Here is a 131,002-nt window from a genome sequence, read left to right on the forward strand (position 1 = left end):
TCATCTCTCTATAGCTGTAGGTGCACGTGTTTTGTGTGGCTTTGTGGTAAAACTAAAACAGCCGCTAGAGACCGGGCTACACCGGTCCTCATTAAAGGTACTGTATATAATACCTTTGGTAGCATATACAGTAACTCTAGTCCTCATCGGGCTACATCGGGTAACACATGGGGTAACAGAATATAATATACCTTGGTATATGGATAAACGAAGGCAATAGATATATGGAAACACAGGAAAAAACAATTACAGTGAAGGGGAAGAGAAATGCTGCCATAACGAAGCACAGAGCGCTATGAGGAGGTACGAGGTCCTCCGAGGTATGTGGAAACGTGTAATAGTTCCAGGACTTTTGGAAATGCGGTTGTTTGCTTTAAATCAGGGGTACAATCAGGACTCGATGGGAACCAAAGGTCAGTGGGTCGCCTCGCATTGGGCACTCACGGGAAGACTACAAATGAAGCTGTGCAGGGTGATATGGGCTGGACTAGTTTTGAAGTGAGGGAAGCTCGCAGTGAAATTGAGTATGAAGAACGCCTGAGGAATATGGAAGAAAGTAAATGGGTTAGGAGAGTGTTCAGGTATCTGTACAGGGAAAACATTGATTCACAGTGGAGGAAAAGAACTAGGAAGCTTACCAGCAAGTATGGGGCCTGTAGGGTGGGCAACACAGCAACAAAGAAGGTCAAGCGGATAGTCAGAGAGGCTGAAATAATCTCATGGCTGGCGGCAATGGAAAAGAAACCTGCCATGAGTAACTACTTAAGAGGAAAAAAACGAAATCAGGAAAGAAACAATTTATGATAACTCAAAGGGAAGCTCTTTACTTTTCGAAGCGAGATCGGGATGCCTTAGAACAGCGAGATATAAGAAGGGAGAAGAAGCATGTGCTTGCTGCGGTAAAGCTTGGGAAACTATGGAGCATGTTTTATTAGAATGTGAAGACGTCTATGACGTCTACCCAGCGGTTGATTCAGGCACCACTGGCCTCCTTGAAGCCCTTGGGTTCAGCGAGAGCAGTGGAAAAGTAAACATGTCCGTAGTAGGGATTAGTAAGAGACGATTGAAGTATTGGTGGAAGAAAAGTAGGAAAACGACAAAAAACGGAGACGTACAAAAGCACAGTTTGCAATAGGGAATCAGAAAATTCGAGTGTGGTAGTTCGTAGTGTTTTTTTTCCTTCTTTTTTATCGTTTAACCTAGGTAGGACATTAAGCAGTATAATAGCGAGAGCTTGGTGACGCAACCCACCGCCCTGTTCCAAAGGAGACGCTCATAACATCCATCCACTCATTTATCTTTAGTCCTTCTGTAATCTTTCTATGACAAACAGTAAGCTCCGTCAAAAATGGCCGCTGTCGCTAGTGCCCTCGCCGAGCCTTCTTCGGGCTTTTGCTTTGAAAATTGTCGCAGGTGAAGTGAAAATGAATATTCAAAGATACCAGCCTAATTAGAAGACATTTATGGCAAATGCAGTGCCGGAACATACTGTGTAAATTGAGAATGTAGCTGAAATTACTTGTTTCAGCTACATTGCAATTACCATGATTCGACATATTTCCTTCAGAAATTGTTTATGTTATGCTCTCTTTCCTATTTTCTTTTTCTGTGGTATGCGATGTATCTTCGAATGTTGTGTGCTTACATGAGAAAAAGAAAGACGCTTTTCTAAACTTGTGCGCGATGCCCTTGCAAATTTTGATCTTTTCAGGAATGCCTTCCTGCAATCGCAAGGGCTGCCGATGCCCAAGGCAACAAAGACCGGTACAACCATTGCTGGTATAGTGTTCAAGGTAATGCATATATATTCTTAACATCGTCCTGTGACCACTATTACGCGCGATGCAACTGACGTCGCGGTTTTATTTTGTTCAGGACGGGGTAATCCTGGGAGCCGACACTCGTGCCACTGCTGGAGGGTTTGTGGCGGACAAGAACTGCGACAAGATTCATTACCTTGCTCCAAATATCTAGTATGGTTTGTTTGGACTATTATCTACCGCGACAAGTTATCTTAACGTGGTTGTGATAATGAGGTGCTCCGATTTGCACATGTGAGCAGTGCTATTTTACGTCGAAGGTTACCCACAATGTCTTATACGGGTGTCACACGGCGCACGTTTCACCATGATCAAGCCCGATTCGGATCGACTTTCTCGGTCGTGTTGGCTCCTTTGCGCAAAATGCGCGAGAGAGCCAATTGCAGTCGAGAATTTTGATCCGGATCGGCCCCGATCGCGATCAGAAGGCTACGTGTGACACCGGTATTACTCAGTACCAGTTGTATTTATTGTTTGCTTGCGTAGCACATAATTATTTGACAGTTGCATCATTGTATTGTAGGTCAGATAAATATTTCATTGGGTTTTGGCACCTTCCAGTAGGTCATGGCTTTTGGATGAATGATAATTGTCATGGTAAAGCACATCTATTGGCTCTCCATAGCTGCATTACTTTAATTGATTTGGTTTGCTTTGCTTTGCTTAGCACTAGGCACTATAATGCATGAAAAAGCTCTTCTTGGTTTGAGGTGTGCATGCTGAATGAAAGCTCCATGAAGGTACCTAGGAATATATTTTTTTCTGTTCAGTATCCTAATTACTCTGCAGTAATCAGTTCTAATTTTCAAAAATAATGAAGCCCTTTAAATTTAAGTTGCTAATGTTTGTTTATTTCCTATGTCATAAGTAAAGATGATGAGATGATGTGCTACCATTCTCTATTATTTATCTATGAAAGAAAAATAGTTATATTTTTTATACTACTGAAATGTGATGCTAACTTTACAAAGTTATGAATTATTCATTTAGTTCACCTGCACCTTTTGAACTATTTCTTGGGGCACTTTGGCTCTGCAACTCATTTCAACAGTGGATCTGGCCTTGCTTGCACAGTCATCATGCATACTGCATTCTAAGTAGTTTCTTGTTCTCAAAAGGCCAAATGCATCAAAATTTTGGACCATGTTAAAGCTGAAGATAGAGTTGATATAGATCAACCTCCCTGCAAACTTCTGCAATTGAAATATGAGTGGGTGCATCATGAAAATCTATCAGAAATTGATGTTTTTGGTAACCAAAACTCAAGGGAATACCGCAGTTACCATCCGCTGGAAATGATACACGATGTAGAACATTGTGAACCAGCACACCAACTGAGCATGACCTCCGATTGGGCACCACTCACAGCACGCTAAAAATCCGAGGTCATGCTCTGGATTATGCATCACTTGTAACCACCAGTCCCCCTGTCATCTGCTAATGTGATATAATCATTACCAGCCCTGAACTTTTCCTATGCTTACTTCAATTGTATATACTACTCATTTATAATCAATTTAGCCATATTGAAAATTGGTTGTGCTTGGCCTTTAAATAGTCCCTGTAACCACCAGTTGACACAACACACTTCATTGTCAATTTAGGCAAAAAAAAAAACCTTAACACAAAGAGTGCCATGGAAATGATCGAGTCTGTGAAACTACATAAGTCTACCTCAGAAACCACATCCACCAACTCTGCTGACCGTGCCACCCTGAACAACGCAACCACAACAGTCACCTCTGGAACACTCAGAACACAGACAGTGGAAAGTGAAATGAGCCACTGGATGCACACTATTCTAAAAACGAAATCAACGGCAGTTCAGACAGACACAACCGTTACAGACAACACAAAATTCACTACGGAAGTGTTTGCACAGACACCCACATACCTGCCTGCACACACACAAACTCAAACAGAAACAGAGCTGGAATTTAGTGAGGCATGTGGGAAAAAACCTGCCAAACAGAAACATACCCCATGAAGATCTCGCCGCCAAAAGCCTAATAAATGACAACCATTGAATGTTAATAACCCTTCTCTGCCGTGAAGCACCGAATTCCTACAGTCTAAAAAACTTACCAAAAAACATGCTAGCGACACCTTCCATCTCAAAACATACACAGACTGTACACAGAACAATATAATTCCTAAAGGACTAACACTGAAGGCTATACCAGCTCTAGGCGCACTTCCACCACACCATCATGAAAACTGGCAAACAACATTATACAATGTTTCACTCTCGCTTTTGAATATCCTCAAGGACCACTGTGAAGGAACAACTGGAAAGCTTTTGCCACAAACTTCAGAACATAGCTCTGATGAAAAATTTAGAGCATTACCACAAAAAACAGTCTAGAAAGTTGGTTCAGAAACAGAGAAAAAAAGTGAACTTAATCGAAAAACAACCTTCCATGCAAACAGCCACCTCACGCCAGCAAGAGAGAACTCGAATGTAGAGACACGGAGACGTGGCTGAAGTCTCCGCAAAATTAAACCAGTCTACAGTTGTAGACGTTTCAAACACATTAAATAGAGAAGAAATAGGCGTGCTTAGTAGGGGCCAAAATTTTTGTCCCACGAACAATATAATTAAATGAATTGCAGCTTCACAAGGACCTTCTAGAATTTTCCTGGCGAATGCTTAGCAGGCATGTTTTCGCAGGCAACAATGCACCAGACACCAGGACGACACCATTTAGAGCCCAGCCCATTTGGACTGCTGAACCGGAACAAGCCATAGAACTTGACCTATATCTGAAAACTGTCACTAAGGAAATTATAAGCCAATCCAAGACAGCTAAGCGACCTAAATACATAACTGACTCAGAGTCATATGATCTCAAATCTTATGGCGTTTTTCACTGGTCGATTCGGAGCAGGATTTCTTGCTCCGCGGCAACGAATCCGAATTTCACTGGTCGATCTGGAGCGGGTTCGCGCGTTCCACTGGTCGTTTCGGATCAACTCGCTCCGCGCTGGATCGCTCTCACTTGCTCCGCCGCCGAGGTGCGGATTCGGGCGAAAATAGCTCGCGTCACTTCCGTCTTCAAGTGAAATCGGTACCCGGTTGGTACGCACAACATTGTGTTGCTTCGCAAAATGGCTGCGTTCGGTGCTGCTGCAGCGCTCGCGTTTAGCGATGAGAGCTCGGACGACAGCGATTACGAAGTGACGCAGGTGCTGTACGAAGCCTTCTATGCACGTTGTCCATGCACAATCCTTGCGGGCACGACATGGAAATGACGGACTATGCGACTGCCACGGTCAAATTACACGGGGGACGGCGAGTTTGGTTGCCGTGGAAGCGTACAGAACGGAAGTCGGGCATGGTTTTCGGAACCGGTTCGTGCGACGTGTACGCAGACTTCCTGTGTGATCCACTGCGGAGCGTTTTTGCGCTCCGCTGGCCGATTCGGATTTGTGAAACCCGAGCGCTCGCTCGAGGATTTCGGCGGCCGCTCCAGATCTACCAGTGAAAAACGCCATTAGTTGCCGGAACGACATTGTCATTAAGCAAGCAGATAAGGGTGGAAGTATAGTTATTTGGCCAGTAGTTAAGTACAAGCACGAGGCTTACAGACAGATAAACAACCCTGAACATTACCGTAAGCTAGACAAGATCCGACATTACTATGCACACTGAAAATTACCAACAGGCTTAAATCACTTTTTGCTGATGAATTGATAATACCGTCATAATTCAAATTTCTTAAACCAAGCAACAAAACTGCAGGATGCTTCTACCTCCTTCCGAAAATTAATAAAATTCCCCCCACTGAACTATACATTGCTAACGTCCCAAAGCGTCCGACAGTATCAAATAACAACACTCCAACAGAGAGCCTCTACAAATTTCTTAACCACTTCCTTGGTGATGTAACCAAAAACTTCCATTATTTGTACAACATGCCCCCACCTACTCAAAATTATGGAGGACATTAATACTAAAGGCACACTACTGGAAAACATTATTCTTGCAACACCGGACCTCATGGCCTTATGCACCAACATTACAACCCCTCGTGGTTTATCTTTGATAAGAAAAACGCTGTCCAAACACAATGCATAACATTCTATTGAAGTTTACTGGTCTCTTGAATTAGTTCTAACATATAACTACTTCAAATTTGAGGATATTTACTGTTTACTACCTACAAATACATGGGACAAGTATGGGTATGCCTCTTGCACCAACCTAAACAAACATATTTATGGGGACACTCAAATCAGATTTCCTATCTCGATGTACAGCCAAGCCCCGCACATACATACAATACATAGACAACATACTTATAAGGACATGGTCAGAGGAGTCTAAATAAATGTGCAACATTCCTAAATTCCTTTGACCGAACAATAATATTCACATTGGAATCTTCAACTGAATGCATAAACTTTCTGAACACAACAATATATATTGACAATGGGACATTAAAGACAACACTGTATAGGAAATCTTTTGATAAACAACAGTACCTACTATATAAAAGCCACCGTCCCAGACATTGCGAACAAGGTACCTTTAAAGGTCAAGTCGCACAACTACGTCACATTTGCGTCAATAACCAAGACTACATAGACTCAATCACCTATCAAACAGGAACCACCTGAACACTGCCCTTCAAAAAGCCTACACTAATGCAACCAAACTTGAGCGAGCCGAGGTCCTCAAACTCCACCTCGAGATCACAAGAACAACAATGCTGCTTCTTACTAGTACTAAATTCTCAAATGCACTCCCAAACGCGAACATCCTCGGTAAGTACTACCCAATTTTCACCAGCAACCAGAAACTTAAGATCTTTCCCGACCTGCCCAGAGTTGCCTACAGACGTAACACTAAATTCAAGATCATTCTTGTACATGCCAAACTAAGGACAAAGAGGAAACCAACATCCACTCCCTGTGGCTACCCCAGGTGCTCCACATGCAAACATACACGAAGAAGCCCGCAAATACACACAAAATTGCCACGCGACTGGCCGCTCGAGGCACTTTGCATGTATTCGTGGACTTCTTTCATACTCAGAAAAACACTTATGTAGCATGTATCAAGCAACAGAAAGCTGTATCGGGAGTTTTTCATGTTGCTCTACAATTTTCTCACTGACACTTTTCATCTAATTATAACATTTGAGAAGTTCATTAATTAAGACTGATTATATAATTAGGCAGGATGAAAAAAAGAATCATTGTATCTCCAAGCGATGGCAAACAACATTATCTGGGTTCTGTCTAGCTACGTGGCATTTGCGTATTTTTGATGTTTGGTTCAAATTATGTGGGAAACCCTGCATAATCTGTTACTACAGTAACTAGTACAGCGTCTGATTACCTTAACAAGGTAATATTGAGTTTAACCTGCACGTCAAGCAATATAGTCTATTGCCTAGAGCATGCCACTTGTAACAAACAATACATAGATGAGACTGGAGAACAAATTGATACAAGACTCAACGGCCATCGCTCAGATACAAAACACAATTACGTAAAGCAGTAGCCAGCCACTTCAATGAACATGAACAAAGCAAGGCTCTATAAACTACAAACAAATTTCCGTTCACCTCACGAGCGGAAATATAGGGAATCACTCCTCAAAAACAAGTTTAAAGGCCTACACCAGGCGGGAATCAATTTGGCCTAACGCAACCTAGAATCGCTAAATTCTGCAACTTAAACCTGAACTTCGCATATTATTAAGAAAGGCACAAAAGCTGGTTATACCACCAGCTAACCTCTATTTTAAGTTCACCTAAACCTTCATTTCCAGCCCTTCCCTCCCTCTCCCCTACCACTCGATTTAATATTTCCTTCCATGCTTTTACGCACATATCAACCACATGGCCAGCCCTTTTCCCATGTACACCTGCCCCCTGCCAATTCTTCTGCTGTCACCCTCCTATTTGTTCTTCTGTTTAATTTTTTATCTTTTCTTTCCCTTTTTACAGTGAAGCTGTTAAGGGCTACTTTCCCCACTATCGTGTCCGCATGTACGAAAACATTCTGAAGATAGTGCAATGCCGGGCCGACCCGCGGCGGAGGTGATGCAGGCGTTAAGCACTCCCTATACGTGGGCCGATTCCGAAGAAAGTACAATACCGGACCGACTTGGGCGGTGGAAGTAAAGCAGGCATTAAACACTCCCCCATACGTGGGCTGATCCCAAAGATAGTGCAATACTGGGCCAACCCGCGGCAGAGGTGAAACAGTCGTTTAGCGCTCCCTATACATGGGCCAATCCCAAAGATAGTGAAATGCTGGGCCTACCTGCGGTAGAGGTGCAGTTTGCCATTAAGGGGCCCATATACACAGCTTCGCTGGTCATGCTTCTTCATAGAGTGGAAGGGCACTGAGTTTTTTCTATTTAAGATCCCCACCGACAGATTCCAAAGTCCCAGATGCCAGAATATCTTTTTTGGCGCCTCCACCACATAGGGTCATGCCACTTCTGTATACTGCCGTGAGAACGCCTAGTCAAACTACTGAGGCTAATGTCTTTTGAAAGACCAAACCGCTACCCTCCTACCCTCATCCATTGCTCCCAGACTGTGTCGCCATCTTGACACCTTCAAAATTACCCGATGCACTTCTGCTGCACTACTTAAGCCATCCTTTCAACTCGCGTCTTTTTGTTACTCTTGCACTGACCGGCTTTTCTAAAACCACAAATGCACGCTGCCTGTGACACCTACTCTTTCTGTTCAGTTCTCTGAAGGCTTCCTAACCTCTTGCTCACCAACACCCTCCTATGCCCTTCTTTTTCCTTTTTTCCTCTGCTGCCTTCCCACCTTCCCACTCTTGTTCCCTCGTCTTAGAAATAATGCCTAAAGACGTTAAGCGACAGCGCTTATTTTCTTTTCAGTGTCTTCCTTTACAACCAATCGCCACCGACAATGACCACATGTGATGTCACTCTACTAATCTGTTAAAAACTAACCTGTTTAGAATGACTAGGCTGCCTTTGACAGAGATAGATCCTCCTATCAAGTCTCTGGCCAGCCTTTCCAAGGCACCTTATCCCTGTTAAATTTTATACCAGTGTGCTACTCCATCTGTCGGCCCCCTTCTTGACATAGAGCTCATAGTTTCTTTCATTTTTTTTGTGTGTGCATTGGGCAGTGCTTCACTTCTCATCACATGTCCCATCAAAAGACGCATATTAATATCAGGCACCAGACATGTTCCTCACATTTCGGCAATGTTGTAGGACACTGCATCACGTATTTGGGTTTGCTTTGGTCGTTCTGTATTTTCATGACATCAGAATTTGAACATTGAATCATTGGCTACTGTATGAATTGTTCTGAATTACATGTTTTGCCAAGATTCATGAACAGTTGGAAAAGCCAACTTGCATTGTAACTTCGCCTCTAACAACATGCACTGAAGATTTTCAGGCATTTTTTCTCCCTAGTAACAAGGATCCACGTTTCAGCAAGACAAATGCCATGAAAAGGCTGAATGATCAACTATAGTAAGTTTTCTATAGAAGTTTGGGGCAGGAAGCTTTTATTCTTGTTTCTCCCTTTCTATCTTTGCATTTTGCGAAGAAACCAGCATGTAGGTTATGGTTAAAAGGCTGTTGTATTTAGAAAAATTCACTTATTCTGACGTTTTGTAATTTTGTATTGCACTCTGTCCTGGTCAGTTGCTGTGGTGCTGGTACTGCTGCTGACACGGTAAAGACAACAAGAATGATATCATCGCAGCTGGAGCTTCACCGCTTGGCCACTGGACGGGTTGTTCCCGTGTGTACAGCAAACCGCTTGTTGAAGCAAATGCTCTTTCGGTAAGCATTACTATCATTTTTAGAGTTTCCCGTGTTTCAGATGCAATTTGCATGCTTTCATTGCTAGCCTCTGGCATCTAGAGTAATTGCACCTGGAACAACAGCTTGACATTGCCTGGAGCTTTGTGCTGCCAGGTGCTGTACAGTTTGGTTCTTTATGTGCTTGATGCTGAAATTGACTAACATGGTCATTCAGAACAGGACCAACATAAAGTGCTAGTAATACACAGCTTACTACATTATAGTGGTGCTTGCATGCAGGTGTAGTAAAATATAACAGACAAAAAATATACCGTATCTACTTGAATCTAACGTGCACTGTTTTTCCGATAAAACGGTTCCAAAAATTGCGTATGTGTTAAAATCGAGTGCGACCTTAAATCTGCGTTACCATATCGCCATCGGCATTTCAAAATGGCCGCCTTGTACACGCTTCGAGCCTAGCTGCTGTAGCTTCCTCCGTGTGCTGTATTATGTGTGCTTAGGTTAGTACACCGTCCATCTTCCCGTTTTCTGCGTTTGCTCTGTAAGCATGGAAGCGCCGACTGTGAAGACATGCGATGCCGCAATGAAAAGGAAAGTCATCGTGTGCAGTGACGGACGGAAATCGGACCGCATCACGGGCGTTCGGAGTGCCCAAAACTTGCGTGCAGGACTGGCGCAAACAGAAGAGCCGTTCTACTCCGGTAGCTGCTGTGTATCGATCTACGATGGAGACAGAGTCTATGCATCTAGGCGCACCGCGCTGCATTCTTGTTGCTTAGTTCGTGTTGAAGCAAGGGGCCGCACAAAGGTCAATTTTCTCGCTCCTGCTACAGCACTTCCTCACTTCAGTGTTTTGATAAGAGTTTCTACAGTCACTGAGTGAGACGTGTTCATATTTGCTTGTGTGTGTGTGACGCCATGCTTGTTAATTTAGTTAGTAAGCGAATGTTTAAAAGTTTATGCGGCCGATAATACTATCCTTACTTTTCATATAGCTGTCTACTAATTTGCTATCGCAATCGGTGCTTCGCCTTTTGGGCGAAACTGTGCCTTCTTCTATTTATCGCAGCTTTAGTGTATTGGGAATAAATCTTTGTTTTTCCAAATGAGAGAAAGTTGTACTTCTGTATGAAAGAATGAGGTGCGCGGTACTGTAAAGGACTTTTCTTTTTTTAACTCATGGAAAACGGGTGCACGTTACGATTGAAGGTGCGTTAGAATGAGTAAATAACTGTAATTTCACAGAAATCCAGATAATAAATATACAGATGTTCATGAGTCGACTCACTCAGACATAGACTGACCCATGAGTCTAGAGTCTCAGTGAGTGCGGCTGTGTAGAATTTTGGCGAGTTTGAGTCCACGGGAGCCTGGCTGATAGAATTTTGATAAGTGTGAGTCCGAGTGAGTGAGTGAGTTCTAATTATTTTGCTAACCTGTAGTCCGTTCAAAAAGCTAAAATTGTGGTGACAGTTCTAACATTAAAAGTTTAAGCAAGTGGCGTGCCCTATACTTCGAGTGACGGCATCAAGAGAAGAAAAAAAGACCACAGCACCAAAATGCACGGTGCGCCTGCCGCATTGTCAGCAGCATAAAGCTCGCTGCGCTCTTCCATTCGATCACACACATACAATCTTTATGTGCACACCTGTAGTGCCGGTCCAGAGCCTTCGCAGCATCGACGACGCTCAGTCTAGACGTATAGCGCCTGCTTCCAACTCACTCCCTGCCCGGTGCTTCTTTTTTTTTTTTGTTCCTAAATCTGCCCACTCTTTGCGCTGTTGCAACTGGGGGTCCAAAGATTTGTGGTATCCATTCATCATGGAGGAGTAAGGGAACGTGGGGCTGGGTTCGATATTCAAGACGTTTTACACACACGTTTATATTACATTTTTACAAGAGTTTTTCAAGAAGTGCAGAAAAATAAGTTAATGAAGAAGTTCTAGCAGCCGATCTCTCCAATCGTCCGTCTCCTTTTAAGCCCTGCGTTGTCGTTGTCCAGTCACCTTCCTCCAATTTGGCGTTAGGAGACAGGTGACGTCATGTCCCACCAATCCGGAGGGGGTGGCCTTTTCCCTCTGAAGTGAGCTACGCACAGCACTGTATATGAACAGGCGAGGGAGGGGTAGGAAACATTGACTCCTTCACCGGCGCATATGCAGCAGTTTGGGTGGATGACAGGTGAAGGACTGTCGCCTCCTGACAGAGGTACTCCTGGAGGAACCTGTCTTGGCAGATCCACCCACCGTCTTTGTAGAACTTCTCCTGGTAGGACTCCACTGGTGGCCCTTAATCATCCCAGTTGAGGATAGCTTTGATGGGGCCGTCGGCCCATTCCCCATTATCGTGTTATCCGTGACCGATGGTTGTTGCGGCATAAATTGCCAATCACAACAGCGCCTCCGTGGCACCATAGAGGGAGTTTGATAGGGAAACGTGGGAAGCCTTGCGGGCGAGTATGAAGCATTGGGTGCTATGCGAACGTAGCTTTTGCTTTCGCTTTCACCTTTGTTGGTAACGTTGGTAATACTTTTTGTTAGTGTAAACGGCATTGACTGGCAGAAAGTATACGACGAAAACAATGTTGATGCAGCTTATGTAAGTTACTAAAACAAAAATGTTAGGCATAACATTAAGAGAAGGGAAGAGAGTCGTATGGATCAGAGAGCAAACGGGGATAAACAATATTTTAGTTGAAATTAATAGAAAAAATCATGCAGATCCCATGCATTGTGGGAATCGATGTAAGCGAAGCTTGTCGTGCTGTTTTCTTTGATCGATGATAATTAGCCATGTTGATAACGTCATGTTGATGGCAAATGTTTAATTTCTTCGGCATTTAGTGCAGTACCAGAGTGGTGAGTTGGTGTTAAACGTTACCTTGCGTGCACCACTGCTTTGTGCAGTGTTTGCGAGACTTGTTTGCTTGAGGTATGTTTATGGCACCATGGTTCATAACCTTCGAGAAGGTTAACATTGTCATTGCCTCACACAGCATATTACATCGTGGTAGAGGGGTTAAACTTTGATTGACTTGTGGAGCTCTACGTGCCAAAACCACAATAGAATTATGAGGTGTGCTGTAGGGATGGGTTCCAGATTAATTTTAAGCCCCTGGGGTTCTTTAACATGCACCGAATTCTAAGTACACGGGCGTTTTTTTGTATTTCGGCCCCGTTGAAATGCGGCACCTGAGGTCCGGATCGAACCCGCAACCTTGAACAACGTCACAGCCACAAAACTGCCGGGGCGGGCGCAGAAGTGTTCATTTGACATGCGGCCGCTTCCATAGTGTCATCTAGATGTTACAGTGCTTAATTCTGGCTTTGCGTCTGCACACCCTGCGTCTATTGTCCGCTTAACAAATTTGCATGGTGTTCATTATTCAGAAATAGTAGGAACGTACCCTAACGTACCTTGAACTTAAATTTATCTAGTTTGTCTGTAACTTGCTGTCGTATCTAGTAGTAGCGTTTCCTTGCCTTCTTATGTCGCCTTTTCCTTCTCCTGCCCTCCCCCATGTATGTGCACTGCAAGCAAAGAGTGACAAGGTTGTTATTCACTTGTTTCATGACTGTGTCTGTTCTATCCATTCTCTGCCTCCTCTCCCTATCTGCCATCTACCATATTTACCTCCCCTCTGGGCTGTTCCATGTTAGTACAAAGATAAGTGCTGCAGTTTCTGCAGTGCTTTTGCGGCTGGGTCAGGGATAATTGCAGCCGTCCAGAAGTATTGTGACAATGCAATAGAAAGCTTCAAACAAGTTTCTCGTGTTGCCTTTCCTCTCTGCCATGCTTCTGCCATGTATATGCACGTTCTGAACGACGTCCTGACACAGCGTGCAAGACAGCAACAGCAGCAGCAGTGGAAAAGTCCAAGGAAGAGGCAAAGAAAGCTTTGCTTTAAAAATGGAGCTTGGCAGGCTACGTAATGCATAGGGCAGATAACCGCTGGACCATTAGAGTTCTAGAATGGGTGCCAAGGGAAGGGAAGTGCAGTCAAGGACAACAGAAAACTAGGTGGGGTAATGAAATGAGGAAATTTGCAAGCACGAGTTGGAATCAACAAGCGCAAGACAGGGGTAATCGGTGATCGCAGTGAGAGACCTTCGTCCTGCAGTGAACATAAAAATAGGCAGATGATGACGATGACACATCACCAGCACACGAATGAATGTTTTTTGTTGAAAATCTAGATGTATTACCTATGTCCTCCTTTTTAAATAATTTTTCTTTAGTATTCCTTTAAATGAGCTTGGACCTCACAGGGTTGATATATTAAGTAACACACCTTGCCAGCCTCCTTATTTATTATTATTTATTTATTTATTCAATACTGCCAGCAGTCTTTTGGCAGTCAAAGCAGGAGTGGTACAGCTTCATGGACAAGTACAGAAATTAACACAAGTCATCAGTACACCAAGGAGTGCTATAATAAATTGACTAGCCGACTAATAAGTAACAAGCATAACAAGAATAAGTAATTAGCAAAACAAAATTGCGGGTGCATAAGGCATTTCATCAAGCCATCAAAAAGAATATGAAATCATGAACATGGTATAAAAACCCTTACGAGTAACAAAAGTAAATTCAAAACACTACAGAAGACGAGTTACGGCCAATAAAAAGCATTCTAATGACGTTACCTGCAAAACATCACAAGGAAGTGAATTCCATTCGAGAATTGTTCTTAGAGAAAGAGTAATGATAGGCATTTGTTATCGTTTGGGGCATTATTAGTGTCCTTTTGTGTTTGCTTCGGGTCTGTCATGCTGTGTTCTACTGCATGTAGGTGTGAAAGTCAAATTTTCTTCTGCTTGTTAAAATATTAAAAAGCATTTGCAGCCTACATAGTTTGCGGCATGACTCCAGTGAGGGCAGTCCAGATTGGTACGCAAGTTACAGACACATGTCTACCAAACTTGTGGCAGATAAGTCATAGTGCTTTATTTTATGCAATTTCCATACGGCAGATATTACTTTTGAAGGCGGAAGCCCTGATGGTCTGGAGAACACGGCATGCGGTAGAGAAAGTCATGTGAGCTCGCCTCGCGTAGACACACGCTTGTGCCACTGCTAGCGCGTTCGTCATCGTCGTCTTCCACAGCTGGTTCCAATGTAGCTCACCATGCCAAAAAAAAAAGACAAAGTTAATTAAGATAGAGTTAATTCAGGCACTCGAACCCACGACCTTTGGTGGGAGTCAAACCCTCGAGCTTATATGGAAGTCGAACCCACAACCTTTGGTGTTAAGGCAGAGTTAATTAAGGCATAGTTAATTAATATATAGAGTTAAGGCACTCGAACCCATGACCTTTGGTGCTAATTAGGGCACAGTTAATTTAGGTAGCGTCAATTAAGGCACTTGAACCTAGGACCTTTGGTGGGAGAAAGCAAGTAATAAGAAGTAACAACGCATTCAAATGAGAATGTTAAATAATTTAATGAATATCTCTTTAGCGTGCAGGCTTTTGCCTTCACGCTCTTTGGCACATGGTAAAGTGACTGTCAATTTTAGATACTGGTCCCAAACAGTGTCAGCATATTCAAGAGCCGGACACATAAGGAATGTGTAAACAACTAATTTTGTTTTGCTCGTGGTGTGCTTCAATCAGTGCTTTAGCAGCCACAGTTTCTTTGATACAGCCGATACTGTATGGTCTACATGAGCACTCCAACTTAAATTTGAACTAAAGTATATACCTAGACACTTGAATTCACTAACTGGCATGATTTCTTCGTTGTTGATTTCCTATTTAAAGTAATACGGTTGTTTCTTGTGCGCCATAGTGATGTGTGTGCATTTAGAAATAATATTCCTGTCCCAAGTGCGACACCAGTCAGGCACTACAGCTAAGTAGCTATTAAGAATAACCTAGTCATTTTCAGATTTAATGCTCTGATACGAAACGCAGCATCTGCAAGGAATTGTTTATTAACAGGAGAATGGAATGGCAGGCAATTTAAATAAATAAAAAAAAGAAAGGAGCAGGCCCGAAGCTGAGCCCTGTAGGACTCTGGATAGAACTACTGGTAGTAGCAAGGATGATTTAGATGCTCTTATTTGAACACACTGGCCTCTCTCTGAAAGGTATGAGTCAAGCCACCATAATATCTTTTCATTCTTTAGAAATTTCCGTAGTTTGTACATGAGCATGTTTGATATTCCATCAAAGGCCTTTTTCAATGTACTATTAAGATAATGTCAATTTGACTGCCACTGTTACCACTGGTTAGTGGAATTCTTCTATAGGAAACATTTGAAACATTATAAATACCCTTTGTGTCTTTTGATAGTCACTCCTGCTGCGAGATTGTGTTGATGTGCTTTTAGGAGTAATGGCAACCTCTGTTTATCTATAATGACAGTTCTGGCAGCACCTTCATGATTGCCCACCACAGTTTCATAGTGGCTGTGGCATTCCACTGCTGAGCACAAAGCCATGGGCTCAATTCCCGGCTGCAACTAGTGCATAATGAAAAAAATTCAGTGCACTGAGCTTCAGGTGCATGTACTGCATGGTAAAGAACTGCCAGTGACTAAAATTAATTGCCACTATGACATTTCTCTTTAGCCCCTGTGTTTCTTTTAGATACTGAACCCAATCAGTCAGTCAATCGGTTGGTCAGTCAGTCTTGGGGGACATGTTTTGTCATTTGAAAGGTGAACTGTGTTGTGGATGAAGGAAAATTTTTCTAGGACTAAGGTTGTGGTTCCAAACTACATGATGTGTAGCTTTGCGAATTTTTTAAAGTTGGGTACACCTAGTGCCGTTTTCTTCCCAGGTACCAAGGCCACATAAGTGCAGCGCTGGTACTTGGAGGAGTGGACACAACTGGCGGTGTCCTTTGCAGTATTCACCCACATGGCTCTACAGACAGGCTTCCTTATGTGACCATGGGGTCAGGATCCTTGGCTGCAATGGCTGTCTTTGAGCGTGACTGGAAACCCAACATGGCAGTATGTAATCCTCTTGTTGCCTTACATATATGTAAAATTAGATTATATGTTCAGTCTATGGTATTTTATTTTGCTCTTACGTTGCTCTCTCTGTCTGTATTTCTCTGTTCCCAAATGTACTGTTGTACTGTTCTGAGGTGATTAAGTGTGGAAAAAAGCATTGTTGGGCATTGCACAGAAGCTCTTTGCCATGAAACTGCTTACCGTTTATCATATGCTAAAATAAGTCACAAATTCTTTAGTGAATGCAAATTAAAGAAATCAATCTCATGGTTGAAAAACCAGGTCTTCGCCACACCCGTCATATAGAACGAGACATGGCGGAGCTTGAGGAGATCATCTCACCGATTAGCAGAGCTTACGCGCTCGTAATCGTCCAACCAGTCCTCAACACCTTCACCGCGAAGACCGTCGAACAGGTGGGTTCACACCGGTGGCCACTGATGATCAGAGAAGGTGTGGCTTGCGGTGTCGAGATGGGTAGAGTAGAAGCGCCAGGCTGCTCAATCTGTGAATTGCTGGCGGACAGTGGGCACAAGTGGCGACCTGAACGAAGCACCAGGGAGTAGGCTAGGCATGCAGAGGACGGGGAACCAAGAAGCACCTCTACCACTTGCGATGTCACAGTAAGGGCTGACTTTTATTGAGCCTGAGAGACACGGTGAAGGACCCTCGGCTCAGTCCACTATGATGATGCGCCTACATGCACGATGAAGAAGGGCACACACAATGATAATATACAGATGATGAAGAGGTGCACAATAAATGTCCACAATATATCAATAAGAATAGTTCAGGTATAGGAGCAGAACAATGCCTCTAGACCTGTAGTTCACCCAACTACTCTCTGCATTTGTGTTGTCCTTTACAATTAAGTAGCTTTGGTGCTTGTTTATTCAGTGACAGCCTATGACTCAACACTGGTAGGCTGGGCTTTTCACTACCATTCACACGAAGGTGGCTCTTTTCAGCTCCTGAATAAGTGAGACCTCACTATAATGAACTCACATACAATGCAGTCCGCTTATAGTGATATCAAGAAGAACGAAAAATCCTATCGTTATCTATCTGGACTGCCGTAAAAAAAAAAGGCTGCCGAACCTACTCTTCTAGCTCCAAAACCAAATTTGCCACTTGTGCTAAAGCATAGACGTACGGTAGATAGTAGGCTGTGAAAAATAAAACATTTATTCATAGCTCTAAACAGCTTGTCAAGCGTTAGGCATGCAGAAATACAGTCGAACACGGATATATAGAACCCGCATATATCGAGTTATTGTTTGTATCGAACTCGTAAATTATCCCCTTGAAAATTCTGTGTAAAAGTATGGAAATTTGTTATCGAACGGTATTTTTACTTGCCATTGGACACATAGAATGCCGTGCGAGCTCAGCACTCGCTGCACTCGCGAACTCCGCGCCTTCACGGCACCGCGCCTCCACCGAAACCCGAAATGCTCGAAAAATGTGATAGCGAGAGGGAGCGAGGCTCGGACTGCAGTACTCTCACTGCGCACATTCTCTGACTTGCGGAATAGCTTTTTTTTTCCTTCTCCCTCTCCCTCTATCAATCATTCTTCCCCCGTGTAACCATAGTGATCGGCTCGGAAAAGGTAAGAGTGCAGGAACGAAGGCGCCGGCGGCCTCCTCCTTTTGCCTTTTTTTTCTTGTTGCGTTTTTGCAAGTTTTGCTCAGCCAGCAACAGCTCGCGCCTCGTACATCGCTCATAGAGCATCGCTGTCGCCCTCGGAGGAGGCCATTGCAAGCGCTGTGTTGAGGGAGGCTGTTCATATTCTGGTTTTGTGCGCGTTCTTGTGTATCGTGCGCATTATTGTTTTGCATGCATCTCACGACACGTGTGACTGGATCGTGGTGGGCTGGCGCGGAAGCAATGGCCGCAGCAAGCACAAGCAGCGGCAAGAGGCGCAAGAACCTGGACTTTGTGACAAAGCTGAAAGTCATTCAGCACGTTGAGGCGGGCGAGAAAAGTTCGACGGTGGCAGATGACTTCGGTATTCCTTGGAGCACTCTAAGCACCTTGTTAAAAAACAAGGCGAACATAAAGTCAAAAGCGGCGGAGCAACGATGGTCGGGAGCTTGTCATGTGCGTGCTCCTGCCCATGAAAAAGTTGAAAAGGCTCTCTATGTGTGGTTTTTAGAGGTCCAGGCTAAGAACGTTCCGGTGGATGGCCCAGTGGTAATGGCTAAGGCCAAATGGTTCGCCACTGCACTTGGTGAAGACAACTTCGCCGACAACACAGGGTGGCTGCACAGGTTTAAGAACCGCCATGAGATAGTTGGCAAAACTGTTTCTGGCGAAAGTGGAGCCATCATCAGCCAGGATCCAGCAGTGGATTTCGAAGGAATGGCCAGAAATTTGCGCGAAGTTTTCTCCCGCGGAAATCTTCAACGTCGACGAGACTGGATTGTTTTGACAAATGCTGCCCAGCAAGACGCTCGACATCCGGGGCAGCACGTGTCACGGGGGCAAGATGAGCAAAGTCCGCGTGAGCGTTCTGCTCGCAGCTAACATGGATGGCTCTCGAAAACTCCAGCCCTTTGTGATCGGCAAAGCAAGGGCACCGCGCTGCTTCAAAAACTGTAACCAGCTCCCCGTCCGCTACGCCTTCAATAAGAAGGCGTGGGTGACACGTCAGCTGTTTACAGAATGGTTCCAAGCGTGGGACGCCGAACTGGGCAAGTTGAGGCGTCATGCTTGCTTTCTCGTCTATAACTGCTTGGCCCATCACACCACCTGTGAGCTCGAAAACATCGAGCTCAAGTTTCTGCCTGCGAACGTGACAGCGAAGCTGCAGCCGCTCGACCAGGGCATCATTAAGTCGTTCAAGGTTGGTTACAGGAGGCGACTCATTGATAGGCTTTTGGTGAACCTCCGCATGGGCACCGAGGTTGACCTGCTGGGGGCCATTCAAATGATGACGGGCGCCTGGAGAGACGTGAAGCCGGATACCGTGGCCAACCGCTTCTGGAAGGCAGGCTTCGTGACGGCGAAACTTTCCGAAACCTGCGAAGACGCCGACAATTAGTGCATGGACGACGCGTTTCGCGAGTTGTCATCTTTTTTCCCGGCTGCCATTCCTGCCGAAGTGTCTGCTGACGATTTTGTGAACATTGACAGTGTAGGAGTTGAGGAGGACATCGGGATGAAAACTTGGGAGGTTTATTTACATTATTTACAGTGAGAGTCAATTAACAGTCTTAGAGTCATTACGGGCCGGCAGCAACTCGGATGCTGCGGCTCGTCGCAAGAAGTTCGAAAGAGATGAATCAAGGAATGCTCTAGGAATGCTCTGGGTCTGCGTCTTTTAAGCCCTTCGTTGTCTCGAAGACACGTCACGTTCGGCCAATGGGAGAGCCCGCTCAGGTGACGCCATTTTCGGCCAATCGGCGAGCCCGCTCGGGTGTCGTCATTTTCGGCCACTGGTAGGTGCCCGTGCGATGGAGTCACACCCGGCGAAGAGAGTCGCTGCTCGTGTGTTTGTCCGAGGGCTTTCTTCTCCCTGCGGTCTTGCCTTGCTGACTTGCAATGCGCCGTCACGATAGAGGGATGGGGGCGACGCCGCCAGGTTGTCACGGCGCATTACAGCCGTCTTGCTTCGGGACCCACTCTACCCGCAACAGTGCCAGGCTCTCGCTTCACTTTCGGGAAGAGCCAAGCAGTGAATAGCTCCACCGGCTGCACACGAAGTGGGGTCCGCCAACTTGTTTGCACGTGCCGTGCCTCAGGAATGTGGTATCCGTGCTTCTGCGCTCCTTAATTAGCTGTGGTGCGATTCGATGTGGTCTGGGGAAATTGAAGTAGGCTCAGGAAACGGTCCCGTATCTAACCACAGCAATGTTCAGGGTGTTGCGAGCCTCACTGCAAAGGACATTGTAGCTGTAGTCGCAGGGACCCAGGCTGACAGCTCGAGTGGCGACGAAGATCGTCCGGACGAGGGGGCGGCTACAAGCTCGTACTCCGCCGCTGAAGTGGCAGCAGCGTTCAGCTTGATTCGCCGTTGTTGCGGCGACATGGAAGGAACCGAGCTGTCGCACCTGAACAGCCTCGATAAGATCGAGGTCAGCGTCTTTAATTTCATTTCCAAGGCAAAGAAGCAGGCCAACATAAGCAATTTTTTTTTTCACGCAAGTAAAGCATTATGTTGCGTCGTGTGTGCGGAATTAGTTGTCATTCTTGAATGCGCCGATTGGTAGGTCGCCGTCCGCCACAGGTAAAGTCTCAGGGCCTGTATTCTTTTATATCGAATTTTTAATATATCGAATTAATTCACGATCCTCTTCGAGTTCGATATATCCATGTTCGACTGTAGTTGGAAACCTGCACATGCTTTCGCAGGAATTTCAGATTCACAATTGCGGTATGCATTGCGTCCAGCTGCTGTGCAAGCACTGGTGGCAATAACTTAGCATGCATGAAATCAATGAGTGACTCGATCGACGACAGCGCACTTTGCATGAACATCGGTGTCGGTGTCAAAAATAGGCCACTGTCAGTCTCGTCGTTACTGCCGCTGCTGTCGTCACCTCAGTCTGTCGCGACAACGATCGCCCCGTCGAACATCTCTTCGCAGAACGAGGCATTACCATGTGCACTCAGGAACTCCTCCATAGACAAGAACGGCACCACCGGGCGGCACTGTCGCGCCAGCGTTAGAGCGCCGCATGCGGGGTAAAATTTAACTAGCGGGTGTACACTCTCCCATCTCTCGTTTGCATCGCCTTGATTGCCTCTTGCACTGCAGGTGTTTGGATGCATTTCGCACTGCACGCGGTGTGTGCCTGTGTGTGTGTGTGTGGACATTTTATTCAAAGGACGATGTACACGCTTCTGTTTGCCTTTAAGAAGATCGATGCGCTTGACGATTATTTTCATGGCTGCAATGTGGCTAAAGGGCAGCGTTTGCTTAGCCATGTAAGTGACAGTGGCACGTGCCCCAACTTGTCAAGTACGTTCTTTATTTTGGGAACTCCTCGGTACACGCACACACACACAGTCTGCGTTTCGTCCCGCTGCACTGCATGCGGCTTGCTCCGCCGATTATTTCACTCACTCAGTTCCCGCATGCCAACTGCGCACACATGCCTTCCATATTCTATCTCCCCGCCACACACCGTTGCCTACTGTCCCGTGCCTGCTACTCTACACAGTTGCCTCCCGGTACCCTCACAGGCCTATAATTTTTCAGTTCTTTAATGTCTCCCTTTTTGTGGATTAGTATGATGTTGGAATTCTTCCAGTTCTATGGGACCTTTGAAGTCGATAGGCAGTTCGTATAAAGGGCCGCTAGTTTTTCAAGCATTATGTCTCCACCATCTTTAATTAAATCGACTGCTAGTCCATCTTCTCCTGCCGCTTTTCCCCGTTTCATGTCTTGCAAGGCCCTTCTAACTTCATCGCTGGTTATAGAAGGAGCCCTTCATTCTTTGTCGTTTACTTTATTAGGTCCTTTGTTGCTTGGGAGAACTTACCTACTGGTTGCCTTGAGGCCTTACCTCCCACTTGAGTTGCTGCTTTTGAAGCCAGCCTAGTTATATTTTCATTCATTGCCTCTATATCATCTTCATCTCTCTTTTCTAAGGTTGCAAATTTGTTTGAAAGTGCCAACCTAAATTGGTCTGCTTTTACCTTTACTGCTTCTAGGTTGGCACTGCACTTTGCCCTACCTAACATTTTTACATCCTGCACTATTCTGGGATCAGCAGAAAGTATGAAATCAATTTCATTTCTTGTTTCACCATTAGTGCTTTTTCAGGTCCACTTTTTGTTCCAACGCTTCCTGAAGAAGGTGCTCATTATTCACAGCTTATTCCTTTCCACGAATTCTACCAACATCTCTCCTCTAGTGTTTCTAGAATTGACGGCGTAGTTGCCAAATGCTTGTTCACCAGCCTGCTTTTCCCCACATTTGCATTGAAGTCCTTCGTTACTACAGTATACCAAGTCTTCACTTTTCTCATCGCTAATTCAACATCTTCATAAAACTGATCTACTTCATCATCATCATGACTGGAGCTTGGAACGTAGGCTTATACTACCTTTATTCTATACCTCCTATTTAGCTTTATTACGACTACTGCTACCCTCTCATTAATGCTATAGAATTCGTCACTGTTGCCCGCTATGCCCTTATGGATTAGGAATCCTACTCCAAACTGCTTCTTATCTGGTAGTCCTCTATAGAAGAGCACATGGCCATTTGTCAGCACTGTGTAAGCTTCACCAGTTCTTCTAACCTCACTACGGCCAATGATATCCCAAACAATGCCTGATAGTTCCTCAAAGAGTCCTGCTAGGCTAGCTTCCTTCGAGAGGGTTTGGGTTGCAAGGGTCAATTTCTATTGGCAGCCTGTCCGGGTCCAGAAATTCTTAGCACCCTCTGCTGTGTCATAGGTCTGACCGCCGCCTTGGTCAGGTGCTCCACAGCTGCTGGGGACTGAGGGCCATTCGGTAATCGAGTGAGTCATTTGGGAGGGAGTGGCTATATACTGCACCAGGGAGGCCAATTCCTGTTCTGGTGAGGGAGTGGCTTGTTGAAGCTTAGTGGGTCTTCCTAATTTGGTTGTACCTGGATTATATAGCCCCACTTGCTCTTGGTGTCTTTGCCGGTGTCAGGCATCACTCCAAGCTTCCAAGCATCCAAGCTAGCTGAGTCAGATAACCCTGTGGGCTATCAGGCTACCTTAGGTCGGAGAATTCCAGCCCAGGCGGTCCTACGCGCCTCAAAACATGCTTGAATTATCCACGATATGCTGGTTTTGCTGATCGCGGCAGGTGGCACGGCATAGTTTTTCTCAATGGTTCTAACATTGTGGTTTCGGAGTCTCCCGTACGCATGCGGCCATGAACGCGGCTAGATACACATTTTCAGTGAACTTTAACAGCACTTAAAGGTAGTGTGTAAAAAAATAAAATTAAAAAAAGAAAACTTTCAGCACTTACCGGGAATTCACTAGTTGCACATGGAGGGAGGTATACCAAACAGCTCACGGTCTCGGCTGCCTGCCTCAGGCATCGGAGAAGTCTTTCCGAAATGTATTTCTGAAATAGTCTAATTTGAATTCAAATGCATTTCTCGACTTCGATAAAAAGTGGTTCATGGCCCCTTTAGCCAAGAAAGCGCAAGAGTGGGGTTGAAGATTAATATGCAAAAGACAAAGATAATTTTGAATAGCCTGGCAAGGGAACAAGAATTCAGGATTGCCAGTCAGCCTCTAGAGTCTCTACAGGATTATGTTTATCTAGGTCAATTACTCACAGGGAACCCTGATCATGAGAAGGAAATTTACAGAAGAATAAAGATGGGCTGGAGTGCATACGGCAGGTATTACGAATTCCTGACTGGGAGCCTACCACAGTTGTTGAAAAGTGTACAATCATTGCATTCTACCCGTGCTAACATATGGGGCAGAAACTTAAAGGGGCCCTGAACCACCCATCAGGCTTGGTGAAATAACATAGTACATGAGTAGCATACACGGCTGTGAACATCTTGACCAAGTTTTGCTGTCGTGCGTGGAGCTTGCGAGTGAGTGCGAAGTCACCTCTCTCTCAAACGCTCTCTTTTCAAGAGAAAACCTGCTCTTCACTCTCTTCTGGACACTTGTTTCTTAATAAAGCGGATTTCCATGCGTGGCTGCTATTAGTAGCTCTGGTCGGCTATGTGGCATAGATACCGCTGCTGCCATTGGGTGCCGCCACAAGTCCACTGGCTAAGTGCACTACGGCTCGCTGAGGACAACCGCATTTGGATTATGTTTAGCGCCTTGTAGGTGCCAAAATCGGGAGTCGTGGCATCTACGTTAACATCCAAAATGAAATTTGAACTGCACGCCTCAGTGACAGTTGGAAGGCGGAGTGTTGTGGGCACGCCCCACTCCGCCGTAGCCCTCGCAGTGCAAGGCATTGAAGAAGGAACAGGAGCACAGTGGAGGCCATGCTTGATTGCCAATAACTCTGTTTCTGTGGAACACGTTGAAGCACTTCTTGCGGCAAAGTATTTTTAAAATAGGCTATTTTCACTTCAGATTTCTTTCTCCACTTCGATAAGAAGTGGTTCAAGGCCCCTTTAAAGATTAAAGGGCCCCTAAATGGTTTGGTCAAATTTTCTAGACACGTAGGGTACAGCTAAAGTTAATCATTCACACCACAATTTGTGTAAAGCATCTCATATTAAGAGAGCTATGGACGATTAAAAGTTACCCTCCTCCATAGTCATGTATTTTCTCCTCAACTCGTTCGCCAAGTGATTGGGGCTAAGCTCCGCCTTTGCTTGCTCTGCGTCATGATGGCACGTCGTGTCGTCGACTTCCAGTTCTCTAGGAGCGAGCGCGTGAAGCCTCTCCAAACTCTCTGCCAGCTGCCTGGTAGTCGACCCCAAGCGAGAGCTATCGAAGCAGTGTGCGTTGCAAGCATTCTGTTGCAGCGCTGAACGTGTCTGGTATTCCGGTAACCACAGGCAAGCTGGGCATTTCGACGGAACGGTGGAGACATAAACTCAAACTGATGAAGGAACTTTAGCGTAGACTTACGTGAGCAGCCTGATCGGTCTACACGGTCCAGCCACCTGGTGGCGCAAAGCTTAACCAGCCAAACAAAGCGCTAATATTGCTCTAACCAAGTGTAAAACATTTTAAACATTTACAAAAACGTGTTATAGATTGCGATCCTGCGAAATATTTGCACCAGCAGCAAAGAAGAATACACTTCGTTACTGCTACTGTGTTTGGTTGAGCACTGTGCCACCAGGTGGCTGCACCGTGCAGACCATTCACATTTGCACTTCTGCTCATCCCTTGTAATGGCACGGTCAAACGGCCAGGCCTTGTCCCCTTGCGCTTGCGTTTACCCAAATACTAAACTCGCGAAACGCTATTGTGGTAGTAATCCTCCGGTGTAAAGTGATGGCCGCAAATGCTGGTGCCGATCGGATAGCAACACTCCAATGCACTTGAGCCACTCCACTCCTCTGCTGCCTGACATGATGTCACAGATTGACATATTGCCAGTTGCTACGTTTGCAGCCCACAACACCACAAAGGCAAATCATGGTGCTCGCGAAAAGACTGAGACCGACATTGACCTCAGAGCTCTCGTCAAAACGAAGCACGTTGTAACACAAGCAGACGACACTTGCTGTGTGCCGGAAGGGCTTAAGTGTACTGAGAAATTTTACTTGTGCATTCTCTTTCTGTTACTTTCTTTTTATAGAAACAAATGAACTCACATTCCAACTATTACGAACAACATTTGTTCACCATAATGTTGGAAAAATTATCGATGACGTGGCAGCCTGGGCAGCCAATCGGATAGCTCGCCCTACTGACGTCATTTGAGTGAATGACGTCAAATGGGTAGGGGCGGCTGAAAATTCAGCCGAGCAGTGTGCTGCGATTGGCAGCGATGCACATTTCTAAAACCTTATGCATCAATTAATGATCAATTAATTAATGCATCAATTAATGATCAGAAGGACCTACTCTAACGACTCAGTATGTTTGTAGAAAATCGTCAAAATCGTTTCAGGGTCCCTTTAACAAAGAAGCTCTAGAACAAGTTAAGGACTGTGTATAGTGATACGAAAAATGTTAGCCGTAATGTTAGGAGACAGGAGGAGAGCGATGTGGATCAAAGAGCAAATGGGGATAGCCGATATTCTAGTTCATATTAAGAGAAAAAAAAAAAGGATGATGATGATAATGTGATGGCAATGGCGATAAGACTTGCTTTGAGAGTAAGCTGCTCCTGATGTTGCGAGTGCACTTTTGGTTTCATACCCTATTGCAGACAGTTTTCAGACCAATTTTGTTGAACAATTGTTCATATTAAAATCTGATAAATACAGGAGTTATTCACTATGAGCTACCGTTTTCTCTTCGGAATGTGTCAAAAGCCTGTCAAGAATGGGCATTTTTGGCAGGAGGTAATGTGTCTGACGTATTCACTTTCCTCTAGCAATGCCAAGATTGATGCCACAGCCATTGAAATCAGGTGCATGCATGTGTTGACCAGTCACATTTGAATTATTTGGAGAGGGCTATCAAAATAACAAGAGTTCTGATAAAAATATGTGACCTGGCCGACACCTTTGGTCGCGATTAACTGAAAAATTGAATTAACTTAAATATAATTAGGTAACAGAAGTCTGCTGTAGCGCTTTTTAAAATCAAGGTTGTGATGGAATGCCCTCAAGTCAGGGAAGATATAGTAATTATACACAGTGGTGACCCAGATAAAATTTGTTGAAAGACATTTCAGCTCCCTCATGTGATTGTGAAGAAGGCTTCTTTGAAGCTGTCAGTGCTGCGTCTATGAATTACTATCACCACTTTCTTTCCAGGACGTCAGATTTGCATTTTCTTCCTAACTCCATTGTTTATGAACACTAAGTTGAAGCGCGTAAATAGGACATAAACAGTAACAAAATTAACCACTCTGATTTTTGAATATCTTCTCTCTTCCTCCCCCCTAGTAACGTGTGTGGATACACATATGCTACTAGTATTAGTGCCTTTGTGAAAAAATAGTGGATGCTGAGCGCCACATACTTTGTGTGCTCTCTTACAGCTGGAAGATGGAAAGAAGTTGGTGAGAGATGCTATTGCTGCTGGTATCTTCAATGACTTGGGATCAGGTGGCAACGTTGATATGGTTGTCATTACTCGTGAAGGACTAACTCGTGCTCGTCCTTATGAGGAAGCAAACAAGAAGGGTGAACGGTAAGTTACAACAGCAACTTTTTTACTTGCCAACAGCTAGTTAACTAATGTAGTGCTCCCGGTACACTTTCACTTAATGCTAAGCTTAAAGAGGTATTTATTGAGTAGTAAAACCTTGTTAATTCGGATTTCACGGGACCGAAATAAATGTTCGCACTAACCGAATGTCAAATTATTGAGGGTATCAAGAAAACAAATAAACAAATGCTTACTACCTCAACACGCTTTTATTTACTGAATGAATTGGCAAATCCTGTTTCCATTTTGCACCAAAGCAGTTTGGAAGCTGCAGATCTTGTCATCTCGTGACCGATTAGCACTCGCAGCAACGAAGGCCTCGCGACTTCCTTCGCAGTGCGGCTGTGGTGCACGTCTTTATCCGAGACATTCTTTGCACTATTGTTCGCACATTCAAATTATTATTATCATTATTATTATTATTTTCCATTGAGCTGGTCACCAACAGATGGTCTGTTTATCTTGATGTAGCCAGTGCTTTTCACCCTCGACAGCTTGCGGCATGTTTGTGAGGGTGTGTGTGTGGCCATTGCAGAGTCAAAACGAAACTACTGTTTGCTGCAACCGCTGTCAACAAAATTGTGGCCACTATTGATGTGATTATGGATGGCGATGATGCAATTCTGAAGGCGCGTGGCTGACGTGCACAGAATGAAAACGAAACTACATACTGTTTCGAGAAACCACAGTCACTATTGACGCGATTATCAACGGCCACTGCTTAGTTCTGAAGGCACGTGGCTGATATACGTAGAGGGACAACAAAACTACCGTTTGCCACAACTGCTTTGGGAAAAACTCGTGGTTGCTATGAATGCAATTATGGATGGTGACTACATATTTATGAAGGCACGCTGTCAACCCAGTGTAAAACATTGGGGTAAATGCAAGCATAAAGGCTGTAAAAGCACAAATAGGCGCAATGTTCCTATTGTTCACGTATGATTTTTGATGATAACTATGGTGACGCAGGCTCTGCCGCTTTATTTTGGTTGGGCAGTAGCGCTGCTTTTGGTTTTTTGTGTTGCACCTTTATGGCACTTCACACTCGGCGAGCTCAAAGAGTTGTCAGAATTAACCACTGTGTGACCAAATACAGTAGAACCTCATTCATGCGTTTTACAAAAAAAAATTATAGAAAAAGAAATCGTGCTAAACGGGAAAACGTGCGATCCGAAGTAACTAAAAATATTTGACAGACTCGAATATTGTTCGCATCTATGTAAAGCGGGACACACATGGTTCAATTCGGTGTTTGAGCCGGCGTCCGATGCACCAGAACGGCAGCCGAAATCAAGGTGTTTTGCCGTGCCGAAGTGCCGGATTGAACACCTGGCATGCGACAAACCGGGCAGCTTTTATCGTCCAATGCATCTGACAACTGCAATGCATCTGACAACTGCGCAGCCAATGACAGCGCGGCTGGCATGTGACATTCTCTGGCGTTCTTTCCACAGAGGCAGCGCCGGCGGGTCGATTTCTTGCAGTTTTTTTTTTTTCTTGCCGACTACAATTAATTTTTGATACGGAACAGTTACCAGTTCAGTAAAATTATCTCGAACTTGTGCCTGTTCTGCAAAGCAGTGCCTAGTATACTATAGTACTGTACTGGCAAGATCGGAAGCCGTGATGCGAGGGCATTTCGCAGGCAGGCAGTACACACCGATCATCTGAGCGAGGCTACTTGCTTGGCTTGCATGTTTGTCCTTCGCAATGACTGCGTCGAGTAAACCAATTGTATTTAATTACGGGCGAACTAAGTGTATGGTGTTAATCATTCTGGCAAAAATAAGCGTTCTTTGACGAGCTCGGGCTAGATCGGAAGCACTGTCGACCCCGGCGTCCGCCGAGCTAATAAGCCTGCCGGCCCTATCGCCGGCTGTCAGTGAAGCCATCAGTGGACAATGCACTGTTGTGAAGTGTTTTGTCGCTCACAGAGCCATACTTTTATTGAGTGTTCGCGTAAAGCGAAGCAGTGTTGTGCAACATTGTTTATATTGCTTTTCTTGCTGTGGATATGAATTCTTCCGAGCGTACAAGCTGGGGTGCTGGATCTGGGCGGAGCTTACATGCTGCAAGCTCGTTTCAATGCATGTACCGTGTGTCCTGAATCGTCGAATGCTGCATGCCAGGGCATGCAGCACCACATGACGAATCTGACGCCGACTCGTACCGTGTGTCTCCTGCTTAAAGGGAAGCTGAAGAGTCTATCGAATTCAATAAGACACTCATATACGGATGCTGGAACCTTGTAAACCATGCAGGTAAAATTTTGGGCAGGATTTTTCACTTAGGAGCGACATAATCATCGGTTAAAATTGCACTGTAGCTCCGCCCCCCATCGAGCGCCGCGTGCTGCTGCTGACGCTGACGATGCAAGCGGAGACCGTAAAGCGTGGCGTAGTGACGTCAGCACTGGTGTTCCGTTCCTTTGCAGCCTCCGCGAACGTGCCTGACCGCGCTTGTTTCTGCTTGCGTGCCGTCATAATCTGCTTCGCTTGACCCTGCATTCCTTTGTGTGTATGTAGAGTGGTAGTTGACGTGCGCAGCATCAATTGAAGTGGTGGGCCGATCATGCCGGTGTTCTGTGCAGCGTACGGTTGCACGAAAACCAGTGGCCGTGACCATGTTCCATTACTTCCCGTAAGACAAGAAGCTTGCAGCTAAGTGGGAGGCTGCTGTGAATCGAAAGAATTTCAAGCACTCAACAACAACAGTACTGTGCTCTAACCACTTGCGTGACGACGATTACTACCAGAGTTTATCAATAATGCGTGAATGAGCGAAAGTACGACTTGCTGCTAGCAGGCTTTCTAAACACAGTGCGAAAAGGTCGGGGCATCGAACGCACAAAGGCGGTACGAATGCGGCCGGACGGATGGTAACTGGTCTTGGAAGACCTTATGAATACACGAACTCGTCCAAACCTGGATTTTGATTTACTGCTAGCTCCTTCGTGTTAGCACGCTGAACGGAAGGTACATGTTTGTCATCTCCCACCCTTGACGCAGGTTTCGTCGCAAACCGCCGTTGATTTTCTATTCGCACGTGTGTTGTGAAACGGCCTACATGCAATGACCATAATGCAGTGCAAGTGTAAAGTTTACATGTGTCTGAAAGCCGGCGCATGCCAGGACGCTGCACTCCCCCTCACGCACAGAGAGAAACCGGCTGTCTCACATAGCCGACAGAATTTGCCAGCTTTACGGCTCCGGTTACGAGTAGCATGCGGATGGCGCGCTGATGAAGGTCACTACACGTGCTGCAAGAGCCGGAAAACTTTTCCCGCATGTGAAATGTCTGTGTAGATTGCCGACAGCTTTGAGGCAGCGCACAAATGCCAACGATCGCCCCCCTACTTATGTTCCACGAGGAGGCATGCAGGAACATAGCAGTACAATTGTTTACCCGGAAACGAACTCACTGGATCGCTGAATGCAGCTTTGCAAAAAACATACTCACCAAAGAACATTTCTAACACGAGGAGACGCTAACACTTTGCTTTCGTTCGCATCGAAAGCACTGCTTGCTACCAGCATCTTTTGCTTCTTGGAAAGGCCGGCTACGTACATGTAGGGAGCAATGCCAAACTGCTCAGAGAAATGCCAGCTCTCGAAATTTACCATTACCGTCTCACCAAACCACAGCGCAAACCATCTTGCACCGTGCTTCATGTGTGGCGGCAGCGGTCGGTCCGGACGAACACCATTGTTGACGTCACGAGGCGCCCGGCCAATCACAGGCAGAAACGAAGTGCGCGAGCTGCCCAGAGTCTGCTGCTGCACTTTTCGTCTAAATAAAATCTGTTTGCGCTTTCTTTCGCTCAATTTCGATGCGATATTCGAATTCGAAGGGTTGAAAACCATTTCGTACAGCTCTTCACTAATTTTTTCTGGAAAACTCTTCAGCTTCCCTTTAATGCAAAGCGTCGTGCGGATCGTTGCAGCAGAGGGCGCCGATGCACGTCGAGCTGGTAGTGCTCCAGTGGCCCGAGACACATTTTCTGTTTTCCTGTTGCGTGCTGTTTTAAGAGGGTGACAGGAAACTGAAACGAAATTGAGCTGGTGGGTGACGCCGGACGCTGCTGAAGCAAAACGTGGTGCCCACATCGTGCCGCCTGCAGCAGGGAACGGCGGCGCATTTCGGTTATTGCCTATTAAAAGTGTGTACTACACTTCCGACGGCACAACTCACTGTCAAACAGACAGGCGAAGATGCTTATCGCAATAGGATTAGTGGTGGTGATAGCTGTGAATGCTGCGTGCGACGACTCCAGAGAAGATTTGCTGGTACCAAAATGAGAAACTGAGTGCACCCTGGCGTTTTCACGTGAGACGGGCTGGCAAATATTGCGGTGAAGCTGCTGCAGCGGGCAGCTATATACTGCTGATCACGTGCGCCTCGCGCTTTTTACAGCCGGAAAACGTATCATATGATCGTAGTTTGGCAACATGCCGAAAAATTGTGTTTTCCTGGAACGTATGAACCGGTAAAAAAATGGGCATATGAGACGCACGTGTAATGCGAAGATGTGGGATGGTTCCCCACCTGCGGCAAGTTTTTTGATCCACTTTCATTGCCATTAATTTATTTCTTTAACTCAATTAGTAAGTACAAGTAATTTCCCCTATGTTATTCTTGACGTCTGTTTGTTGGCCTTTCATGATATGATTAATAAAATCGGGCCCCTCATCTAACCCCCTTTCTTCTCGTCCAAAAAATTGAGCGTAACTCTGTTGGGTTATTTTTGGTGTTCTCGATTGCGAACATTGGCGCCGGGAGAATATATGTAACGGGAATGTATCAATAAAGTTCTACTGTACGTCAGAATTAACACGAGAGTTTGATACCATTAAATAATACATACACCTGCTGGGACCAGACGAGTCCGAATTATCCATTTTTCCTAATTAACAAGGGTCAAATTAGGGAGGTTTTACTGTACACGGAGAGCGTTTGAAACACAGAATTATTATTGTGCTGCCACTGGCAAACACTTCTGTGAATCACCCAGTGCAGCTGTCACATGGTGTGGAATGGGAAAGGGTGGGGACTGTCACTGGTGAGCTTCATACTGGCCTGAAGTCCGGAGGAAGGGGTGGGGGGGAGAGGTACGTGGGAACTGATATTACAAATGTGTGACATCATCATCTGATGTGTTCCGCTTGCAGTGAGGAGTTCATAATGCATGACTCAAGTGCTGATAGCACAAAAAAAAAAAAGGAAAAGCACACATGTGTCACCACGTAGGCATGCATGCGTCCCTCTCTCTGCTTTTCACATGATAGTGAATGCAGCAGAACTGCAGTGCATTTATTTAATACACAAAGTCTGGAATAGAGCTAACAGCAGCTTATGTCAGAAATGCTGACCACACTGCCCATTTTCAACAAGCATTGGTGTAGTGCTTGTCAACCATCTTGCGATCTCTTGTTCTTCTCTTCACTGGAATGTGCCAGGTGACAATTTCAATGATTTTTCACAAAGTTTGACCAGAGTGTGGCTTCAAGCATTTGACTTTCCTCTTGGTTTATGCAAAAGGCGATTAGCCTTTTAGTGTGCATATTTTAACCCTTTGAGGGTAAGCTTTTTTTTTTTTTTGAATGAATTGTGCCCCCTGGGTCAATTTTTTATATTGCAGTTTGTAGTAGTAGGAAATTATTGAAAATTCGTGAGCACATACAGTAAAAATGTATTAAAAACAACATTTTCTTTCAAAAACATTTTATATGCACCAGCATTATAAGTAAAACCTCATTATTCAACCCTTGTTAATTAGGAAAATTGTACATTTCGGACTCGTCCTCTGGTCCCATCAGGCATATGCATTATTTAATGCAATCAAACGCTCGTTCATTTGGATGTGTTTGGCCACGCTTCAGTTAATCAGGACAACTCTCAAAGCTCAGGCAGTGCAGAGTGCCGCAAATGTACGATGCAAAAGAGCAAAGACGACGCTAGCATCCAACTAAAACGAAGCAGCAGAGTTTAGTTAGCCATACTCATCAGCGGAACTTGTACATGAATGACAGCAACACCGGAACACTTCGTCTCTCTTTGTGCCTTTAAATCCTTCTCTTGCATTTACTGCCACGCATAACACCGTGTTGGCTGTATGCCTTTATAGCTGTGTAGTTGCCATTCATGAACGTGTCATTAGTGACCGCGGCTTTTTCTGCAGTGGTTTTGGCAAACAGTAGTTTCGTTTTGACTCGGTTTACTCGTCGGTTGCATGTCTTCAAAATTGCATAGTCGCCATCCGTGATTGCGTCTATAGCAACCGCGATTTTCTCTGCAGTTGCGGCACCAAACGGTAGTTTTGTTTTGACTTGGTGTGTGCGTTTACCGCGTGCCTGCAGAACTGCAAGGTCGTCATCCATGATTGCGTCAATAGCGGCCGCGGGTGCGTCTGCAGCAGTTGTGGCAAAGAATAGTTTCGTTTTGACTCATTGCAAAGCTGTCGAGGACAAAGAGCACCAGCTACATTGTACAGTCGACTCCCGATAATTCGAAGTCGCTTAATTGGAATTGTCAGTTAATTGGAAGTGAAATGGGGGTCCCATTGGTATCGCATGCAATCCAACAGAAAAAGACGCTCAGTAATTGGAAGCTAGAAGTCTAAAATATTGTTTCATTAGAAGTTATTTTCAATTGAATGCCTGGAGGCGAATGTAATGTTCGATAAATTTGCTATTTTTAAAGTGCAAAACAGCTTTGTGTGCCACACAGGCATCATTAGCATCGCAGCTGACCACAGCGCTACAGCTTATGAAGCATCAAAGTTAAGCACCGGGGCCGTTGCCATCGCAGCTGACTACAGCGCCGCAGATCATGAAGCGGCAAGATTAGCCTTGTGCTATTGTGTACGTGTGCAAACAGCACGCTCCGGGCTTCTCCGATTGTTTCCTCCAGTGGGTTTGGTAGCTCCACGTGCAACGAAGTTCCATGCACATTTCGGGTGCAGTTGCGACAAAGGCAACTCGCGGACTTTATCAGATGCTTGACTTGGCGACGAAAGTCAAAATTTTGAAAGAAGTTGAGGAAGGAGGCACTGCCAAGCAAGATATTGCATGGAAGTTGGCATCAAGACAAGCACTTTTTCAAACTTCCTCAAGAACAAGCGCTCGATACTCGATACATTTGAAAATGATCAGTTCAAAATTTCTGAATGCGCACCGACGCCCACCCTGAGTTAGAGCAAGCACTGCTCATTTGGATTAGGGAGGCACGAAGTAACCATCTCCCGCTCAGCGAAATCGTTGCAGCGAAGGCCTTATTGCTTGCTATAAAGCTAAAAATTGAGAACTTCGCTTCTTCCGATGGATGGCTGACACGCTTTAAGCAACGTCATGACCTGGTGTTTAAAAGCGGGAGTGGAGAAAGGGCGTCCATCAACAAGGAAACATGTGCAACGTGGAGAGAAGACAAGCTTCATGAGTACTTGAGCGAGTATCAGCCGGAAGATATCTTCAATGCCGACGCGACGGCACTTTTTTTTTCAGAATGTTACCCGACAAGACTTTAACCTTCAAGACCGATGACTGTGCTGGAGGGAAACGCAGTAAAAAGGGAGTGTCTGTAATGATTGCGGCGAACATGACCGGCACTGAGTGATGTCGCCTGTTGGTAATCGGTAAGGCCGCTAAGCCTAGGTGTTTTAAAGGTATCAAAATGCTGCCCGTCGACTCTGCATTTAACAGGAAGGCTTGGATGATGGCAGACATATTTAAAGACTGGCTAAATAAACTGGATCGCAAGTTCGTGTCGTCGAACTGCAAGGTATTGTTCCTTATGGAATAGTGCAGTGCCCACGTGAACGTACCGCCCTTGACTGCCGTCCGCGTCGCTTACTTGCCAGCCAATACAACATCGGTGTTACAGCGCATGGACCAGGGGATCATAAAAAATGTAAAGGTATTGTACTGGAATCGTCTTCTCCAGCGGATGCTATTTTGTATCGAACAACTATAGTGTATGCTATTGTGTACAAACAGCCATGCACATGCCGGGGTCCCGTTAAAGAGGAAACCATTGCAAACTGCTTCAGGGCCTGTGGTTTCATTGCAAGTGCCGCAGGAGATCATTCGTCTTCCAGCGGGGGAAGGGGGGGGGGGGGGCACACACAAGTGAGCTCAACAACAATAGTCTTCAAGCAGCTCTCGGCGACATCCCTTTCAGAGACTACGTTGCCATTGACAGCACAGTAGAAACGTGCGGTGCGCTGATGGACACTGAAATCATCAAGATTGTTCGGCCCAATGAGGCTAGTAACGGAGGTGACGTGGCCGATGACGTTGCAAGTGAGTCACAACCGCGGGCTGCTGATGTAGCTGCGGGCCTTGCTCTCACGCAGCGGTTTTTTGCTGCAGAGAACAACGCCGAGGAAGCACTCGGGCACATCTACAGCCTGCAGAACTTGTTTTCCGCAGCAAGATTCTGCAAGCAGAAGCAGACGGCAATAACCGATTTTTTTTAATAAAGTCTGCTTTAAAGTAAATATGTCCCTGTTTGTTAGTTGTGGTTAATTGAAAATTCGTTTAATTCGAAGTTTTTCGCTGTCCCCGTGAACTTCGTATTAAAGGGCCCCTGAAGTAGTTCGGACAAATTTTATAGACGCGTAGGGTACAGCTTAAGCAGAACACTCGCACCACAATTTAAGTGAAGCATTACGTATTTATAGAGCTACAAGCGATTACAAGTTACCCTCCTCCCTAGCCATGCTTTTCCTCCTCAACTCATTCACCGAGCGATCGGGGCTAAGCTCCGCCTTCATTGGTTCTGCGTCACGATGCGACATCACATCGTCCACTTCCGGTTCTTTTGGAGCCGGCCCTCGCCCGCGCCAAACCTCTTCGCTAGACTTGGTCGTCGACCCCAAGCGAGAGCTATCGAAGCAGTGTGCGTTGCAAGCATTTTGTCACAGCTCCGAACGTGTCTGGTATTCTGGTTTCGACGGAACGGTGGAGGCATAAACTCAAGCTGATGAAGGAACTTCAGCATAGATGTACATGAGCTGCCTGATCAGCCTCCACGGTCCAGACACCCGTTGGCGCAGAGCTTAACCAGCCAAAGAAAGAGCTAATATTGCTCTAACCAAGTGTAAAACATTTTAAACATTTACAAAAACAATGTGTTAATGATTACCCTCCTGCGAAAAATTGACAGCAGCAGCAGCAAAGAAGAATACATTTTGTTACTGCTACTGTGTCTGGTTGAGCTCTATGCCACCAGGTGGCTGCACTATGCAGACCATTCACATTTGCGCTTCTGCTTACCCGTTAAACGGCACAGTCAAGCGGTCAGGCCCTCTCCCCTTGCGCTTGCATTTGCCCTAATACTGGACTGGCGAAACGCTATTGCGTTAGTAATCTTCCGGTGTAAAGTGACGGCCGCACTGGTGCCGATCGGATAGCAGCAGTTCGATGCGCTGCAGACAGTCCGCTCGTCTACTGGCTTGCAGAGAGACACGATGCCGCAGCTGGACATATTGCCAGTCGCTACGCTTGCAGTCCACAACGCAACAAAGTCAAACCAAAGCGCTCGCGAAAAGGCAGAACGACACTGACGGCGGAGTTCTCGTCAAGAACGGAGCACGTTATAACACAAGCAGACGACACTTGCTGTGTGCCGGAAGTGCTTAAGTGTACTGAAAAGTTGTTCTTGTGCATTCCCTTTATGTTACTTTCTCTTTATAAAAACAAATTAACTAACATTACAACTATTACGAACATCATTTGTTTACCATAAAGTGGGAAAAATTCTCTATCACGTGCCTTGGTCAGCCAATTGGATAGCTCGCCTCACTGACGTCATATGGGTGACTGGCGTCATATGGGTAGGGGCGGCTTAAAATTCCGCCGCGTAGTGTGCTGCGATCGGCAGGGATATGCATTTTTAAAACCTTATAACAAATTACACGCTTTACGTGGAGCACTTAGATGCGTCAATTAATAGTCAGAGGGACCTACTCTAACGACTCATTACGTTTGTAGAAAATCGTCAAAATTGTTTCAGAGTCCCTTTAACGGGAGTCGACTGTAACGGATGGACGATCTGTTGGCGACCAGCTCACTGGCGAAAAAAATAATCGGCATGTGCACGCAGTAGTAAAAAGTGTGTCTTAGATGGAGACGCGCCATAGCCTCACTGCGAAGGAATGCTATCGTTAATCAATCACGAGATGACAAGAATTCCAGTTTCCACACTGCTCTTGTAGAAATAGGATTTGCTGATTCGTTTAGTGAATAAAAATGTGTTGGCTTAATAAGCATTTTATTGTTTCCTTGATACCCTCGACAATTCAACATTTGGTTAGTTCGGACACTTTTTTCGGTACCGTGAAATCCAAATTAATGAGGTTTTACTGACACACACAACCACACCATACAATAAGAGATCGAGCAAAATATTTACAGCAATATTTATGGTTGAAAACATATTCCAAAAGCATGTTTCATGCACGGACAGTATGTATACAGAAATGCCTGCTGCTGTCCGATATATAGAAAAATGTCAAGTATTTCTTAGAGTATGGCACTCGTTGAAGCAAGGCTCAGCGCCCTGCCTTGTCACAAGCAACACACATGAATCGCGTGTTGTTCTTTGCTTCGGGCACCGGCTCACAGTCGTGCACACATGGCACCTGCGTAGCGTACGGCTGCCTTGGGCGAATGGAAAGCTACTGGGAACATGATAGTGGTGGCCGTAAAATACAATAGCATCGCCTCTATGCAGACCTTGGAGGTAGCAGACGACGCACATGCGACCACGTAGGTGAGCGCCTGAAGGTAGGCTAGTGCGAATATTCAATATCTTCAAATATTCAATCGAATGTTAGCTATTCGCCTCAGCTCGAATTTGAGTGTTTGAGTATTCCTAACAAATGAATGTAAATTTTCTTTTTCGTGTATAAGCCCCACGCCCAATTACACCACCCTGGAAAGAAAGAAAAAATCCATGCGTATAACCTGCGGAATTAACTGTATACAACGCCCAAATCTTTGTGCAAACAGTCTCCATTCATAGATGCACGAATAATCTGCATCATATCTTCGGCCAGTGGCTCTGTAGTCCACCTCTTCTGCGACACTGATGGCAGAAAACATTGCGGCGAAGGTGTTTTCACATCTGCACAGGCCGCATTGGGCGGCGAACTGTGCCGTATAGTTGCTTTCACAGCAGTGCAAACTGCACTGTTGTGAAACCGCATGAGGTGAAACTCGCATGTGCCATGAAGCCACACCTCAAGTCGGAAATTCGCATATAGCTTGCAGCCTGATTTTACTGTTAAATTAAAAGAATTTTTGGTGCATGATATACGATCAAAAATATGCGAAATTTAAAATGCGTATAATCGACAACTTCAATTTTGGTGAGCAAGTTGCATCACTTAGCTCATAACCAAAACAGACGACTTCATTTACAATTTGCCTACTAATTTCTGCTGCTGCTCGATTATTCAAACATATTATTTGCAGTGGCTGTACGGATTCCCGAGAGCCATACGGCCACTATGAATAAGGTTGCGTCGACATGGTGCTAAAACATAACTTTGGTGGCCAACACCAGACAAAACAGTGCTGGTTTTAGAGCCAAGAGCCAAGGCAGGTGTGGCAGGTAGGCCTAAACCGTTGCTGGAAGATTGTGGCTGATCTGGCTCCAAATCATACGTGCAGGCTGGACTCAGGACCGCAAAAGTGGAGAGCGTGCCTACCAAGTTTATTTGTGCACTTGCAGAATGAAATGGGTTAAGCTTGCGTGTAGACGGAAATCAAGCTGAATTTGTGCAACACAGCATAAGTGCCGGCGTCGTGCAGTTAAGGCCGCATTTCACAGCATCATAACAACAGGCGAACATGAAATGCTGCAGTGGCCTCAACCACCACAACATTTTAGGTAGACTGAAGCGCAACAGTGAGAAAGAGCCTGTAAACAAATGTTTTGTGCTGCTGGAGTTGTAAGAAAGGTTGATCTTGAATTTTTGCACAAACATATCTGAATAACAGCACTTTGAAAATAAACTGATTCCAGAGATTAATCTGTTTTTTTGTGTGTTTTTAGCCAGTAAAGAACCAACTTAGATTTGTCACCGTGTGGCTCTTTTGTCAAGGTTTTATGAAAATCTCACACCTATTTGAACTATTCGCTACCTGCTGTGGTTCCGTGTAGTGGCTTTGGTGTTGCACTACTAAGCACAAGGTTGCAGGATCAAATCCCAGCTGCAGCGGCCGCATTTAGATAAGGGCAGGGCGAAATGGAAAAACACCTGTGTACTATGCATTGGGTGCACGTAAAGGACCCCAGGTGGTCAAAATTAAACCGGTGTCCCCCACTATGGTATGCTTTATAATCGTATCATGGTTTTGGCTTGTAAAATCTCACAATTTATTTTTTTTAACTATTTGTTTCCGAATTATTCCGTTATAATGACTATTCGCTTCAACCTTGTTTGAACATAAAATTGATATTTGCACAAACCTACCCGAAGGTAAACAAGTTTATTTTTGTGCCCCGGAGAGTGGAAATGCCATTTCAAATGAGTTTGTGTGACTGAATAGCAATGGCAGCACCTCACAGCAACCAGTGGTGTTGAATTCATGCAAAATATCAAACATAAGATCAGTGCTATACATGTACAGCAAAAACCCTCAAAGGGTTATTCTTGTACAACAGTTACTGTTGTGCAATGTGCTCACAATGAATTTAACTTAATTGCAGTTATTTACATTGAAAAATACTTTATTGAATTCTTTGTTTTGTCATCTTGGCAATGTGCCATTTATTGTCACTGCTAATTGTCATTGTTCCATTCTTGCACAGACACCTGAGCTACAAGTTCAAGAAGGGTACGAGTGCTGTCTTGGCAACCAAAGTAGTTCCCATTGAGGTGGAAGAGACAATTGTGAAACACACAGATGGTGAAGCCATGGACACTGCCTGAGCGGAATATCATTTGCACTGTTTGAAATAAAGAGGGCTTCAGTTGTCCAATAGTGTTGTCTCTGTATATAGGTCCATTGTTATGTTTGGCATATTCGCCGAAGAGAGTTGACCGGAGTCATTGCGTTACCGATGTCAAACAACATTCCATCGAGTCAACGTTGACACTGATATGCTGAAAGTGACAGCAAATTAGAGGTAGGCGTGAGAGTGAGATGGCGGAGATTTTTCCAGAACTTCAACAAAAGATGCCAAGACCTGGAGAAGCTTTACCTTCTGGTGAGCTTGGGCCATTAACCTCACCCCGGTCATCAGTGAAACACTTGGTCTGGTATGCTTGCATTCCCCTTTTCAGGATCAGCTTGGGGGTAGTGTGTAGGCTTTGTGTCAACCTTCTCCTCTTTGGAGGCAGTGTGCTGCGCCAATACGATCCACCGGGCTGGTTGATTGGAACATTACCAATTTTCATAGCAAATGATCTAGGGAAGACGGAGGGTATTTAAGAGACATCTTCAGTATATGATGTGTGCTCTCGCAGAACGATGTAGTCTGCTCTAACAGGTAGCCTGTAGCTGCGTGCTATGTGTACTGTGCTTGATGTTCCTGCCAGTATGAATATATTATGTCTTTTCCTGTAAATAAGTTTGCCCTTTTTCACCCATGTGAATATACCCCCCGTTCTATTCCTCCAACCTCCTGACCTCGTACTCATTGCCTAGTTGGCAACACTTGCCATGAAAGTTCGAACCACAGTGCGGGCCCACTTAACCTCTGTGTGACAATCTGGTAGCGTAGGCCAGCCACCGATTTCTAAACGCACCGGTGGCATAGGCTAGAGAGCTACCCTCAGTTTGATGCCAAGACTCCAAGACCACGATACCTCCAATCCTACACCATTTATGAAACAAAATTGTGCCCTGGTTGTCCACACTAGCATATCAGAGCGCAGCTCTTAGGCAGCCGTTCCAGGGTTGAGTGTCGCCGTCCCTTGGCGTAACTGTGCAAACGCTGTTGGTGTGGTCGTCGTCGTGGCTGTGATGCCACTCATGCCAGCATTCTCATACTGCACCTCCCTCTGCGAAGGTGCTGACGGCACTGGCCCACTGCCAGTCGTTGCGGTGATTTCGGTCTCAAATTCCTTCTCTCAATATGTCGTGAAATGAAAGCCTGTTTAGAGCTGTGCTCAAATTTCGCATTAGGGAGTATCGTAATCGTCGGACATTTTTGTTTTACATTAACAGACTGTACTTTTTTTTTCAAGCAAATACCATATTTACTTGTGTAAGCTTTGCCAGTTTCCCTACTTTGGAGTGCAAAAGTTTGAAAACAAGTTTCACTAAGCGTTGCACGCATACCCACATGCTGATTAATTTCCGCAAGAAGCGAGTACTACATGGCACTATACTGCCGACGGTGACATCATCCCCACCGTACTCCGCATTTAGCTAGAGTGTAGGCTGTGTAGGTGCTCAAACTCTGCACTGATTCCTTATTCTTCAACCAAACCGCAACTTTGTTCGCAGACGAAGTGGCGCTGGCTAGGTCTAGCCAGTGGGTGTGGTGGGTGGCAAGCCGTTGCTGGAAGTTAACCTTTAAAATGTTTGTAGCAGTAGACCACGTGTCTTAGGGGGCGACCAGCAGGCAACTACCGTGAATGCTTACCAAGTTTGTGCGCTCACTCCCGTAAACATGAATTAAACCAATAAAACTTCAAACTGATATTGCACAGCACAGCCCAACATTGATAGTGATATGGAGTCGAAATCGCATCCGCGGTGTCTGTACTTTATGACAACCCGAAATGTACAGCAGCCTTGGCCATAGCTTAATTTATAGAATGTCGCACGCAACATGCAGAGGCTTAAAGCGGATGGATGGATGTTATGAGCGTCCCCTTTGGAACGGGGCAGTGGGTTGTGCCACCAAGCTCTTGCTATTGTACTGCCTAATGTCCTACCTAGGTTAAACAATCAAAACAAAACAAAAAACAAAAAAACGAACTCCCACAACCAAATTTTCTGATCCCCTATTGTGAACTGTGCTTTTGTATGTCTCCGTTTTTTGTCGTTTCCTTACTTTTCTTCCACCAATCCTCCAATTGCCTCTTGCTAAACCCTATTGCGGACATGTTTACTTTTCCACTGCTTTCGCTGAACCCAAGGGCTTCAAGGAGGCCAGTGGTGCTTAATTTGACCGATGGGTAGATGTCTTCACATTCTAATAAATCATGCTCGATAGTTTCCCTAGCTTTACCGCAGCAGGCACATGCTTCTTCTTTCATATATCTCAATTTATAGGTGCGTGTTCTAAGGCATCCCGATCTCGCTTCGAAAAATAATGAGCTTACCTTTGAGTTATCATAAATTGTTTCTTTCCTGATTTCGTTTTTTCCTCTTAAGTAGTTACTTATGGCAGGTTTCTTTTCCATTGCCGCCACCCATGAGATTATTTCAGCCTTTGACTTTCCGCTTGACATTCTTTGTTGCTGTGTTGCCCACCCTACAGGCCGCATACTTGCTGGTAAGCTTCCTAGTTCTCTTCCTCCACTGTGAATCAATGTTTTTCCTGTATAGATACCGCAACACCCTCCCACCCCATTTGCTTTCTTCCATATTCCTCAGTCGTTCTTCATACTCAATTTTACTGCGAGCTTCCCTCACTTAAAAACTAGTCCAGCCTGTATCACCCTGCACAGCTTCATTTGTAGTCTTCCCGTGGGCGCCCAATGCGAGGCGTCCCACTGACCTTTGGTTCACACCAAGTCCTGATTGTACCCCTGATTTAAAGCAAACAACCGCATTTCCAAAAGTAAGTCCTGGAACCATTACACCTTTCCACATACCTCGGAGGACCTCGTACCTATTGTATCCGCATATCGCTCTGTGCTTCATTATGGCTGCATTTCTCTTCCCCTTCACTGTTATTGTTTTTTCCCGAGTTTCCATATATCTATTGCCTTCGTTTATCCATATATCAAGGTATTTATATTCTGTTACCCGAGGTATTTCCTGGCCCTGTATCGCCACTGTTCACTGTTTTCATTAAATACCATAACACCTAGTTTTCTAACACTAAATTTCAAACCTAAATTGTTGCCTTCCTGTCTAGACGTTGCAAATCACTTTGCTTTTTAGCCAGCAACACAATGTCGTCCGCATAAAATAAACCTGGAAGCTGCTTCTCTACTACTGTACCCGCCTGTTTGTATGAGAGATTAAAGGCGATATCACTTCCTTCTAGCACCCTCTCCATCCTCACCATGTACAGTGCTCACGGAATGAAACGCGACAGCGAGCATTTGGTAGAACCCTGCATATGTGCAGAGAACTCGAGAGTACCATGTCATGTCACTAGGAATCTGGTCACCCAAGGTGACTCGGACTCCGATCTAAGTGTAGTACGCACCAAAATTACGTCGATGTGACATGAACTGCAGCCAGTGGAAACAAAAGTATGCACATTAGTTAGCCCTAAATTGACATGTTTCATTCCGTGAGCACTGTACATCATAAACAGCAGTGGGGATAAAGGGCACCCCTGCCTTAGTCCCTTGTTGATATGAACTTTCTCCTCGCTCCTTATTTTCTAGGTAAATCTCTCAAAAGCTGTTGTCACTTAAGCCTTCCCCTTTCCAGAATATCGCACAAAATGTTGCCGTCTACGTTGTCATAGGCTCCTGTAATGTCTAAAAAGGCCACATATAACGGTCTGCTTTCTACTTTTGATATTTCAATACACTGAGTAAGAACAAATAAGTTATCATCTAAACGCCTACCTATTCTGAAGCCATACTGAAGTTCTCCCAAAATGCCATTATTCTCTGCCCATGCTTGAAGCTTTAATTTGATTGCCTGCATTGCTAGCCTGTATATTACCGATGTAATGGTCAACGGTCTATACAAGTGCATTCTATCTTTCTCCCCCTTACCTTTATAAATTAAATTCATTCTACTTTGTCGCCAACTGTCTGGTATTCGTCTATATTTTAGTTTTTTCCACTGCTTTCACCAGTGCTTCCTTACTTTTTGGTCCTAGTTCATTAATCAGCCTACCGGGAACCTCGTCTAGCCCTGTGGCTGTGCGCTTAGGAATTTTCTCTTCGGCTTTTTTCCAGTTGAAGTTTGTCAGCACCAGCTCCAGCGAAGGCTGTGGGTTCAGCACACACTGGCGGCAAGTTCTTTTTTTGCTTTCACGGTTATTTTCTTTATTAACTTATTTTATTTAAAGGAGGCAATTTCCCCAATGCTTTCTGTGGCTGTGGTGTCAGCTTCATGCGGTTATTACTAACAATAAATTACTGCAATACTCGTGGTTCCTCCAATTATTGCTCATCACTTTATGTAGTAATTAATATACATCGAATTTCTTTTTTATTTTGTGATATACAGACGTAATTTGATTTGCTAAACTTGCTTCCTTCAGACTCATTAGGTAACATCACTTCATATACAGTAGAACCTCGTTGATACGGCCTTGTTACGTACGATTTCGCGATGCCAACGTTCGTGATCGGGAACACAATGGCCCAGTAGAGCTACGCTTATTTTTACTGGTTCATACATTCCTGGAGGAGGAGGAACAACGTTATTAAAAACATCAGTCAATGAACGTGAGGAGGGATGCTTCTCCCCCTTCGCCCCTAGCCGTCGGCCGGAATACCTTGAGACACAGCAGCAGCAAGGGCTTGACCGATGATGTCCTGCTGGATGTTGGGTTCTGGGCTGCGGAGCAAAGCCTCCCAGCATTCTAGAGTGCGCGAGCTATCATGCTTAGACGGACATGTCCACACCATGTGAACCAGATTTGCTGCCTCATCACAGAATTTGCACTTTGACCTGAATACTCCTGGACGCCACTTGCTGTAGAGTACGGGGTTTGGAAAAACCCCCGTCTGTAATTTTCTCCACATAACCTCATCTTTCTTACTGAGCCTTCTGTCCGCTCCCAGGTAAATTTGTCGATTTAGTCTGTAGTGTGCTGTGATTTCCTGGTATGGGCGCATATCCTCTCTTCTGTTTATAGTTTCGGTGGTTTGGGAGCTTCCGGCGGTCGACCTCAGGCGGCCGAATGAGCCTCCTCGTTCCCTCTAAGTCCCCGGTGAGCTGGTGCCCAAACGAGCAGAACAAGCTGCCTGGGTCCTCCTTCCCTGTTTAATATACGGATGGCAGTCTCCGTCACCCTCCCCGATTCGTAATTTCTCACAGCGTTTTTGGAGTCACTGATGACCACATTTACCCCCCTTTGGCTGAGGGCCAAGGCTATGGCTACTTCCTCAGCTTCAACCGTCTCGACACCACTGACTGTGCAGCACGCCACCGGTGTTCCATCTTCCCTAACCGCCACGGCCGCGTGTGCCGCTTTGCTGTCATATTCTGCAGCGTCCGTATATAGGACGTCCTGTCGACTAGTGTATCTAGCTTGTAATGCCTCTGCCCTGTCTTTACGTCTGCCGTCGTGAAAGGCAGGGTTCATGTTTCTGGGTAGCGGAGGTATTTTTGTCTTGTCCCTGATCTGTCTGGGTATGTCTCTTGAGCGCACTTGCTCATGTTTCTGCTCGTAGCCTAATTTCTCTAAAATTTTCCTCCCTGTTTTAGATCCAAGTAGCCTTTGATACTGCGCGGTAACGGCAGCCTCAATCAGTTCCTCGAGAGTGTTCGACACACCTAGCTTCATAAGTTTGTCGGTGGGCGTGTTCAGGGGGAGTCTGAGCGCGACCTTGACACTTTTCCTAATAATGATTTCGAGCTTGTTCCGTTCTACAGAACTGAGCTTGAGGTAGGGTCCGAGCGCAACCTTGACACTTTTCCTAATAATGATTTCGAGCTTGTTCCGTTCTACAGAACTGAGCTTGAGGTAGGGTGCCATGTACACTATCCTACTGGAAAACAATTTTTCGTCACCAATGTTCAGTAAATCGCCAAACCGCGATCGTATGATGCAGTAAATTTTTTTCCCGGGTCGTCGTGCACGCCGCACTCGCTGCTATTGTCGCCAAACCTATTGCGATAAGCATATTCACCTATCTACATGTTCAACAGCGCGCGGGACCTTCAGCTAGGCCAGAGCAATACAACACGTAGGTCAATGTGTCATCCACAGCGTTAAGACACTGTTGCCACACTTGAAGCAAGACGCCCCAGCTAGGCTGCATTTTTCTTTGTTTTGAGAATTTCTTTCTACAAGGGGTGGTGGTTTTAATTTGGCAAAAAATAGATGGGGAAGTATGAAAAAAAAATGGATAGTGAAAGGTGAGACACAAAGATAATTCTGGCTGTTCATTGCCTGAAGAAAAAAAAAAATAAGAGTGCACGAGTTTAGGAATTCGTGCCTTATCTATGACAAGGATGGCAGTTAAGCTCTTTATGGAAAGTTGTTACTTAAACATCCTCTTTTTTTCAATGTAAACGTGCTTAATGTTCTCATCTTTGCATACAGGCAAATATTTCGCTCAAGTTGACTCAACAAAGTACAATACCCATCACAGCACAAATATGCCATCACAGCTTTTCTGATTTTCTTGCATAATAAGGTTTCCACAGAAGGCAATAATGCCATGGAATGTGCTCAACTGGGGCATTAATGCTTATAAAATACTGTGCTCTTATATACATTGTGCGAGTAAAATCTTAAGTGTACTTACCAATTTATGCTACAGATTTTACTCTGAAGAATAAAAAAATATAACTGTGCCAAATGTATCGTGCAGCGTACACAAAGGCTCTACTAATGGAAATATGTAACCTGCCTAGGCATGTTGAATCGCTTCCTGCCTTTCACAGGCCAACAAATCTGTGAAGAAAAAGTACAGCAGAAACTCCAAGAGTGCACAAGCATGGGTAGACAGTGTTACTTATCGCACCGACTGTATGGGTTTGGATTTCCTTTATTTTGCTTTTTTCTTGGATGAAATTTTGTATGTAATTTTTTAATTTTATTATTCATTATTATTTTTTATTGCTTTAGTGTTTCTTAAATATTTTTGTTAACCTTAAGTACAGTTATAATTACCTTGATTACTCTTAATTATTTACCGCAGTTAATTACCCTTGGTTTAAGCATAACTCAGTACTCATAACTAGTCATAACACATCGTCATATATATCCTCATAGGACCCCATGTATTCCTATGGAGCGCATCATCACGCGTTAGACTTGCCTATATGTTTGCATAGTTAAGCCTGCTTCAGCTTAGCTGTAGGTCGGCCCAGTATTGCACTACACTCTAAAAACTGTTGCACCCTTTGGGGTGTATATTTGCCACACAACAGTAATCATCATTTGTCTTGCCCGCATTTCCTTTCTTTACCGCTACTAGCCCGGTACTTCCAAGTCGCAAACGGCATGCACATTATTAGCATGTCAGAGCATTCTCAACAGGAAAGTAACGAGCGCAGCATTTTCAAGAAAGGAAACGCAAAAGAGAGAGATATGACGATTATTAATTGTTGCGTGGCAAATATACAGCCCAAAGGGTGCGACTGTTTTTAGAGTGTACCACCGGGATTGGACCACACCCCATGTTTTCCTATCGAGTGCATCGTTGTCAAAACGAGGGGTCAATAGTTATTTGCAACAATTCTATTTAAGGCAGGAACGTGAAGGTTTCGCCACACATGCACGTAACACATGCACCTATGTTCACCGAACTTGAAGTTGGCGGTGAAGTTGTTTTAGCACTCTGGGTACTTAACTAACTTTCTACAAAGCCTATGTTTAGCTTACACATATTAAACGGTTACTGTGATGTGCTTCCTAGTACTAAAATGAAATATAAACACCTAGAGTATAGTTCAGCAAGGAAAGAAGAAAATTTAAGTACAGTTCACGCATAACACATAAAAATTGAGAGAGGTTGAGTATTCAGCAATGAACTATTTTAAAGGCACACATATAACCTGAAAATTAGGTGTATGTCACCCACAGAGTGGCCACATTCTCATCGAAGGAAATGAATTTTAAAAGCTTAATTGACTGGCCAAAAACGAGGGTTTACCGTAATATCCAAGAGATAGCCCACCCAAAATCGAGAGAAAATCATGTGAAAATATGAGGTGGACTAACTTTCAGTGTACCTACAGGAACTAGCTAGCATATATTATATTATAAAACTAGAAAATCTTGCCAAAGCAAGGGTGGGTTATCTTTTGGGGGTGGGACATCTCTTGGGATTTTACGGTACCGATTTTCAATCACCCCTTAAGTACACACACTATTCAACATTCACGTACCTATCACCCCTAGCATTCCCTACATTTCGTCAAAATACATATTTGTAAGTGATCTAGTTTTTTTTCAGAAATCCGTGAGAACATCTAGACTAATGACTTTCTTTTCAAGCCCCACTAACAGCTTCACTGTAAAATTAGTAGCGTCATAAGAAAACAAAGATCCGGTTATTCGAATATCCGAATAATATTAACTGGATAAGAAGTAGCCTAACCGGTTACTCCGGCTATACGGTTTTCAAGCTCGAATAACCGGTGGATCGAATATCCGGATACCCGGTTTTGCCGCGAAACAGGTTTCACGTTGCTGCACTAGTACAAACATATCCACAGAGTTTCATACTATATGAAACCCTATTAAGCGCCTGCTTGGTCTGAACCGGTTCTGTAGTTTTTCCGTGCATCATTTTAAAGCGAACGAACAAGTGGAGAGATGGGTGCGGCGACGATGGCTACGAGACAACGTCAGAGTAGCGCGCGTCGTCTGGTCAGCTAGATTTGTCCGATGCGGCTGCTGTAAATCGCACCCACGCATCACCCACGCGCTGACTCTCGCGATACAGTGTACTATCTACTCGCGATCCGATCTCCAGATTAGCGAGGCAGTCGCGGCACACTTCGCTCCGAAATGAAAACACACATACAGCTACGCTCAGATTTCGCATAAGGGAGTATCGTAATCGTCGGTGAATTTTTTCTCCGTTCACTTCGACAGTTCTCATTTTGTGGCTTGCATCGCCATTCTATATAACATCGATGTTACTGTAATATTAGGTCATGCGGCATATAGATGCGGTTACATGAGGGTGACAAAGCAGCGACGCCATGCAGAGGACGCGCTTGAAAACCTTGAAAACACGCGCGCGGCGGGCGGGCAGGCATACTGACCTCCTCGGGTTCATTTCAGGGTGCTTTCAAAAGTTTCAAAATTGATGAACATATTTATTTTTTAAGGTTGATTTTTTAAGGTTGATTTTTTAAAAGTGAAATGCATATCTGATTTTTAATATAACAAGTTACAGATACTTTCGCCTGCTTTCGCTTTCTTTTTTGTCCACATGAAGCAGGCAGGTTGGGCAGGTCAGGTGGTCGGAAGGCTGGAGCGGCGGGAACATAATCAAAGACACTAGAGACAAAGCCAAACAAAGCGCGCATCAGCGGAAGCTATGCCAAGGTGTTCTGTGGCCATGCTATTGCGCTACCGCGCCGGGTACAGTCACTGTACGCCGGGTGCGCTGGCACGCTTGCATGACGGGCAATGTGCTAACAGGGAGAGCGGCAGAGGCACGCACTGAGTAACTAATTTTCACCCGACGTGAGTTTATTCGTGATATTCGTGAAATTTTAGTGATTTTACTTTGGTAGAACTTTTGGAACTGGGGCTTTAATTGTCAGCATTGTTTTTCTGCGCCCTTTTTGTGCGATTGGTTACTGCAGTTACGCATGTTTCCGTGCTGAAAAGACGGGGACCGGGAGTACTAGCATTTTGCGTGACACTGCTAGTTGCGCACACGCTCGGTTCATTCGTTTCACTTAGTGTTTTTCATGGAGGGCCTTAGAGCCCCACGTTCACACTCGGATACCTGTTGCATGCAGAGTGCACCTGTGCATGCGAACTCCAGATGTAACTCGGGAACTTCATCCGTCCAAGAATCGGATAAGTGCAGGCCTGAAACTTGGCAGCAGTCGTCTGGCAGCTGTAATGGCAGGCATGTGTCGTTCGCGAAAGAGCCGATCTTGGAACCAAATGCGCATTGTCGCCGAACATCGCATTCTATTGACGATCTCGGCGATCTCCAAACAGCGCGCGAAGCCGAAAAGAAAAGCCTCTTGCAGCAGCAGCAGCCCCGTCAGAAGTTTGAAACAGTCGCCGATATGACTAATCGGTTTGTCCAGTACTTCACAACACTGCATTTGGAACGCGAGTGCACAGCCGGTGTGTACATATGCACTGTTTGCCTGTCAGCCCAAAGAACTCTTGCCCGAATCCGGGAGGCGGTCAGGAAGGATCCACAAGGTCGTCGTGTAGCTCTGAACAATGGCAAGTTCATGAAACTTTTGGTGAAACTCTGTAAACTCGAATCGCCTGGGCCACCGAGTATCTGCACCGTCACTGACATAAAAATGACAAACTTCTATGAAACGCAGGCATACCGTAAGCTTGCGGGCACAGTAAGCATATTGGAAGATGAGCAGAGTGAGGAGCTGTGGAAATGTATCCTTGGCAAGGCAGTGAAGGGTATTAGACCACTTACTTACACTATCAGTTTCCAAAGTGCCCGTATACCTGGTGGTAGCTCTTGCATGTGGGACAAGGACTGTTACCAGGAACCACCACAAGGTATGCTCATAGGCCAACCCAAAGCTGTGCGTAAGGTGAATCCGTTCCCTGTGTCCGACCTTAAGACTTTAGATGTGATTCGGTGTGTAGATGCTCGGCGTTTAATTGTCTACCGTAGTGCCAATGGCAAAGCAAGTGTAGACACCTTGAACTTGTTGCTGGCCGAGTTTCACCAAGACTTGACTAGCGCACCTCGAGAAGATCCTCCAAACGTTGGGGACATTGTCGGCCTGTTTGCATCCAGTGATCGTTTGCTGAGAATGCTTGTTGTCGAAGTGACTGAAGACATGGCTGTGGTATGGTCCATGGATGAAGGTCATTTTTGCAAGCTTCGTTGGAGCAGCCTGATTGATGTGTTGCCGTCATTCAGATGCTTGCCACCAGCAGTTGGCCTGGGTGTCCTCCCAGGTAAGCCAAATTTTTTCATGTATGTATGGTTTTTGATGCATTTGATTTCTTGCAGTCTGAAAGCATAGATACAAAGCCAAATGGCTTAAAGTTGAATGACCCTAGCTTGTGAACAGCAAGTGGCATTTACAATGATCAAACAAATGGTAAGCCGGTTTCTGCTTACTGTCACTTGATCAGAAATATGTGCATTGGACTTGGTAAAATCACATTCGTCGTGCCCCAGATTAATTCTGCACACCGGCCTGCACCAGCTAAGATTCAAGCATGTGTTCTTGGATGTTGTTTGGTATTGTTGCTGTCATTATTGATGGCCCTTGCAATTATCACTTTGTTTTACTTATATTGAACATAAAGAATATTTATGTGCTTGTAAATTTTGTACACGTGCAACCTTTTTTAGGTTTCAAGCAAGCACCAGTGTGCTGTAATTTTCCACTGTAAATGGTGTACCAAAGGCAAACTTTACGTCTAGCTAGGCTATAGATTACCACTCCCGCATTGTGTGCACAATTGCGCACGTTAAGATAGGGCATTGAAAGCAAAAGCACTAAGCAAAATAATATTTCACATACGTTGCATACATCTTGAAACACTTCTGCTTGGACCGGTGCAGAAAATATGGGTAAATTATAAAACAGTAATCTATAATACACGTGGACGTGACGGGTACACAGGACTGGCACTGCTCTTTTATCCTTCTTCATTATGAACCAACTCATCCAAGAAAATGTTTTACTAACCTATGTGTAACGTGTTTTAGTAACATGAGTTGCAAGGTAGACTGCTGGATGTTTGCTCTTGGATGGATGGATGGAATAACTTTACTGAAAGGTCCTGTGAGCTACGGGGCACAAGGTCCCATAGAGCGGGCTACTCCCACGTTGGGACCGGGAGTTGCAACTTCCTGGCCGCATCGTGGGCTCGCTGGACGGCCCAGAGCTGCTTCGCCAGGTCCGTGCTGCGTAATGCTTCTTGTAGCCTGGCGGAGTCTTGATTCTCGTTTGCATGGGTCCGACCACATGGCTAGAGCAAGTGATATACATCTAGTGTGCTATGGCAATTTTCGCAATATGATGTTGCGTATAGGTCAGGCATGCAGTGATGTAGTCTGTCCTATGTGGGGTACGTGTTGGTTTGAACCATTCTGAACGTGAGGGCTTGAAGCCTGGTGAGCTTATTATGAGGCGTGCTGGTGTCAGTATGTTGTCATGTAGCAGGTTCACTTCTTTCATCATTTTTTTAATGTTCTAAATCAGAAATATTTTTCAAATGGCAGGATAAGTGCTTTACAAGTTTGCCAGACATGAAATAGTTAAATGTTTTCATATCTGATATTACAAGAGAGAGTTCTTGCATGGAATCCACATTCTGTCACCTTGACAAAACTCACTGAAGCTTAATCAGTTGCAGTATTACACGCTTTACGTGATTCTGAAGACACAGTACATTACTTTTTCTGTGTAATGTGTATACACTATACAAGAAAACGGCTGAGTAGCTTGATGTTACCTGATTTCCTAGAGTGCGACCATTGGCAACAGGGAGCAATGAAAAAATGGTGTAAAATGCAAATATGTATGCGCACATAAAATGCACATATATAGGAAGATTATATCCTACTGCACATTATGAAAAATAACTGAAAGTATAGTTAAACACAGTAAAGTCATGTAATAGTAATTGAAGACACATTAAGAAAAAAAAGTATGTAAATAAGAGCACATGAAAGATGCAAGAATCATAAAAATAAATTTTTGCCGGACAAAGTTCATTGGTGTCTGAAGGGATTATGCCCCTGAAAATATATTTGTTAGGTAGGTAACTAGTCGCAGCGGAAATTGTAGGTGTAGGTGGAAACTGTAGGTGGTATTCTAACGTGGCTTTATTGTGTACGGTAGTGTTGCCAGACTAGTTGCAATGCACCAACTTATAAAGATGGGATAATGCGGCATTTCCTGTGAATGTTTTGGCTCTATGCGAGTATTGAGGATGCCTAACTACAGCATCAATTATTTGCAAAAAAAAAAAAAAAAAACATCTACATTCTAGCAAGATTTAGCACATTCAATCAAGCCGTGTTCTTGCAGTTGCTCCTTGATGAAATTGTGGCATTACTTTTGGCTCCATTCCTATCTTGAGATAGGAGCGGAGTTTTTGTAATCCTGTGTTCAACCCACGTCATTGCCTTTGCAGGTGTGCATGCAGTACCATCCCTGAAACTTTTGAGAGAATGTGTGAGGACTTTTCAGACTGTGACAGACCACAGTGGCCAGGAAGGTGAGTCGGAGCTGCTGCACAGAGGTACTTTCATGTGTCCGTAATCAGCCATTAAATGATGCCTCCTGTATCATTCATCCTACACAGGATGACATTGCTTTTTTTGGGGGGGGGGGCAAAGTGGCATTGTTGCGCTATTATTTAGGTAGCTTTGTATTATGAAATTATTCATTTGCGTGCATCTGTTTTAACACATTCATGGTAAAATGATACTGTGATCACTGATTGTTCATCTTCAAGAAAAAGAAAGAGTGGAAAATTGAGATTTTCTTTTGATTTATTAATACAAATAATTTTGAAGATGTATTGAGGTATGTGGCTAATCGCATATTTATAACTCGTTGTCTTAACCCTTTCCATGCATATGAACACATTAGTCTTACTCCATTACAATGTTTTTTCGCAAAGGGTGCCAAGGACGAATCTGGCTTGTCCATTTGTTTGGGTGCTCTTTTAAGTGCTGGTGACAATTCATAATAACTATTTTAAAGTGCCAACAACCACACAGCACACAAGAGAGGACCATGGGACAGAGGGCCACTCACAACTGCTTTATTTTACAGAAAACATGGACATATATACCCTCAGTCAGTGCTTGTGCAACAAACACATTCAAGCATCTAATGCGGTATGATAAGGATCGCTTAAAAATCTTCTTCCCGGCCTTGTGCAATCATATGGAAGTTCCACTAACGCACAAGCTACCTTTCTTGCTGATATAGAACGCTTCCATCATATCCCTGGCTTTCGTATCTTTACTTCTGGCAAGAATCTGCGTGTAAGAAAAGCAAGGCCCACAAGATCGAGAGGGGCAGTTTCTAATACGCTTAAGTAAATTTGGGCCCTCTTTATTTACTCAACATTTCGTTCGTGTTGCCTGATCTGCTCATTTGCACAGCGTTGGTTTGTCCTATATAGGAAAGACTGCAGGAGAGGGGAATTTCATAAACTACCCCTTCGGCACATTTCATGAATGGTCACGCATGTTTAGTTCTGCAGCCTCTTTTTCTTTTTCCTTTCCTTTTCCTATCCAAGAGCAAAGGCCTCCCAGCTTCTTAGGGGTTGAAAAGACGAGCGGAACACCATGCCTGCTCGCAGCCTTCTTCAAATTGTGGGCCAACTTGTGCACATATGGCAGAATCACCAGTCTCACCTCTTCTCGAGAGACCTTTGCCCCTGTTCTCACTGTTCTCTTCATTTCTTTTTGCAAAAAATGAAGAAAAAGGCAGTCCTGTTGCTGTATTCATTGCAAAAGCGTGGGTTTCAGTTGATTGAATCATCAAGCTCCGGTGATTTGCTTCTGCATGAAAGAATTAACAGTGATGGCAGTGTTTTCAATGCAATGGACAAGTCCAGCAACTCGGACGTCGGTGACAATGGTAGTTTTTGTATTTGTTTGATATTTTATTTTGTTATTTGGTATTTTCATGCACTTGTGAGTTTACTACCCACATGTTACATGTACTTCGAATCTGCAAAGAATTCACTATCCTGATGGACAGTAGAAAAATGCCATTTCCTGAATAAAAAGAAAATTTTTTTACAGGTATTTAAAAAGTGAATACTTTTAATTGCACTATAACGACAGCTGGCAGAAGTCATGTGTAGTAAGATAATTCTGTTCCAGACTTGCAAAGTACTACAATAGCTTTATACAATTTATTAATGCTCCACAATACTGTCCATTAAAATTTTTTTTATTTTCCATTTGTAATGGCCACATAGTGATGATTTGTTGATTCCACTGTACTTAGCAGATTCCACTGTGTCCATAATTCTAGCGTGCTGTCTATGTTCTTGTAGTGAAAGAAAGGATGAGGAGGAGTAAAGGTATTGTAAATTCCTTATCTAGTTCAAGTGTTCTGTGAGATGTGAGATTTCAGCAGTTGGATGTTTTAAAATTAGGGGGACACAAGACACCTTGTGTAAGTGAAGGGAACCTTAGCATACACAAGACACACTGTAGGCTGTACTGTACGGGCAATATGCAGCGCCATTAGCATGATATAAATTTTGTCCTTTATTTCTAAATTTGAATACTTAAAGCTGTTCTATGTTTTCTATAAGCAAAAAAAAAATTATGCGAATAAAATAAACAGATGGCTTCAAGTGTGGGCCACCATGCAGCCAGTCAGCAGTGTGTCCCAGCTAACGTTAGCCAAGCTGTTAAAAAATACTTGTACAATATACGTTTGAGTCCTACAGGGTTCATTCATGAGTCTTTTGTTACCAGGATAATTTTTGTGTGCTAAACCATCTGGCTAATTAGAGAATAATAAATAATACACTTTCTAATTTTTTTAATTAAGGGCGTGACTTCCAAGGAAAGCTGTTATTGCATCCTAAAACATCTGGTTCAGTTCTTTTCACTGCACCATGTCCTCCAGGATTATTTTTTCCACTCTTTACTCGGACAGCACAAAATACGAAAAGGGCCGCATGATTATGTGCTTGTGCGCTGCATTGCCAGTGGCCCTAAAACCAGTTTGATGTTACCAGACTTGTATGTAACGAATAATGTGTAGTTAATTACTTGGAATCGGTTACATTTTTCTGGTAATATTATAATTTATGAATACTTTGTTTACTTGTTAATGCTCACTGTTAATTACTTTTTTCGGTTATTAATTACATGTAACCAGTTACATTTTTGGCAAAACAAGTTCTGACAGGTGATGCAGCTGTGAGTACTTAAATTTGGTGAGAAGTACAGAGTTCAAAAGGGTAAGAACAAGTAAATAGGTCACCTCCTATCCACAAACGGCGTCCTGCAGCTACACTTCGATCATCTGAACATGGCAAGCTTGCAGATTTCCACACTTCTCTTGAAAGTCTGATCTGGAAGTGCTATAGCCAGCCTTCACAGACAGTAAGAGGTGCTGTTTAATTCTTTTTCGCTTAATACAGTCTATGAATTCTCTGATATAGACAGCACTTTTTTGCCGTTAAATGCATATGCTTCTATCTGTGTGATATGATACTCGTATACACCTACTTTTGGGATTGTAATGCACAAACACCATTTTTAAAGCATAATTGTGTTCAGCTTGATATTAAGCGACACAAATTTAGCCACCTTTTCAAGGAACGTGAACATTTGCAGGCGTCTGTTACAATTAGTCATTTATGTCTAAATGGCTAACGAGTAAAGGGCACTTAGAGGAGATCCACCTGATGTTTGCCGACAAATTGAAACTGCGCTATTTCGGTATACCGGTAGTTCATATTGCACGGCTGCACTATAAGCGGTTTGTGTCTACATGCAGTCCTGTGGGAGGGTAAATGGGAGTCAGAAAAGGCCGCCCTATAGCTGGTTCTACACTATAAGAGCTGCATTATAAGTGGTCTAAGCTGTACTTTTTTTTTTTCTGAAATTCTGGAAGGAACTAACTCCACTCATTGCCTCACTTGGCAACTACCTGGATGTGGCAAGGTGTTGGTATTGGTCTTGGCCTCCACTGATTGCTCGCTTTGTGTGTTTGGTGTGTTTGGCGTGAGTCTACGCAATGACCGGGTAGTTGCCAAGTCAGGCAGTGAGTGAAGTTAGCTAATTCAAAACGCTTTTGGGGGAACTGGTGTTGCCACGTTTAGGCACTTAATCACGCGGCAGTTTTCATATTTCACATACTGCAAGTAAAGTGCAGAAAAAAATAATTACACAGGATGCGTCTCACTGAAAATGACTCAATGAGACGTTTTAGGATGCAGTGACAGCTTTCTTATGTCATGGGAAGTCATGCCTTTAATTCAAAAATTACAAAGCTGAATAAATAATCTTCTTTAATTAACCAAGTAATTAGTGCTCAATATTTATCATGGTTGTGAAAGAGGACTGACTGAACATTGTAGGGTCTTATAACTGTACATTAGATTTTTTTAACAACTTGGCTAACATTAGCTAGGACACCCTGTTTAAATAACTGGTTTAATCTGTATTTAACCCTTTCAATACTGACAGAACATCAGAAAAAGCCGTAAAATATCTGAACTGCCCTTTGTAAGGGCACTTTGTTGCAAGTTATTCCAGCTTGCAGCAACAAAACAAGACTATTAATTAAAATTCCATCCAGAAGCTGGGCTTATCTCCTGCCCTTAATGCCTTATGTTAGCTTTTATGTTGGTATCTAAGACTGAGCTCAGTATCCTGGAAACGTTATGAGATCAGAAGCAGTGTTGCATGAGGACCATTCTGTGGTGCACATGTAATTTTTCTGCATGTTACTTATTGTTACTGTCTGAAGCATAATAAGCTGATGTTCTCTTGAAGCATCCTTCCATGTTGCCATGGTGACAAGGATGAAGGACTATGGGGTGATTGAAGTTCTCTCAGGCCTTCTCCACTGCCCAGACTATGACACAAGGATGGCCACTGCAACTTTTCTCACTCGGCTGTGCTGCCGGCAGATGGGACGCCAGGCTGTTTCAAAGGCAGGCTGTGTAGACAAAGTGCTAGGTGGGCGAAGCTTGTTTTGGTAGTCTTTAGGTGGTGGCAGAATGCTGTAGGGAAAGCATGTTGTTTGGTTAAGAACAGGGGTCTGAATTCACTAAGGTTTTCGCTTGTGCTGTTTGTCATTAGTCGACTGCCTTTCCTAATATTATGTCCGACATCACGACTGGCTAGCATCTGCTCTTATGAACCATTCTAGCGTAAATGATTTTTGAAATACGAGCCATGGGTTCTCAAACTTATAGCTGACCTCTTGATTTGTTTTAGGGCTTCCAAAGATTCCTGTGAAATACTAAATTTTCTTTTTCTAAGCAAAGCGTACACTGAGAAACAGACATCAGGCTATTACCATAAAAACAAAAACATGTTAAATTTATAATTGCCACAATTATTAATTATGTGCTTGAAATGTCACCCGTAGTGTGCTGTCAATTATAGAAGTGATGTGGCATGCTAGAAACAACAGCTTGAGGATGAGTTCAGTTGATGGTAGTACAAGTTGCACCCCTTTTCAACAGGGACCCTCTTTCACATTTAAGTTTTATATGGGTTAATGGGGAAAATGTAGCCTTATACATATAGATTGTTGACGAAGCTTTGTCAGCAATCTCTTTCACTTTTATGACATATGATGCTGACCAGTGATGAATCTCTAAAGCAGTCCTTGAATACCACTGAACTCTTTTAAGGACCCCTAGCAGCCTGCAGACAACGTTTCAAAAACCTCTAATTAAGTAACCTAATAACAGGTGTGAATTCAGCTCCTCTCCTCAACGGGCTGGCCTATTGCCATAATTGTCTGCATAGTGTTTTATATTTTGTAATTTTTTAAAATTTTGTGATCCTCCCACTTCTACCTTTTGCACATTTTCTTGCTGAACACCGTCATAAGTTTGCTCACTCACAAGAATAAACAAGAACGTTGCTACATATGGTAATGGGCATATTTTTTACAAGTACCATTTTTTTGTGTGGACTGTCTAGTACTGCATATATGAATTAGTAGCTATTCTGCTGTATGGCATGTTTGAGACGGCTGTACCAGATATGTTTCATATCACACAGCCTTATGTTCATGAATATAGGTAACATGGCTACCAAGTTATGCGGGAGCCGTCTTTGTGAGTTCTTGTGATTAAAAATAATACATTACTAATGTTGTTAAGAGAGACCACAACCAAGTACTTGGAAAAGAAAAGTCAAGGTGTGTATGCTAGTAATATGGGTGCTCCTAATCTGTCCATCCATTCATTCTACCCATCATATCTGCTGATGAACTCATCCTCATAGCCTGTGAGCAGCGCCCATGTAGTGTGATCATTTTAGTTGGTGAAAATGCATTTTTTGAGTCACTGTTGCGCTATTTATGCGCTAATATGTAATTTTTGCATTGTATTCTAGCCACTTTTGACAGGTTTATGACATTTCGCTGTTAGTGCCACACTTCTCTATGTTAGTGCCACACTTCTCACTACTTTTATGAATTCAGAGTGGAATTGTAGTTTGAAGCTTAGTTTTGCATGTGCTGTTGCCTCCTTGACTTATTTTGTCATTTCACTTTAGTTGTGTCATGGTTTGTGTTGTCTTCAGGAATTAGGTGCTATGGTATAAACATCTGCTCTTACAACTTAAAAATAGATATTTCAGCCTCTTGAGTCTGAATGCTTATGTTTGATAGCACACCTCTTGTACCTTCCTGTAATACACTCCCTACAATAAGCCCTCTAAACAATATCCTCAGTGTTAGATAACAGACAGACCAAGTGAAAGCAATAAATGCAGTTGGGGACAACTTAAAGCATATAAAGCATCTGTAAGTCATTAGCAATGCTCCCCATAAAATTAATCCCACATGTTGGGGAATCTGCATAACTTTTTTTGCATGGAAATTACTGCAGTAGCAAACAACATTTAATAATAGTCCTGAGGCAGTGCCATGGCAGGGCATATACATTGGACATAAGCAACGATTACACAGATAGAAGAATCTTGTGATAAGCCGTGTACATATAGCAACTAGTTTCAGTGCAGTAAGGAGCACACCTCAGGGTTAGTATAAATGTATTCAAGATGCAGAGAAAAAAAAATTGGGAAGAAGGTTTCTTTAGAATGGCTGCTGAACATTTTAAGAATCTGGTTGTGTGATATTTCTGCTGTTGTTCTTTAAGGGCGCCTGAGGAAGCTGGTGGCTATACAACGACAACAAAGCAGCTATCATATGAGAACTGAGGAAAAGCTTATTTTGGTGAACCTTTTGCAGTCCATGTTCTTCCGCAATGAGGAGCTTTGCCTTGACTATGCCGACTCGGACCGTAAGCATTCAATTTTTTAAATGAAAATGTCGTTTCTATTTTGTCTTTAGGTACAGGTGCAGTTTAAGTATTTAAAAAGCCTATACGACACTATTGTAACCATGTTTAGTAAGTCTTCAAGTAACGTTCCTCACATGAATGAAAGATTTAGTAAACTTGAATTGAAAATTGAAAGATTTAGTTGAGGCATAGAGGTTTTCTGTGTTGAGGACCTTGACTGCTGTGAGAGCTTCAAAATGCTGATGCAATAATCAGATGTGAACATGGTAAAAGTTCAAACAGGGGAGCAAGAAATGAAACAGGCTTTATACTGTGTACCAATCCTCACATTGTGCCAGATGTAGAGGCATTAGGTTGAGTAAAGTGCAATAATCATAGTTCAAGGTTTGACTTTATCTGTAGAGGGAGGAAACGGAGAGTGATTAAGGCTGTTTGGTAACAAATATGAGGCTTTGAAAACAGGAGGACGAGGGTAGGATAGAAGAAAGCTGTGAGAACTAACCAGTATAATTGTGGAGGCCACAATTGAAGTCGAGAGGGTCAGATTTAAGTCAGGAAATTAGCTAACTCTTCCAAGTTACAGAGGACTGAATAAATAAATGCCATTATGGGAGAGTATCAAGTTCTTGAGATCAGGCTGAATGGTTGGAAGTGTCCAAGTTTGAGTGAAAAGTGATATTCAAAATTGTAGAGTTGGAACAAGTGAAGAAGCAGTAAAAAACAGAGGAAGCATTAAAGCAGTAAGAAAAGGGACTAAGGCCTAGCAGGAACAAGTTGTATGCTATTAGTCGAACACAGCCTTTTTGTCTCATTCATCTGAACTTGCAGAAGTGTCAGAAGATGACTGTTTGTTGCTGGCCGCCTCCCACAGTGCTTCGTCTTTGGTCCCATCACATGGCTTCTGTATAAAACAGCTAATGATGTCTTACATGGGTTGCACACTGAAAGTTTTTCTGCCTGCCAATATTGCACGCTTGATTCAGAAACGCCTAACTGGTGCTGAGTGGCCATTTTGCTGTTCACTTTGGCAAAGGCCACAACTTTTATTTTGAACGCCGCTGAAATCTGTAGTGTGCCACTACTCATCACTCACTCAAAAAAAAAAAAAAAGTCGCACACAAGTTTGATCGGATGATTGCACGCAAGAGGTCATAGTGACTAGAAAAAAATAAAATACCAGCAATCGCATTTCGATATGGATACGACTTTGGCTATGCATTCGCCAACATGCATGCTGTAGGTTGCCGGATGATGACTGACATTGTAATGAAGACCGCTACATAAGATGAGGGGTGACTTTAGCTCGCTGTTTTAGGAAAATGTCTTGACTTTTATTCTGGTTTATACGGTATGTAGGTTTGAAGGGGCCTGCTTCTCTTGGGATGCAGAGGTGTGCCGTGTCTGTCCATAAATTTTGTGGAAAATGAATGCCTGCAAATTCAGCCTGTAAAATGCTATATGGTAAAATATTTTTCTCAAAACATATACATTCCCTTATTACTTAGTTATGGTAGATGCTGCATTATATACGGAACTGCAATCTTGTTATTTGGTGTCACCGTTAAGAATCCGTATTGATACGATCACGACTGGGCAAGGTGGGCCTTCACCGCAGGAATCGAGAGACAGTGACAAAGCTGGGCATCATGATGATAAAAACGAGAAGAAAAGTGTATTTACGTGACATGTACAAGATAGTGACATTATCAGAGTCTTGAGCTAAATTTATATATGTGGTTTCAGTAACTAATACTGTATTTGTTATTCAGAACAATAATCTATCAATTTAGCTCAAGCTATCAGTTTTTACCTTTAGTGTCTCTTTAATGCCACCATAGCTTTTAAAAAATGCTACTTGTAGTTTTGCATTAAAAAGAAATCCATTTGTATGACTTGCCAAGCACCCTTTGCAACTAAGCTTTGAAATGAACGAGAAGAAAAGGGGTTAACCGAGGGGCCTGATTTTTATTAGTCATATCATGAGAAGCCAACAAACACTGACACCAAGGACAACATAGGGAAAATTACTTGTGCTTAATAAATGGAATGAAGAAACGATAAATTAATGGAAATTAAAGTGGATGAAAAAACAACTTGCCGCCGGTGGGAACCGAACCCACAACCTTCGCATTTCGCGTGCGATGCTCTACCAATTGAGCTACCGCAGCACTGTTTCCCCATCCACTTTCTTGGGTATTTATGTGTACTAGTAGAACCCTGGGAGTGTTAGCCAGCGCCACCTCTCACAGACCTTGGCGGCGGACGTGGAACGTCCTTTTCGCCGCAGGCGTCGCGAGGACGTGATCTTTTTGGGTGAAGGCAACTGGTCAATAAACCCACTTATGCTACCTGAAGGCATCAATGTTGCCAGATTCGAGACCCTCATTATGTAATAAACGAGAAGAAAGGCGGTTAACCGAGGGGCCCGATTTTTATTAGTCATATCATGAGAAGCCAACAAACACTGACACCAAGGACTACATAGGGAAAACTAGTACTTGTGCTTAATAAATGGAATGAAGAAACGATAAATTAATGGAAATTAAAGTGGATGAAAAAGCAACTTGCCGCCGGTGGGAACCGAACCCACAACCTTCGCATTTCGCGAATGTTGTGGGTTCATAACGAGGGTCTCGAATCTGGCAACATTGATGCCTTCAGGTAGCATAAGTGGGTTTATTGACCAGTTGCCTTCACCCAAAAAGATAACGTTCTCGTGACCCCTGCGGCAAAAAGGACGTTCCACGTCCACCGCCAAGGTCTGTGAATGGTGGCGCTGGCTAACACTCCCAGGGTTCTACTAGTACACATAAATACCCAAGAAAGTGGATGGGGAAACAGCGCCGCGGTAGCTCAATTGGTAGAGCATCGCACGCGAAATGCGAAGGTTGTGGGTTTGGTTCCCGCCGGCGCAAGTTGTTTTTTCATCCACTTTAATTTCCATTAATTTATCGTTTCTTCATTCCATTTATTAAGCACAAGTAATTTTCCCTATGTTGTCTTTGGTGTCAGTGTTTGTTGGCTTCTCATGATATAACCTTTGAAATGGTAGTTTAGCGGCATTTTAAATGCCCTTTCAGCTGAGATATAACTTGTTCTAAGATTTACATAATTGTAAATCCTGTACGTTGATTGTGATGTGGAGTGGTATTGGACACCATCCTTCTGTTTTAGGTAATTGCAGTTGGACTACTGGGTCATTAACCATGATGTGATGTCAGAACTCTACTATTTTGTTTATTTTAGATATTATGATCCTCGGCAAGATTCATCAAAGTTCATCACCAACCTGCCAGCTCTACCAAGAAGTTGACTATTGTCTGCGCACATTGCTTGGTCCTGCCTATAATAGATGCAGGTTTGTGCTTTATGTATGTTTTAGCAAGCGAAGTCAACAAATACAGTTTTGAGGGCAACTATCTGACTTGTTTCCTTACTCTAGCTTCTTTTCTTTTGAGTGCTGACCAGTAAATATCTTGATTGCAAGTATGTGCATAAACAACATTATTGTGGGCCTAACCTCCAGGCAGTGCGTCCAAGTGCTTTCAAATAGAGCTACTATTTAAAAATATTTCATTGAAAATGAATTATTAAAAAAATATGTGTTTATTATCTGTTGCCCTTAGCTTCACCAATGCACATTACACCGATTTGAATTGTGCTGTAAGGCAAATCAGCCTATGATTCTGACTGGTTCACTTTGTAGACAACTGGGAAAGATAAGCTTATTAGTAATTACCTGTATCTCTTATTTGATGGGGTCCTCAGCCATTTCGATGAATTTTACTGTGACAGCAATTAAGTGCTCAAAACTTTGTCTTGCCTGTCCATTTGTTCCACTACACTGACGGCTACCATTTTCATCAGCGACATGATTTCTGCCATCATAAGGCTGTCCCACCACCATCTCCATAGGATGAAGAAAAAGGAAACTTTTTCCACAACTGCCATCATTGCAATTCTAACCCATATCACTGAAGCAATTTGCATTTACGAGTTACATGAGAAAGCACTGTGCTGATGCGCAAAAGTGCTGGGCAATTATTGCAAGGTCTTGTGCTCCACACAGACTGAGAGAGGTGGCATTTGTGCATGTTCGGAGGCAAGAACAAGCAACGCTATTCATTGATTCATTTTTATTTCGTTAAAAACCTTCGTGGTGGTATTAAATAAGGGGTCAGTTTATACAGAAGGTCTGATTGTCACAATGATTCAGTGTAAGTGCACACTTGTCACGCTTTGCGTGACGCTTGATTGGCAGGTGATATAGTAGCAACGTTATGTTAAAGGCCATTCTAGTCTTTGGCTGCTCTGTGGAAAAAAATGAAGTGGATAAAGTTTTAGTAAGGCCATGTGGGTGAGTAACTTGTAGTGCATAGCCAGCATGGTGAGATATGTGAGCTGCAGGGATAATGTAGGATGCACAGTTTAGTGGAGAGTGAAAGAACTTAGAGTTGCAGCGCTGCCACCGAAAAGACAAAGGTGATAAGTTACACTCGTGTGATGAATGGGTTCAGGACCACTACAGGAAGAAGCTAGAGGCAGCACGCACACATGATAGACTCTTCCTTTAAGGCATACTGAACATACATGGACATAACAAAACACACATGTGACAGTTCTTCACAGTACGCGGCAGAAAGGCGAGAAGTAACAAAGGGTAGCATGCGGCCGGCATGTCTGGAACGTCGTGGAACGGTTGTGTCGGACAGCAGGGGTTGTCTGGCCATGTAGAGCTTCGGTCTCAGTGGCTTTGCGGCACAGTTAACGAACTGCTACCTCTGCGTGCTCAGCTTTTAGACGTCGAGCTGTGCTCGTGAGTACTCAGCAGTCCACTGTGTCACATACAGCAGCTGGCAGGGTAACAGTGCATAAGCTGTCCCGAACGCTCATTGAGCAACAGACCAGCTGGTGCCGCTGCGCAAGCTCTCCTGGACCAGTTGTTGAGCCAAATAGAAGGCTGAGGTGGTTACTCAGCTGGCGAGAACTTTGCTTGCAACTCCCCCCCCCTTTTTTCTCTCTATCTCTCTATGAATAGTATAGATACAGTAAATCCCTGTTAAAGGGACACTAAAGGCAAATATTAAGTCAAGCTAAAGTGATAGATTAGTGCTTCAGAATCTCTAAGGTGTCAATATTATTGCGAACAGGGCCTTAATAATTGAGAAGCCGAGGTAAATGCAGGACATGATTAGAGACTCCCTCGCGAAATTCAAGTACTTGCCTGATAACGAAAGCACTCCTCAGTTAAATTCTGTCGCCAGTACTCAACCACTCTTTGCAAAAAACGTCATTGTATTCTATTAGAAGACGAAATATAATGCTACTTATCCAGTCCTATTTCATTTTTAGAAAAAAGAACTAATTGAAATTACCCTTGACAACGACGGGGGCGGTCGAAAGGTTTCGTTTTCCCTCAACTCTGCACCGCCCATGCTTTCGCGTTTCAGCAGTTTCATTATCGCATAGTGCTGCGCTGATTTTGCTGGCTCGCGAAACTCGCACAAACTGCAAGTAGCAGAGAATTGAACTTCCATGTTATGCCGCGGGATGTTCGAACTGTCTACGCCATTTGACCAAAAAGCAGCTGCAATGGCGAATCTACCGCTCTGTCTTGGCACTTTTGGCTCGGTGCCGCCGTTTGTTGGGCACCGTTTTACTCACCGATGGCAGCAAAGGGCAGTGATGGCATATGCAACGTCACCATTCCCCCTGTTGGGTGGCGGGAAATTTGAATTTCAAAAAAGGTATTCGGACCCTTCAGATGCAATTTTCTTGTAAACTAAGTCCTTTCTTGGCATGAAACAAGTGTTGCGAGGTTTCTGGAATGGTATTTAAACAGTCCACGTCGACTTATTATTTGCCTTTAGTGTCCCTTTAACTGGAAGCTGTAAGAACTGGAAAACATTTCAACATAAGCATAGTTTTGAAATAAGCGATATCATGAAAGTAGAATTTCACAGGCCACACATGCACCATATGGAGCCTTTCCAAAATACCACTAGTAATAAATTCGGTCACTTTCGTGTGCATTGGCATCAGAGACGTCAGCGTCTGTCAACGGCATTACTGGCGCTGTGCCAAGACAGCGTGCTTGGCAGAGCGTCAGGGCGATTGATCCTAATGCAATTTTTGAAGTCGCTCATCCGAGCATAACCATTTTAAGACACAAAAAGGTGACGCTGCTAGCATCGTAATTAATTTTGGACAGTTTAACTTCAAAAACCGAAACTACGGAAGAGTACAGTTGTCATGCCTTTAACAGATGCCCACGAGTGATGTGGCCTTTGTGCCTGAGCATCTAGCAAGCATAAAGCAAGCGTGTTTATCAAGCTGCAATCTCTCTGAAATGCTGTGGGCTCGCATGCTGGCTTCTTTTGGGTGCAGCATGTGGGCTGATTGTGTCTGCTCAAAAGGGCCAATCATCCTGGCTAAGGTGACGATTAATGCACAGTGGCCACATTGATATATCACTGGCAACGTCCTTAACGAGAGGGAAAAAAAAAAAAAAAAGACGAACTCCTAGCTTACTACTGCCGCGTCAGGCCACAACAAACAGGCAGTGAGCAGTTGAGCAAGTACGTGGGAATAGTGATAGATAGAAAGAAGGGGGAAGAATAAGCGGGGCAGCCCGGCACACTGCCTGGCTCAGCTGGCTTGGCTAGCGATTTCCAGATATCCAGAGTCCGGAACAAAATTTTTTTAGGTAGGAGGTGCAAAATACACAAGTTGAAACTGCAGCCAGAAAAAAAATATTTTAACTTGTCTGATATTTCAAGATGTCAAAGTTTGATATAACGAAAGTTTATTGTATGTATGTATATATATATATATATATATATATATATATATATATATATATATATATATATATATATATATATATATATATATATAGAGAGAGAGAGAGAGGGGGGGAGAGAGTGTTCTGTTGTGAAGGCCAAAGCCCGGGCCGAAACGGAGGAAAATAAGCTTTTCGCAATTTCATGCATTTATTTATTTATTTATTTCAAATACTTTCCTGGCCCGAAAGCATTACAGAAAGGAGTGGTAAGTGAAACAAAAAACAGTACATAATTATACAATAATAGGTATTTAAAAAACGGCAGAAGATACAGCAGTCTTGAAGTTGTCAACGTCAGTAATGGCAGCGATGGAGGGAGGAAGGTCGTTCCATTCGGCGCTGGTCTTAGGAATAAAAGAACCATGACACATTTTTGTTCTAAAAAATGGAACACCAACTTTAAACATGCGATTGAAACGGGATGAAATGTATAAAGGGTGAGTAATAAGAGGGTCTTTTAATAGTAGGTTGTGGTGATACTGCCTGTGGAAAAGACACAGTCTAAAAGATTTGCGGCGCAATGAAAGGTCTGGTAAAGTAAGTGTGTTTTTCATGGAAGTAATGCTGGCGTAACGGGAATAGTTAGTATAAGATGAAACATGCTGTGCCTAGTGTGTTTATTAGTGTGATTCGATAGGGATCCCATACTGTGGATGCATATTTTAGCTTTGGTTGCACTAATGTTTTGTAGAGGGTAAGCTTTTTCGGCATAGACGCAGCAGAGAAATTTAGATGCAAATATCCAAGAACCCGGTTAGCGTTATTAGTGACGTGTTTGATGTGCGTATACCATGATAAGTTACGTGAAATATGAACACCTAGGTATTTGTACGTGTTGTCAGTGTTAGTGCGGCCCGATACATGCATTGTTTTACATTTATTAACGTTTAGTCGCATGAGCCATTTATCGCACCAGTTGGATATGCTTCTAAGATCGTATTGAAGCTTATCAGAATCAGTGTGGTTAGTTAGTTTGCGATCAATGACGCAGTCATCTGCGAAAAGCCTGATAGATGAATGGGAAATGCATTTAGGAAGGTCGTTTATGTAAATCAGGAAAGGCAGAGGTCCCAGTACCGATCCCTGTGGTACACCTGATGTTACGGAAGTGCGAGAGGATGAACATTCATTAGCCAAAACGTACTGAGTTCCTTTATTATTCCTTTTGTGTGCTTTTAAAACTGGATTATCTGAAGAAACATTCACTAGATATATGTATATACATATATGTAGAAAGCTGCTAAATCTAGCGACAGAATGTTAGAATGGTAATGCTGATTCCTGACCGGTAAATTGCAATACATATAGTCTACACTTGTCACAACAGATCCACATACAACAAACTTTCGGTTATAATAGACCATATTTCAACCTTAGTTTACCTATTTTATTAATGCAACAAAGTTCGCTTTTAATGGACCACGCTACAACGGATTATGGGCTACAGCGGATGAAATTAGCAGCAATTTTTGTCAAAATCAGGCTTATTAAACGGACTTTTGCTGTGTCGACACGGGCTGGCAACTGACTTGCGAGGGTCAGTCGACGATTGCGGCTCAATATCGTGCGCACGAGCGAAGGAGGAAAGTGGGGTGGAAGTGCGCTGTCTTTCACGCTGAAGCACGGGGCGGGGGAGAGGGGTGTTCTACTCTGGTGGCTGCTGTTAATGGCGCGGCCACGCGGGTACCGTATCTTGGAAAGCAATCTGCGATGTGGACAAAGTGTGCGTCTGTGCGGGCTTTATCTTCAAAGCGATCTGCATTGTGAACAAAGTGCGCCCAGTGCCGGTAGCTTTGTATGTGCTGTGCTTTCGACGTTTAGTTCGCGTTTAAGCGAGAGACAGCACGAAGGTCAATTCGCTCTCTGTTGCTGCCGCGCTCCCTCACTCCAACATTTTGACAGCGACTTTCCACGGTCATCGAGCGAGATGTGTTCATGTTTACCTGTGTGTGCGTGACACGGTGCTTGTTAATTTAGTTAGTTAGCCTATGTTTACAACCTTATATGGCTGATAAAACTACTATCCTTACTTCGCATAGCTGTCTACTAATTTGCTATCGCAATCGATGCTTTGCCTTTCAAGCGAAACTACGACTTTTTTCTTCGTTTGTTTTTTACTTTAGACGTTTGTCATTCACTCTTTGAAATAATGTTGTACCAAAGTTTTGGGAGTGGAGGCATTTCGGATATTGCAGACTTGGGATAAAACGGGCATTGTCTTATTATTAGGGTCCGTTGTAACAAGAGTCGATTGTATATTATATGTGTATGTATGAATGAGAAGTGGAACCGAGGGGCCCGGTCTTTTGCAAGTCACAACCACATGAAGCTAACAGACAGTGACAACCAGGAAAGCATATGGGGAATTGTGTATTTATTTCAAATGTAGAAACTATAAATAAAGGGAAATGAAAGTAAATGACAAGATAACTGGCCGCAGAGGAGAACCCACATCTTAATGCGAAGCTGGTCAAATGAATTTTAAATAACATAGGCATATTGGAACACTCTAATATTAGTTAACACAAAGTAAATCATTTACCTAGATGTTTCATGTTGGTCTAATGTCTATGCAGGTGATGGATAAGCAGTGAACTTAACAGCAGGGTATAAGAGCTTTTACTTTATTGACATATTTACATAATGGATGGTGACAGCTTAAATTATGTGTTTATCTTCCGATTGTAATTTTCAGAAGATCACAAATAATCTAGTTTTCCTTGCATGGTGAAGCACTTAATCTACATTATTCCTAAATGTTTCCAGCTCTTGATATCTGGGGCAGAGCTAAATTCTGCGGAATGCACTTGGCCGCACGTTGTTAGCACAGTGATGGCTATTACCAGAGTTTTATAGAGGCCAAATACTATACTTCCGCCCTTGATCTAAAGCTGCCATGAAGTTTTGATTGCTCTGAAAGCCGTGGGAAACTGAAGTGATTTGTTCAAATGCGTCTGAATGAGCTCAGCCGCTTAGATATCTTGGCTTTTCTATACAGTGGATCTATCTCATGCACCTGCTGTGTTCTAAATGGTAAGTTAATTGACTGCTATGCTCGTGAAACATCCACCAATCAAATGCATGTAGTGGCACCGCTGAAACTGCCGCGTTTGAATCTGTTCAAATTGTTTTTGTAAAGTATAAGAAGACATAAATTTTGTGAGCGCAATGTAAAGTCTTTGATAACCACTGTGCTGTGAAGCACAATCGCAATGTGAAGACTTTCGGTGTGAAGGCCACTGTTCCTTCATCATGCTCACGGAGCCTATGCGTTGTAAAGCAAGTTTCAGGCCGCTTACATGCAGCTTTTGAATAATAAACTGCATTTTATAAGGCCATTTTTAAAGCAACTTTCCTAACTTTGAAGTAGCTAAAATGTCACCAGCTATTCATTCAAGTCGCCAAAAAAAGTCGCCACTCGCGAAATAGAAAGTTTTGTCGCTAAACAGACAAGAAAGTTGCTAAACCTAGCAACAAAAATGCCAAAATGGCAACACTGATGACAGACCAGTAAATTACAAAAAGCAAAATATGAGCTTTCAAAGATGGTTATGTTATGCTGGATTGTCCCAACAAACACGGGATGATGCAAAAGGCAGAAAGTGACACTTGTTTTGCATCACCTGGTGACAGCCTTCTCTGCAATGCAAGCATGCAAGGTGTGTCCCGTAGGCGACTTGCAGCTCAAGGAACCATAACCCATAAGTGCATAGTGCGATAAGCTGACCGTCATCTGCCACAGCACGTGGCTGCGAAGCCTGAAAGACAATCCTAGCTACCCAAGCAGGGATTATGTAATAATAATAATAAAAAAGCATACTTATGTGGTTGCAGTTCTGAAAGAAAGCTTGGCCTCGGCCATTTAGTTTAATTTGCAAGTGTGCAGCCGACAGTCCTCATTTTATAAAGTGAGGGGGCAAATGACCTACATGAATAATTGGATTTTACTGTCTGTAAAAATTGCTTCTGATGGTAGGGGGGGGGGCAAAGTAAGTATGCTAAGTTCCCTACTGTAATTACTTAGTACAAAGTGAACGCCCCTATACACAGTGACCTAAGTTGACATCAGAGAGGTTCTTTGTGGAGTGGAATATACCCAGTGACCCAAGTCGCTGTGAAAGAGGCATGGCATATGAAGATCGCAGCTCTGTTAAAGAAGTGCTATCTTCTGCTGAAGATTCCGATCTTTGACTCTCTCTCAAGGCAATGCCCAAAGGTCATGAAAAGTGACAGTGATCTGCTGCACAAGTGGTAGTGATGACAGTGTAAATGTCTTGAGTATTCTGTCACTGTAGATGTGTTTGAGCTTAGCAAAACAACACCATAGCTTGTTTCTTACACAAGCACAGCGCTGAAGAAGTGTGCTTCAAGAGGTGCTTTACTTTTTTTTCATTCAAGGGCTTGCAGCAGCAGATGATTGTAGATTATTTTTAGAAATAACATTATGGAAATGTTTGGATGGCATTATGTTTTTTGTATTTGATCCTCCAGATAATCAGCCAATTCATACGAGCTCTCAAGTTGAATTTGTGACTTCATCTTACATTTTAACGTTGCCTAATACAGAAATGTGAATAGGAGCTTACTACATGCTACTGTTATAGTGCAAAACATGACTGTGCAAAATCTAATTATTACTTGAATATTATGGTACTTGTAGATATTTGATATTGATTCTTAACATAGTCAAGCAGAAGAGGAGCCTAACTTTTTGTAGCTTACAAGCACCAGAGGTATAATGAACAATTTGGTGTAAAGCAGTGAAACCTGACAACCTTGGCTATGTAGCCAGGTGATATATTTAAGCTTCACTTTATAGCGATACAAAACTTTGGGAACTAAATACTCATTTTCACTTCGTTGTCCATGTACATGTTTTATTGGATTGTACTGTTTGTAAGCATTGCTTAGTTGCAGTGGTAAATGCAAACGGTGGGTAGTGCACCGGCAACATCAGATGTGGCAAGTGTTCAAGCTGGCAAGTGTTCAAGCTGTAGTGATTTTGTGTTTCTCTTTCGTGAATATGATAAGTCTTAAAACATGCTACCATTATGTAATGTCTCCCCTGTTTCTTTTTGTCGTTAGATAATAAAGCAGTATTCCTTTATTGTTTGCAATATAAATTAAAAGGGCAGTATATTATGTTTAAAGAATGAGAAGTATTGCCTGACTAATGTTTGTTTGCTTCTTTTTTCTAGACTCCCTGCTCAAGTTAAGCAGGTTGCCATGACTCCTGAAAAGTTGAAAAATGTAAGTGCCATTTCTTCTGTACTGTGTTCTGCCAGCCAGAAGCCGTTACAGTGTGGACTTGTTAATGCAGCATCGTAAAACTTTAATAGCATAGCACAACATAGCATAAACAAGGATGCAGGCACACAAAAAGACAACCTGCCGTGGTGGCTTAGTGGCTGTTGTGTTGCGCTGCTAATCCGTGATAGAATGATTAAATCCATGATAGAAGGTGTAAGCGTGACTGGATGCTTACGTAGAAAGAAACAGACACACAGCGACAGCACTTTCTCCGTGTGTTTGTTTCTTTCTATGTCCGCATTATATCACTGTTAATTTAGTTAGTTAGGAATGTTTACAAGTTTATAAGGCCAATAAAACTATTGTCTTTACTTCATATAGCTATCACAATTGGTTCTGTGCCTTTCGGGCGAAACTGTTCGAAAACAGTTCAACTTATACAATAGACTTCCGCTAATTTAATTTTTTTGTTAATTTGGTCCCGGCCAAAGGCCCCAGATGACGCTCATGCATTGCAATGGGCCCCAGCTTTCGTTATTTAGATCCTAAAATTGGCCTTTGCCATTCGAACTTGACCAGCCAGCACGCACACACCTGACCCCTATGGTGAACCTAATAGAGACCCCTTTAGTGGCAGCGTCTGTCTCGGCGGAGCTTAGGGAACAGTGAATGCGTTGAGCACATGTCAAAATCTATCGTTGAAAACGGCCATTTTTGGCCTGCCCTAGAAAGATTTTCAAGTGCTAACCGTAGCTCACAATGTCCGATAACAGTACCCGATTCTAAAAAGCAAATTTTTTTATTTATTCTTTTCTTAAAAGAAAATTTGGCCATAAATTGCCTGCGTGGTGCAATCGGACACGATACTAAAACCGCCTTCGCGGCATTCTTATGTTTTGCCGCATAAAGTAGGAGACACATGGTACGATTTGGTGTCCGATCCGACGTGCGGCACTGCATGCTCCAGCATGCGGCATACGACGATCCAGGGCACACGGGACATGCATCCGAGCGAGCGAGGGGCACATAAGCTTTGCCCAGATTCAGTGCTCCAGCTTGCACGCTCGCAAGACTTCATATTCTCGTTGAGAAATACAAAATAAAGAGCTTTGCACAATGCTGCTTCGCTGTGAATACAATTAAGCCTTTGTGAGTCACAAAACACTTCACAACGGTGTGTTGTCCACTTACGGCTTCGCTGACAGCCAGCGATAAGGCCAGTAGGCCTAGCTTGGCAGATGCCGCGGCTGATGGCGCTTGCGGTCCAGTCCGAGCTTGTCGAAAAACGCTTATTTTTGCCAACATGACTAGTACTCTACACTTAGGTAGCCCATAATTAAATACAGTTGGTGTACTCGACGCCGTAGGTATGAAGGAAAATTGTGCTCGCCAAGCGAGCAGCCTTGTTCAGGTGTTCGGTGTGTGCTGTTTACTTGCGAAATGCCCTCATATTGTGGCTCCCGATCTCGCCAGTAACTTAGTACTACTAGGTAGTGTACTAGGCGCTGCTTTGCTGAACAGGCACACTTCGAGATACTTTTCTGAATTGGTAACAATTTTGTTTCAGAAAGAAATTGTAGCCAGCAAGAAAGAAAAGAAAGAAAAAAAGGGGAAGCTGACAGAAGGAAAAACCCGACTTTAAAAAATTGTGCAGCGAAGCTAACTTTAAGAAACCTGCCCTTATAGTGCAACACATATTAGACCCTTGCCCATTTTTGTGCTGTAGAAATCGGGTGCGCGTTAGATTTCTACTTTGTTCAGAAGCTTTATTGTCATTTCTACATTAGTTTTCTATATCGAACGCATACAAAGTGGGCATGCATTTGATTCGTGGGCATGTTAGAATTGGAAAAATTCTGTCAAATGGATCAGCGGTGTGTTTTGGCAGTTCTTCAGCATCTTGTTTAATTCAACCCGCCGTATTGCTTGATCTATTTCATCAGTCCCGTCAGGGTAGAGTTAATGGAAGTTTACTGTATGGTGAAATGTATTACAATCACTTGAACAGGCCTATGAAAACATACGAAATAAGATGCTGTTAAGAGGAATCTTTACCTTAGGAGCTCTAATATGAGTATACAAGGGAACAGAGAAATAATTTTGCTTGGAATCCACTGCGCTGAATTTAATGAGGCTTGTTGAATGTGAACTTAAAGGGTTCCGAACCACCCCTCGAGCTTGGTGAAAAAACACAGTCCAGGGATGGCATACTCTGCTGTAACACCTCGGCCATATTTCACAGTCGTGCGCAGCACGTGGAGCTTCCAAGCGGAGCATGAAGTCACTTTTTTCCCAATATTTTTTCAACCGAAGCCTTCTCCTCACCCGTTGCGAAGCTGCCGGCAGCTTGTTTATGTTGTCATATGCAAGATTCCCATAGACGGCTACTATTGGCCGATAGCTGACATAGATCAAGAAGGGTGTTTGGGTCAGTGCACTTGTTCCTACTGTTACTGCGTATATTTATTGATGCAGTTTACTAGACAGGCTGAAGTAAGCGAAAAGCTGCTTTTGGAATTTCAATACGAATTACATACTTTCGAAAGAAGATGACTATCGTCTGCTCATGCAAGGCTGCAGCTAACTGCGTAGGAATTAAGATTTGGCCACACTGCTTATTGATGTCGTAATCATCGAATCTTGCTAATTGTGATTAGTTTTGAACACTCAATTAGCCTCGAACCACGCAAAACAATTCTTTGATTACCGCTAGAAATGTGCTCATTTCTGGTGTTATTATGTTCTAACATTTTATTTCAGCACGTAGTAGTCGCAGCATATACTGCGATACATAAAATTATAGCCTGATCACTGGTGTTTTGAATGGATGTATAGCAGTAATAATTTCTCAGACAATTTTTGAGAATTCTTATGTGAAACTTCAAGGAAGCACTTCAAGGAACATGAATGTAATACGAAAGTAATAATCTGCCGTTTTTAGTATAAGTACTGGGAGTAAAAAAAATATACAAAATATGCATCTGGTTCCTAGTTTGCAACTTTTGAAAGTCAGATCGACTTCCCTGTAGTGGCGGTATTTTCATGTCAGATACAACTTCCTTATGACGAGGTTTAACTGTATGCTCATTTAATAATTGATTTCTGGGCATTGTGATGCACAAAAAATAAAGTGGTTTATTGTATGTTCAATACTACATCATTTTTCTTTGAATATGTCGCTTGTCATCCCTTGCACGTGTTCTATATCAGACTGATAATACTGTTTACAAAAATGTTTGTATACATTCACAATTTTACAGCGAAAGCTGTATGTGACTAACCTTCCGTAGTTTTTTCGGCGTCCGGCAACAGAAAAAATCATCATGTCGGCCGATCCTGCTGATAGTGCAGAAAGGGTCCAAGCTCAATGGAACATGCCCCTGTGAGCTCGAGAACTTGTAACGTGCCCTTGAACTATTCTTGTCACACGTGGGACCCAAAGAGGTCCCAGGCACATGGGTAAAAACAGTTGTTTTTGAAAAAATTTTTCGTACAAATTTTTCAAAAGGGACTTAAAAATTCTCGGCACCAACCGTGCAAATGCGCTAGTGCCACTGCTTGCGCATTCGTCGTCGTCGTCTTCCACAGCTGGCTCCGTTGTGCAAAAAACTTTCATCATCAGCAATGGCGTGAGTGTCGTCGTCTTCCATAGCTGGCTTCATTGCCACTCATCATTCCAGCATAGAATTTACTTCTCTTCCATCATTGTAATTGGGAGGCCGCGTCTACGGGGGTATGAGCCATTGATTAAGGGGGTGTGAGCCATTCAACAGCTGCATTATTGATGGAGCGGACACGTATAGTTCGTACACCCGAAGAACAACATGCGTACGAGGAGCGCCGGAGGGAACAGCAACGAGAATGTAAACGGCGCCGACGTGAAACGACCACCGACGAAGAGCGTTCCCATGATGCTGAGCGAAAACAACAATCATGAGCCCGGGCACCTCTGAATGAGCAACGACGCCAGACTCGCAACACAAAAATGACAACCATTCCACTCTGTGAAGATGGAATGGTTGTCCTTTTTTTTAATGCTTGCAGTATTATGTCGTTAAATTACAATTTACCATTTATGAAAGAAGAAAACCTTATAGTTTGGTTGTGACCGTCAAGATTTTTCTTTTACAAATACCTAAATCAGCGTGCTTGTACGTCTGAGGCTATTTTGTATGGTTTGGATTTTTTATACGGATTACTATAAAACAGTGCTACATTCGGGTGGAGGACAATTTTCCCTTTCATGAACCTTTCTCCACTTTGTAGGATTCTTCAGAACTGCTTTGCCATAAAAGCAAACACGAGAAACAGGGAGCTTAGAGATGGACCGCAGCACATGCTACACTCTAGATCTAGCAATATCACTGCCTGCTAAAATTCCTGCCTTTATGCATAACCATGCTGTGCCTGCATAACATGAAATTTCATTAATTTTCATCCATCTAAGAACATCAATTGCAGTCTCCCACATTTCAGGTAGTCCATTTCTGCCTCCTTCTGACATAACTAGCCAAACATTTCTACGAGTCGATAGCTCTGGTCAACATGCTGCCATGAGGCTAGATAAAGTGAACTACGCTGTCAATTTTTTTTTAATTTGTAAGAACCGGGACTAAACCAAAGAGAAATTGCAGCACGTTGATCCCGAACTGAACCGTTTTTTGGCGAGTCTGAGTCCGAGTGACTTCGGCTGAGTAGAATTTATGTAAGTCTAAGTCTGAGTGGGCCTGGCTGAGTAGAATACTAGTGAGTCTGAGTCCAAGTAAACCATAAGCAAATATATTTTGTTAGTAAGACTGAGTGAGCTCTGTTAATTTGGCCGACCTATGCTTTGCACTGCCACAACGGATTTTGTTTGTAAGAGTTTGGTGGAATCTGACATGGGGAAATGCACCCACTGTGCCGATTTGTCACATAGGTGTCCGAATGTGCATGCAAACTTCTACAAATAATAAAAAAATCTGAAAAGAGATAAAACAGATTTTGAAGTGGACATATAGTGCCATCTATGACATTTGTGAACTTCTCCAGCATATGTTGACTGCTGCGGCATCCACGAATAGATCTTTCAACCAACAATACCTCCCGCCTGGCAAATCACCAGCTTTAGCAGCCAGTGCATCAGTTTCTTTGCATGTACTGAACTCGCTTGATAACCTTTGATTGTAATATTATTTTTTCTTGGTATGTTTTCATAGGCCTGTGCATGTACTTGTTATGCTTTTGGCTGACTGTATAAGTAAGGAGTTTAACCTCTATAGGGGGACCTTTGACACAACTCTAGTTTTTTTTTGTTTGTCAGTCACATAGAGTTGCGTCAAACCGATTTTGAAGAAAGAATATTTTAAGGTGTTCATGAAATCCCTACTATGGCAGCTTTCAGCAAGTTACGTGAAATTGATAATTGGGCATCTTTTCTTGCAGGAAAGCAAACTCGAGAAAGCAAACTTGTATTACAAGGAAGGAAACCAAAACGCTAATGCATACGGCATGGCTAAGAAAGCTTAGCAAAAAAATTTTTTCCTCCCACACAGATGCATTATTCACTAACAAAGCCACTTTAAACAGCAAATTTAGGTTCACTTTAGCAATCTTCTTTAGCATCTTGCTTATACAGGACAGAGATTAGGGTCGTTTCAACTTGGCATCTTTTCTGTTTTCTCTGTCATTAGTGGTTCAAGATACAGTTGCACCCACTTATACCCAGTGAACCATTTATGACCAATAGATGTCGATAGAACATCATGTTTTAGACATTACACATATCCTATAGATATCTATATTTCTCCAAACAACATTACAAATATGTACTACGGATAATCTAAGTCCCATCTAGATCACGTTGCTGTAACGTTGAAAGGATGTCGCAGCTGGACATAAGTGACCTCTAATAGACGTTCCTTTTATGGATACAGGAGGTTCATAGAACATCTAATGGAGCTTTCCTGTTCACGCTATAATGAGCTGCATACCTGCAAGTGCCACAGCAGATGTACTATTGAATATAAATCAAATGCGAAGAGCAGAGCGTGTGGCCGACGCATAACTGAACACACATTGTGCGGCGTCGGCCAGCCATCGGTATACACATGCATGTGGGTTCGGCGTGGAATGCAGGACTGCCTGTCCTAGTGTGATTATGTAACCTGTATTTTGTTTGAAGCTTGTATTCTCACCCTGCCGTTGCAGTGCCATTCCTATCTGCGCAGGGGCGTAGCAGGGGCTTATGGGGCTTTAGCCCCCCCTGAAATTTTTTCGTGCTGTCCATGCACCGCTGGCCAAAGCAATCCCCGGCACCCGTAATCATGCTGGATTTTGTCTAGAATGTCTTTTTCACGCTTGAAAATACATTTCAGCATGAACATTGCGAAATCAGGCTGGATTCTGCGGCAACGCCCATGCACCGGGAGTCGTCTAATGCAAGGAGCCCCATCTGAGCACAAAGTTTCAAGGGCGTTTTGATGTTGAGCGGGCTCGTCGTGGCATCTCGCGGTGACTGCAGAATCTACGGATCGCATGGATTTTAATTTTGAAATTTTATGGGTATGAAGTTCTACAACTTTTGATGCGAAAGGTGCATTGACATTTCTAAAGTTGTGCTTTAGATTTTAAGTTCCGGAACTTTGTGGGTTTAATGTTGTTATAAACAGTTGATGCCAAAGGTGCATTGCATTTTTAGTCGTACATCAGCCCATACAATTAGACAAGCCAAATAAACACACTATTAGACAAGTTGACAAAGCACGCAGCGAGGTCTGATGAGACGAGGTGTTGTGGTTGTTCATTTTTGCCGTCATGTCACAGAAAAGAATATCAACATTTTTTTTTCACCTGCGCCAGGGCATTCATGTCAAAACACTAAAGCCAGCAAAGGTTCTGATTAATTTTTCTACTTTGACTTTAATTCGCGAGGACACGTTGAGCCTCTTCAATTTGGTTGTTCTCGCTACCCGCGGGCTGCCAGAGCCAGCCAGAGCGCATGCACTTTTCTCGTGTTGCCCCGACCACCGCTCGGCGCACTTCAGTGTGCGTTCATTTTTCTGTGGCTGAGTGGATTTTTGCCTGGAAGAGTTTTCGACGCTTTCTAGCTAGCAGACAAGAAAAAGAAACAATGGTCACGCGCCGCCATCACTGCGGGGCTTGACGGGGTGCAACGCGTTCGCTTGAGCGCAACCTCTCTGAAAAATTTTGTCTCGCCGAGGATACCGAGCAGTATACGTATGTTTCTCTGTGAACCAAGCGTGTCACGTTTTCTTCGATATTCCTTTGGTAGCCACATTAGGTGCCCAAAGTAGGCATTCAATTGTGGCCAACATGCTTTCCTTTGCGTTTATTTATTTCCGTGCCCCCGGCCCACAAAAGAAAGAAGTGACATTGTTGCGGCGCAGCGAATTGTCGCGTGGTGAAAGTTCTATTTTGTTACTTCTTTTGCGGCAAGTAATGGGCCACGGGATGCTTCAATTGCCAGATATTCTTATTATATTATTGCGGTAGCAATTATATGGACGCTCCAGGCGCTTTCCTGCCATCGCCCTCATGTTCTATATAAAGTCCAAGGGCGATAACATCGTGACTGCGCGCCACATTCTGTGTGTGCGAGTGAAAGCGCAAGGGCGGGGGGAGGGGGGTGTGGCTTGGGTGAGCCGACGATGGTGGCTCAGTCTGGTGTGCGCAAGGGAGAAAAGCGGGCAGGAAGTGCGCCACCTCCTGTCGTGCGTGATACATCAGGGGGAGTTGAGGGAGGCGGTGCTGTGATCTGTGAATCTGTGATTGCGCAACATGTTTATTTGCCTTGTTATACGCATTATATACAGTGACTTTTTCTTAGACACGTAGATTTATTGGAGACTTATAAGTATATCTAAATATCTTGTTGCGAGGTCTTGTGTATAAGTGCAGTGAACTTTGTTTCCAGTGCACTTTTTGCCCTTTATCAAGCTGTATCTTCGCATTTCTAATGTACGAGGGCGAGTCAGATGTAAGTGAGCCAAACCACCCCACGCAATAATGGTTCGGTTCATTATGTGCGAGGCATGCGTGTAGCACACAGGCATATCTCATTTCAAAAGGGACACACAGGTGTGAGGATAGATGTTCTTTAATGCTCTCATACACTGGGTTGAACATGGTTGTGTGGCATAATGGATGCACCAAGAGTTCAACGGCGTGGTGTCGTGAGGTTTTTGACAGCTGAAGGCGTTTCCAAAAAAAAAAAAATTCGTTGCCGCCTGGCTGCCGTGTACATTGAACATTGCATTTCATTGGCCACTATGAAGCGTTGGAGAAAACGGTTCAAAGAAGGACATGAAAGTTGCAAGGACGATCCCAGAGCGGGCCAAAACCACCATGCAATCACCCGCAACACAATTGCAAAGGTTGATGAGCTGATTAGACAAGCACAGAGGATAAGCATCGATGAACAGGCAGAGCGTGTGAACATGAATCAAGGTTCGGTTCACACCGTAATACATGAACATCTCGGTTATTGGCTCATGTGTGTTCAATGGATGCCCAAGATTTTGAACCACCGCCAGAAGATGAAGAAGTTCGGCGCTGCCTTGACTCATCTGACCCGGTATCATAATGATGATGACGACTTCTTGGCTGCGATTGCGACCGGGGACGAATCATGATGCCACAACTACAAGCTTGAAACACGACGGCAAAGCTTACAGTGGAACCATTCGAACTTACCACCCCCAAAGGAAGCAAAGGCCGTCATTACTGCTGGAAAGGTGTTGTTGACTTTTTTTCGATCGTCAGGGGCCATTACTGACAGAATTTGCTAAACCTGGAGAGACTATCAATTCTTTCCGATGTTGTAAAACGTCGGATCGGCTGTGTGTCGCAATCAAGAACAAACGACATGGAAAATTGACAAATGGGGTCATCTTACTCCACAATAATGCCCGTGCCCACATCGCTGATGTGGTTAACACAAAACTGGCAAAGTTCAAGTGGGAAACGCTACAACATCCACCATACAGCCCAGACCTGTCACCTTGCGACTTCCTCATTTTCGGGCAATTGAGAAAAACTGTTCAAGGGAACGAGATTCTTGTCGGATGGTGACATGAAAGAGTTAGTTATGGACTTTTTGAAGCAGCAACCCGAGGAGTTTGATGAGACAGGAATCACGTGACTCGTTAGTCAGTGGGACAAATCTCTAAATGCTCATGGAGACTACTTTTAAATAAAGTACCCCGTTTGTCATATATTTGCATTGGCTCACTTTAATTTGACCCACCCTCGTATATTTTGCAGAACTCCTGCTTTTTATGTGTGCTCTCTGTTGCGACTATAATTTCGGTGCAATTACAATACATGACCGGTGACAGCTGCTCCTGCGCAGTACACTGGAACAAATGACAGCGTCATTGAGATTTTTCCCTGGCCATTGCATATGTACAAAAATGTAAACAAAGTTCTTGTATGACAAAGTTTCATTAACATATTTGTCCTCAACTTGTTCATTTCATGGCCTTTACATTTTTCATCTCAGCGGCGTGCACTGCTTTGCTGGTTTCTAATTGATATAGTTCTAAAGTTCATGTGATATTTTATTTACTTATTAAATAGACAAAAAACATTGAAGCATTGATGTCACTTATTTCGAGCACAATTTTTTGAACATACGAGTAAATTATACCCGCCGTAGTTGCTCAGTGGCTATGGTGTTTGGCTACTGAGCATGAGGTCGCGGGATCGAATCCTGGTCACGGCGGCCGCATTTCGTTGGGGGCAAAATGCGAAAACACCCGTGTGCTTATATTTAGGTGCACGTCAAAGAACCCCAGGTGGTCAAAATTTCCGGAGTCCTCCACTACAGCGTGCCTCATCAGAAAGTGGTTTTGGCATGTAAAACCCCATAATTTAATTTTTTTAGTACATTATTTTATGAAAAAATGCATACTTTATTGTCTGGACAGTGCGTAGCGTTCAAGAATTTGTTTTCAGCATCTTTGGCAATGGCAGTGCAGTTATTATTCATGTATTTGATCCCTTGACAAATTCTATAAGGAGGAGGCCAAGCTGCAACATGAGCCCCCCTCGTACGAAATTTCTGGCTACGTCACTGTATCTGCGATGTTGTGGCACTGTTGTTGCTTCTCCAGTGCAATACATTTTTGGCGATATTCAAATTACGATTAGACACTGGCAGCTTTGATGGTGGTAACAAAAGCAAAGCAACGGACATTAGGAAAGTGGGTGCCAGCTATATCATGCTACAGATGCAGCGATGGTGCTAGCCATCATGAAAGTGTATACTGCCAGGCGGGAATGGCACAGCCGCGGAGAGATGAGAAAACAACTTTCGAACAAAATATGGGTGACTTTTATTGTAGTAGGGAAAGCAGCACTGCACTCTGCGCAAGAACCACATGCCCATACACGTGTACCACGACTGGCCGACGACATGCGCTGTACCTTTAGTTATGCTTCGGTCACACGCTCCCCTGTTCGCATTTCATTTGTCCTAAATGTTACATCTGCTGAGGCAAACTAATGCCACAGTTACCACCTTGTCGGCAAGTAGCTGGTGACCTTGCTTGAAATGCTTGGTCAACATGTAAACGTGTAAATGTCAAAATATAGATTGCAACACTCATGAGGTATCTTTCTTATTAGAGCGAAATCCTTAAATGGTTTATGGGTAGAAAAATCCGATGTCCTGCATTGTGGCAACAAAATTGGGGCTCGAACCCTCGACCTTTGGTGTTAAATAGGGTGAAGTGAATTAAGGCACAGTTAAGATAGAATTGATTAAGGCACTCTAATCCGCAACCATTGGTGGGAGTAGAAACATGACCTTTGGTGTTAATTAAGGCAAGATAATTAAAGTAATTAAACCAACATGGATATATGGGCAAACCGGTCATATCTCCAAGTTGGACTCTGATTGACATGGTGAAGGTCGAGAGTTGAACCCGCTACCTTTGGCATTAATGAAGCCAAGGTTAATTAAGGTAGAGTTAAATCATTAGAACCCTTGACATTTGGTGTTAATTAGGGGGAAGTTAAATCAGGCACAGTTAATCAAGGTCAAATTAAGACACTCAAACCCATGTCTTCTGGTGGGAGTCGAGCCCATGGCCTTTGGTGATAATTAGGGGAACTTTAATTAAGGTATTGGTAATTAATGTGCTGCTAATTTAGTAAGAGTTGATTGCGGCACTCAAACTCTCAAGCTTTGTTGGCAGAAAACGAGTAATAGGAAATGCATTTGAATTAGAATGACAAGCAATTTAATGAATGTCTTGCAAGCACCCATGCTTTCGCCTTCATCCTCTTTAGCATGCGCTAACGTGACTGTCAAGTTTTATATATAGTCCTAGCAATCATCGAAGTGTGAAAACTGGGCTCACAAAATCGTATATCTGTATTTTGATCATTATGAACTATTACAAATCCTGCTATGGCTACATGAAAAAAGTTAGTTCAGTAAGCACTAGGTAAAGCACACAAGTGAGACTCGCAATGTCATATTAACATTACTGTTTAATAATACAGTTGATAAAGCTTTATTGCAAGGGTGATTGGCACCCAGCCAGGCACATGTATGAAAATATTCATTGCTAGTTCTAGCTGTACGCGAATAGGTTAAATGTGGATATATAAAAAAGAAAACTACAACAAAGAACTTCAGTTAAAGATTCTTGAAAATTCAACTTAACTAAAACAAAAGTAATCAGAAAAAGGGTTAACACTCAGAAAATGACTAGCAGTCACAATGCCACAGTTATATTTAAAAAGATTCAAAGTGATTAGTATGAGGTAATATCACATACTGATGAATGATCAAAAGGGTATGGCCTGCATGCCAGCACCTGCTTCTGGGGCCACGAGGTTCAAGATAAAAAGTCAGTACTTTCTAGCTATTTTTTAAAATATTATTGCGATATTATCGAGTGATGCTCAAAAGACGGGCTGCCGTGAGAACGACGATGAAGTTGGTTGCTGCCTCTAGCGCGAGCGAGATGTGGCCTGGCTGTCTGGCTCCAGTATAAATAGCCTGTAAATAGCCTGTTTTGTCTGTGTCTTTTCACACGTAACAATATGTACTCAAAGAAAATCTGCACAAGCAGAATCCTGAGATGGAATATTCATCTTGATAGGCAACTTGTCCAGGCAGCTTCCCACACAACGAAAGTGCCAAGAACATAATGCTGCTGGAGACTTGGAGATAAGCATTACAAGTGAAAAATATCTCTTGACACTTGGAGGAGCGCTAGAAACCAAGCATACAAACATCTCTGAAAAATGAACTACTGAAATGTTGCCCTCAGGACGTTTCTATAAGCGCTTTGCAAGGCAAACAAATGTACCACAAATAGCAGTCGGAAGCACTGTTCTAAATTTCAGTACGCAACTGTACAGCTCTGCCTAGTATATACGTACTTTGACCATGGTCTACCGAACAAAAGTTGAAAAGACACACCAATGAAGCATGCTTCATGTTGCTCGCACGCGGTAACTTGCCCTACACTTGCCTCGAGGCTAGAGCGTACTAGAATAAGGGGCCTCTTCGATTTTCGTAGTTCTGGCAGCCCGCTGGCAGCCAGATGGCAGCCAGCTAGTTCCGGTTCTGATGGGAAGTCACGTGGGCTGGGATCACAAGACAACCCGAACCTGCCCGAAGTTGGCAAAATCGAACGCCGGTACAGCTGGCCGAATGTAAACATGCTACCAGCATGGCAGCGCCCGGCGAGGCCGGCGCGCGCTTGGCGTAGTAGGCCCATTTATGCGTTGCCAGCTTGAAAATATATAGTTGCATTCAGGAATACGATCACTTTCGCACGACTTCGGGCGACTCAGCGCAGGGCGCGTACTGGGCCAACCTCTCCTTGCGCAGCGCAACAGATGGCCTCCGACGCGGCGGATGACAAGATGCGAAATCGTGATTGTATACTCGAAAGCGATAGCTGGAGGATCCCTGTTCGCAGCGATCACGTCGACCACCGGCGACATTGATGAGTTGGCTCTGTGCCATCACAAGACATGAAAAAGCAGGTTATCGGGTACATCTCATACGCATAAAATTTCGCGCCGACCTGCTTGGGCTTTGATTTCAGAAAGTTTGTTGTGGCTGATGGTGCTTCCCATTTTGACCCTAAGGAGCTGGGGACGCGGCTGGCGCATGAAAATGCACGTCGCCTGTGACCGGCGAAACGTTTCACAGTGGTCGCAATCATGAGAGCAATAAGCCAATGTATGTGTGTCTAATGTACCGAGTGCAATCAGTGTATTCTTATATCAACGGCCTGCAGTCCGAACACATATCGGTTTCGAGCTGCCACCTAAGCATACGACGGAGAGACGGAGCGAACACGGGCTAGCTGCAAAGCCTTCGCTAACTGCAGAGAAAGGAGAGATATACATACGCGAGATATATGAAAAGGAACGCCACCAGTGAAAGACGAACCCAAAATGTACTGCAATGTGTGAATTAGCGTCTACAACTTGCGTGGAACATGATGCAGTTAACATACACGCATGAGAGCGCGGCGCTCTGTTCACCGGCGCGAAGAAGCAATCAGGGGACACACACACATATACACACACACAAAAGCTTCAAACGGTTCACCACGGCTCGTATCACACCGCTTCGCGATGCGGAATGGAGCGTTAGCACCTAAAAAGATAACACTAGGAGTAAGGAAATCTGAAGATGACCGTAGACAGTTGGCTGAGCGAGGTAAATGTAAGTTCTCAAGCGCCCGCGTTGCAATCCGTGAAGTCCCAGCAAAGATGGCGGCGAGCGCCCATCGCTTCTTTTAGTCGTCTGCTAGCCAGAGAACTTCCAGAGAGCAGCCAGACCAAAATCGTCCTGGCAGGTTCTGGCAGCCCGCGGGTAGCCAGAACCGTCCAGCCCGAGCAAAACAAATGCCCGGCGGAAGTGCGTCGCGCGGTGGGCGGAGCAACCCGAGAAAAACGAAGGCGCTCTGGCTGGCTCTGGCAGCCTGCAGGTAGCCAGAAGTGGAAAATCGAAGAAGCCCAAGGTTGAGCGGGACAAGCGGCTGGGGCGGCGCATTACTTGCAGTGAGGTGCGTGACAACGAAAAATACTGTGGCGGCACTGCGATTGTAGTTTGCAAGAATTGACTGACGGGTTAGTTGGTTCATTATCGCAGAAAGAATAGAGCTTCAAGGTGGTCATGGTCTTGTTGGTACTGCCTTTTTGCTCAGTATAAAAGGCTCAGCAAAATAATAAACATGCAGTTGTTAGTTAGCGCAGTGTGTGTGTGGCTCCTCTTTTGTGTCCAGTCTTGAAGCGCTGTTCCTTCTGTGATCGAAGTGGGTCGGGCCGCATCAAGGTCGCGCCGTTGAAAACTGCTGGCAATGCTTCTCGGAAGGGTCATTCGTACTACTTCGCGCGCTGGTACGTGCCTTCAGACCGATCAAACGGTGTTATAATTGCATATGACATGTATTTATGCCTTAGGAATAGATGCCGTTCTTTCATTTCTTTATTTCAATTCATTTTTTTAAATGCCACTCAGTGATTACGCATGCATTGCGGCCGCAGTGTCGGCTTTCATTCTACTATGTTATTGTGCAGTTCCCTTTAGAGAACAAATATTTTTCTTGTTCTTCAAGCAGCATGTATCTCGTGTGTATTCTTGCGCATATAGTTTTCCATCAGTAGGACTTGTGACGCAGACGGAAAAACGTGTAAACTTCCTGCTTGCTGCTTCAAACAAATAAAATATATCTGCTCCATTTGGCACTCTGTATTCAGATTTATGGGAAGTATTGTTGTAGAAAAAGAAAAAAAAAACTGCAGTGCAACATTCCATTCATGTTTCTGTCTTCCTCGTGTAACAGAATGCGGAGTAATTGGTAGGGTTTTTTTATTGCGGTCGGACCTCGGGCGCCGAAAACAGTTTTAGGTAGCCATTATATATGCTAATATTTGGCCCGTAATCCGTGCGAAATTTTTTGTCCAGTTCATGCTTAACAACAAAAAAGAAAAAAAAAGGGAAAGAAAACAAGTGGCCTGGTAGCCTAATTAGTGGCCACATATTGGATATGGCATGTTGCGCTGCTAAATTTGAGCCCACGGGTTGAAACCAGGTCGAGCAGATTTGGTGGGAACGAAATGGAAAAACACTGGTATACTTCTGCATAGGTGCACATTAAAGAACCCCAGGTGGTAAGAACTGAACAGGGTGCCTCGTAATCGTATTGCCAGACATAAAACGCCAGAATTTGTATAATTTAAAAAAAAAGAAGAGACGGTAACTGCGTTCTTGGGCCTTTTTATGGGGGTGTAAATGAAAGAAATTATTCTCGAGTCTAATTTCTGCGAAAAACATGTCACACTTATTTTTCGTACCTAAACGTAATGCCATTCCCAACTGTACGTCGATCCGCTCAACTAAGCAGCTTCTGTATTATAAACGGCTGCTTTCCATTATCCGGTGCACTATCACAGGAATAATAATGAAGCAAGTAACGCATGCCTCAAATACACTTGGAGATGCACTGATGAAAATATACAAAACATTTTGCCTACATCTTGAAACACTTCGTATTGGAGCTGTGCTGCAAATTTTAATAATATGTGTGAATTGTGTTTGTAAAAAGATTCGGAACGTAGATGCTTGAGTATTTGCTCTCCATGTCAGTATATCATCGTGCAGTGGGTTCCCTTTCTTTGTTGTTTTTCGGAATGTTTTACATTCAGCATATACTTCAAGTGCCTAGGTGGGTGCTTTCCAAGTGTGCTAGACATGAAATAGTTATGTTCTTATATCTGGTGTTACTTTAGAGCACGGTGTAAGAGTAGTTTAGGTGAGAGACCGCCCGCGCCCAGCGCCCTGTGATAACATTCTACTTTTGGAGGCAGCCGACAGATGGCGCGACCAACTTTTCCCCGCTCCGCGAGCGACCGGGCCACACCGGCGCGAGCGCTATACGTTGCGTTGGGCCTGTATTTCCTTGAACTGCGTAGTTAACTGGCCTTAAGATTTCCTCTTCTGGTATTCTACTTTGAGGATGTAAAGTGTCCTTTATTTACCCAAAAACGTTTCACCTCTTTTAAACAAAGCGTCGAAATCAGTATACGAGGGCCTAGCGCGACGTGGCGTTGATGGCATGCACTTGCGTTTAATAAAACACTGTCTTTTATTTCGCATTGCAGGCTTCGTACTAACTCTGCCAATTATTAGATATTGCCGAACATTACCCTGTGCAAGCAAAAGACCCATACCAATGCCGAAAATATACACGGGCCTCGGATGTTAGCGTGATATTACGATAACATGAATTATATCCATACTCGCCCCGCAAAGATCATGAAGACGCTTCACTCCATGAAAGTCAAAGCTCTTAGAAATTTATTGAACAATTCTGACAGAAGCACAAGTCCGGAAACAACTGGTTAATGTGGGAGAATAAAATGAGGGAAAATATGGCACGGCAAAGTAAATTTCAGCGCTCATGCAGTCGCTTCGAACCACGGGTCACACAACTTTTGACAATTTTCGCAAGTCCTGGCTCTTTTTGTCATTCTGACTTTTCAACTGCCTGCAGTATTGACGCATACGCAAGCACACGTAGTAGTGGATCAGTTTCGCAAGCATGTCTTCTTTGTGAAGACTGCATGGAAATGTAAACTGGAACTTTTCCAGAACGGCATCAATTGTCCTATCGAATGCATGCCTGTCACTCGCATATTTTTCAAACTTCTGCTCACAGTATTTGAAGAGATCAAAAAGATGCATATTCGGGTGCGTCAGCCTGCCTCTCGTTTTTAAGTTCACCAGGTCGGCTTCAGGCACGTTTGCGAACCCTTTTGTTCCCTCAAGCGCCTCCTTGCAAATCGTACAGGAGGCCTCATTTGCGAGTTTTCTTGAGACAAAGCCAGTGACGTAGTATACAATGCAGTCTACAACGTCCGCGTCGCAGTCGTTCAGCTCAAATATGTCATCACATTCCCAGCTGCCTTCTTCGATCAGCCCATCAAGCTTCTGCTTTAATTCTTGCAGTTTATTTGGCTGCTCCATACCTGAACTCTGATATATCTTCCTTAAATCTGCCAGAGTAATAACGGCAGCCTGACTGTTATCAGGCGCTGCACAGTTTCCAAACTGCGGAGGTTTTAGCAAAGAATACATGCTTAGCATGCGGTATAACTGCAAGAATGTGGGAAAGGTCGGATGTTCATTTTGACCTCCTGCCTGTCTGATTATTCTGAAAAAGCATTCTAAAGGGGTCCTGGTTCATTTTGGCCGACAACACGTACTTGAAACCGCAGTCTTTTAGAAGGTAGGTAGAAAGTTGTTGGACAGATTTCAGCGTAACGCGCAAACCTTCGGCAGTCGACTGGGTCAAAAAGAGGTCTTTTGGAATGTCACCGTTTACAACCTGTAGTTCCCATGAGTCGAGCCATTCAGATGCAGTTTGGAGAGTAGTGAAATCTCTGCTTCCTGGTCGAATGCCCTCTGCAGGGTACCGGCGGTTTAGAGCGTCGAACAGGTCGTTCAAAAAAAGTGTAAATTTAGCTGTCGGTTCCGCATCAGCCAACCTTGGCGCACCTTCGCGTGCATAAAACATGATTCCTTTGGCAACAGAATTGCTGAAAAGCTGTGTGGCCAGCTTTACCCTCATCTTCAGCATGTTCGACGGGTTTACATGGTTGTAAGTAAGCTTGGGGCAGACTCGAAGCGCACCAATGTTCTTGCTGTCGGCAACAAACACAGCGTCGTAGCACGACCATCTAATAAAGTGGCCATCTTTTTTAAGAACTTTCTTGTCGTGCAGACGGTTCCTAATGCACTTAAAGAGATGGGGTGCGTCGGAAAAAACGTATACCTTTCTTGAAGTGTCCGTTGGGTGCTCAAAGCAGTTGACCACTTGTCCGAGTATTCCACTGATGCCGAGCTGTTTCCACATCGCGCGGTTCGTGGAAGCGCCGTCGCACACAACTCCGTCGACAAACAAGCCGGCTTTCTCTAAATGTACAATACACTGAATCAAGAGCTGAGCAAGGAGCGTTCCCTTTGTTGGCCCTTTCGATGCAAACACAGCCACCGGCTGTAAATAATTTTCTCCGAAAGGAGAAAAAGCAAAAACAAGACCATGATCCACCAGCTCACTGCTTTGATTTTCTCTCTCCCCATGATCGACGAGACCAGCGTAGGTCATCGTTTTTGAGTTTACAGCCATTTCTTTTCTCACTTGAATTTCATCCATTATCAGCATTCCTCGGCGATGAAAAGGAGTTTTCCTAGAGACTTTCAGCTTCAAGGCTTGGAAGAAGTTTTCATCGAAACCACATTTCAAGCCCACCATGCTGATGTACTTCCTTACAGTACTAACACATGGCAAAGGCAAAATGTCGTTGCTTCGCAAAAAAGAGTACGTAGCAGAACTGCGTATGTGTAGAAGGAGACACAAGAGAATCCAGTCATCTGTGTATCGCCGGTTTCTTTTTGTTGTGCTCTTGGCAGCTGAAATGCATTCCTCTAACAAAAGCAGCTGCGCTGGTGGCATATCCAGTGCCTGGAGTTTATCTTTGACGTCTTCATCCTGCAATTTTGTTAGCTCTGTCCTGGTGTCCTGTATCTGCTTGATCAACAGTTTGTTGCGCTTAATAAGTCGCGCTCGTGACTGCTGGAGCACTGATTTTGCCCGGCGCAAAGCTTTGAGCTTTTCCTGCTGGGAAGGCTGCACGGAAAGCCTGATGCGTTTCCATGGTCGCTCCTCTTTCGCTCTCGCAGCTTGGCGGTCGGCGTGCAGCCTCAAGGTGTCAGCGAGACCGCTGCAGTGATGACATATGGCTCCTCCAGGCAATAATAGTAGGCACTTGTTGTGTCTCCAGTTCTTCTGGGAGTCTACCGAAGCACACTCCGGATGCACACTCGGGAAGTCCTTTAAACTCGGCCCTCCCCGGCACACGTTAAGGCTATCAATGGTTTTGAGCATGACTTCGATATCAGATGGCGACGTGGCAAACGAACTGACACCAACAGCAGCACAATCAATGGGCCTACCAAAGACATGCACCTCAACTGTGAGGTCACTCTTCACATGCAAAGTCTTTCTATTGAAAATTACGGAAGAACCGTCCCTTTGCCTGTGTATTACCTGTGCGTCAATAAACACAATGTCTCTCACCCCTTCAACGTCGGTGCGATGTGCTGCCCATGAATGCTGAGGTACGCAAATGCTGTCCGCTTCGTTGAAGAGTGTTTCAAACGGCGAGGCCTCGCAGGACTTCGCAACGCAGTCGCTTTCATCGGAAGAGGCCACAGGTTGAGTAGTGTCGGCGAGCAGTCTTGATCCAACTACGCTGCTGCTCTGTTGAGAGGCTGAAGAAGCTGCGCGACCAGATAGTCGCTTCGCTGTCTTGCGAGGGCTCTTGATCCGTTTTGAAAGGTAGCTCGGCGCTCCTTCGAATATAGATGGAATGGCATCTTTTGTAAGACCCGCTCTTCTCTTGCCGGACATTAACACGTGGCCATCAACTTCCGCTGACCACGTCTTCAAGATGAAGTGGGGAGCAAAATGCCTTTCGCAAGCACGATCTGTTCCTTGTAGTACACGGTCCATGCGAGGTATTGCTCGCCGCCACGCTTCGAGCCTTGCGTCATCCTGGGGCGGCTTGAAAAGCGAGTACTTCTCCTTACACGATTTGTAGCCGCTTCTACAAAATGGCACGAAGCACTTCACCATCGCACAGCCGCATAGAAGAAGTCGATTCGAGAGTTAGATTTGACTAAACGCACGCGCGAAAGCAGGGACAAGCCGAAGCAGACAAAAACAATCGAATGGCGCGAAGGCGAAAGCGGGAGACCCCGGGGAACAGTCAGTAGCGCCCTCTGTTGACCGCCGTGTAAGCAGAATGCTCCGACCTCCCTTCTGCGTAGCGGCGCGCCCGCGCCGTTCCCTCACCTAACCTACTCTTACACCGTGCTTTAGAGTGTTCTTGCATGGGGTCCACATTCTGTAAACTTGACAAAACTCATTCAAGAATTGAAAAATTTTAATCCTTTCTGATGCTGTATGCTTTTTGTGACTCTGAAGATGCAAGAAATGTGGTGAAACAAAATTTTCAAAAGACAGAATCAATTGACCCTTGAAGCAGTTAAAAAACGGTCGCAGTCACTCATACTTTAAGCCTTCCTTGCGCCTATTCCACATGTTTATTGTTTTCATGGTAACAGCATTGCCAGCACTTGCGATAACAAGCTGCAATAAATAGTCAACCCCAAGAAGCAGTCTTCCTCTGCATCTACTTGATAGGTTTTTAGTAGTGACTGCTCGCATTCTATTGCTTGGAGAAAGAGGCCACTGATTGAAGGACTCTGAAGTTCGAATCTTAGATTACCTTTATTCTCTCTGTTTCTTGTGAAGTTTTTCAGTTTATTGACTTCTATTTGCATCGGCCATTTTCTGCACATTAATTTCTCAAAAAATTTTTTTTATGACGCCGATGCAGTGATGATGAAATGATGTAGAAGAAATTATATCGATAGAACGACAAAGACATATAACAATGACGGCATAATGACAATGAGATGTCTATTCTTAAATCATGACGATGCTATAATCACGGCAATGACATTGACGGTGTGATGACAACTTGACAAAGAAGTGGGAGTGATGACGATGGCATGACTAAGACGGCATTACGATGGATGCATGGTAGTGTCTGTGGGACGCCGACGCGATGACGACGATGGCATGACAACAGCAGCGTAATTATTATTGAATGATGATAGCATGATAATGATAGAATGATGAACAAGGAATGATGTCAGTGGATTAACAAAGGTGGTATGATGATGACAGCATGGCGACAATGGGATGGTGAAGTGACAGATTGATGACGATGGCATGACGACAATGGTATGACGACGATGGCTTGACGAGAGTCAGATGTCGAAGTTACAATGATCACGATGGAACGACCACGATGGCATCCTGATGACTCTATGACAATGAACGCATAATGATGAGTGTGTGACGACGATGCAGTGACGAAGATATTAAGACAACGGCATAAGCACAATGGGATCGGGGCGTGTGTATGATGGCAATGGCGTGACAATGACTGTATCATGAAACCTGTGCGACAACGATGGTGCGATGACGACGGTATGACAAGAGTCAGATGAAGTTGGAACGACGATGATGGCATGACTACAACGGCAATACGACGGTGATCTGACAATGGGGCCGTGGTAGTGACTATATGACGACAACAGCATGACGAGATTCGGATGACAAAGCTGGAATGATGACAATGCAACGACCACAACTGCATCACCACCCCAAACACATAATTAGTGGCCAAAGCTATTAGACAACTTGGACCTCTGGGTCAGAGTAGGAGGTATGACGAGAGTCAAATCACGAAGCTGGAATGACATCGATTGAACATTCACGACAGCATCACTATGGCGGTGTGACAATGAATGCATGATGACTGTATGATGACGATGGCGTGACGACAGTATGATGAGTGTTGGATGACAAAGCTGGAATGACGGCGATGCAACGATTGCGACGGTGTCACGACTGCGAGCCCATACCTAGGGGCCCAAGCTATTAGACAACATGGACCATTGGGTCGGGGTAAAAGGCATCATGATGACGGCATGATGAGAGTAAGATATCACTTAGGTGTAATGATAACCATAGAACAACCACGACAGTGTTACGTCTCAACACCACAAAGGCGTTAATTGGATGTATGCCATGTGTCAAAGCACCACCCATCCATCAGTACCTATCCAGACGTCAACGCAGCGTGGACACCGACTGTTGATGGGTGCGAGAAAGGCCCTAACCCCGCCCTTTACCTGTCAGCCTGAGCAAAGGATGAAAAGGAGGGGAACAACGACAATTATTTGGGAGGCACAGTTAATTAGACGTTTAACACAAGTCAAATCGCCACCCTTCCGTCAGCGCCTATCCAGAGGTCAATGCTGCATGGACACCAACTCTTGATGAGTCCCATAAAAGGCCCTCGCCCTGCCCTTTACCTGTCAGCCTGAGCGAAGGATGAAAATGATCGGGACAACATCGACGATTTGAGAGGCGCAAATTGCTTTTTTGCCACATATTCCAAACCAGTCTCTTCAGAGGCGGAGTTACTGCGGGTTATCGCGAGCATGGATGTGATATTCCAATGGAGTCGACGATGCTGATTTGCTGCTGGACGGTCTTCAGATTCCCTAGTCCACTCACCTAGGAAAGACGACAGTATTAAAAGTGGAGACTTTTCGAGAGTGAGGACTGAGGGTCCTGGTGTTCAGACAGGACCCTCAGTCAAATTCAGAGTGACAGACAGACGGACGGACGGACGGAAGGAAGGACAGATATACAGACAGACAAATGCAGGCAGGCACATAGATAGACAAATGCAGGCAAGCAGACAGACAGACAGACAGACAGATGCAGACAAACAGGCAGACAGATAGACATGCAAATGCAGATAGACGGGCGGGCGGGCGGGCGGGCGGGCGGGTTTAAAATGTTTAATGTAGGCAAACAATGCTATTCTCATTAAAAACATGTTTTGGAACTTGTACCAGTCACTTGGTCACACTGAGTGGCACACCAAGTTTGAGTGTGACGAAAGAACTTGTATGGGCTCTGAGACATTTGTTTTTTCACCTTGACTTGGTCAGTAACTGCAACTGTTTCATTAACTTGCTCGAAAGTGTCTGAGAGCCCTACACTCTACATGCAATGCTGCACTCGATAAAATTTGTTAAAGTGCACAACACAATGAGACAGTCTGTGGGACTAGGGCCGCAGCAGGTACTTCAGCTTGAACATTTCTTTTTATTTCAGGAAAACCTTTCAGATGAACCAAGCATGGCACTGCAGCATTACAATGGTAAATATAAAATTTTGTTTTATCAGAACTGTCATTATTTTTCCAAAATATAGTGCTATCAATCCCCTTAAACCGTAAAATGTATCTTTGATCACCATGCCTTGGGGTGTTATTGCCAGGAAGTTTGTATGCTTCATGATTTGTACTTGCAAAAGGGTATTGTTCATGAGATATTTAAATATGGCATTTGGACTTGTTGCATCAGTGAATAGAACTCAACGCTTGGGATTTCTATAAAAGAAGATGATGCTTGTTGGTAGAGGTGTAGAGATTCCCTTCCTAAAGTGATTCTTCCTTTTTGGTTGCAACTAAGGTGCAAACGTTTAGCAGCAGTCTGTCAGGACTTTCCTCCAGTGTCACTTGAAGAAGCTTGTCCTTGAAGATGTTTCAAGCTCAAAATTTTCTAACACCTTCTATATTGACACTGAGAGTTAGTTTACCCGGACCCAATTGTGTCAAATTGCTTCGACCCACTCACGAATGATAATTGAAATGTCCGGTGTTGTCTATTCAACAATTATGCGGCGTTGGTGCTCTTGCCTTTTTTCAGCTTCTGAAATTATAAACTTTGTACAAGAACAAAAGCCCTGCATCCAGGCCCGCTAATAGATGAGTGCACGATATTCATTGATGGTTTCATTAAGAGGGGCAACACCTAAGATGTTGCAGTGCAAAAAGTGTTACATATGAAAGTTGATAAAATTCACTGAGGGCAGCCAATTAGTGCTCACGCACTTAAAGCCATGGCCTTTGAGACTGGGTGACCCCTAGCTGCCACCCGATCTCGCAGGCCATGCGAAAACAAAACTACCCATTACTGCAACTGTGATTTGAATGCATGGCCCACAGGTACACCTGAATGCTGGATGTGCTAACCACTGGGTTAGCACAACACAACATTCGCACTTGGTAATCTGTGCAAGGTTTTAGGCATTGCACCGACCCTGAGGGTGGTGGTGTGTCTGCATGTATTTTGAAGGCTACAACATTCTATACTGTAGCAGGTGAGGATAACATTGTGTGCATTATAAAGTTTTTCTTGGGAGCCTGCTGCTGTTGCAGTATACAAGTTCAGCACCAAAGGAATCACTGAAATCTAGAGATCTTTTTTTCTAATTTACAGAACCGCCATTCTTGTTACTACACTAATTTACTCTATTTCTAGATTTCTTTTGTATTGTTTGTTAATGCTTTGGCATATTCTATCCATATTTACTATCCAATAACTGCTTCACTACATGTACTTTTCATTTCAGTTTTTTGTATTATGCATGCTGAATTATGAGGATGGTATCCTTATGGGTTATCATCTGCTTTATGTGTATCTGTTTCTTGTGTCTCGCTGCATTAGCTCAAGCAGTCTACCTTTGTTTATTTTTTTTACATCACCTGACAGAAGATATTTCTGACAGCCTTGCTTTAGGAGCTCTTGTAGTCAAGAGTTTAATGGAACACTGTTTGGTCAGTTAAAAAATTTCACCGGCGATTACAATACTCCCTAATGCGAATTTTGAGTGCAGCTGTTTAGGTGTTTTGAATTCGCGATATACCATATATACTTGATTCTAATTCGCCTTTGACTGTAACTCGCACCCCTTTTCTGTGACCTAAAAAAAATGCGCTCAATTGTAATGCGCACCCATTTGCTATGACCTAAAAAAAAGTCCTTTACAGTACCGTGCACCTCATTATTTCATACAGAAATACAACTTTCTCTCATTTTGAAAAACAGATTTACTCCAATGCACTAAAGTAGCGATAAATAAAAAAAGTCGCAGTTTTGCATGAAAGGTGAAGCATCGATTACAATAACAAATTAGTAGACAGCTATACGAAAAGTAAGGATAGTAATTTTATCGGCCGTATAAACTTTTCTTTAAACATTCGCTTACTAACTAGATTAACAAGCATGGTGTCACGCACGCCCAAGCAAACATGAACACGTCTCACGCAATGATCACAGAAACTCTTTATCAAAACGCTGGGGTGAGGAAGTGTGGTAGCAGGAGCGAGTGAATTGTCCTTTGTGCGGCCTCTCTCTTCAACGTAAACTAAACGATGAGAATACAGCGTGATGTGCCTAGATGCGTAGATTCTGTTTCTATTGCAGATCGCTTTCGAGATAGGGGCCGCGCAGCCGCACCGTACGTAGCAGCCGCCGGAGTAAAACACCTCTCCTGTTTGCGGTAGTCGCGCACGCAAGTTTCGGGAACTTCGAACGCCCGTGACGCAGCCCGATTTCCATCTGTCTTTGCCCACATGATCACTTTCCTTTTAATTGCGGCATCGTGATGAACTCGGTATGTCCTTGCAATTGGCACTCCCATGCTGATAGAGCAAAGGCAGAAAACATGAAGACCGGGAAGACGGACGGAGCACTAACGTACAGCACATGGAAGAAGCTACGGCAGCTATACTCCGTTACATAGATAGCAGTCAATGCTGTGGAAGCTAGGCAAGAAGCTCGGTCAAGATAAGTTATTACTCTGCAGGTTCTGTCCATGCTTCGCTGCGCGCCAACAGCGTTCGTTCACGCAAGCATGCGCGTCAGGCTCCTCACGACGGGTTGCAAATGAAAAACCTCAAAAGAACAAAAATAAAAATGATCTAGAACAATGCATTATATAGCAGGTGTATACCACAGTGTGTGTTTCTAAGGATTAAAACTTGTTTCATTCAATACTGAGCCTTTATGAAGACAGTTGCGCACAATTGCGGTAAAAAAACATAGAACTATATCCATGTGCGAACGAAGCCACTGCAAGAAGTCTCTCTAGCCTCCACAACATTGACTGCTGTGTATGGACAGAAGTATAGGTATAGTCCCTAGTATAGGCTCGAAGCGCGTTCGAGGCAGCCATCTTTGAATGATGATGGCGATATGGTAATGCAGATTTAGGGTTGTACTCGGCACACAATGTTTGGACCCATTTTATCGGAAGAAAAAGTGCATGTTAGCTTCGAGTAAATAAGGTATTATGGCAAAGAATTTGATTCTGAATGACAGGGTGCTCTTGGTGGCGGTGCTGAGCCTCTGCTCGGGCAGCTTGTTTAGCAGCAGCGGTAGATGAAGCATTTCTACCGGTTGCATTGCTCATTTTTCAGAAAGAGAGTGTGAACACTGGAATGCATGCCTTGTGCGGAGCGCATTCTCTAGCGGTGGCGACGGCGCTGCAGGCAAAGTAGCGCTTGCACAGTGGGTCTGAAGCCCACGCCAGTGCTTTGTTTCCGTGCTGGTCGCGCATGCCTGGTTGCCATCGACACTCCGCTTTCCACCTCATGGCTCCGCTGCACCCTCCTCTCTGCTTTTCTCCTTGCTCTTCTTTGCTCTTGCAGCTTTTTTCATCCCCCCACTGCACGCAACGTTTGCTCTCATCTTTAGCTGTGCTTGTTTGCTCGGTTACAAGTGACGCCGACGCTCGCCGCAGGAATGGGCACCTGAGAGCTGCACTCTAAAACATATTAGTACAGCAGGCCTCTGACCTATTTAAAAAAAAAACACAGTTTGACAGGAGGGATCTGTACAGTTCCCTTGTTCACAATGAGCTAGTCATTACAAGATCCATTTATATATGCTTGAGCACTCATCCCAGGGTTCGGGAATACACGTCCAGATTGCCTTGCGTCCTGTTGAGCATGTTTTCAGTGGTTTGGATGACAAAGATGACAAGTGATTCCAGGCGTAATCTTTGTTGATAAGTTCCTTTCCATGATAACTGCCTTTTGCCTCGTCCCAGTTTATCGCGTGGCATGTGCTTTGAATGTGCTCAGTAAATGCATTTGATGCTGCATGGCTGAGAAATAAATCGTAATTTGAATTAGGTCAACCCATAACTTTTTAGAAAACAAGAAAACTTTGAACATGACAAACCTTTATTTACCGTAAGCTTGATTACTAAATCTCATCCTCGTCAGAACTGCCAGAGAAGTTGTCCTCGGCACCCAAATGACGTCCTCGGTGCTGTCAAGTGTGTTAAATAGGCAGCTTGAAATAGGGGTACCTTTCCCAGTATGGATAATCTTGGCCAACAGATCCGGCGGGCGTGACGGAGGAGCTCCATTAACTCGGTACTTTTGCTAGCTTTAGGTGCGTAGCCAGGATTTTCTTTCAGGGGTGGGGAGGAGGGCTAAGGTTGCATACGCCCACTTGGTGGTTTCTAAGAACCTTTCAGGTCTCTTTTATGATTTTGTCATTGATTATTACGATTATGTAATGCCAGGTGTAGTTGTAAATTGGACAAAAATCACAATGCCGCATAGTCCAAATACGCACGCGTGATGCACACACAGGCACCTTGTACAGGCATTACACTGTGTCGCTATAGTTCCATGTGATTGCTTGCTTCATAGCAACTTGTGCATTAGGGTGAGAGTGTATGATATCCACAATAAAATGATGTAGACTGTAAGACTGGGATTTTCTTATGCAGACTGTAAGAGTGAGAGCTTGTAAAAGCCTAAACAACTAAAACTGCATTGATACCAAGTACATTTTTTTATGAAACTCTTCATGTATTGATGCTCACACTGTCCTGATAAACTCTGAGAAACCCTCTCCAACTTTGTGCACTAGCAAACATTAAGGCGTTTTATGTATTTTGTATTTATGGTTTCTTCACCCAAAGTTACCTATTCGCTACGTTATGGGTTCTTCTTTCAACAACCGTTCAATACATTTGCAGGAAGAGAGGAGATTCATCTGCAACTGGGATTATCTCGGTGACTGTAGCTGTTTCGACTGTTATGGTTATGAAGTGCAATATTGTATTCACGTAATGAAATGAATTATGAATTTCCTGGCTCGCAGACACTTAATAAATTACTATGACCTCATGTAAGCAATAGGAACAGATTATTGAAATATCAGAGAATTCAGATATGATCCACACAGGTCAAGTTAGGCACACTGCAATCCGACTCCATTGTCGCAAGACAACTGTTATCGTGCAGTGACAGATCAGCTGAAGAAAGTGACTTGCCATTTGAGGTCTCGCTAGTATATTGGCACTTCGAGGATAAGCTTCGCCAAAAGTCGGAGAGCCATTTCTGTTCTTGAGACATATTGCCGTTATTGTGACCTTATTGTGACCGAAGATTGCGACCGTGCTTGCATGTTGGGACCATATAAACAACATGCAAACAACACCCTCGCTGGCTCCACATAAAGCCCCTCCATCTATGCGCCAGCGCCACTTTTTCTAAGTAGCGCCAACCTTTGATGAGCACTGCTGTTCTCTGATTCGTCGCTCATACCAATACTGCTTCTGTGATTTCCACTTCCCTGGTTTCCGTTTGCATTCATTCCGCTTTCGGAATTTCCGGTTCCTGAATTTTCGCTTGTTGCGCGCTTGCACCTCTGTGCAGCACGGTGTTGTTTCCGCCTAAAACTTCAAGCTGGGACTACGCAATTTCCGCTTGACAGCAGAAGCTGAGAGGGGGAGTGAGGGAGGAGCGCAGAGGAGAGGAAGGTAGGTTGGTGGTACAGTTAAACCTCAATATAACGAAGTCGATAAAATCGGCAATTTGCCTCGCTATATCAAAATTTCATTGTATTGAAATTCAACCTCTTATGCAAGTAAGTACAGTCACCAATCGATTTTTCTGAGACAGAAAGGGGGCGGCAGAATTTTCGAAATTTACAGACAATTGGAATGCAAATTTGAATGAGAAAACAATTCCTTTTGATGAAGTTGGGAGTCCGTGACAAAAGATATGGTTTCATGCCACGTCGATGATATCTTTACATCGGCAGTACGAATTAGGCGAACAGCCACGCTTTCGCGCGTAATTAGCCCAAACGGCTGATAGATCAGATGTCCTCACTGGGACGATGCTATAATGGAAAGTGCCAGCAGCGGAGAGCTAATGCTTCATCTGCCTTCTCGCTCCAACGGGTCACCAAAACTCGAGATTACGCAACTTCCAATACTAAATGCGTGAGAGCATACCTTGCATGATGCCACACTGTTTCAGCATGCCCACTCTTAGCACATGCGGCCGTTTACCTCTAAAGCAGGGTGTGTGGCTGCATATGCGCTTACAGCTCACCCGCGCTTACAGTCATGTGCAGCCACAGCCAAAACGCGCGCCAGAAACTGCGACGCTTGCCAACTTGTTTCCCACTTCGCCCCCTCGCGCACACTTGATCGCGTTACCGTGAGCTCGCTCCCCTCCCCTCTTTCTTTTTGCTTGCACTGGAAGGCAACACATGCGATGCCACCGTCTTTCATGTCTCACCCTTGCACGCTTTCACTCGCACCTAAAGTACATAGCACGCGGTGTGATAGGATCCTATCGCAGTTAGAGTTTATAGGGAACATGATGCGGCTCCACTTCGGAGATCGCTCTTGTCGCGTGGTGCATGATATTAAAGGCACGTTTGCGAACAGCCGCTTGTAACTCAATCCTTTGACCATCTTCGTCCGCGGAAGTTTCCGTTTGACCCACCGTGGTTGCTCAGTGGCATAGTTGCTCAGTGGCTATGGTGTTGGGCTGCTGAGCATGAGGTCGCGGGATCGAATCCCGGCCACGGCGGCCGCATTTCGATGGGGGTGAAATCTGAAAACACCCGTGTACTTATATTTAGGTGCACGTTAAAGAATCCCAGGTTTTCCAAATTTCTGGAGTCCTCCACTACGGCGTGCCTCATAATCAGAAGGTGGTTTTGGTACGTAAAACTCCATAATTAAAATTTTAAGTTTCCGTTTATTGTCTCGGTATTAGTTTGTGGCAGCAGTGAAATTTCGTTATATTGAAATCGCATACAAGCACACTTTGTTATGTTGAGGTTCTAACTACACGGTGTTCTATGGACAAGAGGTTAAGAAAGGTTAAATACTTTGTTATATCGAAAATTTTGTGCGTTGTATCAAGGTTTAACTGTACTTAACCAGGCCGGCGAAAACGTGTAGAGAGGGACTTCAGCTTCACAGAAAGTTTCTGTGGAGCTTCTGGGACTGCACCCCTCCGCAATCATCTTGACTGTGCTGCTTCGTTCTTTGTAAGCTCCTAGGCGTCGGACAAGCGTTGAGACATGAATGCCCATAATAGTCACATGTTCAAAGGATATGCACCTTTGTTCATTGTCGACGTTCCAGGCATAAAAGGGAGCAGGGCGCCAGCCGGAAAAATTTGGGGAAAGAGTGTGTGGGGGGGGGGGGGGGTGGAATATAGGTTGATAGCTCTTTTTGGGTAACATTTTCAAAAACCAAAATGTTGACCTAAATACAGTATATCCTGTACCTGGCTAGGTAAGGCCTGTGTGGTTGGCACATTGCTAAAGTGCGTTTTGAACAAGTCTGTTGATTATGGTTTGACTTTCTCTTCTTCTTAATGTATGCTGCTGCTTCTTCTTTCTCTATAATTTCTGTGTACTTATTTATTTATTTTGTGTCCATCTTTGAACAGAAAAGAATGCTGCAGGCCGCTTCTACTGGCGTGACAGCCTGGTGCCCTTTCGCTCAGACCAGACCCACGAACTGCGACCAGTACGCAACATGCGAATGGCATCGACCCGCACGCTGTCAAAGGTGGCCTGCTCATTCTTGAACTCTTGGCAGCCATGTACCGTGTACTATGGCATCTCTCGTGAGGGCTTGGTGCGGGGTGTCATGCTGAATCACAGGGAGCGTGATGCCCTGCGCCAGGGTGTTGATATGATGGTGGGTGGTCTGCGACCTCGTCTGATGCCACAGAGCATTGCCATTGAGTTTGTGCCGGTGTTGCGCACTTCCAAGGATTCACGTGAGACAGTCTCTTGCTTTGTTGTGGAAGTGATGGTGCGAGGTGCTCCTGACACGGTTTACACTACTTCAGACGGTGACTGCTACTTGCGAGCTGGCGACATGTCCTACCAGGCCACCACGCAGGATGTGCGGGCTTGGATTGTTCAGCAGGAGGAGGTCCGCTACCTGCAAGCACCCAACACTACTGCTCCACTGGGTCCTCTTCCCACTGATCTAAGCCAGCCATCACTCCACCCCTGGCACAGAGTTGTGTACTGAGCAAGTCACTTTTTTGTCACATAGAAAGTGAACCTTCCGTAAAGGAAATTCTATTTCTTTGCCAAGTTATAAGTTTCGGTAGCCAAGCATAGGCGCTATCCCCCGTACTGCATTTTGGGGTTTATCACTGTATTTTCTTGTCAGTACTCTCATTCACATCTCCTTTATCCATTTCATTTGTAAGATCCAGTGTGTTAATATGCAGAGCATCTGCAAGTGTATTCAAGAAATACTTATTTATTTTCTTATAGTTTCTGAGCTCATTTTCTTTCTCGTTTTTTTGTGTAAGCTCCTTCATTGAGGTTGAGAATTTGCACTCTATTACAAGAGCCATGAAAATAGGCTTAAAAAGCTGCATTATTAATGTCTGAAATGACTTCTTGCATACCTAATGTGTGCTATAAAAGGAACATAATTTTCTCTGACAAAAGAAAGAATAGTATGCTTATTTTTGACAAGTTATGTAATGCGTTAAAAAGATGTCAGCAAGACTTTTTACCTTGTCGTCTACTAAAAGAAGACTATAAATTGGCGGCTCTGCTATACTTTTACTGCATGCAGCTATGCAGGGCATGCAGCTGCTGGAAAATTGACCGTCCTTGTTAGAAAGTGTCTCTTTATGAACAGTGTCCCTGCTATGTACTTGTTAAACAAAACGTTTGGTGACCGAGCATGAGTGCTTAGCTTATGTAAAGGTGGCACAGGTGCTCTTGCAGTTTTTATGTTTATTCTGGGTTGACTAGAATTAATGACAAATGCGCAACTGAGGAAAAAAATATCGCTTAGAATTCATGACGATGTATAGCATTTATTGTCTTGCGTAAACCTAAATTTGTACGGTTTGTTTGGATATTCTTGCTGTGTGATCAGATGAATACGTACAGTATGCATTTATTGTGTGACAATTTTAAATGGGGCTGTCTCAACACTTCAGTCATATTACCATAGTTTTGATAAAGGTACACGTGCTAGTCAATTTTTAGAGTTCACAAATCTCTCGCGAGATGCAGGAACGTTCATTTTTCTTAATGCCCTGCAAATATATATTTGCTTACAGGCGTTTGGGATGCTCTGAACTCTCTTACACTACCTAAAACCCTTATTTTAGTTTGAGATAGTATTGCCCATTGGTTCAGCGCTGGTCCTAATGTACTTTGTGCTTTGACAGAATGTTGCCTTGTTTTAATGCTCTCAATGTCATGTGGCTCACATCTTTGCTTTTATCAGCTGGTTTGACTGCAAAATGCTTGTGATCTTCCATATTTTAACTTTGCTGCAAAGCTACCATAAAGCAGCATCAATTTTTGACAAAATGCTGTTTTTCTATAAATGCATTGCACATGTAGCAGTAGTATTGTGCTTAATCTGAAACTATTTTTTCTTTATATACCTCCTTGTGCTTTTTGCCATGTTTACTTACAAGCAGCAACAAGATAGCAGTTCATAGTGAATTGCCAGCTTATGTTATTGCTTGTTACTTCACATACAAGTGCTGATGCAATATTTCACTTCTGGTCCAGTTATTTGTTAAACAAGAATTTTATGCTGTCATACTGCATGTTATTTTTCTCAAATCCATGCCAAATGTATCTTAAAAGTCACAGGAGCCTATTGTTGGTTCTACAGAAGTAGTCATATAATGAAGTTTGTCCCACTAATTGTTCTATGGCATCTTGTTGCACTTGTTCAGTGTGCTTTGATATATAATCTAAAAAATATTGGCACTTTGTATTCGCTCTCTTTCCAAAGTGTTTTCTGTAGTCTTAGCATTTCTAACTGTATGAAAATAAGACTGAGACCCAGGTGAATTTGCAACTGGGAATGCAACTGGTCCCAGTTCAACTGGTTTATGGAACAATTCCCAGTTAGTCCCAGTTGAAACTGGTTCCAGTAGCCCTGTTGCAACTGGTTCCAGTGGGTCCCCATTGTAACTGGTCCCAGTTGGTCCCTATTGAAACTGGCCCCTGCAGAAGCCTACCACAAGTGTGTTCTGCTGATGGATTTCACACAACAAAGGTAGCTCAGCTTTTTTTTTTTTTTGAATTTGAATTCCAGCTTTCAAGCGCCTTCGAAATGTCTTGTATTTTGTCTGTGAGAAGGTGCGACAAATTCTTCAGTGTGTCTGACACATCCACATTTTTCTTCTGGCCCCAGTGCTGGATTGTAGCTGAAAACAATTATAATGTTTCTTGTATAAGTGCCCATTGCAGATACTGCTGTATAAGTGAAAAAACTTCAGAAACCATACAATGATAAAATTATGCAAAGGCAATATAGAAAATTACGTCTCATTATGACAAAGAATGACAAAATGCTAACTTATCTGTAAATTACATTATGCACTAGCAATAACTTAAGACTGAAGTGGCAAATGTACCACTCTTTAATTCAAGGAGAATTTGTATACTAGATGCTTCAGCCAATTACGTTTGCTCATTCCTATGACACCAGAATAAAGGCATGCTCTTTTAATACAAAACATTTTGGCCTTGTAAACAAATTTTTCAATATCCCGAAAGACTAGCGCAATAAATGCAACGACCCTTGTGTTCTTCCATCAATTACATGGTTGAGTTGAAGCGTATTTCTCTTAAGATCACTTGGATTATGCATTTCAAGAAGTTGTGCACTTCAATGTAATGAAAATTTGTGATCATTACTTCATAGATATCCGTCTGAAAATTATGGCTGTTGCCAAGTCTTCCAGTGTTCATTTGTCTGTGGCAGTGCGGACATAAGCGTTTTCAAATCATTTGCTTTGACTTCATGGTTTGCAAAATATAGTAATGTAACAACAGAATACACTCCCATAGACGAAAACTATCAGGACATCTTGAGAACTATGTTTTCAAGCATGGAAGCATAGAGAAAAAAGTATGGTGCTGTAGAAGGGCTTTGCACAAAGTTCTTGGGTTGCTACCAAGTAATAAAAAGCAATGGAAAGAGATACTACTGTGCTGCCTTCCATCATTTCAGTGTAACCACAACCCACCCAAATGTTTACTGTGTCAAGTGAACTACAGCATTCAAACCCAAAGCTGCATATTTAGTGGTGGCATTAACATTTTGTGACAGCTTACCCACTACGACTTCCACCTTTGGCATCAACTGCTGTTTTGGCAGCTTGCCCAATCCCCTCTTCTTGGGGGCTACATTTCCACTGACACTCCTGGTGGCAAGGAACATGCTGCTCCACAGTGCCTGTGTGGTATATCCTTGCACACAAGCGTCGCTTTCTTGTTGGCAAATATTTTGGCCACTTGTGTGCCAGAAATGCAGAAGCCATCCTTTAAGTAAAACTACAAAAACAAAACTTCAGTGGTCAGTGATCTTCAGACTAGCTTACATTACATGTACACACACAACCCATGAATATAGAAAAGGGGCAGCCTCCAAATTAGCTTAACAGAGAGGCACATAGAGGCTACAGGTTCTGCTGCTACCAGCAGGCCACTGCACTTTTTTTTCTTTTACCATGTTTATTAAAGACACAAACAATTACTACCATTACTACTCTTACTACCTCCAAACACTACTACAGTACCTCCAAACATTACCATTCAATTTTCACACGTCATTGCTTGGCCTTGAAGTTGGCTTACAGTGCTTAATTATACAAGTACTTCCCAGGTTTCTTCTACCACTAACACATATCATGGCACAACCAAGTTGATTGTGACAATTTAGCTTATGTGCTTAATAACACTATGAGGAAATTATCAGACTAACAACTAGCACAGAAAAACTCGAAATGAGTGGGTGAGCTGTATCTAGTTCACTCATTTGTAAAATGCTTCACATGACATCTTCAATTGAACTTTGTTGCACTAAACACATATGCAGTGTTTGTGCTACACATGAACAGATTTCTGTTACTATTCTATGACAAGTCACTAAGCAGTGTTTGAAGAACAAAATATCACTTACAAAGCAGTCTTCCGTGTAAAAAAAGTCTGGCTTCTGTGCTGTAAGCAGAAAAGAAACTTTTTTAGCAGACGACAGTTGACATCTGGTCTTGTTGGTATGACACTGAAACAAGTTTTAAATTCTAGAAACAAGCGGAGTGAGATAGAAGCTAACTTTCAACAAATGCCAATGAGGCTTACATATACCGTATTTACTCGCATAATGAACGCAGCCCCCACTTTTCCAATCAAGAAGTGTTTTTTTCTTTTTCTCACGTAGTAATCGCACCCTGAACTAGCTGCCGTGAATAGGCGGCGGATGCTACTATTGTGTCCGATGCTGTGTGGGACGCTGAATCGTACCATGTTTTCTACTTTTATTGCGATTGTAATGATATGGACGCTCCAGGCGCATTTTTGTCGCCGCCGTCGCCGCGTGCCGCATGGTGTAGGTGTGAGGGAAAACGCGCGAGGGAAGCCGACGATCGCGGCTCCATCTCGTGCGCCGTCTTTCATCACGCAAAAAGCCCCCGGGGGAGGGGAGGGAGGGACGGCGACGTTGAACTCGGACAGCAACTGCGTGTTGCACAACCGCGCCCGAGGGGCATCGACGATCGCGGCTCAATTTATATAGGTGTTCTGTGGCTCAATCTACCGCCTACAAGGGAGGAGAGTGGGAAGGGAAAATGCCGTCTTCCGTCATGCGCATGGCGCCGGAGAATGCTGCCCATGGAGACAGCATCCTCCATGGGCAGCAACTGCGCATTGCGCGGCCACGGCGCACCCTATCTTCAAAGCGATCCACGTCGGGGGCCAAGTAGATGGCGGCTCATACCTTTGTGCGTGCTGCGTTCTCGCCACTCAGTTTGAGTTGAAGCGAATGTTTGCAAGTTTATACTGCTGATAAAACAATTATACTTACTTCGTGTAACTGTCTACAGATATTCTATCGCAGTGGCATCGACAGGGGTCAGATTGTGGGGATTCAAAGCACTACCATTTTTTGAAATTTTCAAAGTTTTTATGGCAAGCTATGAGCTGGAAGGAGGTCATGCAACGTAACCCTTTGCAAAAAAATAGACTCCTGGCTTAAGCCATAATGAGCACTCAATCATACTCAAATGTATTTCAATAACAGCTCGGTAATTAACATGTTGAACTACATGCAATGTGCATTTCACTGAATGCACATTTGAATGATGCATATGGTTATGACCTACGAATGGCATTTGTAGTACAAAATTATGGCATATAAAATTACCTTCAGTCTGGGCAGGCTGTGGTGAAGGTGGTTCAGCATTTGGGATGATCTAGTGCTGGACTGGTGGATTGTTTGGCAGATCTGCATAGAGAATACACAAAAACGAAGCATATATTTCTTCCGTGTCTTTCATCAAAGACGAACATGTTTCTTCAAAAGCACATGTGCCAACAGCAGCATATAAAGCTAAAAACATACGTTTGAATAGATGCATTGCTTGGACCCTGCACAGCTTATCATATCTCTGGTCGTCCTCTTCAATTAGCATTTGGGCCCTTTCAGCGCCTGCAGGACTTGTAGGCACACCAGATGTGAAGCTTTTAAATCTTGCTTCCACTAAAACAATAATTAAAGCACATGATTTATACCTTTTAAACACTTGTGACTCAAGTGTGCATTCCTTGCAATGCAAAATTGAGCACCAGTACAAAACCATAGTTAGGGACACTTACAGTTAAAAATCTGTGACTGGAGGCCGTGTTGCAATGACGACATTTGCTCAAGCAGTTTTTGGTTTTGGCTTTGCAGGTCAATATAGCTTGACACAACTTGCTTCTAGAACAAAGTGAGTCGCTTTCGCAAGGCGAACGTGACGGAGCTTGCATCCGTTTCACGCCTTGCAGGCAAGATAAATGTCAGCCTTGCAAGACATATCAGCTACCTACGAAATTCAGGTTGCGCTTACCTTTTTTTGTCCAACTCGGCTTGTTGGCACACAATTGTTGCGGAGTAATGCTGCCTTCACATTCGATTGCAGGATTTCCTCATATGCCTTTGCTGCTTCACGATGATGCTTGCGCCTCTACAGACAGAAAAGGCATGCACACTAACCTCATGAAAAACTGTTGGTGGAGCAGCACTACTATCCAACGGCTCACATATGAGTATGCAGGAATACAATTTAGGCTAAACGAAATGTGCAAACAATGCATGCTATACTTTGTTGATATATTTGGTTTATACTCCTGCAACATTTGGTAAAAAATCATTACCTTTCTTTCTTTTTGTCTTCTTCATCGCCGGTTATGTCATATTCCATATACAGCTTCGGAATGTGCACCCTCTTTGTTGTTTGATGCTTTTCCAAGCTGTCTCGTGTGCCTTTAACGAAAGAAACTTAGCATTGTGTTTCTTGGATTCCTAAAATGTTTCAGCTAACCTCCTAGCAGCCAAGAGTACATGTTCTAAGAAGTTCTTGGTGTAAAATTTGGTATAATAATGGCAGTCCAGTGGTGTAATATTTATTTAACCAGCAAGATGAGTGAATGTATTACGTCTGCATAATATTACCATAGCTCCGTTGTTCAACTTACCATCTGTCACAGTCTTACTGTTACTTTACAATTTTTATTTGCACGCATGTGCATATCTGCTTTACTGTCATATATTTTTGCATATATTCATTTACTGTCTTTTTGAGAGCATTGCGTAGTTTTTTTTTAGTTTACCGGTCCTGCATTCCAGCATCAAGAGCGATTGTCACCTTTAAACGAATTGGCACTAATTAAAAAAATTATCTACAATAATTTGCACGCTATCGATATGCAACTGTCACATTTTGCAAGTAATTGGTTACGTGCCAAAATGGTGCTGTTCACAAAGCACAATCTTTGGATATGCGAATGCTGCGAGTGACTTCAAAATTTTCGCAATTGCCAGAGAAATAGGAACACCTTTATAAACAAGAAAATGTGAGCCACTTGCGGTCCAACATCAGGATCTGTCCACTGTAAGTTCCCGTGTTCTTTTCGTTGACGTCGTGCTGCCACATGACAGAATATAGCAGTCTGTTGGCAAAATCTGTTTTGTCACTCGGGTTGAACTTTTTAATGTCATCGATATGCACTGCATGGCAGACCATACAAGTTCAAACCAAGTTCATACAAGTGAACAAACCATACAAATTCAAACATGACGTAACACTAACAGAATTAAAAAAAAACTAAAAAACAGCAAATGAGCTAAAAAAAAAGGGGGGGGGGGGGCTAGAGACTTGTAAGGCAAGCGACAATTAAAAGGGACGACAAAAGCAGAGCTGTATATAGTGAACTAAATGACAAGCAATAAAAGCAATAAAAGACAGACAACTAACCACTGACTACAGACAAAAGAAAAACGGGAAAGGCCGATAGTGGTTGGCTGCACATCGGCTTCCACAATGCTGACGATGACCATATCGCCTCCGCCGGCCAAATTACTTCGAGGCCATATTTGGTTTACGGACTTTCTTTGCTATTTTTTTTATTTCACACTATTCTACACATTCGTGTACAAAGGTTGACTTGAGCTAATTTTATGTGATAACTCCAAACAAAACTATCTGCAAAGATTATTTTTTGCTAAGCAAATGGGCTAAGTACAGCAGGGTAACGGTATATATTCACAAGAAATGTGTATTATAGATACCTATTTGTTGTCTGGTTTATTAATTTTCTTTCTTATTGTGTCTGGCTAGAGTTTTATTGTAAATATCTTTTAGAAAAGGAGGGTCTGGCATGCATTCAGTGACCGCTCGCTGTACAGGTTACCATCGTCGGCGTTATGTTGTGCGTCGTGGTCATTGTCGTGATTTGTATCACATCGTGGTCTGCACTGAAGAACATTGAGGCTCGATGGCAAGTGCCACAAGTGTGTTAAATTGAGTGACTACAGTCATTCTGTGCCATATTTCCCCGTGTAAAACATTATGTAAACACATTATGTTCTGTTGCACTTTGTAAAGCCTTACGTGTTGAAGATGAAGTGGAAGATATGCTACCTTGTGGTGGTAGCAGTAGTGCCACGAATCTCCCGTAGACAACCAGGTTTTGTTTGATGGGAACTCATTCATGTGACCCACTCGTGGCAGGCGCACGATGTGCCTCTGCTGTATCGGTGTCAACTGCTATGCCACTATCACAGCAGCCTGACTTTGACGCAACGCCCCTTCACTCCCTTAACACAAACGGCCATGCAGCAGAATTTGGCGATGATGGCCAGAAAGAAGCTGAACTGTTTTCCCAGTTTTCTGATATCAGTGAATGTTCAGCAGTGTCTGGTGACACTGCCAGTAGAACAGATCAGTTTTTCCGGTCTTGTGACCTGAGCAGTACTGAAACAACTTCTGCAAAAGGTGATGGTGATCTTGAAGACGTACAGAACAATCTCCCGGTGCAAGACCTGCTTGCTATAGCAGTCAATTTTGCTATAGAGCTTGGGCTTCCTTGGAATGGCATCGAAGCTCTCCAGAAGCTGATCGCGTATGTTCTTGACAGGAATGACGTTCCTGCAACCAAATACCTTTTCAAGAAGTACTTTGGTGCAGGTGTTGAAGCTTTGAGGTTTCACTTCTACTGCGCAGAATGTTTGACGCGGCTGGCTGAAACTTCAGGAAAACTCCAAGAAAGAAACAGCATTGAGGGCTGCTGTTCAATCTGTCCTTAAAATTATAGTGGCCGCAAAATGCTCCTTGATGGCCGCTTTTTTTTTGACGTTGCCACTCCAACAGCAACTCTGCTCTCTCCTTTCTGATACATCTGTGGTAGCTGTCCTTTCCAGCCACCTTGAAGACATTGCTCAGAACAGAGATAACAGCCAAATGACTGATTTCACTGACGGTCCGTTGAATAAAGACATTAGGGTGAAGATTGCACATCACGACTTAACGCTTCTGCTCAATGTAGATGGGGTACCGTTTTTCAAATCATCTAAATATTCAATTTGGCCTATTCAAGTGACCATAAATGAGCTGCCACCACATCTGTGTAGCAAGAATGTTCCGACACCAGCTTTGTAGTATGGACAGTCCCATGCTGAGATGACTCTGTTCATAAAGTCGTTCGTGGAGCAGATGAATCAGCTTGAAATGGCCGGAGTGGCAAGGAAAGCTGGGTCGCAAAGCATTCACTCCAAGGTAATTGAGCTCAAGCAGATGTCTGTGATAACTGCTTAGTAGTACTTTAATTTCACCTCTTGCTTTATAATTTCAGGTATACTGTGTGAGTTGTACTGCTGATGCACCAGCAAGAGCACTCCTCCAGAACATGGTCCAGTTTAATGGCTACCATGGCTGTGGCTGGTGTTACGTTTCGCCTACAACGCGCGGTAATGCCGGCGCGGATGCAACGGACGCCGGGGCTTTGTTCAAAGCGGCGGACATTTTGGCCCGTCCGACGCCGCCGCAACGCCTACCCGCCAAGCGTGCCCAGGCGTGTTTCAGTGCCACGTGTCTTCGTGTGTGCGTGTGTGTGTGTGTGCCCTCGCTTGTCAAAGCGCGGCAGCCGGGGAGCGGAGTTCCCCGAATGAGGAGCCTGGAGGTCTCTCGGCTCAACTGTTCGCGCCGTCGTGTGGGTGAGGGTTGGCAATGCGTCACTACACTCGGTTCAGCAGGTCTCTCGGCCCGACAGTTCGCGCCGTCGTGGGCTCCTGCTGCGCCGTCCCGTGACCTTCATCCCGTGACCTTCCCTCCTTCCCTTTTGGACCGTGACGCCGGGAGTATAAGAGCAGCTGCCCCCGGACGCCAGGAGAGAGGCTCCGATTTGTACTGTTGAGTTACGTGCTCTCCCGTCTCTCCAATTCGGTCGACCTGACCGGCCGCTCTTTTGCTATGTTAGAATAAACAAGTTGTTCTGTTACCAGTCTTCTCATGCTTTGCCGGGACCTTCGGATGCTTCCAGTGCCCCAGGCCGCCAGGCCAACGCTACCCTTGGGGCTTGCGACCCATTGGCAATAACGGGCGTCAGCACCGAGACCCCAACAACTCGGGCCAGCGGTGCGATTACAACATCTGGTTGGCAGCGGTGAGATCGCGACAACGGAGGCCAGCAGCGAAGAGATGCGGTTGACTGTATGCTGAGCAGCACAACGACCATCCGGGAGCAGTGCAACGAGCCCTGTGTGATGACTGGTTGCCTGCAGCGGAACGACTGCGCGGAATTCTTGACTGCGAGGTTTGGTGAGTGCGGGACTTTCTTCTTCCGAGTTTTGCCAGGCTTTTGTTAGTGTTAGAAACAGAGCTGGTAATTGTGGTTGTCGTTGCTACCGGGTTAGTTTGCGGCAAGACAATAGTAGGCAGTAGAGAAAGCAGCATTCAGAGCAGCCATGGATTTGAAGTCGTTGCGCAAACCGAAATTGTTGGAGCTTGCGAGAGAGTTGGGTCTGGATGTCTCAGACAAACTCAGAAAACCAGAACTGCTAAGGGCTATTCTTGAGTTAGAAGCTGAGGATGACGAGCTGTCGGAATGCCTTGAGACCATTGAGGAGAGGGAGACGGCAAAAAGACAGGAGCGTGAACTTAAAGAACAGAAAGAGAAACAGGAGCGCGAACTTAAAGAACAGAAAGAGAAAGATGAGCGCGAACGTAAAGAACAGAAAGAGAAAGAAAAAGAAGAGCGCGACCGTCAACACGCTTTGGAAATGAAGCGTCTCGAGTTAGAGATGGAACGCGCTCGTAATGGAAGTCAGGCACACGGTGCAGGAGAACGAGTATTGTTCAAAATGACTGACCTGATGCGGCCGTTTAAGCTTGGAGAGGACATTGGTTTGTTCCTGGTTAACTTTGAGCGAACGTGCGAGAAGCAGGGGTTCTCTCGGGAAACGTGGCCACAGCGCTTGCTCACTTTGCTACCCGGCGAGGCGGCCGACGTAGTCGCTCGCTTGGAGAGAGAGGAGGCAGAGGATTTCGACAAAGTGAAATCGAGTCTGCTAAAAAAGTACCGGCTGTCAGCGGAGGCGTTCCGTCGGAAGTTTCGGGAAAATGAGAAAGGCAAAAGTGAGTCATATACAGAGTTTGCGTACAGGCTTATGTCAAACATGCAGGAGTGGCTCAAGGAAGAGAAAGCGTTTGGTGACCATGAGAAAGTTCTGCAGTGTTTCGGGCTAGAACAGTTTTATAGTCGGTTACCTGAGAACGTGCGGTACTGGGTCTTGGATAGGCCAGACGTTAGTACGGTGGCTAGAGCCGCTGAGCTAGCCGAGGAGTTTGTGACGCGTCGGGCTCGCGGAGCTAAGGACGGTCAAAAGGGTGAATTTGGCTCCAAGTTGGAGAGGCCGAAGTTCACACCCATGAGAGCAAAGGGGGATACACGTAGTGCGGATGCGAGTGAAAGCAGTCCGACCGAACGTAAGGAGACGGCGGCAACCGAAGCCGAACGCAGAAAGCGGTTCGAGACGAGGCAAGCGCGCGTTTGTTATACGTGCCAGAAGCCGGGTCACTTTTCGGCGCAGTGTCCAGAAACAAAAACACAAGTCGTGTTTTTGTCTATATGCAGCACTGACGAGAACATGAAGCTTCTCGAGCCTTACATGCGAGACCTCCTCGTGAACGGGAAAGAGTGCCGAGTGCTTCGCGATTCCGCAGCTACAATGGATGTAGTTCACCCCTCTTACGTAGAACCCGAAATGTTCACGGGCGAGTGCGCATGGATCAAGCAAGCAGTGGAAGCTCATAGCGTGTGTCTGCCGGTAGCAAAAGTGCTTATTGAAGGACCTTTCGGAGCACTTGAGACGGAGGCCGCAGTGTCATCTATGCTGCCCCCCCAGTACCCGTACTTATTTTCGAACAGGTCCGATCACCTCATGCGCGAGAAGGGGCTTTTGTTTGGTGAGGCTAGCGTTCAGGCCTTAACCAGATCGAAGGTTCGGGAGCTCGCTGCAAAGGCGGTAGTTGCGGGGCCGACGTTGTTGAACGATGAAAAAGGGTCAGAGGCGCAGCAAGCTGGTATTCAGAGCACGCCCGAACGGGATAAAATTGAGCCTGTAGCGTTAAAGGCAGCAGATACTGGAGAGGAAATTCCCGACATGGGAAAGTTAGAAGAGCTGTCTCCAGATTTGCTCATCGCGCCTACGTCAGACGGACTTAACAGGTTGCTAAAAGTCAGCCGGTCGGCTTTGATAGCCGAGCAAAAGAAGGATGGCAGCCTAGAAAACATACGCTGCATTATCAAGGAAGGTATCGCCAAGAAAAATGCTCGCTTTGTGGAAAGAGGTGGGGTCCTGTACCGGAAGTATCTGGACCGCAGAGGAGTGGAGTTCGATCAGCTGATCGTGCCTCAATGCTATCGTCAGGATCTGTTGCGCTTGTCGCATGGGGGTTCGTGGTCCGGACACCTAGGAGTTAAGAAAACTAAGGACCGTCTCTTGCAGGAGTACTATTGGCCAGGGTGTTTTCGGGACGCAGACCACTTTGTGAAGACATGCGACACCTGTCAGCGGGTGGGCAAGCCAGGGGACAAATCGAGGGCGCCGTTGAAGTTGGTACCTATCATTACGGAGCCTTTTAGACGGCTCGTTATTGATACAGTGGGACCTCTGCCGGTAACAGCCACGGGGTACCGACACATTTTGACTGTGATCTGCCCAGCGACAAAGTTCCCTGAAGCAGTGCCGCTTAAAGAACTCAGCTCAGTTGAGATAGTCAATGCACTACTGTCCATATTTGCGCGAGTTGGTTTTCCTGCAGAAATCCAGTCAGATCAGGGTACAGTGTTTACTAGCGCTTTGACGACAGCCTTTCTCGAAAGGTGCGGGGTAAGGCTGTTACACAGCTCAGTGCACCACCCCCAGTCGAATTCCGTTGAGAAGCTCCACTCCGTCATGAAGCGCGTGTTGAGAGCATTGTGTTTTGAACATCAAACTGACTGGGAGCTGTGTCTGCCTGGAGTGATGTTTGCATTAAGAACCGCGCCGCATGCGGCTACGGGGTTTTCACCAGCTGAGCTGGTGTACGGTCGCTCGCTGCGATCTCCGCTTCGCATGCTTCGAGAATCATGGGAAGGCAGGGGCGACGACCCAGTCGTGGTAGAGTACGTGCTTAAGCTCCTCGAACGCTTAAGAAGGGCACAGGAGTTGTCAGGTGAAGCAATGGCAGAGGCCCAGCAGAGGGCCAAGGTTTATTATGATCGGACAGCCAGGGCCCGTCGTTTTGAGGTGGGCGATGAGGTCATGATATTGCGCACATCGCTAAAGAACAAACTCGACGTGCAGTGGGAGGGCCCAGCACGGATTGTTCAAAAACTGTCGGACGTTAACTACGTGGTGAGTCTGCCAGGAAAGCGGAAAGCACAGCAAGTTTACCACTGTAATCTGCTCAAACCCTATAAGCAACGGGAAGCAGTGGCGTGCATGATGGTAAACGTGCCCGAAGAGCTTCCGGTCGAGCTTCCGGGACTAGGCTCAGTGACAAACAGGAAAGACACCGATCAAGTCATTAGTGACTTAATAAGTAAAGCATCGCTGTCGCCTGAGCAGAAAACCGAACTACACCAGCTCTTACAAGAGTTTCAAGGTCTGTTCTCTGAGAGGCCTGGTAGGACTTCTGTCCTTACTCATGACATAGAACTTACCTCCCCAGAGCCAGTACGATCCAAGGCGTACCGGGTGTCACCCCGCCAGAACGATATTATGGAGGCTGAGGTAAAGAAAATGCTACAGCTCGGTGTTATTGAAGCGGGTGAGAGTGATTATACCTCCCCTTTGATTTTGGTTGAGGTACCGGGCAAGGAACCTCGTCCTTGCGTCGACTACCGCAGGCTTAATTCCATCACTAAGGATCAAATTTATCCGATCCCTAACATCGAGGAGCGCCTTGAGAGAGTGAGTAGCGCTCAGTTTATTTCCACCCTAGATCTTGTCAGGGGTTATTGGCAGGTTCCACTTACAGAAGAGGCTAGTAGGTATGCGGCGTTCATTTCACCAATGGGGACATTCCGTCCTAAAGTTTTGAGTTTTGGTTTGAAGAACGCGCCATACTGCTTTTCAAGCCTCATGGATAAAGTGTTGCGGGGACAGCAAGAATTCGCTTTACCGTATCTAGACGACGTAGCGATATTCTCCGCATCCTGGCCTGAGCATATGGCGCACTTGCGGGCAGTGCTAACCCGCTTGCGCGATGCGGGCTTGACAGTCAAAGCTCCCAAGTGCCAGTTAGCACAGGCCGAGGTTGTCTACCTCGGACACGTGATTGGTCGGGGTCGTCGCCGCCCCTCTGAAATAAAAGCGGCCGCTGTGCGAGACTTCCCGCAACCGCGCACGAAGACCGATATTCGGTCGTTCTTAGGTGTCGCCGGCTACTATCAGAGGTACATCCCCAGGTACTCTGATATCGCGGCTCCCTTGACGGATGCTCTGAGAAAGACAGAGCCGCAAACAGTCGTCTGGGACGAGACAAAGGAAAGAGCTTTTAGCGCCCTAAAGAGCGCCCTAACAAGCCAGCCTGTGCTACGATCGCCCGACTACTCAAAAGGGTTCGTTGTTCAGTGTGATGCTAGTGAGCGAGGCATGGGCGTTGTACTGTGCCAACGGGAAAATGGAGAAGTAGAACACCCCGTCCTGTATGCTAGTCGTAAGCTGACGAGTCGTGAGCAGGCGTATAGCGCCACCGAGAAAGAGTGTGCGTGTATCGTGTGGGCCGTTCAGAAATTGTCATGTTACCTAGCCGGCTCGAGGTTTATCATTGAAACGGATCACTGCCCTCTCCAATGGCTGCAGACCATCTCTCCCAAAAATGGCCGCCTCCTGCGCTGGAGCCTCGCTTTGCAACAATATTCCTTTGAGGTGCGTTACAAAAAGGGGAGTCTCAACGGTAACGCCGATGGCTTAAGTCGAAGCCCCTAACGTGAGAATCAGCCTCAAAATTGCTTGTTACTGATGTTTTTCTTCCTGAGGCAGGATTTTTTTTTAACTTATTGCTTTTGTGTAGTGTTTCAAAGTGATGTGCTTTTTAGTGCAATTTTTCCGATTTGTGGACGCGTTCTGAGTGCTGCTAAACTACTGTAAGGAACTAGGCAGCAGTATAAAAGGGGAAAGAGCCTGGCAGGGCTTAGTGAGGGTTGTGCCGTGCTTGCTAACTGAGCGGTTGACTTTTGGCGTGGTTCTAACGCTTGCCGGAAACGAGAACAAAAATGTCAACTCTCCCGAAGTCACTTTGCAGTGTCCTGTGTGCACCTGAACGTGAGAACGAGGCCTTCTCTGTGCGCTGCGCTCAAGAAACGCCCAAGGACGCCCAACTTCGGTTATGAGCATCATCGAGCGACATCCCTCCGGACAGCGGATGCAGTCCCCTGACCATCGGGATCTCCTTCCCCCGGCGGGGCGGTCTGTTACGTTTCGCCTACAACGCGCGGTAATGCCGGCGCGGATGCAACGGACGCCGGGGCTTTGTTCAAAGCGGCGGACATTTTGGCCCGTCCGACGCCGCCGCAACGCCTACCCGCCAAGCGTGCCCAGGCGTGTTTCAGTGCCACGTGTCTTCGTGTGTGCGTGTGTGTGTGTGTGCCCTCGCTTGTCAAAGCGCGGCAGCCGGGGAGCGGAGTTCCCCGAATGAGGAGCCTGGAGGTCTCTCGGCTCAACTGTTCGCGCCGTCGTGTGGGTGAGGGTTGGCAATGCGTCACTACACTCGGTTCAGCAGGTCTCTCGGCCCGACAGTTCGCGCCGTCGTGGGCTCCTGCTGCGCCGTCCCGTGACCTTCATCCCGTGACCTTCCCTCCTTCCCTTTTGGACCGCGACGCCGGGAGTATAAGAGCAGCTGCCCCCGGACGCCAGGAGAGAGGCTCCGATTTGTACTGTTGAGTTACGTGCTCTCCCGTCTCTCCAATTCGGTCGACCTGACCGGCCGCTCTTTTGCTATGTTAGAATAAACAAGTTGTTCTGTTACCAGTCTTCTCATGCTTTGCCGGGACCTTCGGATGCTTCCAGTGCCCCAGGCCGCCAGGCCAACGCTACCCTTGGGGCTTGCGACCCATTGGCAATAACGGGCGTCAGCACCGAGACCCCAACAACTCGGGCCAGCGGTGCGATTACAACACTGGTGTCTTCACCTAAGGGAGAGTGTAGATGGTGCAAAAGTTTTTGTGACTATCCCTTTTTCGTCTTTTCCCACTCTCCATCTTTTTTATTCTGCCCATGCATTGTGGCAAACTTGCATCTGTTTAATTTATGTGCCTCTCTTTCTCTGTGGCATGTATAGACTTCATGCAAGACCAAGATACTGTGGAAATTAGTACCTCTTATCAAACATTCAGTTTAAGTGTACTCCCATCAGCACAACATTTAATTTAACACAATTCATTTTGAAGGAACTTGGGTGTGATTTCATAGGTTTGTTCGATTCACCAGACCCAATGTGAACAAGTTCACGGCAAGGCTTGAGAAGATGAGAAATGGTGCAGCTGGATTTCAGAAGTGCAAGAAAAACGCTACAGATGAAAAAAGAATGCTGAGGTGCAGACGCAGTGCAGGCCTTATGTATGTCTGCATAATGTGCGGCGTCTGTGCAAGTTTGGTATGCCCTAAACCGCAGGTATATGGCAACTTCTGAGGTGTTTGGTATTAAATGCAGCAGGAAGGAGTATACACGTATATGATATACGTTCACTTAACAAATCAGCATCCTTGTGCTACAAGAGAACAAACACCCTGTCAAACATATATAAACTTGTCATGCCTTCACTGGCAAACATGTGGGTGATTCTTTTTCTCTAATTTTATTGCTTGGCGTTAGAAGGCAATAAATAAGAAAACCGCGTGTGCTGACAATTTACAGACATTATGTTGTTTAATCCAAAATAGCATTGCTAATCAATGAGCATAAATGGTTGAATTGTGGGGTATGGCAAATACACATATACAACATCCTAGTACACACGTCTGACGTAAACAACACACTCCGCATTGCATAGACACAGCAGATGCACGTGAGCAGTGTTTAAACGGTGCTTGTGCCTGTGTGCTGTGTTGTCTGCTTTGGGCCTGCATGTCTACACTAACATGGTACTGTAAGCAAGAAAGATGCCGAGAAATCGGGAACCAGCCCAGCACCTTTTTGCGGCGTGGTTCAGAGGCCACCATTGCTACACTGCTGAAACAAATGGCAGGGTGCAGCACCTCGTATTTGGCTCAGGTGGTGCAGGTGACTCAAACAGACCTCATATAGTGATACATTGTAGTTTAATATGTACTATACCATGTTGATTTACTTTTGTAAGCTTTTAAGTCGAGGGTCTGACGAAATCTTGTCTGGTCAAGAAGAATCGTGGCGAGAACAGGAAACAGTCAAAACAAAGATTGATTGCATCAAAAGTGCTGCAGTCTGTTGTGTGGTATGGTTAATTTATACTCTTATGTACATTCATGTAGGAACCATCGAGTACCCAGCAGACAACATTCCCAAAGAACAAACGCGTGACGTAACACTTAACAAATGGCTGAAGCTGCATCATCTGGGAAATCAATCAGTGGCATCAATGGGCCGTCTCCTCTCGTCAACTTAGACACTTTGATATAATTTGGGGTTTTACTTCTGATTATATGAACTGCATGTTGCTTGGTGCGACTCGGCAGCTCGCTGATCTGTGGCTAACAGATGTCAATGAAACTGCAGGTTTTTGAACTGCTGGACAACTGCCTCCAAAGTCTAAAGCCGCCACTGTTTTGTTTGCCTTCACTATTCTTTGGCTTTGAGAAAGTATTGGAAAGCTACAGAATGGGGGGGGGGGGCAATAGTGGCTTTTGTATTTCTCACTTTCATGACTTCAAGAACTTTTGCCATCAGAATAGTTGAAGCATTTCTCACTTGTAAAAGGCGCTTGCCTCTTGCTGTAGATCTGTGTGTCTTCAAGAGATGTCATGGAAGGCACACATTGCCTTCGAGATTTGTTGTAGACACATAGTTTCTGTACAGCAAGAAGCAGATGACTTTTAATATGCGTCAAATCGTGCACTTGCCAAAAAGTAGTTCTTTAGGGGCCACTTTTGGCACATTCGTGCTTTGCATTTGAAACAAACCTTGGTAAGCTGAAAGAGCTAGTCACATCAGCCAAAGGTGTTTCATTGCAAATTGTTGAATGTTTGCTGAGGAGTAACAGAAGCAAAAAACTGAAAGCATTGGCCACCATGCAAATGCAGAACTTCATGTCAAACGCTAAGAAAGCCTCATGCAAGAGCGCAGTGCTGCAGTTAGGCAAACCACGAGAACTGCGTGAACCACCCCTTGGCTTTGTTAAATCTAAGCTTCATGACATTTTAAGTGATCCTATTGCGGAACACGACAGAGTTGAAGTCTGTGGGCGTGTGTTCCACAGTGAGCAGTACAGCAGGCCACACAAGACAGATTCCACAGCTTTCAATGACCTCATCGGGTTTGCTTGTAAAAATATAGCATACAGTGTCCTTTACGGACACATCAGCTAACCTAAGGTATCTTGTAATCTGCAAAAAAATTGTAATAATGCCAGCACTCATGACTGCACATATCTTGAAAGCACACCAGCTCCCCCAGGAGAGCCTTGTAGAAATACTTGCAGGGGCTTTTCCATATATATATATATATATATATAAGGGACAAAGCTTATTTGGTACAAGTAGTGAAAAAGTCTTTGCATATAAGTCACTGATCACTTCTTTCTGCATGCTACTGGCCTCCATCTACCGGCTTTTGATGTAATCTTCATGATGCCTCAAACATAACACATATAGGGTGTAACATATGACAAGAACACTTGCAACAAGTATCTTTAACTTGCTAACTACTATCTTAAGATAACAAATATTAATTATTCGAAAAAAAATCAGCAATCTCTGCTTACTGCGCACTACAGTAAAGTTGTGCTGTAAATTTCAATATAAAATTCAAATAATATATAATTGCACTAAACCTAGCTTTGCAGTGATTATCAGTGTGCTAGAAAGCTTTTTTAAATATCTTGGCAGATTTTGATGAGTGAGCTCAAAAACTAATTGGTATAGAGACGAGCTTTTAGAACGAAGTTATGAATTTGGTGCAAAATAATTGCTACAATAGAATTTTCTATGTCACAATAGGTAACTGAAGCATTTGTTGAAGAAAAAAAATTTTAAGCGTGCGAAGTTTGCAACAATAAAGGCTTGGTCGCTATGAAGTTGCTTCTGACACATTAAAAAAATGTTTGTGGAATACTAATTAGTATAACCTTGCAATGCCCGGCATATCACTTTTGCTATGCTGAACTTGATGCCTCAATATTCAAATTTAAGCTTGACAAACTCGATGCATAGCCTATTCTAGCATTTTTGATGTGCTGGAGTGAGTTTTCACTTGTAGATACTTCAATTATGAATTGAATAATTACTATAATAATTCAAGTGCCACTCAAATAACATTATTTTTTTTATTTTGCTCAGATGTATTCTCCATGGCCAGAAACAAAGCTGCTCAAGTTCTCACTTTTCTTCATGTGGAACTGTGTTTGGGCATTATGAGGCTAATGTGTCTTTGCTGTCTGTGATAAAGAGAAATCCTAACAAGTTTTGCAGTGTTGCAAGTTTGATTTTTATGGCATTGTTAACATCATTGACATCATGTGGACCCGATGGTACAAACACAAAGCTGCTTAAAGATACAAATGCCCCCCCCAGTTTTCAAGTGTTCAATCTCAAGGGGGGTGGTTTGGGCAAGGTGGTGTTTCATGATGTTCTTTGACATCAGTGCAACTCCAAAGTGAAGGAAAAATAGGAAAAAACTGGAGGGAAGGGTAAAGCTAAACCTCCCAACTGTTTATTTCATGATACCTGTGAATTGCTTTTATACTAAGTGTGCAAGCGAAAACGCTGCTCATACAACACTTTCCGACAGACCATGAAATACCAATTTCTTGCATAATAAACATGCAGCCGGCAAGCTCACACAGGTCTTCCTAAATCATGCTATGGCTTCTGCTTCTGTAATCTCACTTGAAAGCTGATCGTAACTACCATAAACAATAAATTTGCTGAAGTTGTGGGTGCAGGCACAACTCTTGCAGTGCAAATTAAGAAAACCAGTGGCTGAAATTTTACTCCTAACATTGGCTGTTGTGTTTGTGCAATCTGTCGTCCAGATGCGCGATCAGCTTATGCATGGGTTTAACAAGCAGAAGTCTTAGCAATATTTAGAAAAATGTGTATGCGCTCATTTGCATCTTTATCATGCAAAAAATTAGTTTTTCTTGATCTTTTGTCACATGATCTGTTTTTGATCACTCAGTATAAAAGCAATTTACAAGTGACTTGTAATATGTTCACAGTTTAGCATGCCTCCTGTCTCCTTTTTCTTAATTTGCCTATTTTTCCTTCAATCATTTTAAGTTGCCCTAGTGTAAAAAAAAAAAAAAAAACACTTCGGCATGGCAAGTTACCTGGAGAGGAAGAAATGCTGCATGATTCCATGCCATAAATGTCGCGAAAACACTCAGCAGCTAACTGTTGTCCCATTTAGGTGTTCCCAATGTAGCTTGAGCTTTCAAGCTCTTTGATAAATAATCACATGTAAATTTTCTCTATTTAGTTTCTTGAGTCTTCTTTCTTTTACTCCATTCCAGCATGACTTTGAAAGCATTTCTTGTGTAAAACACATCTGTCCATGTCTTGATGACTTCGACATTGAGCTTACACTCATAGTTGTGCAAAGCATTTGTCAGAACTTGCTGCTTTAGAATGGGGGTAGCCTGAACATTAACCATTCAGTCAAACTGTCCACAATATGTACGTGCTAATAGTCATTACTTTTCCTTGTTAGTGGTCTCCACCTTACCCCGAGACTCTCTGCTTGTGCCCTTGTTGTTTTTGACGTGCATAAGACTTGCCTGGCAGCCTCACATCATCATTTAAACTTTGCTGGTGATTGCATGCCAGAACAAGTAATAAAAAAATCGACCTTAACATCATTTCTGAGCGGTGCTAAGTGAAAGGTGGCCCTTAACACAGGTAAATGCAAAAAATGACTCACTTTCACATTGTCCCCTTGTTCTGTAGTATATAACATTGCCCCATTGGTCTGTTATATTGTAAATGTCCTGCGTTAAATCTATCGCCCAGCCTCTCCTGGCGTGCACATGTCACGCCCATTTTTGCCAGCACTAATCGGATGCACGGTTCCATAAATTATTTCATGCCACCTGTATCCGTCGGCACTCAAGTCGCCTCTGTATAAAGCATATGTACGCTTGAAAATTGAATATGCCTCATAATTATGGCTGCCCCATTCTTATACATGATTCCGCTTGAAGCTGTGCAGAGTTGACTTCATGATTATTCATGTCTATAACCCTTCATCCCATGCAACACACATGGATTTCACAGTGAATTAATTGCATATTTTAGGTTGCTGATGTGCCTATGTTTGTCATCTAGTGAATCAAATGAATTCATTTGAAGCACATATAGACTGCAATTGCCTTGCATTGTCTATAGTAGCAATCAACACTGATTAGGTATTCAAGAATAAATTAGGCTTGTGGAATGTGATGCAAACTAAAAGTTTTGTATTCTTATTTACTAGCTGCTTATGTATTTTGCCATAATGTCTCACTTACTTAACTTGTGTGCATATTACATACGTTTATACACTAATGAAGTAGAAAAGAAAGTTCCGTAATAACCTTGTTCATCATATTTCAGCACCTTTTAACACTTATCTCAAGGCATTTGAATGTTCATTTGGTGCCGTTTCCTTGTGACCTGATTAGTGTATGCTTTGTTCACTATATCAACTTTGTAATTATGTGTTGTGTTAAACTGGTCGCAACATAGTCTATGCCATATGGGTCATCAGGGTACAGAAAAAAAATAAACAAATCTTGCATTGGACAAGAACCATTTGTTAAAATTTTCCGCTGTTGTCTTCCTGCCCAACTTATTTTGCCTTGTACTATTTGTAAGCAAGTGTACTTTGTTTGGCTGTACAACTAGTGTGTGCATCCCATTTGGATTTTTATGTGGTCTTTTCGTAGCCTACAAATAGAATACTTGCATCCAGTTTTGGTGTCTCTTAAATGAATTATTACTTTACAGTTGGAAGCTCAAATGGCATGTTCTGCTTTAATAAGTGCACCTGTGTTTATAATGATCAGCCACGCACATGGTTTCTTCGAAATAGGTTTAAGTTTCACTTTCCAACCTTAATTGCTCAGTATAACTAGGACTAGCTACTCCTGTCTTTGCAAGCACTGCATGTTACTTGCTTTCAGTTAGACTACTGATCACCATTCCGTTTGGATCCTAACTGGAACCAGCTGCTATCAGTACGACTGGCCAATGTTTCAGTTGGATCTTAACTGGAACCAATTGCTACTGATACAACTGGTCAAAGTTCCAACTGGAACCAGTTTATTCCAGTTCCATTTGGATCCCAAGTAGGTCCAGTCACTCCCAGTGTAACTGGAAATAGCTCCAGTTGAATCCCAACTGGAAGCAGTTGCTACCCAGTTGGTTTCCAACTGGGGCCAGTTGGTGTGTAATTGGGACCAATTGGTTTCCAGCTTGAACCACTTGATCCTAACTGAGGCCAGTTGGATCCCAATTGGACATTTTCACCTTCAAAGGTGTTGTTTGGACAAGGCATGAAACATGTTGTTTAATTATTGATAAAATGCTGTTACATACTGTCATACTATGTATGCTTTCCTGTGTTTATGCTGAATACATTGTGTAGGGCATAGGAGAGAGCTTTCTATTTTACTGTTTAGTTTTTTAGTATTCGATTTTATTTTAGTATGTAAAAAAATCAACTGTAGTTACAGCACTGTTCTATGCAAGGGAAAGTAACATAAACCAGAGTGCATGCCATTACTGTTTCTGTGGTTCTTTCTGTTGCAGTTGCATAATGTGCTGTGATGTATAATCTCAACTATTACTGCATTTAATTAAACTTGTATGTGTTATTTTTTTCAATTAATGCAATCTTCAGTAGGTCTTTGACTGTATCATAAGAACAGCACTTTTACAAGATACAAGGTATTGTACTGACAATTCATGAAAGAAATAAGACACAAGTAATACAAGTAATACTCTTCACTGGTGTTATATAGTACATCCAAGCTGCATAAATTTAAACAGAATCAAGATAAAGCATGTGGAACAAGTATCACAGATAACTGGTGTCTGATGTAGAATCACTGTGCAGCCATTTCTGAAGTGCATAGACGCAAAGTGCCCATTGAGTATTGCAGTACTGTGTTATGGACACCCAAACTCTCTTCTCTTGGAAATCACTGCTTTGCTCAAAATAAAAACAAAAGGTAAAAAAAAGCTCGCTCTTGGCTTCGGTGTCCTAAGTGTCCTGCCATATCCGTATGTTTGCCAGGGGCGTAAGCCAAGGGGGGGGGGAGTACTTATTGGGCTTCAGCCCCCCCCCCCCCCACCCCCCGAAATTTTTTCGTGCTCCATGCACCGCCGACCAGAGCAACCCCCGGCGCCGGAAATCATGCTGCATTTTGTCTAGAATGTCCTTGTAAATGCTCGAAAAGACATTTCAGCGCGAACATAGCGAAATCGAGCTGGATTTTGCGGCAACGCCCATGCACCGGGAGTCACATCATAAAGCAAGGAGCCCCATCCGAGCACAGTTTCAAGGGCGTTTTGATGGCGAGCGGGCTCATCGCGGCATCTCGAGGAGGCCGCGGAATCTAAGGAGCGCATTGATTTCAATTCTGAGACTTTATGGGTAAAAAGTTCTCATAAAATTTGATGCGAAAGGTGCATTCACATTTCCAAAGTTGTGCTTTAGATTTTCAATTCCGTAACTTTGCGGGTTTAGTGTTGTCATAACCATTTGATGCCAAATGTGCAATGACTTTTCTCTAGTCGTACATCGGATCATACAGCGAGACAAACCAAATTAACACACTGTCAGACAATTTGACAAAGCACGTAGCGAGGTTCGATGAGCCGAAGCGTTGTGTTGGTTCATTTGTGCCGTCATGTCACAGAAAAGAACATCAACATTCTTTTTCACCTTTGCCAGAGCATTCATGTCGAGACGCTGAAACAGCAAAGGTAACTATGCTCTTATTTATTTTGAGAAGAGGTTTATTGGCGGCTCCTAATGCAAAGGCCCAGCGACCGGCGCAGGATCTCGGGGGCACCCAAGCGGTAGTGGGGGGATCAAAGTTGGAAGCAGGGCGGCCCGTGGGTTGGGGCCGCGGAGGCTGAAGCATGCCAGGGGGTGTTCGCATAAAAAATCTTATACTCCCCTGGCACGCGCAGGCCTCTGCGAGCCCCAACCCACGGACAAGTCCGGCTTCTAGCTTTGATGTCCCCGTTGTCGCTTTGGTGTCCTGGAGGCGCCGCCAATAATGCGAAATAATGACACGTTGTTTTTTCATTAGTAAAAACATGATTGAATAAATATAATTGCGTCGAACCGCCAACTTGCGATGCTAAGTTCAGCACTACCGCGCCCCGCGACTTCTGCCGGCTCGCCTAGGGACAAGCGCACACAACGCGCGCCAAGAAACTCCTCCGTAGTACCTAGGCAGAGTCGTATCTTCAAGGAGCAAAAGTCCCCACATTTCCTCTCTTGCACCTAAAACCCCTCAATCTCCCAAAGTAGCGCCATTCGCTTCCCCCCTCCTCCGCTCGGCGCGGCCTCGACGGTGGCGCCGCCGGTGGTGGGCCTGCCGTAGCAGACGACGGCTAACACGCTACGGGACAAAATCCGCAGAAAAGTTCGTTCGAGCCCTGCGGAGCAGTTTTTTCAATCGAGATCTTTCTTCGTCAGTCGGTAACTGGCCTTTAGAATTTCGTGTTGGAATTGCGGAAGAAATAGAGAAAATGACCATTATTCAAGGCGTATTTAAGGCGTAAAGCGCGCGACGTTGAGAGTTCGTGTTGCTGAAACATTAGGCAAGCACGCGGTGTACTCAAACACGCGCGTAATTACCAAAGTTTCAAGTGTTGACAGCGTGAAAGTATGTGTACGTGGTTTCGTAGGTTCATTCACGTACCTGCAGGACACTTTTGTTCGGTCGGCGCGTAAGAGATTCCGGCTGTGTGCGGTCAGCAATGCCTGGCAACAGGGCCGTTTTTTCATTGCGGGGTGCTTTGGTAATCGTGACGATATATTGTTTTTTTTTTTTTTACAAGTACTGCTCCCGGAGGGCACATGTAATGGCTAACGGAGGCCTCTGAAGAGCACCTAACATTACACTAATGCAGGCGTCGCAGGGAGTGTTCGCATACAAGATTGGCTGTCCGCGACCTTATACCCCCTTGGCATGCACAGGCTTCGGCGAGCCCCATCCAGAGCTGGTTCTAGCTTTGGTGTTCCCGTTGCCGCTTTGGTGCCCTGGAGGCGCCGTCAATAATACGAAATAATGACAAGTTGTTACACCAGTAAATAAAATTTTTTGAAGAAATACAATCGCGCCGAGGCGCCAACTTCTAAAGCAGCGCTAGCGCGCGAGTATTATGAAACGCCAACGAGGAATTTACCGGCCCACGTACGACTCTACGATCAAAGTGCACGTTAAACATCCCCAGGCGAGCTAGATAAAGTTATCCGGAGCCATCCAGTACGACCTCCATCCTAGCTTTAGTCGCTTCGGAACGTTAAAAACATTAATCACCACAAACCAAATCAATACATGCGGGCGTACATTCGAAGCTAAAAGACTGCATCATAAGTCATAGTGAGCCTTGCAATAGCGTCGAGAATGTGCTAACTTCTGGTGGAGCTCAAAACACACCCCGAATAAAGTCGCTTTTATGTCACAGGCCAGCTGCAGATGCGTGCATTTCACCGCAAGACGATACTACATGAAACAAAGAGAGCACATTCGAAAAAAGAAAGTCAAACAACGCGCTAAAAACCACGCAGAGCATGAACACCCACTTTTTCGAAGCGGAAGGCGTGAACTAGGCTCAAAATAAGAGGCTGTGAGTAGCCGTGGCCCTTACTTCACTAAGCCGTGCGTTCTTTGCCACTTCATCGAAGTCAGCCCGCCCGATCCTGCAATCCACACTTCTTTTTGCGTTGCGCCCGCCGGACGGCAAAGCAAAGCTTTTTGCCCTCGCTGTGTCTGTTGCGGCAACCGAAGGCGCAGCAGCATGGCATCGCAATTAAGTTCTCGGCCCTGCGCATTCTATTACGCTAACGCACTCCGTCAGTCCGCCTGCCGTACTTTCGTCGCGCAGGCCCAACAATGGAGGTCAGCGCGCGCTAGAAAGAAAAAATCTACAAAAGCGCGGCGCCTGCTTCGCGCTGAAAAGAAAAAAAATATACAAAAGCGCGGCGCCCGCTTCCACGTGACACAGATTGGCCAATGGGGGAGCGGAGGAGGCTGGGGCGACAGGAAGCGTGGAGGAGGACGCGCCAGGGTGAGCGCGGTGGCGGAAAGATGTAAGAATGGCGCTACTTTTGAAAAATTGAGGGGTTTTACTTGCACCCGCTCTTACTCGCGCATGCTCGCAAACGTCCGTCGTCTCCGCAAGTGCCACGCCCCGCTGTACCTACTACCAAATGGAAATGCACGACCGGGAACGGCGAGACAGCCCGAAGCACTGTCCAAAAAGACGCCACCAATCAACAGCGCGAGCCGAGCCGCGCGTTGGCGATGCGGCTATGCCGCGAGGCGCGTCTTCTTCACAATCTCCCCCCGGACAAAAAGAGCCATCCTGGCGCCGTAAGATCGGGGGCAGAGGGTCGTGGTAGGGCTTGATATGCGAGACGTGGACAATGTCACGTCCACGCCGGCGCAAGTCTTGAGGTGGTGACAGTGGCTCAATGAGAAAGTTCACCGGGGATGTTTGCTCCAAGACTCGGTAAGGCCTTTCGAATTTTGGGACGAGTTTCGAGGAAAACCCCGGCGTTTGGAAAGGGACCGACAACTAGAGTCACTGGAAAAAATTTCAGAGTACCGCAAAGGTCGGAATTTGACTGGCAACACTGAGCGGCCACCGCCATATACCTTCCAAGCCGACTGCGTCGCGGGAAGGCCGCTGTGTTGGAAGAGCTTGATATTCGGTGACACATCGGGTTGAGTGTTTACTGAAGTACAAATACTTTGTGCCCAGAGATAATGGTTGCTAAGAACGAAAATAAAATGTTATGTTGTGCGAAGTAATGCAGCCGGTGGTTGTTTTGCACGCCCATCGTGTCTACTGCTGGAACTGTGCTACGATTGTGGGCAGCAGCTTAGCGCTGCTATCGGGAGCTTATGCACTCGTTTTTTTTCCCCCTTCCGCGGAGCGAGCTACGAAGGAAATATTTCGTCACTTCGAGCCGGAATGAGGAAAGCTTGTGCTTTTGGGCATGAACATCGTGGACCGCAGTCGACTTCTATTGAAGGTTTCCAAGCAGGACGAAACTAACACCTGACAGTGTCACAGGCACGTACGTTTATTGTATAATTTCACAGGCTAAATCGGATACATCTAATTTAGTTTGTAAACGGATAACGCGCGTTCTCGATTCTGCAGGGCGACTTTGTCCGCCGTATACGCACGACACACTGCGACTGCCGTGTGCGCAGCGGTGTTTGGCCGTGATCGTAAGACGATCTGTGCACAGCAGGCGTAAAAACTAACTTCGATGACCATTTTGCGCACTAAATCTTGTGGAAGGCCAATATGAGCCACTTGAGTGATTACAGCAACCTATATGTACTTCTGTACACTGATAATGAGCGAGAGTTTGCTACATTGCGATTTAGGAACGCCGCTGTCTAGTGCGTTCATGAGCGGCTACTCTTCTCAACTTATTTATGGCGGTTTTCTTAGACTGCCAAGATTTGCTGCCTGTGTAAAAAAAAAAAAAAAAAGCAGGAGCGCCCGCTGCTAACGCAGCACTTTTTTTTTCTAAGTTACATAGGCGATGTATAAAATTCTTGTCCTTTTAGAGCGGCTTAT

The 131,002-nt window shown here is 44.3% G+C and overlaps 2 protein-coding genes and 1 long non-coding RNA gene across 3 annotated transcripts; 2 read left to right on the forward strand and 1 right to left on the reverse strand.

The window, feature by feature from the left end:
* The first annotated feature begins 1,305 nt into the window (after positions 1-1,305).
* Positions 1,306-40,309, forward strand: Prosbeta2 (Proteasome beta2 subunit). The gene is made up of 7 exons (XM_050194688.2): positions 1,306-1,413; positions 1,712-1,793; positions 1,876-1,973; positions 9,478-9,618; positions 16,390-16,564; positions 27,150-27,301; positions 40,139-40,309. The coding sequence occupies exons 1-7, from the start codon at positions 1,349-1,351 to the stop codon at positions 40,257-40,259; spliced, it is 834 nt and encodes a 277-aa protein (XP_050050645.1). The 5' UTR covers positions 1,306-1,348; the 3' UTR covers positions 40,260-40,309.
* A 9,143-nt stretch (positions 40,310-49,452) lies between these two features.
* LOC126547140 (uncharacterized) lies at positions 49,453-106,169 on the forward strand. The gene is made up of 8 exons (XM_050195017.3): positions 49,453-51,232; positions 53,429-53,512; positions 57,780-57,965; positions 60,128-60,271; positions 63,518-63,629; positions 72,314-72,365; positions 95,174-95,219; positions 102,627-106,169. The coding sequence occupies exons 1-8, from the start codon at positions 50,029-50,031 to the stop codon at positions 103,220-103,222; spliced, it is 2,424 nt and encodes an 807-aa protein (XP_050050974.1). The 5' UTR covers positions 49,453-50,028; the 3' UTR covers positions 103,223-106,169.
* LOC129380744 (uncharacterized) lies at positions 103,936-113,870 on the reverse strand. The gene is made up of 4 exons (XR_011895142.1): positions 108,587-113,870; positions 108,389-108,469; positions 107,150-107,187; positions 103,936-106,521 (listed from the first exon to the last, which is right to left on the reverse strand). It is a non-coding gene; the product is annotated as an uncharacterized lncRNA (long non-coding RNA).
* Between the last annotated feature and the right edge of the window lie 17,132 nt (positions 113,871-131,002).

This window comes from Dermacentor andersoni, chromosome 1 (assembly GCF_023375885.2).
Source record: "Dermacentor andersoni chromosome 1, qqDerAnde1_hic_scaffold, whole genome shotgun sequence".
Taxonomy (NCBI): domain Eukaryota; kingdom Metazoa; phylum Arthropoda; class Arachnida; order Ixodida; family Ixodidae; genus Dermacentor; species Dermacentor andersoni.

What these genes read in the sequence shown, in the direction of transcription:
- LOC126547140 (XM_050195017.3), top strand. Translation starts at nt 50,029, where the DNA reads ATGGAGGGCCTTAGAGCCCCACGTTCACACTCGGATACCTGTTGCATG. An exon ending in CTCCTGAAAAGTTGAAAAAT is followed by an intron (nt 72,366 to 95,173) that starts GTAAGTGCCATT and finishes TTTTTATTTCAG; the next exon opens with GAAAACCTTTCAGATGAACC. An exon ending in GGCACTGCAGCATTACAATG is followed by an intron (nt 95,220 to 102,626) that starts GTAAATATAAAA and finishes ATCTTTGAACAG; the next exon opens with AAAAGAATGCTGCAGGCCGC.
- Prosbeta2 (XM_050194688.2), top strand. Translation starts at nt 1,349, where the DNA reads ATGGCCGCTGTCGCTAGTGCCCTCGCCGAGCCTTCTTCGGGCTTTTGC. An exon ending in TTGAAGCAAATGCTCTTTCG is followed by an intron (nt 9,619 to 16,389) that starts GTAAGCATTACT and finishes TTTTCTTCCCAG; the next exon opens with GTACCAAGGCCACATAAGTG. An exon ending in GCAAACAAGAAGGGTGAACG is followed by an intron (nt 27,302 to 40,138) that starts GTAAGTTACAAC and finishes ATTCTTGCACAG; the next exon opens with ACACCTGAGCTACAAGTTCA.